This window comes from Clavelina lepadiformis, chromosome 7 (genome assembly GCF_947623445.1).
Source record: "Clavelina lepadiformis chromosome 7, kaClaLepa1.1, whole genome shotgun sequence".
Taxonomy (NCBI): domain Eukaryota; kingdom Metazoa; phylum Chordata; class Ascidiacea; order Aplousobranchia; family Clavelinidae; genus Clavelina; species Clavelina lepadiformis.
In genome coordinates, this window is record NC_135246.1 from 923,615 (window position 1) to 1,038,618 (window position 115,004).

At 36.0% G+C, this 115,004-nt stretch overlaps 11 protein-coding genes across 28 annotated transcripts; 4 read left to right on the forward strand and 7 right to left on the reverse strand.

The window, feature by feature from the left end:
- Positions 1-7,788: 7,788 nt before the first annotated feature.
- LOC143465263 (uncharacterized) lies at positions 7,789-22,382 on the reverse strand. 2 transcript variants are annotated; one of them, XM_076963469.1, is made up of 14 exons: positions 22,330-22,382; positions 21,657-22,235; positions 21,358-21,544; positions 20,534-20,680; positions 19,800-19,978; positions 18,251-18,491; positions 16,179-16,265; positions 15,931-15,999; positions 13,979-15,322; positions 13,805-13,861; positions 9,972-10,061; positions 9,270-9,532; positions 8,555-8,746; positions 7,789-8,483 (listed from the first exon to the last, which is right to left on the reverse strand). In XM_076963469.1, exons 3-14 carry the CDS (start codon positions 21,410-21,412, stop codon positions 8,415-8,417), a joined length of 2,793 nt encoding a protein of 930 aa, XP_076819584.1. In that variant the 5' UTR covers positions 21,413-21,544; positions 21,657-22,235; positions 22,330-22,382; the 3' UTR covers positions 7,789-8,414. The 2 variants fall into 2 exon arrangements, with proteins under 2 accessions (XP_076819584.1, XP_076819585.1); XM_076963470.1 differs by lacking the exon at positions 19,800-19,978.
- A 6,755-nt stretch (positions 22,383-29,137) lies between these two features.
- Positions 29,138-40,484, reverse strand: LOC143465951 (uncharacterized). Of its 5 annotated transcripts, XM_076964490.1 has the most exons (16): positions 38,897-40,484; positions 38,471-38,633; positions 38,236-38,334; positions 38,073-38,165; positions 37,808-37,873; positions 37,495-37,578; positions 37,321-37,392; positions 36,993-37,061; positions 34,866-35,039; positions 33,049-34,380; positions 32,772-32,828; positions 31,716-31,805; positions 30,603-30,859; positions 29,789-29,971; positions 29,657-29,717; positions 29,138-29,566 (listed from the first exon to the last, which is right to left on the reverse strand). In XM_076964490.1, the coding sequence occupies exons 2-15, from the start codon at positions 38,616-38,618 to the stop codon at positions 29,667-29,669; spliced, it is 2,775 nt and encodes a 924-aa protein (XP_076820605.1). In that variant the 5' UTR covers positions 38,619-38,633; positions 38,897-40,484; the 3' UTR covers positions 29,138-29,566; positions 29,657-29,666. The 5 variants fall into 5 exon arrangements, with proteins under 5 accessions (XP_076820605.1, XP_076820606.1, XP_076820607.1 ...); XM_076964491.1 differs by lacking the exon at positions 38,897-40,484 and having other exon boundaries at positions 29,661-29,717; positions 38,471-38,819; XM_076964492.1 differs by lacking the exon at positions 38,897-40,484 and having other exon boundaries at positions 37,321-37,379; positions 37,494-37,578; positions 38,471-38,819.
- Positions 40,485-44,144: 3,660 nt separating this feature from the next.
- Positions 44,145-51,003, reverse strand: LOC143465695 (macoilin-like). The gene is made up of 13 exons (XM_076964122.1): positions 50,816-51,003; positions 50,117-50,258; positions 49,797-49,923; positions 48,093-48,222; positions 47,825-48,009; positions 47,538-47,657; positions 47,047-47,303; positions 46,671-46,906; positions 46,242-46,412; positions 45,972-46,157; positions 45,324-45,447; positions 44,739-44,913; positions 44,145-44,631 (listed from the first exon to the last, which is right to left on the reverse strand). The coding sequence occupies exons 1-13, from the start codon at positions 50,899-50,901 to the stop codon at positions 44,318-44,320; spliced, it is 2,253 nt and encodes a 750-aa protein (XP_076820237.1). The 5' UTR covers positions 50,902-51,003; the 3' UTR covers positions 44,145-44,317.
- Positions 51,004-56,361: 5,358 nt separating this feature from the next.
- On the reverse strand, positions 56,362-65,527 carry LOC143465028 (FSD1-like protein). Of its 2 annotated transcripts, XM_076963145.1 has the most exons (12): positions 64,090-65,527; positions 63,577-63,804; positions 62,648-62,749; positions 62,059-62,081; positions 60,750-60,871; positions 60,218-60,457; positions 59,565-59,756; positions 58,668-58,787; positions 57,778-57,938; positions 57,520-57,613; positions 57,245-57,375; positions 56,362-56,674 (listed from the first exon to the last, which is right to left on the reverse strand). In XM_076963145.1, the coding sequence occupies exons 1-12, from the start codon at positions 64,102-64,104 to the stop codon at positions 56,579-56,581; spliced, it is 1,524 nt and encodes a 507-aa protein (XP_076819260.1). In that variant the 5' UTR covers positions 64,105-65,527; the 3' UTR covers positions 56,362-56,578. The 2 variants fall into 2 exon arrangements, with proteins under 2 accessions (XP_076819260.1, XP_076819261.1); XM_076963146.1 differs by lacking the exons at positions 62,059-62,081; positions 64,090-65,527 and having other exon boundaries at positions 56,363-56,674; positions 63,577-63,717.
- A 153-nt stretch (positions 65,528-65,680) lies between these two features.
- Positions 65,681-66,184, reverse strand: LOC143465029 (large ribosomal subunit protein P1-like). The gene has a single exon (XM_076963148.1). It carries the CDS (start codon positions 66,104-66,106, stop codon positions 65,777-65,779), a length of 330 nt encoding a protein of 109 aa, XP_076819263.1. The 5' UTR covers positions 66,107-66,184; the 3' UTR covers positions 65,681-65,776.
- A 1,347-nt stretch (positions 66,185-67,531) lies between these two features.
- On the forward strand, positions 67,532-69,642 carry LOC143466076 (ADP-ribosylation factor-like protein 6). The gene is made up of 4 exons (XM_076964680.1): positions 67,532-67,962; positions 68,454-68,617; positions 68,791-68,920; positions 69,004-69,642. Exons 1-4 carry the CDS (start codon positions 67,778-67,780, stop codon positions 69,083-69,085), a joined length of 561 nt encoding a protein of 186 aa, XP_076820795.1. The 5' UTR covers positions 67,532-67,777; the 3' UTR covers positions 69,086-69,642.
- A 575-nt stretch (positions 69,643-70,217) lies between these two features.
- LOC143465940 (adrenodoxin-like) lies at positions 70,218-74,674 on the reverse strand. Its single transcript, XM_076964477.1, has 4 exons — positions 73,887-74,674; positions 73,067-73,179; positions 72,750-72,879; positions 70,218-71,228 (listed from the first exon to the last, which is right to left on the reverse strand). Exons 1-4 carry the CDS (start codon positions 74,102-74,104, stop codon positions 71,135-71,137), a joined length of 555 nt encoding a protein of 184 aa, XP_076820592.1. The 5' UTR covers positions 74,105-74,674; the 3' UTR covers positions 70,218-71,134.
- A 5,734-nt stretch (positions 74,675-80,408) lies between these two features.
- LOC143465909 (acireductone dioxygenase-like) lies at positions 80,409-82,856 on the forward strand. The gene is made up of 5 exons (XM_076964431.1): positions 80,409-80,594; positions 80,813-80,932; positions 81,056-81,153; positions 81,212-81,293; positions 81,994-82,856. Exons 1-5 carry the CDS (start codon positions 80,475-80,477, stop codon positions 82,105-82,107), a joined length of 534 nt encoding a protein of 177 aa, XP_076820546.1. The 5' UTR covers positions 80,409-80,474; the 3' UTR covers positions 82,108-82,856.
- Positions 82,857-86,618: 3,762 nt separating this feature from the next.
- On the forward strand, positions 86,619-94,102 carry LOC143464953 (uncharacterized). Of its 12 annotated transcripts, XM_076963024.1 has the most exons (20): positions 86,623-86,736; positions 86,985-87,011; positions 87,282-87,317; positions 87,632-87,658; positions 87,924-87,959; positions 88,269-88,295; positions 88,561-88,596; positions 88,911-88,937; positions 89,203-89,238; positions 89,553-89,579; positions 89,862-89,897; positions 90,207-90,233; positions 90,499-90,534; positions 91,169-91,204; positions 91,445-91,495; positions 91,607-91,672; positions 92,705-92,761; positions 92,908-93,040; positions 93,252-93,385; positions 93,557-94,102. In XM_076963024.1, the coding sequence occupies exons 1-20, from the start codon at positions 86,679-86,681 to the stop codon at positions 93,655-93,657; spliced, it is 1,014 nt and encodes a 337-aa protein (XP_076819139.1). In that variant the 5' UTR covers positions 86,623-86,678; the 3' UTR covers positions 93,658-94,102. The 12 variants fall into 12 exon arrangements, with proteins under 12 accessions (XP_076819146.1, XP_076819149.1, XP_076819150.1 ...); XM_076963025.1 differs by lacking the exon at positions 90,499-90,534; XM_076963026.1 differs by lacking the exons at positions 89,203-89,238; positions 89,553-89,579.
- A 2,759-nt stretch (positions 94,103-96,861) lies between these two features.
- On the forward strand, positions 96,862-102,669 carry LOC143464853 (uncharacterized). Its single transcript, XM_076962877.1, has 9 exons — positions 96,862-97,108; positions 97,186-97,310; positions 97,443-97,500; positions 97,609-97,757; positions 98,908-98,992; positions 99,327-99,427; positions 99,504-99,675; positions 101,634-102,099; positions 102,196-102,669. Exons 1-9 carry the CDS (start codon positions 97,072-97,074, stop codon positions 102,467-102,469), a joined length of 1,467 nt encoding a protein of 488 aa, XP_076818992.1. The 5' UTR covers positions 96,862-97,071; the 3' UTR covers positions 102,470-102,669.
- Positions 102,670-104,162: 1,493 nt separating this feature from the next.
- Positions 104,163-109,508, reverse strand: LOC143464854 (uncharacterized). Its single transcript, XM_076962878.1, has 3 exons — positions 107,676-109,508; positions 105,502-105,598; positions 104,163-104,999 (listed from the first exon to the last, which is right to left on the reverse strand). Exons 1-3 carry the CDS (start codon positions 107,840-107,842, stop codon positions 104,796-104,798), a joined length of 468 nt encoding a protein of 155 aa, XP_076818993.1. The 5' UTR covers positions 107,843-109,508; the 3' UTR covers positions 104,163-104,795.
- Between the last annotated feature and the right edge of the window lie 5,496 nt (positions 109,509-115,004).

Sequence of the window (115,004 nt, forward strand, 5' to 3'; positions counted from 1 at the left end):
AGTTAAACATCAGCGCAGCACATTGTAAGTCGAAGATATTTGATCGTATATGTTTGACTACAGGTGAACACTGGTAAGATGTCTAATGTTGGGTTATACAACCTAACTTGGTTTAGCAAACAAACTGACGGCATTAAATTGCCATATTGTCCGAAACAACTATGAAAACTACCACAAATATAAAACTAACGTAGCTTAGCGCTATAAAACATCAGAACTTTTATCACTTGCTGAGGAACGAGTTGGCCAGACCTTTAGTAAACCAGATCAACTCAATCGCTACATTACTTAAGCTTACAAAACTTTCTTTCACCAGAAAATCTAATCTTAAGAAAACATGACATGGCACTGACAACACAAAAACGATATCGCCGAAATACTCATATTTTGGGAACGTTCGCTTTTATGATGGGCAAAAGCACGTCTTGAACCAGTTGACTTTGATGCAACAAAATGGCTAACAGTGTAACTGTAAGTGATAGGCGAGTATACTATATGATGCCGTTATACTTAGCTTTGTTAAACGTAAAATCAATCGTCTGAAATAATAGAATAAGGATAAGCAACACAACACAACCTCACAGCTCAAAAGATGTTCGTTTGTCACAATATAAACCGTGGTGTAGTCGTTGTCTACAACGAAGAGAAACACACTTGCTCGAAGCAGAAACAAAGCACAAGAAATAATTAAGATAAAACGAGGCGAGTTAACAAAGGCATTTTCATTACATTTTCACCTGGCTTATAATAAATTTGGTCTAATTACTGTGGTTGTAATAATGGACTTCATATTATACATTAGCTTGGGCTTGCAGTAAGCACGTACTCAAGATAACAAATACTGAACGCGTATCGTACACGTACTGAAAGTTAACACAAATTACATTCGAAATATTTCACTGTTCACCATAACGAGCTGGAAGTATCCCTTTGTTGGTTCGGTTTGATCGGCGAAGATTTCTTTCTATCGGCATGTTTTGTATTTCTGGTTCGTCCACGAAAGGGGCATCGTTTGGAACTTCATTGTTTGGTAAAGGGTTTCTTATAAATTCTTCTGTGACGGGTATTTCATCGCTGTTTGGCGCTTCTTGAGGGCATGGTGAAAGGTAGTTCAAGGACACTGTAGATTCTTGTCCGTCTGGCTGTCAAACCGTGCGTACGTTGGATTCGTATCTATCAATTCAAGTTCGTCTACCAAGGGATCGTATTTGCTGTTGCGTACAAAACGTCGGAGGTACACTTTATTGGGAGCGATCAGCCACGATGGTATTGAAGGTCCCGAGGTAGAGCGTCGGTCAAAGGAGAAAAATCTTTGGTGAGGTGTCACGTTTGATGCCGTGCAGAGCAGCGACCTTATGGAATGTAACGCTTCAGGTAACAGTAGGTCCCACTGGGATAATGGAAGTTTCCTTGACTTGAGTATTAGCGTAACTGTTTTCCAGATGATACCGTTGTATCTCTCCACTTGGGAATTTCCAGTGGGGTGATATGGGGTTGATGAACTTGTTGCTATTCCCAAGTTTCGAAGGTGAGTGCGAAGTTTGTGTGAAATAAGAGAGGGTCCACGGTCAGAGTGAATATAACTGGGTAATCCAGTGAGGGTAAACAGTTGATTCAGACCTTGAATCACTGTTTTCGAGTTCAAATTTGGACACGGCACAGCGAACGGAAATCGTGAGTACTCATCGATTATGGTTAAGATATACTTGTTCTTAGACGATGAAGTATCGGTTCTTTGAAGTCGATGCTAGTTCGTTCCATTGGCTTTGTAGCTTTTATTAACGCCGTCTGGAAATTTCTGTAAAATCTTGGTTTATTTTCGGCGCGTATCTTACAGTTCGAACATACCTTCCGTATTTCGTCGGTTGAAAAGGGTAAGTTCTTCATGCGAATAAAGTGCAACATTCTGGTGACACAAAGGATGGCCCAGGTTATTATGGATGTCTTCTAGTTGAGTTGGTTGATTGATAGAGGCGCTAGTTGTTCTTGAGAGACAGTCTTCGACCGGGTTCATTTTTCCAGGACGGTAGCGAATTGAGTAATTAAGACAGGCAAGTTCCAAACGCCAAGTGTGAATTTTATTGTTTTTGATTTTCGTGCGACGACGATTGTCAAGCATTTAAGCTACAGATCGTTGGTCAGTTATTAGCTCGAAGTTTTGGCGTTGTAAAAGATCCTTCCATTTCCGACTAGCTTTGATGATTGCAGTCGCTTCTTTTTCTATAGCGGGATACTTTAATTCACTTCCGCGCAACATACGTGACATAAAAGTGACCGATCGTCCACCGTGATTTAGAGATGCTGATAAAGCAACATCTGAAGCGTCGCACTCGACAACAAATGGCGTAGTCTCATCAATGGACTGTAACGAGGTGGTGGCCAGTTCCCTTATAAGCTGGTGAAACGCTTGCTCGGCATCTTCACTGAGGGGAAAGGACTGGACTGTCGTTAGTGGTTTCAACTTGTCGGAAAACCGTGGAATCCACTTCGAATAATAAGACAGGAAGCCAAGAAGGCCTTTTGTAGAGCCTTTTTGTTCTGTGGAAGAGGATATTCTTGAAGGGGCTGTAGTCGGTCAGGATCTGGTTTGATTGTTTTGTTTTGGACTTGTTAACTAAGAACATTGATTTGCGAAACCGATTTGACAGTCTTGCTTTCATTGAATGTTAAGTTTCTGCGTTTGAATACGGTTAGCAGTTTTTGGACTTTATCGTCATGTTCTTGTTGTGTCCTGCCGCAGACCGTGACATCATCTTGGTATGCAAAAACGTAGTTCAGATTTTCGTCATCAATGATACGGTCAATTGCTCTCTGGAAGTTGATCCCTCCGTTTGTGACGCCATACGGAATTCTTTTGTATTGCCATAACTTGCCGTCAGCTTCGAACGCTGTGTAGACACGGCCGGTTTCTAATATGGGGAACTGATGATATGTGGATTTCAAATCGAATTTTGAGAAGACGGAGTACTTTGCAAGTTTAGTTATCAGGTCATCTATTCTTGGAAATGGATATGCATCTACGTGAGTGTAAAGGTTAATCGTTTGCGAGTAGTCCACACACATTCGGGTTTTTCCTTCAGTGCGAACAACTACTATCTGTGCTCGCCACGGAGACCGACTGAGTTCAATTACACCATCATCTTGCATTTTTTGATTTCTTCTCGAATAAATTGTTCATCGGGTTTGCTATACCGCCGTGATTTGACTGCAATAGGTTTGCAAGATTTTGGTAACTGTGGAAACAAGGTTTCAGTTGCAATAGTGGCCGCTGGTAAGGAGCAGACTATAGGTTTGGATAGGGTAAAGTCTTCCTTACTACCACCATATTTGATTACGTGCCGATTATACCGTTTCTGGAATGCTTGGCCTAAGATCACGTCGCTGCATGAGTTGTCCATGACACCTAGTTGAACGTTTTCGTGTTTGCGGTTGTTAACGACAATGTCGGTTGCGCAGGAACCTAACATTGTACATCTTAAGCTGCTTTGTGCCATAGATACTTCTTGACGTGTTGGGGTTATTGGAAGATTCCGTGATTTTGCGGTGACGGCATTGATGTAGTTATCGGAACTTCCAGAGTCAACCAGAGCGCATAGGTTTTGATCACGTATTGATATCATTAGCGCCGCTTCAAGTAGGTTGTGCGGATAAATGGCACACAAGGTCGGTGTAGCTTTTGCTACTGTAGCGACAGTTTTCGAAGGGTATTTACTTTTACATACCTTCAGGAAATGTCCAATTTTCCCACATTTGTTGCACGTGAGATGTCACGCTGGACAAGATTTCCTCACATGGAATTCTTAACCGCAGAAATAGCACTTTTTCTTCTTGAAGGAAGCTGCGATGTACGTCGTTGTCTCGTTAAGCTGATCCTTTATTTCATTTCTGAGATGAAAACTTTGCGGGTTTTTGGAGGCCGATGAGCATGTTCTTGATCGCCATGTCTAATGCGTTTGCTTGATCTACTGCTGATTCGAGAGAAAAGGTCGTATTTTCTGGAAGTCTTTGACGGATTGAGGGAGATGAGAGACCGTAAATAAATGCATCTCTACAGAGTTCTTTGCGATATTGTTCCGCAGTAACATCTTTTCACTGGCAGTTTTTGCTGAATATTTGTAACGTTTGCATAAACTGCGTTGGGGACTCGCTTGGTTGCTGCTTTCTAGTTGCCAATAAGTGGCGAGCAAAGATTTCGTTCGGTTTCTTGACAAGTAAATTCTGCAAGATTTTAACAGCAGAGTCGTATGTATTGAAATCTTCTATGAATTTAAATATCTCCGCGGAGACAAAGTTCGTCAATAGTTGCAGTTTGTTGATAAGAGCTATGGGACTGTTCTCGTGCAAGTTCAGGTAGGAAGTTATCAAACGTTCTTTTCCAATGTTTCCATAGTTTGCTGGCGGTTTCACAGTTGATGTCAACTTCTAGCTTGGCAGGTTTCAGTGCACTTGTTTTAGACATGTTATTGTTAGCCTACAAATTGCGTTTAATAAATTGTACTAAATGATGCCGTTATGCTTAGCTTTATTAAACGTAAAATCATTCGTCTGATTCTAATAGAATAACTATAAGAAAAGCAACACAACCTCACAGCTCAAAAGATGTTCGTTTCTCACAATGAAAACCGTGAAATAGTCAGTCTACAACGAAGAGAAACACACTTGCTCGAAGCAGAAACAAAACACAAGAAATAATTAAGATAAAACGAGGCGAGTTAACAAAGGCATTTTCATTACAGTAAGTATGATTGTAACATGACTGATACGGTTTGTTTTTCTTTCTGTTCTGTTTAAAAAACTTCAACTAGCAACCCGAACCGAATATTCCAGTGCACTGACCAATCCATAACCTTGAATCAAAACTTCTGCAATGGAAAGGAGAACTGCAGTGACAGAACTGATGAAATACTTTCAACCTGGATTTAAATGTTCTGCCAAGTTCTCAACAATTCTATGCTTCCTTCGTCAATGGAATCTATACGACGACATTTCACAATGTTACGATAATTCTGATATTTGTTTTGGCAGTGATGGCTCCTTTCATTGCTTTAAGTGTCTGGACAATCGCCTGATCATCTCGCCTAAGCAAGTCTGTGATGGTGTCATTGATTGTTTCGACCTTTCAGACGAATGTCTCTGCGAAAATCCATCTTTGTCGGAGTGTTTGAATATCTTCTCTGGGTCATCGCAATGCAACTTTTTTAAATTTTGGAGCATTGAATCAAATGACGCTTCTAATTCTTTGCCTTCTTTGCAAGTTGACAAAGATTTAATGAATTGCAAGAACAAACAGGGCGACACACTTGCTGTTCCTGTGGGATGGAAGACCAGAATGCCTGCACTTCTCTGATGAGTGCAAATCGTGTCCTAATCCTCCTGCATTTTGTAATATTACTTGCCGCAATTACTTCCCGATGAGAGATCGATATTGTGACGGTTACATTGATGAGGCATGGAAGTACTTGCAAGACACAAACTGCTCTGAAGGATTTGATGAAAGAAACTGTCCGAAGCGTGTTCAATGCAAAGCTGGTTAAAAGGATAGCATCGACATCTTACAAAAATGTGATGGTAAGAAAAATTGTGATGATGGAATTCATCAAAAAAATTCTTCCAACAGGTACCACTGTACAACAAAGGTAGGAAATCTGAAATCGATTCCAAGTCTTCAGTTCTCAATGGTAAACAAGAATGTGTTGATGGATCGAATGAATTTGTTCGCTCTTCCGCTCTTCTTACAATACTGTGTGACGATACACACATGCAACGATTTCAGTTTTTTGTTGTAGGCACAGTCGCAAACAAGTATAGAAGATTTCAAGGAGTGCGTTATTAGTGGTGTTATTAGTTATTAGTGGTGTTAGCAAAATACCAAGTTGATAAGATCAGTAAATTCGTTTCTGTGCTAATATTGGAGGATCAGACACGTCAGCATAGACGAAATAAAGCTGTGGTTACGTCATAGGACAGTGCACAGCTTCTATTGAAATGTCAATTTAATATTAATGCTATTTACTCTACGCAGGCAGATGAAAGCCATGAAAGATAACCCAGGTTTCTATTATTAAAAAGTCTGCTGTGGGTATTTGGAATATTTACTTCTTTATCTGAGCTCTTACCTGGCAACGTTTGACAACTCGACACCAGATTTTATTTAGTTGCATCATTTTTTTAGAAAACCTTAAAACTAAAGAACAAACATCATCCGTTTAAGGTTAAACACGTGCCATAAAAGTGCTAGTGTTTAAGCCAAGCGCAGTAGAAAGCAATTTATTTTGTTTCTGCAAGCACAAACACTGGAACAAATGTTCTGCAGCTTAGTATAGATCAGCCTTCATATGTGGTTCTTTCTGTAGTAAAATGTATTTATCTGGTTGCCTGTTCTCAATTATTTGCTGGGGAAATTTTTCAGGGTTTTAATTGTTTGGTTACTTTGATAACCTTATTGAAACTGTCTAATGAGTGACAAAGAAAAAAGCTAAATATAAATTAGACATAGTGTCTCATTGAGTTGGTGACTAGGCAGTTAAAGTATAGTATAGCTACATATAACTATAAGTATTGTTATAGTACAGTATAATTATAGTTATAGTTATAGTTACTATACTTAAAGTATAGTCTATCGGACAAGGAGCAAGGTCGTGTAACGAAACTGTGGCTTCCCGCCAATTTGCAAAACGTACATTAGCGTAAGTCGGATTAAAAATGTATAATTTTCAGTTGGTTGCTGCTACAGCATATGCGGTTTTATCGCGTAGCTACTGCTACGTATGCGATTTGTATCCTAACATAAGCAGAGACCCTTTATAGACGCACTTACTTCGTTTACCATGTTCTGCTTACTTCGTTTACACAAGGTTATCGTAAAACACAACAACCAATTTTCCCAAACATGGGATTGTTGGAGACAATCACTCAGCTTATTCGGTTTATGTTACATTACATTTTAGCCTTCATTATGTCCTCCCCACGTTGAAAACGTTTAAACAAGAAATTCATTTCACAATATTTATTGATAACACCATTTGATTTTCCATCGGTTAAAAGACACCAACTTTCATCCAAAACATACAAATGATAAACTTGAAGGACCACAACTTACAAATGACTTAAATTCTGGGGTGTTTTACATCATACCTTACAGAAATTAATACTAGAAAGTATGTCAAACCAACTGCCATAGATCGGCAATTTAACCCTAGTTTTCAGGGGAATAACCTATGGCGAAGCAGAAGAAGATTTTACAAAAGATTCAGATAAACTCATGGAAATTTCCCCCACATCTAGTTTTCCAAAAACTCTGGAGTCGAAAGTAATTGAATACGCAGTAATTGAATTAAATACTTAAATTGAATACAGTAATTGACTCGTCAACAAGATTTAAGACGTCAATCAACGCACATGGAAGATTAAAACCAAACAATACACCAGGGGTATCAAAACCAGGCGGTAAATGTGCTTTATGTGGCCTTTATACCAACCATCAAAACATTATCACAGAAACTAGAGTTGTTACTTCTCACACCGGACCATATAATTTGAGATATGCCCCTAACTGCCGGATTCCCAACGATTTGAAAAACTTGGCTGAATTTTGTTTATGTATCCTCTTTCACACAAATAATATTCTGTCTTAAAAGTATCAGCACAGCAAGTACAAGAAAAAGGTCATTTTTATAATAAGGTTTTACGTCGGCGACCTCCAAGAATAATCGCAAGACCTCGCCTTTGAAGAATAATCGCAAATCTTTTCCTGTATAGTAACAAGCTTTGTAGGGCTGTTGGAGAGACATTTTGATCCTCAAAACATTCTTAAAAAACACATTGACCACAAAGAAGACAAACTATAAAGTAATCTCCAATTGGAGAACGGTAAAAGTAAAAGTTACACAAAAAGCATTAATAAATGAGCTTCAAAGAAAATATCACAATTTTATTTACAATTTAGTGTAACAGTTTGGAAACAAGCATATGATATACTAACAGTGTGAGCCAGTACAAACAAAAAATGTCTATGTAATACCAGTATAATACTGTTACGATACACAAGTAGAAAATTCGATTGTAGTGTTTGTGATATAGACGTTGTTAAAAGCAGCTCTACTCTATTGATGCACAGATATAAATTATACCAACACATATTTTCAACTTTGTGTCTTTTTAGCACAAGTAAGAGTTGTACATTGTACAAACTTGTCGGTAAACGAAAGTTTCCGTGTCAAAAAGTTCAAAGGTCAAAATTCCCATCAGTTGGTACCAGTGAAGTTTTTATTTTTTGAAAAGCATGAAAACGAGATTTACACAGGTTATTACTGAAATAAAATCACATAATTTTATATAAGAACAAATTATTTTATGCAAACGTGATCACGAATATCTTGTGTAATTGCCGCCAAACCTACACTTATTATGTAAATTTAATCTGATCGATGAAGTATGATGAAATTGTCATCAAAGTCGAAACCAGCAACATGTACCTTCAATTTCTGTAAAAACAAAAAAAAATGATCAACCGCCGTTCCTTTTCTCAAAAACAACACAAGGCATTAGTTTTTACCGAGTTTTCCAGCTGGTTTAAAATTTTTTGAATTTTGAATCTTTCTGCTTCGTTTGCATCTCGCATCAACTTTCTTTTGCCATTATAATAAGAAAAGCACAATCGCATTTCCAGCCACACTTCAATTTTTGCAAAGAAGGATTCTGTAGGAATCTCCGATAGTATGTTGTAACTGATGTTAAGATGCTTAACCTACCATTTAATATTTTTTAAATTAAACTACGCCGTTTGAGAAAAGTAATTACGGTGAAAACCGGATAATAAATAAAGCTGTTTACTATTTCCAGCGACTTTTTAACTAATTCAAGGAATATTAAATACTTTGAATAACTTTGCAATAATTTTGTCACTTCCGTTTGCCCCGAGAACCTAAAATATGCGCGACTAATTATAAACACAGTTCGCATTTAGCCTAAGGAATCGATCTTTTTGAAATTAATTTAGATTTACGATTGTCTTCTGTAGTTAATATAAGCTAAGGTACTTATCAAGGTTCTGAGTTTTCGTATTTGAAAGAAGAAAACAAAACCCATAGACAAGCAACTCTTATGTATATTATATAGTATTAAAAAATACTTTTACGTTTCGGAAAGAAATTAAACCTTGTATTTTTTCCACACTGCAAAGTAAAGGCAACAAACCTTGCTGGTATGATCCGCTGCAAATTCAAGAAATACAATACTGAGTGCAAATTAACCGCAATAATTTTACAAACCTTTCCCTGCATTTCCACGATGGCTGAAATTAGACGTTTGACATCATGAGGAGTGGAGAAACATTTGGTCAAATCAAGTTCTACTAAATTGTTCCTTTGCTCAGATAAAAGCTTGCTCAAGATAATAGTCGAGGACGAGTTGATTTGTGTATACCCCAGGTTCAGATCTCCTGGAAAGTCTTTTATGATTTTCCTATTCAACTTATCGTTTGCACATTCAGCCGTGTCAACCATGAGCGAAATATATCTCCGTTTGTTGTCATCTACACAAACATATGAGTTACTAATACCTCATTGCAATGAACTACAGTAGGTTACAGGAAATAAAAACAAAGCAGCCATGCAGAAAATAAACGTAAAGTTCCAGAAAGTGATCCTAACTATCAAGAACACAGGGACCAATCGTCAAGGAAAACTTAAACTGTTGATAACATTATTTACAGTATTTCAGACGAGTTTAAATTGTTTTGAAAGTTTTACACTGAGCGATCGAAAAAGATAAAAACAAAACATAAAAAAGAAAGCGCTTTTAGTGAGGCCACAACAAATACATAAAGATCAGAGTATAATTATCCAAAATAAAAATGAAGTATCACACTTGACAATAAATAAATAACTTTTTAAATATAAGCAGTTGATTGTTAAAACCTTATTACATGATGTACATTTCAATCGTTATTTGCTTCTACAGCATGCATTTACCCTTTTGCCAGTCATCCCAATCCAAATACGTGAAGTGCTTCAGCTTTAAGGTTAAGGCGTCAGCCAAGATGTTCCTTTTATTAGCAATATCTACAGCAAAAAAGCTTCATTTGTGTATGTTGTAATATTTGAAAGCACAAAAAATGGTTAGAAAAATACACTTCAAATGTATTTCACAAAAACTGTACTGGATTCAATCTGTTAAACCAAAGAATTCCAAATTTCTGAACAAAGGTGTTTGTAAGTAAGCATGGAAGGGTTAAGAATCTATTTCTAACAGTGAATTATGTCCTTCTTTATCATATGCATAAGCCTATCTGACATCAAACTTGTTTGTCGAAAAAATGATGTTTTACAGTAATTATATATGGTCTCATCGGTCTATGCTATTTTTTGCTCAGTATATTGAATAACTTAGTTGATAAGCCCCTAGTTAGTAATTATACTTAGCTCATGAATAGTTTATTGCATAACATTAAAATGGAACTCATTTTGCCCAAGATTCGAAATATAAAATACTGCTCAAAAATTTAGTCATCTTATGGGATTTTCGATAAATAGAATATTTTTGTTATATTAAATTCCATTATTGTTTTGGTTAGTATTGTCAGATGTGATACATGTCATAAGGAACATAGTCACCGAGACTTCTTTAGGCCGTCAATTCGTTGTCATTCCTCATATGACATATGCCTTTGATATACCACAATCGCTATCCTTTTATAATGACGTATCATATTGGCAGCCTATTATCCACAAAATTGTCTTGCAGTTTTAAAATAACTTGCAATCTTCTATTTTGTCATAGCATTTCAAGTTTAATCCTATTTAGTATGAACAGTCAGTAGGGATGAATTAAGTTTCTTGAATTTGGTCCAAAAACAAATTTTTCAAAACAAAGACCAAATGTTTTGGGTTAAATCAAGTATTATACTGTATTGTAATATTGCAAATATCTGTATCATAAAGGTTGTCAGCGCATAATTAAAATTAACAGCTTGTCAGGTCCAGTAACTACCAATAACAGAGACGAAATTTTGAATTTTGAAAGCGCTTCTTTATAAAATTGACATATTTAGGTTCCATGTAATTGTACGTGCAAAACTGATCACATTTGCCTTAGTTATGGATTTATTGCAATAAAGCGTTTACAGAAATGTGTTAATAATAGGTTGGTTGAATCGAAACCGGAAAAAATTTAGGTGAAGACCGTGTGTAGACATTTTATCCCGATTTAGTGGGATTAATTCGGTATGCGGAGATTTCGGTAATACTTGAGTAAATAAACATCGACATCGACATGTTTTACTTTTCTAAAATACTGGACAAGAAGCTCTTTGCTGAACTTTTTAGAGAGTAAAGAAGTAATATTTTGGTATTCGTGAACTTACTGTAGGTTTGTATTTAACCACCATGTTGTTTCTAACGTTCAATTGTCCCCAAAGCAGTGGTACCCAAGCTTAATTTTAAGGATGTTCATATCCATAGGATTATCATATCATACGATAGTAATTTCATCAAAGAAATATTATCGACACTAAAAAACGTAAAATTATTTGATTAAGTCCGTCAAGGTAAAAGGTACTATGACACCTTATCGAAAGATACTTTATCGAACGACACTTTATCGAACGACAGCTGATCGAAACGACAGATGATCGAAAGACACTTTATCGAACGACAGTTAATAGAACCGACAGTTGATCGAACGACACTTTATCGAACCGATAGTTGATCAAACCGACAGTTGATCGAACGACACTTTATCGAACCGACAGTTCAAGCAAGATTTTTGCGTGTTTCTCAAACATTGAAACAATAAGCCATTGTGATGTGCGGTCTTTGTAATGGTGTACATTAATGAATTGTGATGTATATGTCATAAAGTTGACGATTTATATTTTATATCTATATTTTAGATTTGTAGCATAAAGTTGACGATTTCGCATAGTGGCCGGCCCGCCCACATATTAATAAGATATCACAAGAATACTCACTAGAATTACTAAGTACGAGATTGTCTGTACAGTAGACTAGACTAGTCGTTATAGATACAAAGAGTAAGGAATTGAAGGCAAAATTTCATAGCAAGGGGCATATCGCTGCCTGACTTTTACACAAAGTAGCTTCTTGAAAGTGGTCTTTGTCCCAGCTTTTTCAATTCTTGTTGTACAACGGTTCGAGGACTTCCTGGCCACGTTCAGTGACGACGATGAGCAGCACTTGTCTGAATACATTGAATATTTCGAAACTACTTGGATTGGAAACTACTTGGAAACTACTTGTCAACCTCTATTTCCTATCCGGTGTTGGAATGTCTTCCACCGGGTTCAAGATGACCTTCCACGAACGAATAATAGCATTGAAGGATGGCACAATGCGTTCAGCAAGCGTGTCTCAATATCCCATCCGACGCTTCGCAGACTCGTCAAAAATATTAAGCGGGAACAAGGTTCCAACGAAATGTTTATTGAGCAATTGAGTGCTGGAATTGCTGGCCCACCTCGGAAGAGGCGCTACGACGCTGTCAACCAACGGCTGAAGAGCATAGTCGAAAATTATGACTCAACGAATATTGACATAAAAAGTTATCTTCGAGCAATTGCACACAACTTGTAATTAAATGAATGCGATTGAAATGTGCACTTCGTCAGTTGTCGTGCTTTTAACAGTGCATATCGTCAGTTGTTTCGTTAAATTGTGGTTCTTTTAACCCTATCCTAACCAGGCTCGCGAGTTTACTAAAAAACTAGGTGTGGCCGACTCCGCACACACATTTGCAATCGTTAATTACTAGAAAACTATGCGTCGTAGACTGATGAGATTTTTACATGTTAGCAGAAACATAATCTGGCTTCCTGTATACATCATAATTGTAAAACTAAAGAAAGTGAATTTAGTGTAAATTAGGTATTTCTAAAAGTGACACATTTCTAGAAATTCTTCTTGTTACGCCGCGCCCCCGCTGTGAGAAGAGAACGAAAGAGAATAGTTAGTCAAGTTATTGGTGCGTAAATGAGTAATACGCTTCAATGCGGAGAGAGAGCAAAATTATATAAATATCACAATATCTCAAAAATTACAAAATTTAACTTTATCAAACAAACATGGACAGATAGCTGAACATTTTTTATGAAAAGTCACCAAATTTTAATTTTCTACAGCAAACAATGCAACGGTACGCCACGTTTTGCTATGACTGTGTGCGGGAGAAGCAACAGTCGATTCGATCAACTGTCGCTTTGATCAGCTGTCGGTTCGATAAAGTGTCGTTTGATCAACTGTCGGTTCGATAAAGTGTCGTTCGATCAGCTGTCGTTTCGATCAGCTGTCGTTCGATTATGTGTCGTTCGATAAACTGTCGTTCGATTAAGTGTCGTTCGATAAAGTGTCTTTCGATCAGGTGTCGCGTCACGAAGGTAAAATAACATCAAAAGCGTATTTGATTGAAAAGTTTTATTAAAGATTAAAAAATTGTCAAGTTATTATTTTGATGGAATTATTTAGATCATTTTCAATGTATTCCGGTGATACTGTCACTCTGTTCTTGATAAATAATTGTGTAGCTTTTTGTTTAGAGTGATTAAGTATGTTATTTCTATAAGCATTAGTATGTCATTTTTTAAAGATAGTCAAAACGTTGCATGCTAAACACATGCACATATATGCACTTTACAAACAGGCTTGGTGTTACAGAATTAATACCTTTTCAAAAGGATTTATTAATTGAAAATCATGTGTACATATTTTGTTGTAATTTAGTACTATATTTACAGAACTTCAATCGGGATTTCACATAATTTTCTAGCCCAGACTAAAGAGAACTAAATTACCTCCATGCAATTGAAGATCTTCAATCATTTTGTGGATCCAATCAAAGTCCTCGTCAACTTTAAGACATCAACAGCGTCAATGTAAACGGTTCAAAAATTTGAATAAAAAATAAGCAAAGATATATTGTTAGAGTATACCAATGAAGATACATTGTCACAGTTTAAAACACTAACCTGTTTCTAATGTAATGTCAACTAAAAGCCCACAAGTGAACTGTCTCACCATTGACCAATGATCTAAGAAGAGTGTGCTGGTGGTAAAATCTCGAAATTCAGCGACACTCATGTTCAGCAAAATGTAAAGTGCAGCAAAACACTCTTGTATTGTCTGATGAGAGAAGTGCATCTGACGTTTTCCTCTGATAATCCTTGAGTTGGGACCTTTACGACTGTGATGGACAATAACAAGATCCTGGACTGTTTCTACATCTAACCCTTCTTGTAAAAGTTTCTGCTCACTGATTACCACTGTAGACTTCTTTGTTGCTTCAAAAGATACTTTAGCAAGACCTTGAATGTTCCGTGTAAAGTTATCTTGATATTCAAGCCGAACATTGCTGCAAAACTGCAAGTCTGAAAATACAGTGATATAAACTCTGCTGAGTGAGGTGATGTCTGGAGTAGAAATTCCGACTTTAGTCAAACATGCTCTAGCCACAAACTGGACTATCAGAGGGCTGAGACAAAAATTTATGAGATGAGGGGCATCAACTTCAATTTTGGTCCATAAACGGTCATCTTTCGCTCCAGTGTAGTAGACAAACAGAAGCTTGGCATCATCAGGAGAAAGATCGTGAAGGTAATATGTGGCATCTGGCCGAAGTGGCTTTGGGATGGTAAGAGCAGAGTGTGGCCGCGACGTCACTATAACGAAAACATCTGGTAGAAAGGTTCGATTCCAAATACAAGCAACTAGCTCACATGCGCTCATTTTATCCTCATAGCTAAGTTTTGGAAGCGCTTTTTGAGGAAAGCTCCAGTTCACTTGGTCGAGACCGTCCATCAGCAAGATGCACTTTTCCTGATTATCCCGGATCCAATCCCAAGCTAAATCTTTGGTCCCGTCAGACAGTCCTGAATAAGGCTTATCAATGAGAAGCTCACGAAGTGAAAGCGGGACATTGTAGTCAATGTCAGTGAATTTAAAATTTAAGCTGACGTAAGTGGGCCAATTATTGCATTTTTTGGATAAACGTTTGTAGAAAACTGTTTTCCCAGATCCAGGGTTCCCCACCACCAAAATAAATCGATGTTTATTTTTTTCTTCAACCAGCTTGTTAAAAGATATTTCTTCGCCTTTCTTGAAGTTTTCTTGATGCTGTTTCGTTACTTCCATTGATGGAATGTACCATTTTTTAGGATGAATTTGCTGTAAATAAAGGTCCACTTTCACTACACGAGGATTAACATTTGGAATTGAAGATGGATCAACATTTTCAAACGAAACTTCAAGATGGACTTCTTCTGGTTGCTCAAATTTTCTTTGATAATGCAGAAGATCTATAATTGCTTTATCTTCTGCAATGCAAGCAAAAGCATTAAAAACACTGGACAACAATCAATGCACTTCAGTTACTTTATTTTAAATTTAAATAAAAGCTGAATATACATGAGCATATTTTAACGTGAAACAGAGCTATCATAACTTTTTGTCAAAATCTTTTATTTCAATTTCATTCGATTTGCAAATTTTAACGATTGCGTAAAGAAAATAGAGCGGAGAAGTAATAAAACTAAAAATCTATTGCATGATATTTTATCGGAATTTTTACCCTCAGATGTTGGAAAATATTTCCAGTTTGAGCGTTATGAAAAATTATTTATCAACACGGTCCACCAACATTGCGTTTGAGCATTGTCATATATTTCTGTTTAAAATGTTTTGAGAATTTTTCTTCGAATTAAGAAAAGTTTATTAAGAAGACTAAACGGAGAAAAATATTCTTGACAATTTGCTAAAGCCATTAAAAAACAGTCAGACTGTCGGGCATCGACCGCACAGAAAAACTGCAGGTATTTTGCTCTGACCAACAACCAGCAACAAAGAAATAAAACAAGCCGGGTATTATATGTTTTTATTTACGTAATTTGTAGAGAAAATTTGTAAAATAAAACAAAAACAATACCTGATGTAACCAAAGAGCAAACATTTCTTGTTGGATTTGGTGGTTTTCCAACTTCGTTCCAATTTAACTCTAAGCATGAAAACATTAGCATAAGATAGAGATCGTATTAGATTTCCTAATTGGTGTAAGATCCATCTATAAAATTAGTGTAATCCAAGAAAGCATGAGAATTACGTTCCAAAATAATCTGTGAAATAAATCCGAAAACTACATTTTGAACAGTAACAAAAGCAACAAGTTGTTTTTACCTTTTATTTTGTCCAATAGTCCCTGGAATTTATCATCATATGACCCCTGGCTAAAATCATGATATATCTTTCCAGCAGTAAGTAAACCTATTGTAACGAAAAAAATAAATTCTAAGTAGTTTATAAAAAGTAACACGAGGTAGACGTCCAGAAAAGAAAGAAAGGTTTTTAAAACTGACCACTTCAACACATACACGAAATCCTTGAACTTGAGGAAAATTGAAATCGTATTGTACCAAAATGTTAGAATTATTTCAGAAAAACTGAAAATGTTCTTTGGGATTTACAAAGCAAATATGTGTTGAAATTTAAGGTTATATCACTTGCAGTATGTTGCTGAAGCTTACCCACAAGTCACGTAATACACAAATTTAAAGTTTAAAGTATAGTTAGGTATATAGATTAAAATAGGTTATAGATGGGATATAGGTTTAAAGTATAGATGCTACAGTTTTCATATTTTCTTGCTATTTTAAAAGTGAGGAGAAATTCAAAAAACAATTTTGCCTTAAATTAAGGAGTACTTGTCAGTATATATACTGGTGAAAAGGATTTTTAATAATATCTAGTGGTTAGCAGTTGTTACCGAAAATGTATCACAAATTTAGCTTCCTATTATGATGGAGAGAGCCGTCATTATGACGTTACCATGTAAAAACAACATGCTTGATGACTAAGGTTTGTATAAGGTATGATAGTAGCGGTTGGCTAGCTAAAGAGGTTCTGATGGAATACGTCTCCATAGGTAATTGATTTGTAGCAGGCAATGGTTGTTTTCAGCATTGGAATGTCATAAATGACAGCATATGAACTGGTAAAGCAGTCTTTGTTATGGCAATTACCGGTACCGGACTAGACTAGACCCATTAGCCAAAACTGCCCTGCACAGTTGGTTGGTATCTATTGTACATCAACCAAAACAAATACACCAACGAAAAGCTATTTTAGGCTTATTGAACGCATAATGTTTTTATTATACACTTAAGTACGCAATAATTATACCTATTACTCTTTAGTTGTCCGATCCACGAAACATTCTAGTCATATATGATCCAAATAACTCATTCAAATGAGTCATCCTCAATTTCCTTTCATTATGACGTAATACGAATCACTAACTTTGTCATAATTAAGCGATGGATGTGCGTATTTTTGCGATTTTTTATGGCAATACCTGCTTAACCACTACATATTAATACAAATCCTTTCTATAATATATTTATTGGCGACTACTCTGATTTAAGGCCGACTTGGTTTTGGACTTGCCCTTCGCTTTAATATTTCTTCCTTTAAACGTTTTTGTCAAAATTAAGCATACCTGATAGTTATAGCTATCAGTGCGTAACACATACTTTTCCTAACATAAATCTAGCACTTGTTTTGGCTTGACAGTCAATATGCTTATAAGGAATTAGTAGGAAAGGAAAACTATAACAAAGTAGCTCAGTTTTAAGCATCAACTTTCGTTCAATCCAAAAATGACTGAGAACTAGTCTGCGAGATATCGCATCATCATGTTGGTATCATCACCAACCTGTTTAAATCAACCAAACTTCCGGAAACTAGATCATCATTTTTTACGAAAGTCATTAAATTTATAAGCAACATTGTATTCGGGTTCGCCATTGTTGGTATTCGTGTTCCCCCAAATCTTCCATAAAGGCGATATTCGGCGAATCTATTCGAGTTTGGTTTCCCATCCCTAGTTACAACTACTGAACGGTACACTTTGAACTAGATCCTTTCTTCAAAGGCTCGTTACTTTCCACGCTTTAACAATCTCAGAAATATATTCTAAGATATGTGTCTCAGAAAAACAATCTCAAAACGACAGTTCTGGAAGCTCTTTTTGTAATTGGAAGTCAATGCTTATTGAGTTTTTCAAAATACAGTATTGCTGTTAGAGCATTTTACTTTGTTTTTTAAATGCAAAGAAGTTTGCAATTGTGCAATAAACCGTGTGATTTCGTTGCATAAACACAAACATATTTCTGAATGTACTGCATGTCTCCATTTATTTTCGTACAGAACAAAGCAAATAAAATAAGATTTAAAATCAAACAACTACATACCGGACCAGCCTTTAATCTTGTAGTTTGCTTGGGTAACTATGGGTATTATAGGCTTCTTCAAGTCACCAGCGTATTTGCCTTCTCTTTGGCAGTTTTCACTTTGTTCATATTTGTCCGACAAAAACATTAGGACCAGCGAAGAATTTTCTACAGCTTGAGCCATGCTTTCGTATAGCTGTGTGCCCATCTTCTCTTTGTCAATCCACACATTGTAGCCGGCATCCGCAAGCCTGTCATGTATCTAAAACATAAACCGCTTTCTATAAAAATACAAAACAGAAAAAGGAATTTTTGTGAAATCATCGCAAAGCATCAAATGACCCACTCATATGGAAAAACCGCGTGAAAAATAAACGAAAATATTTCACGTGTTATTTATAGTAACTTATATTTTACCGTTTTAATGGTGTGTCAATTCTCTACTTGATGTGCGATGATTACTTTACGGTGTTTTGGTGTTAGTTGATTAATTGTGATTATCGTTGTTTATCTCACGTTTTGTGCGTTCTAATCTTATCAATATTTTGGCACCTGGGTCGTGGGGGCTGTTTAATTAAATAAATTGCTTTCTTGGGTTTCACTGATAGTGTCACGGTTCACATGGGAAGACAGTCTGGCATTTGAAAGCAAGAGTTTTCGGTTATATCGTATTATCTTATATATCATAATACGTAATATCATCGTTACATGATGTTATATAATACTTGGATGAGAAATCCAGGTAATACGCTTTAAATTCTACATCTTGGACGGAGTCTTGTGAAACTCCTGAGCATAGAACAAAAGCGCTGGTTGTTTCAAAATTGTTCAAGTTGTTTCTTGAAAAATAATGAAAGAGACATGGAACGCTCATACATACCACATCTACATTACGTTTGATGAAAGATCTGCTCACATGATTTGCTTAACGCGCCACTGCTTGTCATTTGTTTAAAGTTTTCATGATATTATGCAGGAGATTATGCATTCTAGGTGTTCGTATAAAAATTATTTTGTAATGAACACAATACACCTTTAGTTTTAAATAAAGCTTTCCGTTTACCACAGTAACAACAACAACAACAGTAGTAATATCAATACACCATAGTAACAGTTGGTTGCGCAGTGTTAATGTAATTTTTTGCCACATAAAGAAAACATTAGGACATTTCTGTTTAGGTTCCAAGTCACTTCGTAAAAATATCGCATAGTTTTAACATATCTACTTTTTGCGGTCAATGTTCTTTAAGTGGATTATGACCTCACAAATTACGATGATTTCATTAATTTTTGTTTAATGTTTCCCGGGAACAACTTGATGCAAATGGATACGCAGCTAGTCTTAACTGTTTATAAAATGTTAACCACAGCCCCTATACCCACGGTTAAAGTTGCGAACATCTTTTTATGTCTTAAATTGGGTTGCGTAATATCACTGGTCATAGGATTTACGAGCGTTTTCTTGGCTGACGCAATGCGTTGACCTACAACTAAGTTGTATGCTGTCGAATCAGGTATTTACCTACGATATACAAATATATTTATTATGAATTTACAAACGTCAACTAACTTTAAGAGCCAATATTTTATCATCCCAGTTATAACTGATCATGACGTGTTTCTCTTTCTTGCCATCCGTTCCTTCATCCGGAATGTTTTTGCGAGTAATTGTTGACTTTGCATCAGTTTTCACTTTTGGACTGACTTGCTCAGTCAAGTACCGGTCTTCGAGTGTAGATATATTTTGACCTAGTTTATTGCAAGCAAAAAGAAATTCACGTGTAACAAACGCTTTTATTACTTTGAGGTTTTTCCTCTCAGTTTACAAGACGCACCAATTCTATATAAGCTACAAACATGTTTGATTAATATGTCATCATAGCAGACGTGTTTAACGGCTTGAGAAGACACAAAAAAGGGCGTGGCCAGTAAATGCACGATGTGCGCAACCAACCGCATTGCTTCGGTTTCGTTCTCTAAGTGGTACAATGGATGGTAGTTGAGTTAAACAACCTATATCTTATATCGTATATGACAACCTGTGCTGTATTTATACTGTAAAATCAGATTGCCTTGTTTATTTTATGGCGGTAATATTTTGAACAGAAGGTGAGTTACTTAAATTCTTGTTGATTTAATTGATCACAACCATGTTCAGAATAATCTTATTCGAACCGTCTAATTCTTGGATCTTTAATAGATTCATAAGCGTGTTGCACGTTTAAATTTTTTGATATGGATTAATTATTACAATCATTTAATAATACCGATTAATTATTGTTTTGCTTTAATTAAACATTTTACCTTTGTGACAAGTGATGGTAGTACTTTGGCCATCACCTATGTTTATTTCTTTGGAATCCTTGATTTCAGTTTGAGTAAACTCTCTGTTGTCCTGATACTGCCTCTGGTCATAGTAAATTTGAGGAACAACCTTTATAACAACTGGCCCTGCATGAAATGAAGAAAAATCGGGAGCTTTTTATATAAGAAATAAGATTTATATAAAATTGATTCCTAAAATTAGGATTTTATTAAACAAAACTAAGAAACACTTGGACAAAATGCTATGACCGTGACATGCGTTCTTATATCTAAAAAAGTAAACGGTCTGCAAACAGTAAACGTCGTGATCTTATTTCATCAAAACTGCTCTTTAAGATAAATTTAAAGGAAAAATCAAATCAATGAAGTCAGTTAAAAAACCTGTTTCCTGCACATCTTATTATTTCCACGTTTCAGTGTACAGCATAGTCAAATCAAGGTTAATGCAAAGATGTCTCACATTTTTTGCATTTGCACTGCTTTATGGATTTAGAGTTTGACATTTCACGTAAGAGTCAATTAATTTGTGAGATTTAAGCATAAATTAGTCATATTGACGTCACTGAGTATTTTGACGCACAAATTAATGAATTCACGTGAGTAACTTTACCACATAAAATATACTAATAATTGTTTGTATCATTAAAGAGTGTTTAGAATCGCATGTACTACCTGTTTCACATAAAAAGCTGAACAAATATCATGGAAGCAATAGTAGCTCAGGACTGTAATTGCAACGTGGCAAAAATCAAAAAAAAGCTTTGCATGTGGATAAGGAATGTTTAGTTTATTGGACAACTTACCAGCAGTCGACTTATTTTGCTGACTCACGTCGGGGCGCGTTTGAGATCCTCCCATGTTCAGTCTCTCAACCTAGTTTATTGATTGCTCTACTTGCTTTCTGTTTTTTGAATCAAGTTTGGCGATAATGGTTTGGATAGAAAACCACTCCGCGAGTCGCTGGATTTTTGGTCGATGTCTATTTTTGGCCTGAAAATGTAAAACGTGACCAATCATACATTAGTGAAGCATTCACGTCTTTACTTCAATTACCAGTATAGCCAATAACCACGTGCTCAGTGAGTTATAGCTTAGCATTTACCTCAAGTAGAGAAAAATTTTCAAGCTCCAACTGTGACGTAATTGGCACAAAAGCAAAATATTGTAAGGATTTTAAGTCCACTTTAAGCCTCACGTTCCCATAAAAAGATTCATGTGTCACAATTTTTAACCAACGTAAAAGTAAAAACTTAGCATGGACATGCAATCACTAAACACCAAAACAATAACAAACTACTTCGCTACTACGTTACACGCACATCGGATTGAAATCATTCTTGCTTTAGTTAATACGACGCTGGGCGACATCATCATAAACACAAAACATAGGACACAAGATGAGTACATTAACCTCAACGAATAACCACTAAGGATGAATCACACTACACCGAAAAATAAGTCTTAAGTTGCGCAAATCATACTATTTATCTCGCTTTCCAACTTCCCCTTTATTAAAATCGTTTGTTTATTTTCCAGCCCCATTTGTTTGGCTTTGTTGTTTTTTCGCAGCCTCAATCTCAATGCCTTCCCCAAGTTTATTGTAAAGGTAGCGCCGGTGAACTGAACTGGTGAATTGAACTTGGTGAAACTGTTTGACTTTCGTTTTAGCCGTTGCATTCACCTTAAAATTGGAAGATAAGTTCTAAACCTTGCATCACTAACGCAGTGACAGATTTTCGAAATTTTAGGCTATTCGTAGTCCAGCTATAACCCACTTGATAAGTTTTTTTCCTTCCAACCGACTTTAGATAATGATGCATCTTCAATTATTATACATCTCATATTTCAAAGAAGAATAAATGATTAAATAAACATTAAAGAAAAAACCAGGTTAAAATTAAACTTAAACTTAAACAATTTAACAACAAGTTTGATATTTCCGGAGCTAAACCGAGAAAATTTTGAACTTTATTTAGATGCTGACATAGAAACCCTGCAACAATACATAAACATATATCAAGCATTATTTATCATGTAGATGTACTAAATATGGTGTTTACACTACTTCCAACTAGCTTTCTTGGCGATGTTGTTTCAAGTCCTTCATCTAACGACAAAGATATGACCAAAAGACGTGACCACAACAACAAACTTGAAAATTTGCAAAAAAAGAAAATTAAAATACCGAACAACAAACAAACGTAGTTTAAGCTTAAACGTATGCCATCAATCCTACTCTTCTTCCACGCTGCCACTTCCAGTAGAGCATATTTCTGTATTGACAACTCTATTCACTGTCATTCTGCAAGGAGTTTTCTTACGTGACGTCATATGCTCTACTTTAAACGTATGCAATGAATCACACTGCAGCATCCTAATTAAGATGTGATTTAGCTGTAGATTACAGTACTTTGTTATGAATAACAACTGGAATGATTAAATGATTTTACGGAAGTTGCGTGTTTATCTATCAATTATTTCCCACATATAATATTTTCAAATACAATAGAATTTATTAATTCAAGAATAAAACACATAAGAAGATATACGTACTCTCAAAGACATCAGCATCAGGGAATTTCAGGAATATAAAGCGATGTAAGCGATGTGTAGCCACGCACCTAAACCAAATTCTGCACTAAAAATAGCTATAATGGTTAATTAAACAAAAACTTGTGTATGTGGAAGTAACTTTTTGATTGCAATAAAAAGGTCTTTCAATACTGGTTTACGCTATAATTCATTTTTGACCACGCGCTAGTCAGAAGTCAAAGAATGGAATTCAATTTTGTTTAACTTGACTCTTTCTTACAAATTTTAGAAAATGAAATGTCTCATAAATTTCATCGCGTTTCGGTTGATTTTCCACCTCAAAGATAAACAAAGTAGGACGCTTTAAGCATGATCATTTAGAACTTAAACATAGCGGCTTTTTTGGTTCAGTTTCAGCAAATTTTCAGGATTTTAATTGTTTGGTTACTTCGATAACCTTATTCAAACTTTCTACAGACTGACAAAAAAAAGCTAAATAAAAATTAGTCATAGTATCTCGTTGGATCGATGACTAGACGGTTAAAGTATAATATAGCACACTATATTTTGTTGATTGAGCAGATTTGTAGGTTCGCTTTGTTTGTTTCTTGAATTAAGTTCAACATTTTCGCTTCAGATCAAACATGACACTTAACAGAGGCAGGCAAATGAACTAAAACAAGTCACTACATGAGTTTCATACAATGTAATAATATGAATGTACTGTAAGTCAACCTACTCAAGTTTCCATACATTAGCACTGTCGTCAAGTCCATTGAGTAATTTAACGCTTTATAAAGTGACTTGAGGCATCCAATCACCTTCTAAGAAATCGAGCTTGCAAGTTATTCCATTGTATTCCAAGTTAATAAATTTTCTTTAGCAATCTAAATGTTACGTAAAAAGCATAAATATTCGTTGGTATAAATGGTTGGTAATAATATAACAAAATATTCGTCGGTATAAAAAATAAACGAATAAAAATTGAACGTTAGAAATCATAAATGAAAACAAGCATAAATAAACACATTTAAATGAAAGATGACATTATTGCTTAGATTGATGAAAGTAAAATCAGGAAATTTATTTTCTGACTATGGGTTTAAACAACTTACATCTACGGCCACTCTACACTCACACACATAAGGCTTGTTAATTACATCTGTCAATCATCAAATAACTTGAATTTATGATAAAGAAAGTTTGATGAAATGTTTGAAAAGAATTTTCCGCTACTTTGCCTTGGTTTTACATTAAAAAAATAAACCACCATGGTGGCGTCATATTCGCAAAACTTTGGCATAAATGAGTAAAATTAAATGTTAAGGGTTTAACTTTTTCACCGATATTTAGAGAACAACTCAGCATAAAAGTAAAACAAAAGTTTCTGGTGAAGTGGCAACTATGTATACTTTACGATTAGGGTTTGATGAACATGACTGATACGACTTAACTTGATAATGTAAGTTATAGCTTGAGGCCTGGCTGCCGAGCCTACCTTGGTGTAAGCACCGATAAACATACAACAGTTTAGTTCATAATTGATTCTAGTCTGCTACTTCAAATTGTGCCCATAATAAATGAAAAAGATCTCATGCGTGACGTTATGTTATAGGAGCAGTCATGGATAGATTTGGAGCATTCACCTGTAATGGCGCTCATTTTGGGAGTAATCAACGCTCCATGCTTTACCTAACCTCGCCTTCCACCTATCCCAAACTCGAGAAATTGTTGAGAACCCGGAGGTCAGTAGTAGGTAGGTAGGTAGTAGTAGGTTGGTAGGTAGTAATAGGTTGGTAGGTAGTAGTATGTGTTTGATGCTAGAGAGGGCGTTGTAAGAACCTAGTACAAGTTTAGCTGGAGTCGAGTCATCTGCTTATGATAAAACGTTTATTTGGAGTGAATATTGATTTCTTTACAAGCACGTTTCGTATATGTGTGTAAGTAGTCTATGAGGGATAATTGTACGTCTGTTTTATGTGCAAGCCATTCTAAACGTTATATCAGAACGTGCTAGAATGTAATCCTAATCCTAATGCTAGAATGCTAATAATTCGTAGTAAACGAAAGAACCTAATCTAATCCTAATACAATCTTAATGCCAGAAAGAACGTTGTAGGAACCTAGTGGAAGTTTAGCATGAATTGTTACTGCTCCCTTTTTAAGGCGTGTTTGTGGACTAAACATTGATTTCTTTACAAGCACGTTTTGTATATCTGAAGGAATAACTGGAAGTTAGTTTTAGGCTACATGCAAACAAATGCAAACATTACAACTAGACCTAACTAGTTCCCTTTGTTACCTATCAACCGTAACGCAACCATACTTGTAAATACTTGCACTGTACCGTACTGTAAAAAATTTGTATAAAAAAAATGCATGCAAAAGGTTATTTTAAACGAGCAGCGATAGATAACTTCCCCATTAAATACAACGCATTTTTGAAAGTAATCAACGCTCCACCAAACTTAGAAAGCTCGCTGATTCCAAACTCGTCAAATCTTTCAGAGCTAGAAGGTTAGTAGCAGTAATGGCAAAATGCCAGAAAGGTAGGCACCTACACTGTAAAAAAAACCTTAAAATTACATGCATTTTTATGATATCTTACATAAAAACATATGTAGATATTTGTAACAGTTAATTATGTGTTTTTTTACTAACACACTTCAGAATTTACAAAACATTTTCTGTTTTTTGATTTTTTTTATGTATAACCATAAAACATAATTTTGTTTGCAATTTTATGATAAACTTACCTAACAGTACACTAAGAATAAAATAAGAAGTGATAATAAAACAAAATATTTCAATACAGTAAAGCAAATACTCATGTGGGCTCTATTTCTGTCATTAGCGCTGTAACACTAGGCTTTTTGTTATTTATAGAATCGAAAACAAAACGATGATGAAAAAAATTCCGATCAAACTACAATCACTTTTTGCAAATCCTTGACGTTCTTTTAAAAATTGCTTTAAGGTTAATTTGTATTTTACCTTGTCTTGGAACGAAATCTATCAAAAATATATGTAATCCATATTTTGTATGTAGCTCATAGACCTAAATGTATCATGAAATGCTTCCACAGGTTTATAGTCCTGGTTAAACTATATAATATTGTACATCAACCATTTTTTGAATTAAATTAACATTTAAAGTAATTTTCATTTTTTCATGTCATTTTTTTCAAAGGGATTTTTCCAATCCTTCAGAAAAAAATGTTTAGATTTCTATGTTCTTTCCCTGAAAATAATGTGGAACTGCTGCTGCACGTGGCAGGCCTCTTTGAGTTCTGCTTTGGTTTTGGTCAGGTTTGATGGCAGCAATACTTGCGATGTTAGTGGATTTCGGTAGCCTAAAGGTAGGCAGTCGAAACTTTGAAAATAGTGTTGGGTAACGGTACCAGTTTTCGAAATTGTTTGGAAAAATTAATTTGGTACTTTTTGTTTAACGGATCCTGCATTGCAAGTTAAATTTTTGGATCTCATTAAAAGGCTGAAATCGAAAAAAGTATTTTTCAACGATTTTCTGAATTGAAAAATTAAGAGGAATTTTCAACGATAATGCGAGAGTAAAAACTGAAAATAGACTGATAACTTTCAAAAAAAGTTTATAAAATTTTTTTTTCGGCAACATTAAAAAATTATGCTCTTTAAAGGTTTTCGGGTGATATAGTAACAGCCTTTTACCAATCAGCATTTTTAAGCCATTTTCTATACTGGCTGCTGGTTACCAAAATTGGAAAAAAACTAGGCTTAGTACAGTACTTGGCTAGTCGGTTACGCAATTGGCCAGACTAAGTAGTAGGCAGTTTTCGATGTGAAATTGGGTGTATAAAGACGTCTATTTTTGGATTGATGGCGTACACCAGCCTCAATTCTTTGTTTGTTTATTGTAAGTTGGCGTTCAAACAACCAGCTTTTTCTTTGTTTATTAACCTAAAATTAACCTGTTTTAACTAACCATTGACAGCTTTTTTTCGAGGATAATGTTGTTATTTAAATATGATTTATGCAATTATAAGATTGATAACTCGGATGTAAATTTTTTAAGCCCATTTCAATTCATCGAAATGTGCATAACTATGTGTTTAAATGTGGTGCTGCTGACTGCAACCTGAACTTCAGGAAGTATACTTCACTTATGTCTCACTATAAAAGAAAGCATAAGACAAAACCATATCAAAGAACTTTCACTGAGTCTGACATTTCTTGTAATTTGTATAAATGTGCACAGCCTGATTGTACTCAGCAATATCCAAGTAACCAACTGTGCAATATTGTAAAACATGTCAAGTGTCATATTTTGAATGGTGAATTAATTAATTGTCTGTATCACCACTGTCATGCAAAGTAAAGTAAATAAAAGTAATTGTAAATAAAAGGCGGGTAATTGATAGATTTACTTTCAATAAAGTATTGACTTTTGCGTTAATACAGCTACATGTATGTAGAAACGTGTGTATAGGATCTGTAATAAACATACTACCATTACTATCTTAACAGTTTTATGCGTTAATTTACATAACGCATTGTTTTCGGAAAAAACAAATTGCTTTGTGTAAAAGCACTTTACATCTTTTGAATGGAAAAATACATAATTTTGTATGGCGACACTGCTGCCATACATTTAAACGTAAACAAGAAAAAAATTTTTACAGTCTAGTTAAGTTAAGCTGGAGTTGAACCAATTGCTTTTAATTAAACGTGTAAGTGAAGTGAATATTTATTTCTTTACAATCACGTTTCGTATGTGTATAGGTAGCTTAATAGTATGTAGGCAGTATTTGGGAAGTAATCTTCCATTTGTTCTACATGCAAACGATTCTAAACTCTATACTACGTTTAACTAAATCCAACTAATCCCCTTTATACTGCCTACAAACCAAACCAAAATGCATAATTTATTAACCGCCTTATAGGCTATGGGCATGCGGCAGTTAGCAAGTGAAGTGCAGTGGTGTGTAATAAAACAAACGTTTTTCATGTAAAAAATTGCGTTTGTTTATAAACTTTTGTATATCACCGTTAACCCACGCAAATTAACCATTATAATTAACTAGTTGATAACTAATTTGCACTGTGTAGCTTAGACCTAATAGCTTACTGGAAAAACTGAAATTCTTGCTTTTTTAAACAAAGAAACAAAATTTTAACTGACGAACTAAAACAGGAATCCAGTGTTAGTTGTACAAAGATTTCATGACATTAAAGTCGAAAAAATATTTTTATTTTCTAAAAAATTTAAACTTTTGCTTTTGACAAAACTTAGAAAAGCTGCTAATCCTGGCTGGCCTAAACTGAACCAACAAAACCTTGTCATTTCGTCATAAAAAATTTAACTTTATTAGTGCGGAACTACCGCCAGGCTCTAAGTTAGATAGCAATGACCTTGTTGGCGTTTATTCGCTCATAGGTTGGTTTTACAATTTTTGACCTATCCATAAAAAGTCAAACTTGCTGTTGTTAAACGATCTGTAAGTTGATTATACTGTATGTTGGATATAAATGTGTTAAAATCGTGCTCTGCTTCTAAACTCCAGTGGAAATGATTGAAATGGCCTCACCTTTTCCAGTCCTTACCGCACGACCCTCATCTGTTCGTCGATACAAACAGCTTAGGACAGTTTTTCGAACTCTGTAGCGAATTTGTTCAAGTAGGCTTTTATTATGCCTTGCTCTGAAGTATGCTGTTTTTTTTATACAGAGCGAGAGAAGAAACTTATCCCGGAGTGCTATGTTTTATGGTCAAGGGAAAGACTACGTAGTCACATTGGCGTAAAGCCGGCCATGTTTATTAATGAAGACCTTTCTATTTCTAATAGAAGATCAACTAATGTTTGTATTGGAAATTCAATGGCTTGCAATTTGTTATAAATTTTATCGCGTTTCAGTTGGTCTTTCCCCTCTCAAATATAAACAAGTCGGACGATTTAAAACAGAATCTTTAAAACTTACAGAAATATTGTGGCTCATTTGCGCCAACTAGCGTAGTAAATAACTCCCTTTCATGGCCGCTACGCCTACTTTTTACAATTTCACACTACCTAACTTCCATCAACTTTAATGAAAACGGCGCTTAGTACATAGCACAAGATCTGTATAATATGCAGCGTGGATACAATTACAACGAATCCTGTTAATACAAGCACATGACCAATGAATACGCATTAAAAGAAAGCCACGACGAAATTAAGGAAACTGCAATTTCTATGTAATATCACACCACTACAGCATGCACGTACAACAACTAGAGGCAAACTGTGCATGGAAAATAATTTTTAACTTGTAATAATTTTTATAATCACGCAAAAATCATCTAATCGTATAACAAATTCTTTAATTAAATCTGTAAAATTGGTACAAAAACATATCTGAATATATACTAAACTATAATGACGTAACAATGCCCTGGGAGAGATGGTTGAGATTCGAATCCCGGCCAGGTCGTGATTCTTAAAACTGAATCGCGGTCGATCGTCGCTACATTTTGAACAAATATATCGATGTCAGCTTAAGTTTTAACTGAAATAAAATTAAAATAAGAATTCTTGTTTAGAATAACAACTTTACCCACGTGATTTCACTTCTGCGGGCTGAGTATGACGCCATAGCCAAGAACAACCTCCAATGTCTACAAATTAAAAGTTTTACTAAATATTCTGTGTTCAACTACAAACAAACGTGACAAGATATGAACAATACCGAGTCATCCAGCTGGTCTAATATTCCTTGAATTCTAGATTTTTCTTCGTCATTAGGAAATCTAAACCCTCCATTATCATCATAGAAGCATCCCCTCATGTCCAATCTATCTTCAACCTGTGCAAAGAATTCGGGAGGACGAAGCTCCGGAAGTTTATTGTCACTGATGTCCAGCCACTGTAGCTGCAATAAAATGTTTGTAAAATTAAACTACTCCCTATTATAAACTTTTTTATTTCACCATTAACTCACTCAAATTAAACCATTATAATTAACTAGTTGATAACTATTTTGCACTGTGTAGCTTAGACCTAATAGCCTACTAGAAAAACTGAAATTCTTGTTTTTTTAAAGAAAGAAACAAAAGTTTTAATCGACCAACTAAAACAGGAATCGAGTGTTAGTTGTAAAAAGATTTCATGACATTAAAGTCGCAAAAATATTTTTATTTTCTAAAAAAGTTAAACTTTTGATTTTGACAAAACTTAAACAAGCTGCTAATCCTGGCTGGCCTAAACTGAACCAACAAAACTTTGTCATTTCCTCAATAAAGAAATTGATTTTAACGCGCGAGCTAAAACGTGGATTCTACATCCGTTGTAGAATCAAACAGTGACAATTTAGTCGCAAAATAACTTCCCAGTTCAAAAAAATTTAAAGCAAAATATTCTGACTTCGACTGCACAGAGATCACAACAAACCATGCTCGTTTTGAATGACCGGCAAGATACGTTTATGACGTCATAGGGGCAATATAAAAGGGCATTGTGACCGCGCTTTAACAAAACGTTAACAAATAAAATAAAAAGCTAACCTTGGCCGGCATTTGTATAATTGCCGAAATTACTCTTCCCACATCAGCAGGAGCGGAGAAGCATCCGGACAGATAAAGCCCCTTTAAATTATTTTGCTTGGATAATCGTTGACACAAGAGGGCAGTAGTGGTCGTGTTTAGAGGCAGCCAATTCAGGTCAAACACTTCAGGAAATTTAGCTTCAACCTTCGTGTTTAGATCATCATGAGCGCACTCGGCTATGTCAACTAGAAGCGAGATATATCTGCGCTTGTCATCTAAATAAACATATTACTTATATCTGGTTGTAATGAGCCCGGTTATAGGAATTAAATACAAGGCGACCTTGTTCGTATTGGTGGTTAGGTTACAGCTTATAACCGCAATCATTTATGGTAAAAACTGAAATATTAATAAAACCTATTTCAGATGATTTTAAAAAATAAACTAAACTCCATTCAAAAGGAATAGCAGATATTTAGGCTAAAAAGTAAAAAGATTTTTAAACTAGATGCAGTGCGGAATGCAGAGTATAGCCTATGGCAGTTTTCGCTGGGATCATACAGTTTCTGGTGTTCAGAAGCAAAATTCTTCTGGCGTGCCAGGTAGCAGCCGGTGTGCGGCTCACGGTCTAAACCGGTTCGGCAATTTGATAGGCAAGCTGCAGCCTTTTACAATGGAAATATTTTAGAAATAGAAAAAATTAATGTCTCTTTTTGTTTTTATTAGAGACATCGCTTTTCTCCTGGTGTACAATAATGTTTTGGCTAAAAATTCTCGAAAGTGCTCCTATTATACCCTGCAGTCTGGAATACAGCAATAGTCGGGAAATTCACAGCAAGAATACTATCTGACAGTAGCTTATTAGGCCAAGCAAAAGTGAGTTGTTTGACTTGGCAATAAAACAGTTATAAACCGAACAGTTATACCTATTATACCCTGCAGTCTGGAATACAGCAATAGTCGGGAAATTCACAGCAAGAATACTATCTGACAGTAGCTTATTAGGCCAAGCAAAAGTGAGTTGTTTGACTTGGCAATAAAACAGCTCAGCTTCATAAACGCATGGTTGTTGCAAACTATGTACACCATACATACTTCTATCATTTAGCTGCTTATATAACATGGAATTACCTCTGCTCCATTTATTCCAGGTCAATGACGTAAAATAATCCAGATTTGATTCTAGTGCTTCAATCAAAATTCTTTTCTTCTCTTCAATATCTAAGATATGAAAACATAGGTTGCTTTAATGTAGGCCTATGTTATAACACTTTTAAGGTTTAAAAAATAACTACTTGAAGCACAACATATGTGCATGATACCATGTAAGTTTACTGCACAACATCAAAATAAAGGTACTTTACAGGTATAGGCTTGCTTCATCAGTTACTTTGCGGCCAGTTCAAAAATCTATGCCATAGTCAAATCAAGTAATCATAATTATAAATAAATAATAAATCTTTATAATAAATGAATAATAATAAATAAAAAGTAATAATAAAATAAAACAAATAATAATAATAATAGAAATAATATTAAATAATAACATAATGAATCAAATAATTTAGAAACTTTCTTTGCGTATCAACTTGCAGTAAGCAAACAACACAACCGTGATAAAAAACTAATGTTTTAAATACCAGTGACTACTTATAGTGTATAATTAGTAAAATTTGGCACGGAATCTCTGCCCGCCAAACTCAGCAGAATATCTGCATAGGCAAACAACATCTGCTTTGCTGGCCTGAAGGACACCCCTCAGGTGAGCAGCATTTATAAATTTGCCGGTTACAATCAACCAAATCAAAATACAAGCAATTAAATTGAAAAATAACAAACTAAAGCTTAAATTCCAAAGTGCAATAAATGGTGAAAAAGGTGAAAAAGGTTTTCAGTAGTTGAAGAAAATTTCAAACGGTAAAACAGTGGACAAAGGCCGATATTTAGTTTACAGATTGTGACCATAAAACAACATCTTATAAAGTTGCATGGCAAAGTTAGGAACTGTCAACGCCTAGTAGGGAAATTCTCTTCATATCGGTACGTGTTTGTGTATAATGAAATAGTGATAGAAAATTTCATTTCTAAAAACTGGCAACTTCGGCTTACCAAACTTGCCAAAATATGCCGGAATTTACTCAACCGTCCTATACAGTATGCCAGTATAGAACAACTAAAAACATCTACCTGCAGCAGTTTGAGGATCTTCCGTAAGATTTTGAATCCATTCCATATCATCGTCACCTTCAAAATATTGAAAACATTTATGCTAATACAATTTGCTTTTAAAATTTTTAAAAAACTGCGATTAAATTAGTTTGGCAGATGTGAACAATATAAGTTACTGAAAGATGTCTAGAAATAGTCCTTCATAAATAGCGTTTTTAATGCCGATGCCAAAACATAAATTAGATTTGGACAACATTTTGTGACAGTTTGGCGCATTACTTTATTCATCACAAACCTGTTGATGATGCAATGTCAACCAGCATACCACAAGTGAACTGTCTCACCATTGACCACTCATCTCTGAAGAGCTTGTGTTTGACAAAATCTCTGAAATCAGCTACACTCATGCTCTGCAAAACGTGAAATGCGGCAAAGCACTCTTGCACAGTTTGGTGGGAAAAGTGGAGCTTTCTTTGTCCTTTTATTACCTTTGCACTTGCACCCTTCCGGTTATTAAAAACAATAACAATGTCTTGAACAGATTCTACGTCCAAACCTTCTTGTATAAGCTTTCTTTCACTGATGACTACGGTGGACTCTTTGGTGGCATCAAAGGCTACTTTGGCTACACGCTGAACGTTGTCGTTTAGATGAAGCTGTTTAGAACTGTCGCAGTGTTGCAGGTCATTTAAGGCTGTAACATACACCCTGCTTAATGAATTAAGAACTGGCAAGGAATTCTCAGACTTAGACAGGCACGCTCTTGCCACAAACTGGACAATAAGTGGACTGAGGCAAAAGCTGTGTAAATTAGGGGCATCTGTTTCCATTTTGTTCCAGAGGCTGTCATCAACTGCTCCAGTGTAAAAGCGAAATAGCTGCTTGGCATCTTCAGAAGAAAAATCCTGGAGATAGTAAACGGCTTTCGGTCGCAAGGATTTGGGAATGGCTAGCGCGGCGTGTGGCCGAGATGTAACAACAACAAACACATCCTTTAACAAATTTCGATTCCAAATTGATGCAACTAGCTCACATGCAGACATCTTTTGATCAATACCAAACCTTGGAAGCTTTTCAGGCAAGTTCCAGTCCACCTGATCAAGTCCGTCGATCAGCAGCATACACTTACGTTGGTTTTGCAATATCCATTCCCAAGTCAAATTTCTGGTTGCTTCAGATAATTCTGAATAAGGACGGTCAATAAAAAGCTCACGAATGGAAAGTTGACTTTCGTAGTCAATGTCAATGAACCTTGCATTTATGCAAACCGAATGTGGGAATTTATCACTTTGTTTGGACAAACGTTTGTATGACACGGTCTTGCCAGACCCTGGATTCCCAACAATCAAAATAAATCGATGTTTCTCTTTTTCTTCAAGTAGCTGTTGAAATTTAATTTCTTCTGAGTGCTGAAAGTCTTTCTGAAGCTGCTTCATTCTTGTTTTTGAGGGAGTGTATTCTTTTTCCAGGTTCTTCTGCTCGTTATAAATGTCTACCTTCGCTACTCGGGGATATACTACGGGAATCGAAGATGGATTAACATTTCCAAATGACACTTCAAAATGAACATCTTCTTCATCCTCATACTTCCTTTTGTAATCTAAAAAAGTCTTGATGGCTTGTTCACCTGCAATAAACCAGCTGCTCAAAACATTGTGCAACGCACGTTTAAAGCATGAAAACCATATTTTGATCAACTGCTACTAGTAGAAGTTGAAGGTCATGCATAACTCCACTTTTCGTGGTTGGATAAAGGTTTGCTGTGAAATAGCAATAAAATGAAGTTTAAATCCCACAAAACTGCTAATATTAATAAAATTACGCCAAGGCTTGTCTTTAGTTACTGGTTTCGGACATGTCTTTCTACTCACTGTATTTGTTCAGAAATATATTTATTTGCCTGTACATGTAGTCCTATACAATACATGGACAACTCTCAAAAAACGCAATTTAAAAATCTGCAAATATTTCTTTAATCATTATAAATGTTACCACAGCACAGATTTCTTGCTGGAGTCTATAGGCCTTAAAGCAGGCAGGCTGTGTAAGCATAACCTTGTGCAGTATTACTGTAGGTATTTTTTGTGGTAAAACATCAAGTAAAAATTATACCGGTCAACCTTCGTCCCACGTTCGCATAAATACCGGGAGTTAGAGTTGCCGTACTAGAAGTTGATGGTGGGCTGGATGCCATTGGTTGATTATCTGCTGATGTGAGGGTGTGAGGTGTTTCATTGGTAACCGTGCATTCGATGGGTTGCTTTATTTGTGTAGTACCAGGAGTGCCTAAAATAAATTAATAATAAATAAAATACTAAACAAAATTTCTCGAAGTATGTGTGTCTCAAAGTGCTCAAGCGTAAGCAGAACTAAAACTAAGTTTTTTTGGTAAATTTGTTTTAATCAACCCTAGGCTAATATGGTGCTCAATAACAATCATAGACATAGCACCACTGCATAGTTAACAGCATGCACGTTGTAGGCCCCCGAGGCTATGTCGCGTTTTCCCGTTCGTTGATTAATTGTGTCAACACTCAACACCAACTTGGCTCTTCTCTTCAGCCCAAAGGATGAAGCTTTTTTCTCCGGATGCTGCGAACCGCTAATCCTAAGCAACCGCAAGCACTGATGCTGATAACTAGGGCAACCAGTTTTTTGACCTAAAAATTTTAAATTTTGACCTTAAAATTTGCAAATTTTGACCTCATTTTGACCTAAAAAGTTTATATTTTGACCTTATTTTGACCTAAAAAGTTTACATTTTGACCTTATTTTGACCTAAAAAGTTTAAATTTTGACCTCATTTTGAAAAACGCTATACTGATAGTCTCTACACTGTCTACAGCAACTTTCTAATCTAAAGCTGCATTTAAAAATGACAAAATGCTTTTCTAGTGTTGACTTTTTTTTCGTTTCTGCGTATTAAGATTGACAACTTGCAGTTTCAAATGCAATGACGTCACATCGTGACGTCACCAAACGCGCTGAAAAGCCTTCCCTCTCTTTGTGGCTTGGGTTCTAAGTAAAATTTGCGGGACTGGAATTGTTTGCGGTACAAGAAAAGAGAAAAACGGAAGAATAATATTACAAAATGGTTACAAAATTACAAGTTTAATAGATTTTGACCTAAAAAAAAGACCCGTATTTTGACCTAACGTAACATTTTGACTTTATCTGACCTAATAACTTCTATACCACACGTCGTACAAAGCTGAAATTTGTTTTGTGCTTGTTTCATAGCATTCTGAGCAGGTAAAAAAAAATTGACCATATTGACTTTTGGTTGCCCTACTGATAACCAACCAATGAACAGATGCACACTTTAATACTTTCCGCAGATCAAACATCGATCCTCGCTTATCAGTGCTTGTGAGCTAATGACATCAGTTCTACGCACCCAAGCAAAACAATTGAACTTAAGAATCGCCGATAGAAAACGCTTCAGTCTTATTACCAACGATTCCGTCTAAGGCCGCCTGAGACCTGATTGTACAAACATGGACCAGCCTGACTGAAACTTCTGCAGCATCCTAAGACTTGTGGAAAATATCCCACGTGGTCAACTCTCTAACTAGTTGCCTTGTTGAGATTTCGAGTGTGAGGTACTTTAAGCACTTTACTGCTCATTAAAGTCTCCAAGCACTACATCAAATGAATCCACTCTTGAACTGTACTTGGAGAGGTCCGATAACAAGAGGCTTGCGCGGTGATAAATACGTCAGCTTCGTAAACTTCTCACACCTGAGCCACAAACCGTGAAGTTCTATGTCACTAGACTGTCAGCCACATCCCCTTGTCCGTGTTCTCTCTTTCAATGCCACCCAATTGGTAGAAAACGAGATGCACGGGATGACAGACCGCAACTTGGGGCAAAGGAAGTGTCTGACCTGTGGGGAGCAGAACCACCTGACGGCAAAATATGACAAAATATCTGCATAAAAAAATTTGTGTGTCTGTTGTTTTGCCAAAACATCTCTTTCGAGTGCTCTCTAAAAGAGTTTCTTGTTCCTTGATCTACGCCCCTGCCTACCCATAATGGATCTCTTCCACCTCCCCAAGAAAGCTGGGTTCAGACTCGGAAAGTCAACCGTTGACCAGGTCACTCTTATGACCCAGTACATCAAGGAAAGCTTAGACGCTAATAAAAATCCGGCACTCTTAGAATTTAAAACTTAAAATTATTCACTCCATGTTATAACGTCACAGTGACAAATATAATTGCCCAACACCCAAGCAAACCTGTGGCATTTGCAGCTTGGCTTGGGCCTGCAGCTTGTTCAGATAGAACTCGATCAAGATGTGGTTTAACTGGAACAATAACGAAGAACTTCTAGTATGTATTCTTTTATGCGATGTTGTGAAATAAGATGAACCGAGATAGTCATAAACGCTTAAATATCACGCACAAGTGGAGTTGTTAAATAGCCACATTTTTTAAAGTGAAATAATTTGGACATATTTAACATATTTGTTCATTTAACATTCTTTAACACTATAGCGTACATATAATGTATGTTATTGTTATGTGCAGAACATAACGTTGATAAGATATTAAGCAAAAGCAAACCTGGTTCATTTTCAACGTTTTCTCTAAGTTCAGTTTGTTGAGAAGAACTTGATGGTTGGCCGGTAAATGGCGCTAAAGATTAATGATTTTACATTCAGAAAATTTGTATAAAGTACAGCAACGAAATTTTCCCGCAATAAAGACCACGTGAAAGCACACTGCATGACAACTTACAAGTTTTGGCTCCTGCGATTCTGCTTCCCACTCTTTCTGGCAGTTGTATTGAAGGTTGATTGTTACTGGAATCCTGTGGTGGCGCTACAAGTACAACAAACATTAGAATTCTTAAGGGGATGAGATTTTTCTAACAATTGATTGGAATTTTATATCGTTTTTGAACTTCTTCCAAAACTAATTGAAGGTCAGAATAATTGTTAAGGTAATAATTGCCACAAACTTCCTGTCCGCCACATACTAACCGGATAAAGCGGCTTACTTGACACAGTTAATGCAAGCACGCTCTTACTTTCAAATTAAGAGAACTTACATTTCATCTCTAAATTACAAAGAGTGGCTCCCTCAGCAAAGTTAACTGATGTCTGATTTCCTATATCTACAGAAACAATATTAAGCAAAAATAAGATTTAAAACGAGCAATGTACTGTAACAAATCTGTCATAATTTTTAGATACTACCATTGGTCACACATATCTAAGAGCTTCTTCAAACTCACCTTCATCCACAAATAAGGTACAAATGCAAAATATTTTTAACAGTCTTGTGCAAAAACGTGGTTAAAATTATGCAATCACCTTGATGAAAAAATTGAATATCACCAGCAGCCTGATGGATCTCTCTGTTATCATGATGATGAATCTCAGTGGTAATGTTTAGAGTTACTGGGCCTGAAAAGGTACTTACTTTTAATTGCGGTGTCGAAACAAATACAAATGCCATCCATTGTTTGATATTTACCAGCGGCTGTCAGTTTCTCCACTAAATCAACCAATCCTTGCTCAGCTACGCAAACACTCTGGGAAGCTTCAGTGCTTTCCAACCTTTGTAGGCCTTGACCTGAATCAGCAAAATGTTTAACTCAGAAAAATTGAGAAATTTTTAAGTCAAGTTTGCATGAAAACGTTGTTTTATATTGTTTTAAATTTCTTTAAACTTTAAGTTTTAAAATTTTATGAAGCTAAATTCTACTCACCAGGGGAACTTCTTCCTTCATGTAATATAAGATCAAGTGACGTTTCCGGCTGTTCCTCGTCTTGACCAGATGAGGACTCATTACTTGCATCATGTTCTAAAGTTGTTGACTCATCTTGATGCAATATTTTGTCTTCCGGCAACGACATGCTCAGATATTATTGCTAAACATTTTATCTATATTGAGGCGCGTAGATATCAATAACATCAAAGGAACGAAATCGAAAATATTGGAATAAGACCGTCACCGGATAAAATTAGATCAACAAACTATTTAGTTTAATATGGAAATGATACGGAACTTTTTGATTTGATGGAATTACATCGGTCCTTTTCAAGTTATTCCGTTGATGATATTATTCTTATTATTCTTTCCTTGATAGAAAAACGCCTTTTCGTACTAGGGATGGGACAAAAACGTAATTACCTGGGTTCACCGAAGCATAAACTGCACACGCTCACTGAGTTGTCGGTAGCACAGACCGTGAAATACGACCAAGCCGGTAAGAATTTAGTAGACGTTGCCGTTATAACCATACTTTGTTTTGCTCAAGCAAGCAACAGTATTGCGGAAACAGGTTTATGTATGAACGCGCACGCGTGAAGATATCGCCTGAGTTTGTTCATTCAATTGTTCGTATGAACGAGCACGCGTTAAAGGTCTCTTGTTCTCTTCAAGTACAACTTGCGCTGGAGTTTACAGCACAGCTATGCGTTTGGTTAAAACTTAAGTAATCCACAATTTACTGGGTAGGTGTGCGAATAATTGAACTGAAACGTTTGAAACTCAGAGGCTCGTTGTGAATTATGAAATATCCGCCGAATACGAGTATTAGGAATTACCGCAATACCCGGGCGGGTACTCGGTCTCGGATTCGACCCGGTATATCCCTTTTTCGTATTGAGCCTATTAAAGCCAGCTTTATTTTCGACATGAATTGCTTCCAGGAATTTTTATTGAAACAAACTTTAACGATGACCTTATACAGTGACCTAAAGCATTAAACCAAGATTCTACCATTTCTAAACTAAATATGTGCCATCAAGTATTATCAGTTTATGCTCTGCAGCGTTAATGTTAAACCTGTAACATTTATTTGTCGATTTTTGTAAAAGATAAATTACATTTATAAGATTGAATTTCTTACATAGCAATCTACATTTTTGGTTTTCCATTAACATCTGTTACTGTTTTTGTGCGCTGCTTCTACTATTAGAGCGTATTTCTTATGAAAGCGACTTCAACCCTTTCAAAATGATTAGATGCGTGATTGCAGAATCGAAAGTAAACGACCTGATAAATTGGCGGCTTTTAAAATGTTATTAGGGAATTAACACGCGCTTCGTCACTTTACATACAAAGTGGTATCCGTGCTTTTAGTATTTCCTTTCATACTACTGTATATTAAAGCTATTTACAATTTTTGCTGCCTTCTCTTATTTGTACAAACAACCAAAACCCTCGATAAAAATGCTGTGTATGCACTTAATGCACTCGTTGTGCTTTTCCCAATTGTATATTTCCATTAGCAAGGTCCAAGGTATGCATCGCAATTATCAGAGAAGTCTTGCAGTTCGCGCAACATCGGTCTAGTTCAGAGGTGACGAACCTATTTGCTGTCGCGGGCCACTTTGTCAGTTACAGCTGAGGCAGCGGGCCTCACAACTTTTTTTTAATTTTGCGTAATAATTAGCATTCAAGCGCAATCGCTTCATTCCACAGGTTTTTAGCTTTTCCCGCGGCCACAAAAAAGACATCGGTTGTGTGCGGCAATCTACTGAAGAAATACTGCTGCTGCGACTCAATCGCGCTATCAGCTTTTGATATCCCATTGTGCAAAGATTAGAAACAGGTCAAAGAAAGTTGAAGACTGCTGGTCTCACCGGAATGCTTTGCCATGCAAGAGCGGTTGTCAAAGCGATTTGCGGGCCGCATGTTCGTCATCTCTGGTCTAGTTATTCAACTAAAAATGTCTGTACCTGTACGTCATGGTTCCGGTGTGATCTACGTTGAGCATTAGCTTGTATATTTTTTATGTAATTATATTATATCGTTGTTCTATGATATTATTATTATTATTCACTAGAATACAATTTTCGAGATACAAAAGTTAAAGTCGATTTTTACCAGCCTGTTTTCGTTCGCTTATTCTATTGGTGGTGACATAAAAGCATTTTTTTAAAAACGGAGATTCTGTGAAATCTCGCTAAATTTTTATCAAACATATGCAACTTATTTTTAGTCCACGTGTAGTAAAATCCACGTATGGTAAAATCATCAACAGTAGACACCTAACGTAGTAGACCCGTCATCGATTTCACGGAAAGGCAGCATCGCATAATTAAGTAAACATTTACAACCTTCATAAGCCTTAAATTAGCCAAGCTGGTGAATTATTCTCGTGCATTCCAACCGACCATCTGTCATTCCACGGCGTGTTGGGATTCGATAGAATTTGCTTAACAGCAACTTTGACAAATTAATAAACATCTCTTCTCTTTATATTTGACTATTCTGCGAAACGTTTTCTTCATTTGTATGGAAAGTCCTTCAAGGCTTAATAAAGTAAACATGTACTGTCATTATAAGCAGGGTTGCCGTAACGTCCTTATTTCTAAGATTTGTCCTCATTGTGAAGGCCTGTGTCTTAGAAATTATTTTTGTCCGTTTTTCTAAGAAATCTCCTTATTTTCACTTGAGTCCTTATTTTTATCTCATTTTTAGGGCAGAGCTTTCCGTATTGGGCCTTTCGATATGCCTGAGTGCGCCATTTCGAACCGAAGATAGGAACAGCCTTAATGAAAGGACAGTTAACCCTATCCTAACCAGGCTCGCGAGTTTACTAAAAAACTAGGTGTGGCCGACCCTGCACACACATTTTCAATCGTTAATTACTAGAAAACTATATGTCGTAAACTGATCGGATTTTGACAGGTTAGTAGAAAAATCATCTGGCTTCCTGTATACATCATAATTGTAAAACTAAAGAAAGTGAATTTAGTGTAAATTAAGTATTTCTAAAAGTGACACATTTCTAGAAATTCTTCTTGTTACGCCGCGCCCCCGCTGTGCGGAAAACCAGCTGACCACGAGAAGAGAACGAAAGAGAATAGTTAGTCGAGTTATTGGTGCGTAAATGAGTAATACGCTTCAATGCGGAGAGCAGAGCAAAGCAGAGGAAAATTATGAAAATATCGCAATATCTTAAAAATTATAAAATCCAACTTTATCAAACAAACATGGACAGATAGCTGAACATTTTTTAGGAAAAGTCACCAAATTTCAAGTTTCTACAACAAACAATGCAACTGTACGCCACGTTTTGCTATGACAGTGTGCGGGAGAAGCCAAGCCTAGTTAGAATAGGGTTAAGTCGTTGTCAGACAGTCGCTTTCTCCTGCCGCCTTTTGCATTGAATTGACATGTTGCATGAATACATTCCGTTCAGCAACTTCTGTTCCTTTTTAATCTTATCTTGTTTCCTGATTGTCCTTATTTTTAAGTCCGGAGCGATAGCAGACATGATTATAAGCCATTATAGTCATTAGCTTGTTAATTATTCTAATGTATTCGAAAACACCAGAAGTTTTACTTCGGTGGCATGTTTTAAATTTCTGTGGCTAAATTTTATCTGATATTGGTCGAGACTTCTTTGGCCTTAACTTAACAGTTGTAGCAACGCCAAGAAAATTCGTTTGGGGAAGGATTAATCGTTGTCTCAGATGTGTTGTCTTGTTTGTCTCTTCATCCTCGCCACCAGATGGTTAATCACAAGCAGAAAGTAGGTTGCAGGCCTAGCTGCTAACAGCATGTTAAGATCTTTGATAAATAGCTTGTTGGTTATAATTTACGTGTGCTATCTTTGCAAAGTCAATACTATGTAAAAACTATTCAGGCATCGAATCATTTATTTTCGTCGTTGATCGCATGTCGGAAGGTAAAAGTATGGTTCTAACTTCGTTGTACAATGGTCAAACAAGAAATACGTTCACATACAATCTAGAAACTGGGAAAAGCCCTGATGGTTTAAAACGTTTAAATTACAGCGGTGATACAACGATGGCTGGCACGGCAACTAAACCCAGATGTATGTTCACAAACAGCAAAAGCGGCAATTAAAAAACTAGACAACTTTCACAGCTGTTCTGAAGACGACAGCAACAACAAAGTTGTTGTTCAGCTTTGATGTAACAAACGCTCGAGGTTGCCATCTAGTGTATTTTACTTCAATGGGAGAATGACGTCCGAAGAGAAACACCGATGCTTAACCCTATTCTAACTATAGGCTTGGCTTCTCCCGCACACAGTCACAGCAAAACGTGGCGTAAAGTTGCATTGAAAGCTAACTTTATTGACATATCAAATAAGAAGGCTGGCTGATTACATTGTAAGATAACCAGATGGCCGAAGGTCTAAAAAACTCCATTTTAGCTACTTTCATGCTAACTTTTAGCCTAAATCTGCACGAGACCTGGGACATTGAAGCGCGTCTACTGCTAGGGTAATTCCCAGGCTTGAAAACAACACCAACCAAGCTACATTCTGATTGGTCTAAATAGGTTTTTTAAAGCCCTACGTAGGACGTACAACAAATTCATAAAGATCTTAGTTTTAGGGGTTTGACGCCTCCTGAAGACGAAAGCAACAACAAAGTTGTTGTTCAGCTTTGATGTAACAAATACTCGAGGTTGCCATCTAGTGTATTTTAATTCAATGGGAGAATGACGCACGAAGAGAAACACCGATGCTTAAGACATGTACTGAGGATAGATCGATCAATGTGGAGATAAAAACGAGACACCAGGAACTGACAATGCTGGGGTGAGAGAAAGTTTTGGTGAAGCGAAGTGGAAAATATTCGCACTGATGCTAGTCTGAAAATATTTGGGAAAAAGTTCTCAAAATTTAGAGGATCCATCAATGAAAGTTTCACAGAGAAAATAGGCAAAAATAGATAAAAAATAAAATTATTTGCTGTTTTGTTTGAGTTGAACACACCTGATAGTAGGCTCAGTAAACCAGCCATAGTAGTACAATGTAAACAGAAACAATGGAAATAGTAGGTATGTAACATCATTGTGGTTTTAAGTTAATAAAATTGCAGGAAAATAACCTATTGACGAGATCAGTGACAGAGACTTTAGAGCCAGACCACTTCAAATTAAAAATTTTCCTCAAAAGCGATTGTTTTAGACGGGGATAAAAGTGATATATATTTCAACGCGCTTTGCTAAAACTAAGCAATTCTGATGTCATTAAAAAAACTTTTCGGGAAATATAAATAATTGCCAACGAGCAGCAGAAGAGATGATTTATGCGAGATAACTAGACAAGTTTTCTGTGCGTAGTTTAAAAGCGAAGCATTGTGCAAGCCCAAATACCTTCGTTTCTTAAAGTGGAAACGTTTTGAAATGTAGACAGAACACCAAAGAGAATTGAGGAACACCACTTTACAGTTTTGCCGGATGCCACCACACCAGTTGGACAGCTGTATGCTTTTAAAATTAACTCCAAGTTTCAGAAAAAAGATTTGGAAAGAAAATTAAATTATCAAATCAGGAAACTGTCCAATTTTCTCAGCTGTATAAAAATGAAATTGACCGACATGTAAAAATGAGAGGGAAAAACGAATTAAAAGCAGCACATAACACAAACAAGTTGTCTTACTCGGAAGCGGGGCACAATTTCTTTTATTGAACAAAATCTTTTCAATGTGAAACTTCTAGCCGGGTAGTAAAGAAAAGTAAAGGTTTTAAACTGAATATTTAACTTAATGCGTAAAACTTTCGATAAAATACAAGACCTTAGTGCACAGCAGCCCGAAACACATTTACTCAGAACACGAATCTACACCCCCGAAGTGTTTGGGGTGTACATGGCAGCATTCGGGTCAAGATGGACAGGCTGTAGGTGGTTCATCATCGCCTGTTGGTCCATTCCTGCCGGTCCCTGGACAACCGGTGGCCGGGGTGGACGAGGGACAGAACAAAAGGCGTTGGCGTACTCCTGGGTGGGGCTTATCTGGACCATGGGCTTCTCCAAAAAGTTGGTCGAGTAATGTGGCGTGGGTGAACGAAGCCGCTGCTCGGGTAGTATCGACAGAATATCGGACATCCTCGCTTTCAAGTCAGCAATCTCGGCATCGCGCTTGTATATTATACCTAAGACGAGACAATAAGTGGGATGAGATGATAACGTAGTCACTGCAAAGGTGATAAATCATAATTTCAGCCAACACGCTTTAACACGCTAACAGTGTCCGGCCTACCGTGCGCTAACTCTAGCTGCCGCTTCACATCTCCCAAGGCTGAGAAGAGATCCAACTTCAGACGCGTTTCGGCACTGAGCGATTTCTCCAGCAGCGCATTCTTCTCCTGCATCGCTTCCAAAGCTGACATCAGCGTCTCTGACTCCTTGATCGACTTATCCTGGACCTGCAGTTGCTAGAAAAATTGAAACAGTTCACTGTAAAAGAAGTCATGGTAGTAAGCCAAAGTTAAATGGTCTACAGCAACATTACTACAGTCATTAAACACTAAATGTTGTTGACAGCATCAGCAATTACAGATTTTACCCAAATAAGATTTGTAAAAAGACACAAGTGCTGGCTATGATCCAACGTTTAAGTATTGACAATTTACAGAACAACAGCTAATTTACAGAAAACCCCAGGCACAAAAGTCATCTTAAACATTAAAACAAAATAATGATGTTGATATAACAAATCAAATTTCACTTCAAACACAAAACTTAAAAATAATAAACAGCTTTTAATAAAATATTCATCACTAGAGAACACAACTTTTTACACAAAAGATATAAAAGTCTTAGGGTCAAGAATTTCTAAACTCACCAGAACTTCCTTCTTGAGTCCGTTGCATTCTTCCTCCTTCTGCCTCAGGTTAATTTGCATCAATTCCATCTCAACCTGCAAGTTCTTCTTTGCTTTTATCAGGACATCGGCTGCTTCCTTCTCGCTGAGTAAATACAGGTTGTAAAATTAATTAATAAGTACCGGTATTTGATCAAGTTAGGGGTTTAGGTAAGCTTATATTCAGCCCAAATTTGCTTGTATTCTTCTTATCACCACAGATGTATAACTACCTAATAGTGGTGTTATAATACTTGGCTACAATTAAACAAATGACCAGTGCTAATGCATTCCAATGATGTACATATATAAAATGTTCACAAAAAGCTTATTGAAATGATGGGCCTAATGCAAGTTTCTGAAAGCTTAATGCAAGTTTCAAATAGGTTTTTCAAGATCATAAAGTTTATCAAAAGTTGTAATATCTAGAAACCCTTGTTATTTCAACTTGTATGTGATTAATACTGAAAGCTATTTTTATTTACATATTAAATAAGAAGGCTGGCGGGCTATATTGTAAGATAACAAGATGGCCGAAGACAAACAGACTAAAACATCAGTTCATTAAACTATGGATCGTGAAGTTAGTATAGGATAGTTTAAACTCGACAAAACAAACCAAAGACTCACCGACATCTTTGAGCAACAGCAGCTGCTGCTCTGCTGGCATTTTCCTCCTCCTCTTTTCTTCGGCGTTTCTCTTCGAAAAGCATCTTCTCCGCGAATTCCCGGTTATCTACTTCGGTCTTCAAACGCTTTTCCATGGACTGAATAATCTGTTTGTCTTTTTGCTTGCAAGTAACAAGTGTTTGCAGTCTGCCAACGTGAAAAACAAAAGTGCCAATATCTGATGGTGATTTTCAAACAACAGGTAGGAGTGTCGTCAGTAATTATCCTTACCGCATTTGTAGTGATTCATTCTCTTTTTTCAGGTGTGCCAACTCACTTTTTGCCAAACGTTCCATGTTCATCCAGTGATCAATCTGACTTTTTAAATCAGATTCACTTTTACGAGCTGTTGTAAGTTCGGCTCGTAGTTTGGCGATGGTCATTTCAAGTTTTTCGATAACGCTGCAAATATTAACTGAACTATAAAGATCACTCCAACCATATATGATAGATTTCCATTGTGATTGCAGAAAATGTATATTGTAAGAAGTCTCTATTCTTGTCGGCAATCTATTTTTTCATGACTGGCCGATTTTATAATAGTTTGTTACCATCACACAAAAGTCCTGACAACCTTAAATCCAATCAGATGTTTCAATAAACGGATGTTTAATTAAAAAGAAATACAAATAAAAAGTCCAAGCATGTTCAGTCACTTACCTTGGTGTTGATATGAGTTCGACTTTGGACTCTCCAATTTTATCGGACAAAACATGACCGTTTGTTAAAATATTTGACAATGAAGGAGATGACGCTGAGAAATTGTTTATTGCGGCAGCATTTTTATGCTTTTCAGACTCACTAGTGATAGATGACACGCTTGAACGGGTCACAGAAACTTGTTTCCCAGATTTCGGGGAATTGTTTCCACTGCTACTTCTAGACCCTTTTAAATGCTGAAAATAATCAATTTTTAACAATCCAAGTTTCAGCAATAACTGTTTCATACGCTCACACACACAAAAAAATTTTCATTTTAAACTGCTCTCAAAAATAAACAACATTATAGTTCTCCTTTTTAAAGCTGCAAATTTACCTGACCGGTTGCAGACAAAGGTGAGTCACCGGAATTTGCGTTGAGTTTTTTACTCTGTGACGTTGATCTTCTTTTTAGCTCCATATCCGGTGAAGCATTCCCACTTGGGTTAACTTGAAAGCTTTCTTGAATGCTTTTAACAGGCGTGTGGGAGTTAGTGTTCTGTTTACGCTGATTTGAAGTTGCACTTGCACCTCCGGAATTATTGTTGTTAGGAGAATGTTTAGGCAGTGAGTTCACAGTGGACAACTCTGCAACTAAACATGTATCCCAGTCAGTTTTACGCAAAAAGAAGTAAAAACAATTAAGATAAATCAAAAACATGGAGGCTATTTCACCAACAGACTGCATAGTTGGAAATGAAAAGATAGGAAATGGTACATTTAAAGACAAGCTTGAGGATAGATTAAGATAGATAATAGTTAAATGTGATGGAGTAACAACTTGACGTTTAACTTCTGCCAATGAAATAGATGAAATCACGAACTTACTCTGTAGGGAGTTGTCTTGAGCAGAAGTGGAACTGGATTTCTGATATTTTTCGTGCGATTTCTTGTTTGAAGAGTGATTCGACACGGCTCCATTAGAAAGACTCGTACTTGAAACTTCTTCTGTTTAAATTAAACATACAACTGTAGATATAACCAATAAAGAGTTACAAGACATTTAACAAAAGGAAAAGGAGACGTAAAATTGTGTTTTTACTTCATTGTTCTGTTTCAGTTTCTGAAATATTTTGATGGCAACACCCTCTGCATATTTATATAAAACTACAAACCTGAACGTCTTTCTTTTTCAGTGACTGCTAATGTATGATTGTGATGTTTGCGAGGTAAAGCATATTTTAATAATTCGTAATAAAAGTTGTTTTCGTTTTGGACTTGACGCTGCGTTCGAATCCTCAAACGGTATATTACATAACTCTTGATTCCGATCCCCAGAGTAACAACGGGATGACCGATGCTGAAATAGTTAATTTACATTTTCAAATTGCAGCTTTCACTATTACAAGTTGTGACACCACTGACGTATGCATTAAAACTCACCAATGTGCAGCGAACGGTTGACATAAATCAATATGCAACTGACTGCTCTTCAAATCTCGAAGCCTCACTGTCGTTTCGATGTACATGATGAATAACCATAATGAGACTGTTGGAAAACAAATGCCTCGATCTGCGAATAAAAAATTAGACAACAAATAAACAAAAACTAAATTATTACATATGCAGTGGGAGCGTGGCTGATGAGGCCAACAAAGTTACTACAACAAAGATATAAGAAGTTTGTTCCAGAACTGTTGGTAAGTATATCCATGAATATCTGGTGAGCAATTTATAAAAAAATACAATATTATGTTGTCTGCGTGTTTAGTAGAAATCAACAGATGTGGTTTTTCAGGGTCTATATCGATTATGTTATTTAGTACACGAAGAAGCCGACAACCGATGTTTGAAGCCGATATTAATTTGTAGCAACAGAAAAATATTGACGTCAAAATTTTGAACAATACAAACTCTAACACTTCAATTACTTTTATACACTTATTAAACAGCTTGTGCTCCAAAAGCATGTGACACGAACAAAATCTTACACCATCAACACATAACAGTAAAAGAAAATAATCTGCAAGTTAAACAGCTGTGCATGAAAGATTTTCGCTGCTGGTTGGCTGTCTATTGGCACTGTGTATATCTGAGACAACGCTGGAGACAGAGAAGCACCGTTTCTGGAGCAAGCCAAGTTACCCGATTTTGAAGTGAGGGATTACAAAAAGGCTGATGCCGACAAGCGCCGAAAGGAGAAATAACAGCATCCTAATTCAGTGACTTGCTAAATTCTAGCAATCTGTTCATAAATGTGTGATTTCTTGACTTTCACTTGTACAAAGAGAGAATGTATTTTGATATAAAAATGTTACTGGTAGTGGCATCTCATATAGTTAGTCATTAGTACGCTTCGTAGCACTTTCAATACCTTCCTACCCCTAGCCTTGCCCAGGCAAGTCCCCAAATTGTTAATTACCTAAATTCTACCGGCAAACTTCTCCATCTTAGTTATATTGTTAGTTTTTTATTTTTTTGTTCAACTTCAAACTGTCTTAGTCTATTTGGTTGCTTTAAATTTTGCTGCATTCTTCTGCTTCACTTTATCCTTATGTTTACTTAGTCCCACGCTCTTACCTTTAAACTATGACATTATCAACTCGTCCTAATCTTTCCTACAACAAACATGTCGCGTTTTAGCGTATTACTGTGCTAACTGAGCGTGTTGTTCGATTAGCAAAGTACACCTTCCAAAAAAAAAAAAACAATTTACTACGGATAATACTCTACAACTTGTTTTTTGACAAGTTTGTATATATAATATATACTATGAGCACTACCGAGCAGTCTTAATGTGACCTGCAATATTGGCGTAGAAATGAGAAATTATGAGGAATTGTGCTCAATGATAAAATGATAATGAAAACCAGGCTTTTAGTAATAACAAAAATACTGACATCACGACAAGAGCTGAAGTCTATAAAGAGCCTATAGCTAAGTCTCAAAGAGCAAATGTGCAATACAGCCTGTATATAATTATATATAGGATATAGGCCATGTACAGTATATATATATATATAGAAAGCTTTTGATTTACTTCATTATAGCAGTCGCGTGGTGCAAAACTCACAAAAAAGAATGTTATTTATTTGTAGTGCATCAACAGACCTAACAACCTACAGAAAAAATGTGGTGAAAATGTACCTGTGTGCCAGACGTAGTGGATCCACACATAAGTGCTAGCCATGAAAAACAGCCACTGAATGGGAATAAATAATAGACAGATGGTATCGGACGTGATGGCAATGCAAACAAAAAATACTGAGTATACCTGAAATATATTCAGGATATCTGGTTTAAAACTGAGAAGTTGACAAAACCTGGGTTTAGTTTTGCTAAAAATGTAATAGTAATATCCAATAACGTTACAGTAAGTAAAATGTTGTTTTCAGCTAAAACTCATGTGCAGTGTACACAAAATAGTCACAAACTCTTGAAGAAATGCTAAAGTATTCAAAGCTCACCAGTCCTTGATATTTGAAAGTTTCGTAGACGCTCTGCAAAAGTAACCACAGCGGCCAAATGTACTCAAATCGAAATTCAAGAATAAAATCGGCAAGCAAAATAAAAAGCCACACGACGATGAACTTCAAGTAAACGAATGAACTGCAGAGAAAAAATTAAATTTCGTCACATTGATGAGGGCGGAAATGCAAAAACTATTTTTACAATAACAAGGCTGTTTGACCATCACCAGTCACATAACATGTTGCATATAAACACATAAACCTTCAGTCATGGATTTTACCACGTGCCGGGATAAACATGCAGCTTTTGATTTCCTTTACAGCAATACATACGCACCTACACTCTATTACTATATTTGTCCACATCATTTGCAATGCATTTTGCAAAATGATACCACATAGTAAATATTTTTTAAAATGAAACACCATAGATATATATGCTTAGTACTTCTGGGGACTGTGAAAGATATTTTTCTTCACTTCGTTAAGCACGAAGATGGCTAAGAATCCTACTCATATCAATGATGAATGGTTATGTACACATTAGTCTCATTCATTTATTATATAATTCATATTCTGCTTCATGAACAGTCCCCAAACGTGTAAAGTTATGTGTAAACTTCTCATAGATGAAATTAATACGGCCAGATTAGAAAATATTATAAAAAGTGTCATAGGAAATAGTCTGTATCATACCTTCCATACACGCTGTCTGTAAATTTTGAACTTCTTTTGGTGGGTCGTCGGGGGGGTTTCCCAACGTCGACATTTCTTCTTTTCATGGCGAATATAAACACAGCTTTGCTTACACACTTTCAACCACTAAGAATTATTGATACTTTATTTAGACCTGAATATTGGTGCACTTTTATCAACAAGGTAAAGAATTAGAATAGGAACACTTTATTTATGGCTATGAAAAAGCTTTCTAAAAATCAATTTGACAAATTTGAAAGTTACAGCTTCATCTAAAACAAGCTATACTTTAAGCTATTTAAACATACTTTAACTTAACTTAAATAAAAAACTTTAACTTAACTATACTTTAAGCTGTTATGGCTTTAAAAGAACAGTAAAAGTTTGAACTAATAGTTCTCCTTACAAGATGTCTATTGCTAGTTGCAACAAGCATTGCTCATACTACAATTGCCTACATGTTACACTAAGTACCTTTCTAGAACCCTTCAAAATTTCCTAATTTCATTAAAGATTTTTCACCTAGAACAGAAGGTGAATGGAATTTGTGAAGTGACGCAGTACCTACACCTACACCTACACCTTGCTTACAGCTTACTAATCTTGCTTTAAATCCATTCTAATAAGAAATCAGCTTAGAATGCATTCAAATAGAAATATACGGCAATAAAAATAAATTTTGGCAGCTCCGATATTTAGAAAAGAATTGAAAGCGGGCGAAAGTGAGAGGACAAAAAGCACCTAAACTGTTTAAAAAGTGATAGTATAAATATCGTGCAGCGCAAACGTTTCTACAATGGGCCTTGCAAAAGCACACAGTTTAACAGGAAGTAGGTGGTACTTGAGCCGTTTCTGTTTGTGATTGCATACCATGAAATAGCATCAAAATGAACTAATCGCAGCCAACACTGTGATAGTTGTTTGCAGCAATATCGTTCTTTACATTTAACAAACAAATCTGGTGACATTCAGATATAAAAATACAATTTACTAAAGCTTGCTGCTTTACATGAGCACATGCTATAAATAAAACAAAATCATCATATCTAATTACTGGTAGGAACCAATACGAATCAACGTGTCAAGAGTTTAAAGCAAAATGTATACATTTTAAAGCATTGCAACGTATTGCAACTTAAGTTGCTTTCAGTTTGAATCAAAAATGCATCAAGGGAAATAATGGCAAGTCTCTCCAAACCATGTACTTTCGTATCAGTGTTTATTCATTTTCCAATAATTATGTGGACTTAATGTACCATGGCTGATGGCGTCATGTGCAAATCATAAACCTTAAACAATGTTTTGATAATCACTAAACAGTGTAAATTTACATAAAGTATTTGTGTATCATTTATTCACATAGCTGTATGCCTGTTTTACACAAAAATCAAATATATGTATCATAACTTCATTGTATTGCTAATTACTAAAGAAACTTTTGATCAAATATTTGCATGCTTGTTCCTATTTACCAGTGTAAACACCTCAAAATGAACGAGTGTTCTATATACCAGTGCGTTAAGGGGGTGTAGATCTTTTGACAGAAATTGAAAAATCTGGGATCTTATGCATAAATACAAACTTTACACATACATGCAAACTTTAAAAATTAATCTTGAAACTCAAAATTATCAACAAAATTCAATTCTCACATTAGTTAGTGGAATTATCGCAGTCTGTAGACTGCTAGTATTTCACCGGAAAAAAATTGTGCACTCAAATTTTATAACATAGTTATCTAAACCTAACCTAACTCTACCTTCTAATCTAAATCCAATAAAACCTTAAATACCCAAATCAACTTTTTGCATCGTCTTTCTCCTAACCTAACTGCCCATCTTTAACCATGAGCATGATAAACTCGCAGTGAAATAGTCACTATTTCTAATTATGCTTGAGACTCCTTTTAATACTTTTAGTCGGTATCGTGGCTGATCTAGATCTAGTGGTTAACTAGCACCATTGCCAACAATGTATGTTCCACTCACAAATATTACATATGGTCTTTCAAAAATACTATGCCGAAAATGTGTGCCAAGCATAGTCACATAATAAACACTCTCTCTTTTGTAAATCCACATGGTAACACTTTATAGCCTTTATATTTTAATAACATGTGAGCACCATTCACACACAGCATGCCTTTCAAACACCCTACATACACAGTTAATACATACACCCTATACACACCTTACAGTTAATAGCAACAACAACACAACAAAGCATATATGCGTATGTGTTATTTCAATCAAGTTAGCATCGAACAAAATACAGTTAATAGCAAAAAATTACATAGCCAGGTGTTCCTTTCTATTATTATGCATCGATGTCTGGCTCTTTATTGCTTCATACTAATTCTCTACAAAAGGTTGTTCTTCGTCGACTAACTGAATCAGTGACATCATTAATGATATTGTGATATCATATCTAAGTACTTAAAACTCAACCTAGTATAGTATATTCTCATTGAAGTGATCATGTATGTGTGTAAGTATGATGTACTCGGATTCAACAAGTCATTTAATTATAAATTATTCTTCACTTCTAGCAGTCGTTCTTATTCTCATTTCTTTCCCGATACAAAAACAAGTGTATCTTTGACCATCTTACTATGTGTTATTTAGGCAGAAATGAAAAAGCTTATATAATATCACATCAATTAAATATAAAATAAATAATAGGCCACAAATTGCAGTGCGCACAGGCTGTTTCCTTGCACACCTGCATACAGAAAATTTTGCTTCTGCACCCACAAGATCTCGGTGAAAGTCTCACAAGATCTCGGCGAAAGCAAACTCTGCAACCTAATGTGCTACTAAGCTGGCATATATTGCTTAGGCCCGCAACTGCAAATTTTGGCAGATTTCGACAAGATATCTTGTGTGTAAACACACAAATTTCAGCTGATGGTGTGCATTGAAGTTTGAAATTCTTGTTTATATTGATCTTAGCTTCTACTTCAAACATGCTTGTTTGTCTACATTTAACTTGTTTGTTTGTTCTAAATTCGGCGTGCATATGTATTTCCTTGAGTGGACGCCACACAAAATGATTGAAAACAAAAAATAGTAGCCACCCTTGATTAGAAGTCGTAACGAATGATGCTAAGTGTTATGACACTCTATTGAAAGTCGCTCACACATATGAGCTTCTGCGATAGATATTCTCTTATTCTCGATCGACACACAATAAAACAAAACAAAGACTGTTATAAAAGAAGGATTAGCTAATTACAAGACTGCTATATTATAAGCAGCATATAGTAAAAGACTCCGATTGTCTATTGATCTGATTAACAAATAGAAGCTATCCTTGATTACAAGAGACGCGATAAAATGATTAAAAGTATAATATAGTAGCTGTGGCTACTATTCGAAAAAATGCGGAATTGATCATACTGGAAAGTATGGCAGCTACACAATCGAGATTCATCAATATGCACGCTTAACTTAATTTTATCTACATGCACCTGTATGAAAAATTTGCATGACAAGCTGGATATCTCCGACATGGCGAAGGAGAAAATACCATTACGTCACTGACTTGAATATCAGCTTCAGTCTTTCTGCTCTTGCATCATGAAATCATGTCATAAAATGTCAAAAGAATCAGAATATAAATATTTACATATAAAGGTTCCAAGTGCAGTTTAATTATTTTAGTTTTATCTTTTGTATTAGTTTTTTAGTTCTTCAGTTTCATCTTTTAATAAATAAACAAAGAGCTGAGGCTTCAGTAGGCTATAAACTTCAACACACCAAAAATTGTGTCTTTGCAGACACAATTTGGTTGAAAACTGCTGTATTTTCTACTCAGGCATATTGATAAATCTCGTGCAGGTTCCACACTTTTCACCATGGATTAGCCCTACTTTTGTTATTACTGACAGATTAAATAATCTAACCTGCATCATGCAACTGTAGAGTAGCCTATAGTTCTCCTGGAGCCTGTAGGCTAATAGCCTATAACTTGGCTTACCTGCAGACGGAATATAGGTACCGGTAACTTAGGCTTTTCCAAAAAGTAATCAAAGTTTGATGATAAATATATACAACTGACTGACAGAGATGATAAAGGTTTAGATTCTAAACTTTAGAAGGTGGGGCTCATAATTCAGCCGGGATAACCCTAGGCGTCATTTCTAGGCCCTTGCTATTAAGTTCCAAATGGGAAACGTCAGACGTATTCCTGCATAGCCCCCCAACTATCGAAAATTAAAATCAATTGTTCTTTCAGTTGAAAACTACACCCTTGCACTTGCCAAACCATTAGCCTAGCTTTACAATCATCACGAAACCACGTAGCCTGTTGAACTCGTTCAACTAAGTTTGCATGATTAGGGAAAATCAATTTCAGAACGATAAATCGTATAAACCCAAAAAGAAAAGCACCCATGTTTGATTGGGAATTTAATGGAAATTTTCGGAATATTTCTGCAAAATATTTCGCTTAATAGTATTTTATAATTAATCATACAATACTTAGATATCCAACATTTAAAATAACGTTAGGGTAAATTCGCAAAAACTAGAAATACGCAAACTAAACTTAAAAGAAGGCGATGTATTTCCTTGCTACGAAGAGAAACTGTAACCACAGCGCAACTAGCAAGGAGGAAGTTTACCAAGTTATAAAAAATCATGCAAATTTTGTGTGAAAAGGAGTAATGATTCGATCGCTTCGCATCTTACAATGGCTTTTCTACTTGCACATTTAATGCAGCCGTTTTAAAAGTTAGCGTTCGGGTTATTACGGCCTTCAGCTATCTTAAAGGGTCTTATTAAATTTCCTTACAGTAATATTTTGCAGTTAAACGACCTGTGTTCAACCGGTCTTTGCCATCGTCACAGACCACCTTACTGGGACTGCAGCTTGCTAGACAGAGGTCATGTTAGTTGTGCTTTTCTTTTACTATTCAACATTTCAGGCACAAAAAATGGTTTGGTTTTTATTTTAGACCGATGACCTGTTGATTGCGCGCTGCCCTGCTTAACACCACAACGAAAATAACAGTTTATCTTTTATATTGCGCAAATCGCAGTGTTATGTTTCAATTTTTACTCGAAAGAGAATGTTTTGGCGAAAATAAATCACAAAGCAAAACTTCGATGGCAGCTGACTTTTTTTAAAGTTATTATTATCATTACAGTGAGTTATCTAAAATTGCTAAGTGGCTCTGCCATCAGTTCTTACATGGGTCCCCGCACGTGCTGAGACCGGTCCTGTCCGCATTGGTATGTTAACCTCAATACTTCACCCAAGCTTGGGCGGCATGATGTTAATATAATGAAAAAAACACTGTCCGAGCCAAAACAATGACGACTTCACATTTAATGTTGGTTACTAAAACGCAGTTTATCCCACAATTTCGATCGTGAAGTTGGATTCTGCGAAACAGCAAAGATGAGCTTTCTGTCCCTCAACATGTAAGTTGATTTCCAGATTGCAAGAAAATTTAACACAAGTATGTTGTAGTCCACACAGAATTCGGAATTATAATCGACGCCGACCAAAGTTTCATGTATTTATGTATAACGCCAACATGAATAACAGAAGTGCGGTAGCCTACTGGCACATCATAAGCTGTTCAAAATAACACTGAAAAATCACCAAGCATACACGAAAGTTCAATGCATTACATAAAATGATAAGCACATAAGCAGCAACGTAACGACAAACAGCACAATCGCATTATTTTACAGAAGCACAACCAGTGGAAATGATTGCACTATTTCAGGTTGAGCAGCCGAAAGTGACATGACGTCACTGTTGATCGTCGGGGATTTTTGCAGATTCCGATGACGCAACAGACAAACTTTTGCTCTTTGGCGATGGAAGTATATCGACCCAAGTCGGAACCTTTTGAAAAAAGAAAATTTTAAACACGAAAATGTTGCTTTCAATGTTGCACGCATGTTAGCTCGAGCTCGTGTTAGAAGCAGTTGCCGAAGTTGTTAAGTCGTTGCTGCAAGTTGCACGGTACAATCTGGAAGCTTATTAATCATTAACAAATTGCAATAACAGCTGTTAGTTACATAGATATTTCAATGTTATTTGTTGCGAGCTTAAAGTAATTTTTAATTTTATTTTAGTTTTTTGCTAAATTTTTTTTTACTGAAACATTTTAGAAATAGGTTTAATTCAAACATAAAAATAATGGTAACTTGCAAAAATAATTAATCCCTTAACTCTTATTTATTCTTATTTTCTACGTCAACCGGCCGTGAATCTTAATAACTTTGAAGCCTGTTTTATTTTCAGAAAAACCTTGGCTCAAACACGAGGCTTGGAAGCTACAAAAAGTGACGTCGAATGGTCAGAGACAAGTCAAACAGCTAACTAAAATATTTTTATATATGCGCAATTATTGATGATGCGCCAAAAGAATTGAGTTTTACGACATAAATTAATATCATAAAAATGAGAAACCTGCAATCCGCTGCGCAGCGCCATTGAGCCACACCATATAGAGAAGCCGGGCACGAGAGGCAGTAGAGATTTTACTTGTTTGAACGTGTACAGGCATTCCTTGGTCTCGGCGTTGTAAAAGGCGAGTAGAGCTGAAAAAAACAGAATTTAGTGGGAAAACAGGATAAAATGGGTGAAAATACGGAGAATTATTGTTTGAAGCAACTGAGACTACTCTTGCAGCAATTTCGAATAAAAATTAAGGCAGTTGTTTGAAATCGGTCATAGACAGCTACCGCGTTGACTATTGTAGTAGATTCCAACCGCATTTGGAAGCGATGCTTGATCGAGATTTTTCATTTTGTTATTATGTTTTGCAACAAATGTGTTCTGTAAAGCACGTGACAAAATATTGAAATTTTAGTCAAATATTTCGATTTTGTGTTTAATTTTCGTTTTAAATTTTTACTTCAAATCACATTTTTGCTGCGACAAGGTTTTGTGTATTTTTCCTTAATTCAATAAAAAAAATAGACATTAATTTTGGCAATGACCTGTATCCACTTGGTGGCGCTGATACACCAGGAATTTGGCGTCCTTCCAAGTTGGTCGTACCGGCTCAACGAACCGGAAGTGACTCCCACGCTGTATGTCTTGCACTCGGGGTGGGGGGTGACTTCAAAGTATACTTCGCTGTCTGCGATCGCTGCGTCACCTGCGATGACAATTACAACACTGGTGAAACGATAAAAAAATTATCAGGATTAAATACGAGACTCACATGTGTAAGTTTGATTGAAAATACAAAAACAAATCGGCTAATAGCAATAACAGTAATAATTAATCGTTAGTTGAATGGTGTTAATGTCCAATTAACTAAATCCCTTAATGGCATATTTCTCTTGAAGAAAGTTTATTTAAAGCGCGCTGACATTAGGCCAATCACAAACCGCAAAGAACGATCGCGCAGCACACACAATACATTTATTGGTGGCCATAGAACAAAGCGCATTATTGCATCACAAAATGAAAAGTCGAAACTTTTAAATCGAACCACATTCAACAAATTCTTGTATGCAAGTTAACAGTGTTTTTTTTAAGGTGTTTTGGGGGACCGAAACGGTCCCCCAAATTTCACCAGCGGTTTCCCAAAATTTGGACTTTAAGCAAATATGGCTATTTTTTGGTATTTAAATGAAACACTTGCGGTCTCTTAAAACTACTTAGCGGTCACCCAAACCAAACCTTAAAAAAAAAACCTGTGCAAGTATATTAAAAATACGATCAAAACACCGGAATTGTTGCGAATGATGATGTAACAAAATATGCCCCATTCAACCAACGTACGACTAAACCCACACTTGTTGGTTGGGACGTCTTAGAACCGTTAACCATCAGATAAATAGTGCTCCATAACAGACAGTAATCACAGACAAATACATACCGAGAATGGTGTAGGATTCGCCAATGAACCTGTCCTTCGATTTCAATTTACTAGGCGATGCAGATTTGCTTGGTGAAGACCCTGGTCTACCACTGGCGCTTCGAATTCTAGCTTCAACAGCTGTCCAGAACAACAGCACAACATAGTGAATAAGCAAAACTTCTAACAGATAATGAACTTTGTCAAAGAAATATTTTTCAAAAAATAGCATCTAGTATCAGCACAGATCAGCAAATGGTGCTTAGAAAGGAAGACAAGACATAAAGGGCAACCTTACACCGGGTAGCAGTCGGTTCGGGAACACTGCTATATACAAGTATGAAATAAAGTAATGTATAGAGTTATAGATGTTACGGATACTAAATTCGACCTAGGAATGCCAACACTGACTCCAGACCCCGATCAGGAGTTGCACCTTTCCACAACTAACAATCCTCCAACGTTATTCACTACCCACCATAACCATGGTACGTACAGCACTGCACAGGTTAATTGAGCTATAGTAGAAGAACAAGCATTACCATTTACCATTCGGTTGCAATACTACTACTTATCAATCATTAGAATTCAATATTGCTTCGTCTGTTTTTGATAACTTTTTTGACTTGTCTAGGTATGGATTACACTTTTGTTTTTCACAGATTTTGGTAATTTTGACAAAAAAATAATTTGCAGGGAAATTTTGTAAAATTGCTTTGGGGGCTTTGTTTTGTTAAATTCAAAGGATTTTTAACATAATTTGCCGATAAAATGACAAATTTAGGCGCTGGATACTGTGAGAATCAAGAGCAATAAACTCTCCCGGCAAATTTGGGTTCGTTGAATAATAAAATGGATTACTCGTATGTTGATTTACAAGAGTCGTAAACTTTCAGGTTTCGTAGGAACTCGACTTACGTTTGGTTGCAGTTGGGTCCCACTCTACCATACAAGGTTCGACCACCTTCAGGTTGCCATGAGATGCACTTGCGTCAAATTTGAAAGAAAATGCGTTCGTTGAAAGAGTGACGACATCGCTGAACTGGCCACCTACTGCCTTATTCCACGCTTGCACTTTTATTTGCATGAACGACTTGCAGAATATTATACCTGGAAAAAAATGTGCTTTTAGTCTTTTTAATTTATTGATGATATTAAAATGATCTGTTGTAACTGCATAAAGATCATTTATGTATTATCGGTATCACAGTAAACAATGCAAACAAAACAACATTCCAAATGTTTACATTCTATTAAATATATATTTTCAATGTCAACTTATTCGTCACGATATTTGTGAAAATAAGTGATAAACTACATGATTAGCAAATTTATTTTCAATTCTAAAATTAGTGTGTTTTTGCCAGAAAACAGTCATTTAATTAAAAATGTCTCTAAAACCTTTCAAAAAAAAACTTATTAAAAATAGCAACAAAAATAGAATTTGACAGTGAAACAAGCATATGTTGATTTATTGAGGAAGAGAACAAGATGAGAAGAGAAAACCACTGCAGTTTCACAACCACCACAAGTTTCACAACCACTGCAGTTTCACAACCACCACAAGAAACCTGGCAATGTGTAGGCGGCTTCTTTAACATTCTCGACGGTCTTCCACGGTACGTCAGGATTTCCCTGGTCACTGCTCACTTGTCGATGTTGGAGGACGTAAAAATCAACTACAGGACGAGGACAAATATCTTCCGCCAGGATTGAATCCTCCTCCGAACTCTGAGGCATCTCCCACTTCAATTTAAGCTCGTTGTCGATGCAAACGCATTCTTCTTCATTCAGTAACGGAGTTCCGGGCACTAAAATTTTTGACATTTCGTTTTAGACTAAGAGGATTATCAGAAGATAGGCACAAAAAGTACTTGTCAAAAGATCAATCTTTAAATGCATTTATAGTTTATTTGGCATCCAAACAACTTTGAACAATTAAAACATTTGCCTACTACTTCACTGGAAAAACATTTTTTAGTTTCTCTATTTTGTAAATCTCACCACAAACAAGAAAAGAATTAAATATAATACATACACGTATAATATACAATATAATATACACATTACTATAGAAATCACATAAAATCAAAATTACATTACCAGGTAGAAAGGATAACTTTTCAAGTATTTTTTCTTCTCGTGTAAAATCAGCCACCAAGTGGCAAGTAGAGTCCGATAAAAACGGCGTTCCGGACAATCGAAATATTGATGACATAGTAATTCTAGAAAAATTCATAGAAACAACTTCATGAAGTGCATGCAGGCTGGAAAGTGCATTTGTTTTGACGCAAGGAAAATATATCTTATGTCGCAATAAACATGGATTGATCATAATAGGCTGAAAAATATTAGCAATTGTTATACACACACTTATCATAATGTATTATATAATAATCTAAAACTAACACCAAGCATCAACAACATTAAACATGCTTAAAAAATTGCGAAGTACTCAGATTTAAAAAAAATTACAACGGCCAAAGTATAATATTGCACAAAATTACACTAAACCAATTATATATATATAGAATACTTGGCCACGTTTTACATTTTTTCCCAGTTAATTACATGAACAACATTGCAAAACAAATCTTATTAACTTGTAATATTTTATGCCAACATAGAGGCTTGTATGTAAAAACCTATGGCGTCATAATCTCTTAATATACATATGTATTATCCTAATGTTCTATCTATCCTAATGCGGGCTTGATCTAAATCTTACTAAAGCAGGCTAATCCCCATTAGCATGTTACTGATAATAAGTTCTAGGTCAATTCAACCCATGACAACCCAACCAACGTCTTTGAATCGTCCGTAGCTTGAATTGACCAACCTCCCTGATGATCAACTAAACGACAAGGTAAATCATCAAAAATCAACGAAAAGTTGTGCGCACGCTCAACACTTCTTTGCTTTACTTGTGAATAAATTAAATTAAGTTAAGCATAATGGCATTATAACCAAACCGAGCAGACTAAGTGTTTAATTTACCCACAGCCTACAAATTAAACAGCCATCATTGAAAAAATTGAATTTTTTCTATTTATCATCTTCCTGTTATAACCCAACCAGCACTGTGACAGAATAATTGAACATTGCAGAATCTTATTTACACACTTCCACATTATTATTGGTTTATTTTGACATCTATCATGTCTTTTTGGGTAACATACACCTTATGTATATCATATAGGTTCAAAAATGTATGCCATATTTTTTCTTTTGATAGTAAGCATTAGGATTGCTATGGATTGGTCTTGCTCTATTACAGTTCCATTATGCAGAAATTGCAAGCATTTAATCAGGCGGCAAAAAATTGCAAAATAACTTGCTAAAACATTTAGTTTATAATAACAATCGACTATGCACATTGCACAACTACAAAATACACCAGCTACAAAAATACCTTTCTTTCAGGGAAAGAGCAACCTAGAATGCCAGTAATAATATGCATTACATATACGAAATATTATAAAATATATTTCTCCTAAAAAAACTTTACACACAAAGAAGTTAATCAAACCAATATTGTTATTTATATACAAACTGACACTTTCAGCTGTTCTAAAAGCGACTGGTGCTTCAAGTTAATCAGTTTAAAAAAAAATTAGTTAGCAAAGAGTAAGTTGCACACCTATGGTTATTGCAGTAAGTTTGAAAGCCGCATGAACAGTGAACTCTCTACCAATCAAGAACAGGTTGATACAAGCCCAAAAAAGTTTGCCAAATAATAACCTATTGCATGACTCAGGCAAACATGAGATGCTAGCATTGGTGGACCAGAATATAATGTTTATCCGTGTCATACTTCAAAATGAGCGCGCAATGTATATGAAATACAATGTCTGTGTGCAATACCAGTCTGAATGACAAATAAATGTTAAATTCGACCATCATCCAGCCAAAAAAAACAGTACATCGGAAATATATGTTGAACGCATTAATCTCAGTCTTTGGTAAAACAAATCTTTTGTATATGTATGTACATATCCTACCTGATTGAACTGCGAGAGGTTATCAATGTCCAAAGCTTTTTTTGCCATTTCCAATAATTGATCAGCATCGGAACGGGCATCCATATAATTTCTCAACTGATTCTGTTACCAAACAGCATGCATTTATGTATGGATAATTATGATTCTGTTTTCAGAAATGCGTAATGCACGCAACAGTTGTTACCATCTTGCTAAAAAATTTACGTTCTAATAAACTGAACGTTTAATTTACGTTTCTAATTTCTAATTTAAAATTACGTTCTAATTTACGTTCTTCACCAAACAGCATACATATATGTATGGATAATTATGATTCTGTTTTCAGAAATGCGTAATGCACGCAACAGTCGTTACCATCTTGCTAAAAAAATTATGTTCTAATAAACTGAGCTAAAAAAGAGTAAACTGTACAAAAAGCAGATGTAGTTCTAATACAGTACAATCATATATGAAAACTTTAGGGATAGAATCAGAATCAGATAGAGATGGATGCAAAGGATTTTGAAGCAACCAAAAATTACTTGTTGTGTTTTTATTGGGATTTTAGACTGATTGACAAAACATACTTACAATGCGGTAGATATGAATAAGCATAAAAGAATGAAATTGCCGCATTCAAATTGTGTCGGGGGATAAAATGTGATGGCATCATTCAGCCATGTAAGGATCATAGGATATTATCTTTGCAAACCTAGACAGCTCTCATTTTCATTTTACAAATTTTTTATGATGATTTGAATTAGAATTTACAACAAAATGATAAAAATAGCTCAATATGATAAAAGTATTACTGAGAAATCCCAGTGTTCAGACAGAAACAAAATTGAGGAATCCATATCATTTTAAAACTATTAAAAACACTATTAAGTCGCTTGCAATTTGGAAGAATTGGTCAGTGTTTCCATAATTATAACTGTTGAAAAACTTACCTTAAGTATTTCCTCTTTGCTGTGAAAATCATCATAAACTTGTCGCTTCATTTTCTCCCTCTTAGCTTCCAGACACTCGGTGAGCCTATCAAATTCATGACACAAATCGGTTGTGTTCGACTCATAGGATTCTTTTAACACGTCCAGCTCAGAAGATAATTCCACCTCTGTGGTTGATACTTGATTGTATTTGTGCCGAAGGGAGTCAACAATTCGAATCAGAGCATCCTAAAAAACAAACCAAAAACGTTACAAGAGAAATTGAGATGTTAAGAATTGATATTTAAGTCTATTGTCAAATTCACTAAGTAACCTTGATTATTTGATTATGAAAAATATTAAGATGCGATTTAACTCGACTTCTTTTAAATTTATCCATTTTACGTGCCAACAACAAACAAGTATGAAAAATGTTCCAACCACAAAGCTCTGGTTCACTTTTTAAGTAATATTAGAAGATTGCGATGAAAATCTACAAAGTTAGCAGCCTGTCTACAGCGATGTGTAACTTACTTTTTGTTTCTCCATTTTCAACTCAAGTATCAGTTCGATTCGTTCACGTAGGTTTTATCAGCAAATCTACAGAGCACTCCTACGTTAAGTCAACTACTATTAAAATCAATGGCTGACTAAATGCTTGCTTGCTTTAAAATTCTACAAGAAACAAAACACAAAATGCAAACGGTTAAATTGATTTCATTATGTATTAGAATTGAGATGAGTTGAAGCATTCTTAAAACGTGGTCTAGCGCCAGTCCATAGTGAAAGTACAACAATTGGGCCTTAAAAGGTTTCTCGGTACTCGATGTATTTAGTATATATACAACCGCAACAATTGCATGAACAGAAAAGCAGTCTGTTATGTCATAATAACACGATTAAGGGTTCACTTTATTAATTAACATTCACAGTTTTTATCTTGCATTATTGACAAATCAATGAAAATCACTTGCAAAATTGCACTTAAACAAAATCGTAAGCATTCCGAAAACGTATTGTTTCATTATTCTTGTGGGATAAAAGGTTTGACAAAAAACTACTTCCACAGAATTATCTACATAATAGTTGTCAAAATCAATAGCAACCACACAAGGAACAATTTCAAAGCTAACGAAAAAAGTTTGCAAAACACGGAATGAATTTTTTTATAGACAAAAACAAGTTGAAGTGGTAATTGCATGCGATGAGCATGAACAGGTGCTAATGCAAACATAGATAAAAATTACACAAATGGCTGGATTGATATTATACAAAATTTAGAAGGTAATTTGCTTGATCTGCAGAGGATCGTCAGTTTTGTTTTGTAGATATCGAACATGTTGACACCTGCTTTCATTGATGAAATGGTGATTTATAGGAACCGAATTCTTCTTAAACGTCATCGCTGCTAATACATGATGTGGAGTCGTTCATGCACATACATGTCGCTTTAAGACACATCAACATGTGTACAAATCTTTTAACGTTATCATCTTAACAGAAATGTAACCCAGGCGAATTTGTTTTAGTAAACGCAAACTTAAAAGATCTGAGGATCTAGTTGATGCTACCACGTACGAAAGTGTTCTTTCTTCAACTGTTTAACATTAATTCTGTATTTCCTAATATGGCTTCCGACGCAGTTGAACACAAATTAGAAAAAATTAAATATTTCGGCCAAGAGCTTTTCCTCTCCTGTAAGCATTGAGTCAAATTATGCATAAGTTATGGTTTTCTTCGAAACAATTACTAGTGTTGCAAAAACGTTCAGTTTTTGACACTTTGTAGTCTGTGTTCTTACACATTCCACCTAAAACCAATAAATTTTTTCATTGAGCAAATTGTGTTCATTTTCCATTCAGTTACATAATAAAATCTGTGCTAAACGGATCAACTTAAGTTGCAACTGAGCGAACTAATAAAAATTTTTAGTTACTCTGATGACTGAATTCGAAGCGAGTCTAAGTTGGGTCCAAGATTTTTGCAAAAGCGCTTGACTTGATCCTAATTGTATTTTATCGATACATACCTCCATAAAATTACATACCTACGTTGCCCGTAAAATGGCAAAATCCCTATCTGTGCCTAACACCTATAGTGAGACCTGTTTTAAAAAAGACAGCACTTTTAGGTCTGGTTTTACTTTATTAACACCAGTTTAAAACAAGTTAGGGCGTTGCAAGTTCCGAAGTTATCGGTATCAGCTAGGCATTAGGCCTATTCAGTCGAACAGACCGAAACCCATGTCATCGTCGGATTCATCTTCCGATTCCTCTTTAGCTTCTTGTTTCGCTTCTTCTTTTGCCTCTTCTGCAGCTGCACCACCGCTATCAGCGCTTGCAGCAGAAGCACCACTGCCAACTCCTACGTTGCACAACAAGCTCTGAATATCTACTCCGCTCAAAGCTTTTGCGAATAAGCCTGGCCAGTAAGAATCGACGTCAACGTTAGCGGCCTTAAGAAGCGTTGAAATTTTCTCGGAAGTTATTTCCACTTGATCATCATGCAAGATAAGCGCAGCATATACGCATGCTAGTTCTGAAGAACCCATTTTGTTCCAATAAAAGAGCTAGAAACAAGCACGGAACGGACCCAACCTCTTCTGGTAAAACGTGGAAAAGAAAGGCTCAAAGAACATGGTTTTCTCTGTTCACTGGAAATATAGCGCCCACTAGGGTCACTAATGTTTTATGCAACCGCTATAATTAAGTAAGTTAGGTTTAAAAATAATTCTAATCTTCGACTAGATCCTGAAAGTTTACAACGCTGAATCCTGAAAGTTTATTGAAGTTTGGTAACTTGGAAAAAACGTTCGACTTATTTCTGCCATGCTACACATTGCACATGTTTCTCCATATGGCCCGGAAAATCATGTTACACCGTCATGTAATAGGGGAATTCCATAAACTTGGCGTCCTTTCTAGCTTGTGAAACATGTAAAATGAAGAAGTGCATCAATCAAAACTTAATAAACGGTTACAGCGTAATAATCATGAGTGCTTATTGCCGCAAGGCGAGCGGACACAAAAATTTGTAGACCACAACCACCTGCACCATATTAAGCAGTGTAATAAAACCGTAACTTTATACTACTTGGAAAGAAAAACGACAGAAATCACCAGTGAACATGGCTTCTATATGTCATGTCATTTTCCAGAGCCTATTTTATCAAGACTGAATAAATCTTTGCCAATTCGAAACTCGATGGTGATTCAAGGGGTCCCCAGGTCCACTAAATAGGGTTAGCTGTCGTTAATGCCTTTGCAAAAAGTATTACATTTATAACGCCACTGGGTATCAAATACAATCCAAATTTGTTGCGGGGCCAGCGCTCTAACCCTCGGTTGCCGAGCCGATAATAACAATTATAAATAACCAACAGAAGCAAGCGTCGTTAAATCTCTATCGTGCCACATAAGGTACCGTAATAAATTAGATAAATCTGATTCTCAGCAAAGGAACCTGTTTATTTGAACTTTTGTTAGTAGTTATAGGCCTATAACCATGCAGAATATCCATAGCATGAATAGGTCTACATAACAAAAGAAACTTTAATTTTTTGAGCTACTTTTTGAAAGTGTAGCTTCCTTAACGCCAGGTTTGTGTAATGAGGGTAAAGAAAACGTGCATCCGATAAAATAGAATGTTGAATGAAAAATCTTGAAAAAAGTCTAAAGTTGGGAGTATAAATAAAATTAGAACATTCTATGATTAAGTTTCTCTCAAGTTAAAGAAAGTGTTTTAAATAATATTTTTTTTAATATAGCAACTAGCACGATCAACTACATAAATTTAAATACTATTACTATAAGTTAATATTTTTTTCCGTCAACCAACGAAGCTTCAAGATTTTTTTCTAGTTTTCAGGTTTTAGGATATATTTCGGATCAGACATAAAACTCAGCCCAAAGAATGTTAATTATGTGCAATGGAGCATGTCCTTCAGAAGCTTTTTATTTCTGAAGTATGATATTGGTTACTTGGTTTAATAGACGTGTGAGGGCTAGATGAACGATTGCAAAACTTGTGTAGACGTAGCCTTGTTACATATTGCACAAAATTTAAATAATACAAAACAAACTGTAGACATTACGTGAATTCTGGTATAGTAGTGTTCTGTACCTTCAATAATAACACAACTTTAGATCTGCAGTCAGAGATTTTGCCACTTTTATCTTTAGTCCTACAGTTAAATGACGTTTGATGAGCTCTGCATGTGACTATGGGACTCATGGATAAATTGTTTGGATGGATGAAATCCAAAAAGAAAACAGCTTGTATACTCTGTATTGGTTTGGACAACAGCGGAAAAACAACGATAATAAATCATCTCAAATCGCCCGAGTCTTCACATCAAGACGTTGTTCCTACCGTTGGATTCAACGTCGAAAAATTTATGATGTCAAAGTAAGGTTGCCGTAGAAATAAATGAAAAATGAAATGAAAGATGATGATAATAAAATCAGAACAGAAAACCCAGATTGGAAAGCTTGCTACGTGTGCAGTGAATTAAAACTAATTGCGCGTATAATGGCTCTTGTTGTGCGTGGTATTTCTCATCCAAAACAGCAAAGTTTCCAATCTGGCTGTAAAGTGATTACTTGGTTCAAAATTTAAAGCTTGCTAAAGAAATCAATACAATGTAAATATATAAGTTATAGCCTCCATGTTTTCTTTATGTTGCTTTTTACTTCAATGTTAGCACTTAAAATTTTTTGTCGGTTTGAATTAAATATAAATATCAAGTAATTTCAACTCTAAAATATCCTTTTTGAGACCTTGCTTTTACCTATGTTGTTGGATTGATCATAGCGGCAGCCCATATTACTGGATTCTCACCATTTTACTGAATATATACTTAAGGAAGTAAGAACCTAATGCCATGGTTTAAATATTAGTTTAGTTTTCACCGTATTCGACATGTCTGGGCAAGGGCGGTACAGAAACTTATGGGAACACTATTATAAGGAAACGAATGGAATTATTTTTGTTGTCGATAGCGCAGATAAGTTACGCATGGCAGTTGCTAAAGATGAATTGGATCAACTTTTAAAGCATCCAAGTAAGCATGTACTATAAATGGTATTTATTAATCATCATTTATTTAGCGGGATTGAGAATTTAGAAATACTGTAAGCCTGTATACATTTTTATATCAATAGCATTTAATTTCATAATAATTTATTTTAGTTAAATACCTTATGCTACTGTTAATGTATTTCTGTATGCTGAAAGGTGTTGCTGCGAAGCGGATCCCAATTCTTTTTTTTGCAAATAAAATGGACGTGCGTGATGCATTGTCAGCAGTTAAATGTACGAAACTCCTCGGACTTGAAAGTATTAAAGAAAAACCGTGGCATATTTGGTACGAGCCTATTTGAACTAAATGTTATTATCACAGGTTTTAAGTTGCAATTTAACAACATGGTTTTAAAAACCTTTCGACAGCGCCAGCAATGCAACAACTGGGGAGGGTCTTAATGAAGGTGTTGGATGGCTATCGGAGCAATTGCAAACTCTACGACCATAAAATGTGAACGTTTCCTACGACATGAAACCCATGATAATTTGAGTGATAAGTTTCTGGAAAGTCCCTATGTTACCTCAACAAATAAATTTATGTCTTGCGTTTTGCATAAAGTCGACCCTGTATGTTTTTAGACAATTTTATACGTGTCATTGTAGTGAGCATGTGTTTATATGTAGCTGCATTTGTTAATTCTGGTTGTTGTGTTACCTTTAACCGATAAAACCTGAATATTTTTGTGCAGCAATTGTGCGAGTTTCATGCTGACTGCAGTTACTGTTAAAACAAAATATAATAGATTTGGCAGACAAATTAAATTATAGGGCCTCTACATTGTGTTCATATCGTGCATTGTGAGCCCTAGTCTGAGCAAAACTATAATGACGTAGTAACAGAAGTGTTTCTAATAATTACATGCCACATTTATTTTTATTTGAAAAATTACCGTCACTGTGTTATTGTTTATTTGATGTTAGTATTTTAGATCGGTGCTGAATTGTTTTGCCCAAATAAATAAAATTGTGTTGAAATTTTACTCTTTCAGTTCAGATCAACTTTATGACAACATCCAGGCTTGTAAAATGTGATGTCATAATAAGGGGAAATTGCCCTCAAGGCCTAGCCACATTTTCCCGCTATCATTTTTGCATATTATCATTGCATCTAATACGTTCGATTCTCAGCGTCAGCACAATTTTTGGCCCCCCGCAACATTGGCGAAAAAAATAAAATGGGCGAATGTCAATTAGTAGTGTATAGTTATGAAGGGTGAATCAAATCACCAATTTCTACCAACAATCCCATCATGTGCCATGAAAATCATCATATCATGATCTTGTGCTACGAAAATGATCATATCATGATTATGTGATACGAAAAAATGACATGAGGTTAAAACAATGGAAACATAAACTGTCCGTGATGGAGATTACAGGAAACTTGCTCAATACTTACATTCTTATCACACAAACACGGCGAGAATTGATTAAAATATTATCCATTAGTCGATAATAATGAGTTTTACTAATTAATGCTGGAATTGGTGTGTTAGCGCAGCAGCGAAACAAATCAATAAACTAAACTGCTACAAACCTTCACAAATTAATTAGCTGTTGGTTTACTCACAATCAGTCCATTGTGCCTAACACAGTTTTTATTATGGAACAATGGTGTTGAAAGGTAAATCAAGAATAACATGGCTAGCTGGGTCAAGCTTGCACATAGGATCAGGTGGACAAAATTTAAATCACGAACATGAATTGTTTTTTTGAAAATAATTTGTTTCCTGATCATCAACAGCTCGATAGAATGTTTCTGATTATTTTACAAAACTTCATTTTGGGGAGCAGAATTTAGTAAAGCACACATAGTGTTCACCAGCCATGGCATCCTTAATATGACCCATAGCTCTGTAGGCAAAATGTTGCTTTGAAGAACTGTTGTACTACAGAAAGTAACAGAATTGCATGCAAGTATATTGAAAATGTTTCAATTACCTACGTCAGAATATGAATACAATGCTAAGACGAATAACTTCAAGCAATAAAGCAATTGCCAACCACAAAGTCTAATAATTGCACAATGCATGTAAACAAATTATCTTAGTAAAAGGCCGGCCCAAGCAAGCGCGGGGCAAAATACAAGAAACGATGCCGTAAATAACTTACCTTAATGTAGTAATAATAATAAAGCAAACCACATATAGCAACCTACTCTTTGCAGACCGATTGGCATCAAAACATTCTCTTTCAAATATAAATTAAGAAATAGTACTGTAACTTTTGCAAAAGAAAACTAAAATGTTATTTTCGTTTTGGTGCTAAATAGCACAAAGCCACATCACTCGTATTGGCCTATATATATGGCCGGCCTTACGCATGTATCTAAATTTCCTATAAAACAAACCAAAAAACGCCAATGTTTTTCAAAAAATAAATTGTATAGTGGGCGCAAGGGGCAAGCAAGGTATCTACAGTAGCTTCAATTCATAAACACAGGTGCATAGTAGAATAGCAAACATAACAACAATTGAAAATTTAAACCGCATTGAGGCTATACTCCACGTGCGTCTGTGATTTCTATGGGCAATGTGAAAGTCACTCCTTCCATTTCTCTGGTCACGTGAACTTGACAACCGAGTCGTGACCTGCAAGTTCAAGTTGTTTGATGAAAAGACAATAAACCCGTTGTATCCTGAATGTTGTAGCATATAAATTAGACATTTAACAGTTTACTTGTAAAAAATAAAATACTGATACTAAGTATTCACTGAGATAACATTCTATTTAGATTTCATATTTCTGTACATTTGGAAAGGGCTACAAATACATTTATTCAAGTACAAAAACAAACAATATTACTAAAAACTTAGCAAATAAAAGAAATGATACTTCCATGAGCCTGACTGCAATTATAACCAGGAATTGCAAAGTATAAAGTACTTTGTGGGGGATGGTATGATATCGGACACAAGTCAAAAATATAGGTTTAATATCTAATCATATCATATCGTTCTATATCATTGCTGTTTCATATAATGTTCAGAAGGTGTGTTCACGAAGCTAATACCAACTGGCATAATTTTCTGTCTTCTCCGCACTTTTGATAAAAAAATAAAATGATTGATTGAAGTGTTTAACTTTATTTGTCCACAAATGCTGCGCAAGCAAAGTGCAGTTGGTAGAAATTGACGTCACTCTATCCTTGTGTGAAGAATAGGAGTCTTGGACCATGTCATGAGCTCCTTGCTATTCACAGGAAACATCTGTTATCAAAATGGTCCAAAAAGGCAATGAAGTCTTCTCTCAGTAATGAGGAAGCAGTGTTGACTTAATTATTTGAATTCTGCATGAACTTCGATCATGGCGCTAAATATTCAGTAAACAAATTTTGCCTGAAAGTGCTTTTAAGTTATTTTTATAAACCTGGTCGTTGCAATCGGACGGCCAAAGAAATGCCGAATGCACAACAACAGTAATATGCTTGCTCCTGTATAAATATTTCAAAGCTTTCTAGTTAAGGAAAGTAAATTACTTGTGGCACAAATCTCTCTATTCTCCCAACTTGGCACCATATGACTTCTACTTGTCCAAGTCGCAACCCATGCTGTCTTGAGTAACTTGAGTGACAATCTAATCACGGAACTGCTGGGAAAAGTGCATTAACTTCCAACTTGAAGAGGTTTTAAGCGAGCCGTGAATATTTTATTTTGCTTAAATAGGGTGGTTTAAAGCCATAGTCAAAAAATAAAATACATTACAGTAGATGGGCTTTGAAACAAAATTTAAGAAATGCATAATAATGTTGTGTTTTTTCATGTTAAAAGTTTGGATACTTTTCGAATAAACTTTCCACAGAAACTTAAAACTCTTTTTGGGTATAATTTCCAGCTAAGTCAAATTTTAAGAAAATTAACAAAATTTGTTAATTTTCATTTTAACATTATGTCTGGAAGAGCAATTCTTTGGGACAATCAGTGTAAATTTGTGAACAAATGTATACATGCCACAGTGAGGACGTCACTGTGAGGTTGGAAGAAAAACTGCATCTCTGTGTTCTATCATACCGCAGGAATTTTTAGATCTTAACGTAAAATTAATTGAGAATAATAAATCGCTAACTCATAACAGTAAGAACCAAGCACTTCCATGATTAAGTATCAACTTACGTGTCCGTTAATCCGCAAGCTAGGTCAAGCATATCGTACTCGTCCATTAACGGTTCCTCTAACTTGTCGAAAGTTGCTTGGTCAAGAATGACATGACAGGTAGAGCAGGAGATTGTGCCTTCACACACACCTGGACACAAACCTTGTTCTTATTAAAAAGTGCTACGATGACAATCAACCCTTGGGAATGTTGACAGACATTGAATTCAATCAATGAACAGGGTTAATATAAATTATTATATTTGTCTGTAAACATTCGCTTCAATGCTTGGGATAGTAATTTTATGAAGACGCTGCTTAGTTTATTCACGTTTTACCATAAGATTCAAAGTTCAGGTCATTATCTATCACAACATCCAGTAAAGTGTCACCGACAGTCGCTTTTGCTTCGTGAAGTTTTCCATAACGATCAACAAACTTTATATTCACCCTGAAAACAAATATGTTATGGTGACAGTAATGTTTAAAGAAATGTTTAACTTACACTTTGCAAGATATATATTAACACAAGGCAGTGTTTACAAGCATAATTACATACAGTACCGGTATAATGCTAATAATTGTAATTTTAAAATACTAATAATTGTAGTGTCCGTATTAGCGCCACCATGTGGTTACTATTTGTGTTATGTTGGAAACACTGCGTTCTATGTTGTTCAGTTCAGTTCAGTTCAGGAAACACAGTTGTGAATAAAGTCATTCTTTTTGGAGCGTGCTACACGAACGAGTGTTACAATAATTACTAGCCGATGGTAAGTAAAAACCGACTAAACAGCTTTCTTTGCCTGCCTTTGTATTGCTCACTAATATCTATTCTAAAGGTAAAAAATCATTATGTTGCCCACGTGCATGTCATCTTAAGTATTTCTCAATGCAAAGAAACATATTTTGTTTGTTAAAGGTTTTGTTTTAACCTACGCGAATTAAATCAGCATAGAAATATCATTTCAAACTTATCCTATACCACAGCCTGCTAATTCCCAGACATTGAGTAATGTAATTTTCCATCGATAAAATGTATTTTACCATAGTATATAGATCTTCTTTGTACACTGAGGTCAAACCTCACTTATTCTAGCATATTTTTTTTAACATATTTCAACTTCTAAGCAACAAGAAACGGAAATTACAACATACTTGTTATTTTTTAACTCAGGCGAGAAATGAAAATTTCTTTTGCTGAAACATCTTGATGTCATCTTGATCAAGTTAATAGGTTCTGTGATTGAGTTTAATGATTGAGTTGAGGTAGTTTTAAACATTTGGCCATGGCTTTGCACCTTTGCATTACTTAATCCACACATTTCTGATGATTTTAATGATAAAGAACGCAGCAAGCACCGTGTCACGTACATTTTGAACACAATAATTCCTGAAAAAACACCTAACTGCACAAGAAATTAGTTATGTTATAGGCTAGCCTATTATGGGCCTACAGCTTGTTAACAAGGTCCCCAACATTATTTGTCATTATATTTTACACTGTTCCAACGGAGAGTCTTCTTGATTAAACAAGCACACGATAGTCTGACATATATGCTCTCTTTCTTAGACAATAATTTTTAAAACAACATTCTTTCACAATTCGAGTGGGAACCACTACATGCCAGCTACTGCTAGGGTCAATCGGCCCTATTGCGGGCACGGCGCTTTTGCGGCCGGTAAATTTTTTTCTGAAATTACCGAAAAATTTTACAACGAAAAATAATTTTTTTTAAATTAGCCTCATCTAATATTCCTAACAAACAACTCCAGCAAATTTCAGGAAGTTACTCCAAGTAAAACGTTTGTTATTACCGTTAGAACGTGACTACCTCAAACAGAGACCAGAACGATATGAAAAACAGCCAAAAATTTTTTTTCACTCTGCAAACTAAACTGCTGTTTCTCCACCAAATGTTGCTCTTTTTTCATTCTTTTTTCGCACACGAGTAGCTGTATCCTTCTTCTGTGTATGTACAAAATTTTAGATGTCTATGTCTCTTTTTTAATGTTTTATTTTTATTTTTCTGTGTTTCATCACAATTACAAAACAACCCCCTAAATGCGGACAGCATAACGTGGTCATTCTAGTTTATCAAATGCTTTGTTTGCACGTGATTATTTGCTTACTTTGGTCTACTTGCGCAATATGGAGTTACCAAGTAAAAAATCAAGGAACTCTTACGATCAAGTAATGCTAAATGCAGCTCTTTTAGCTATTTGCTAAAGTGGAAAAGAGGTCCGGTTGAACCGTCATGGGTAGCTTGTGATTTCTGGGACCATACCAAATGCACCAACCTCAATATTGAGGTTAATGAAATTGAAAACTTGCAGTGGTATTGTGATATGTTTGTGTGAAAATGGTGCTGATAAAATTTTTCGGTTCTTTTTTCATTAGCATCGACTCTCAAGTGGTATTTTCTTGAATTGTTTCTTCTCGCATGAAATAAACAAATACATTATCAGAAAACATGTTGTACCATAAAGTTTTAACATGTAGGCTACACGAGTATAAGCTTGCCGCCTTATTCCTTTGGAATTTTTCTTGTACTCGATGCAGGCTAAGCGTAATGACTCACTTTTTATTTTGCATTACACTGTAAACATACGATAATCGTTACGATTAAGTTACGCTTATAGGATATGCGAGGTATACTAAAAACGTTTAAAACTTGGCCCGTCCATTATATAAATGCAAAAGTAAAATCGAATCGAAGTGGTTGCGTATCGTTTTACACCAACCAAGTTACCTGAATATTCTTCTCCCTTATTCTTACAATATTTATACATACATATATTTATTATACAGTTATTCGATGAATCAATGAATAAAAACAATTTATTTTGCATTGCTTGTAACTCCAATGTTCTTCTTCAGTCTTGCACACAACAAACGGCAATACTGTAAAAGGCTAAATTCTTCATAAAAATACGTCCGCAAAAGCAGGGAAATGCGGACGCATTTATGGAGATGTGTGGCCGCATTTGCAAGGAGTGTCCGCAATTACCCGGAAAAAGTAGTCTTGGAAGAAATCGTTTTGCTCCGTTTTTGCATCAACAGAAAATAATATAAAATTATAGTAAAAAAGTAGATTAAATTCTGCACAATATGGTGAAAAAATTTTTTCGCTAGCCCCAGGCAAACGTATTTAACATGAGATTTAAATCGCAAAGAAAAAATGTGGCCGCAATACCGCCGATAGACCCTATACTTGGTTGTTCTTGCTAGCTTGTATGCCATTGCCAACTACTACCAGCTGTTGTTCCTAGCTTGTATGCCAACTACTACTAGCTGTTGTTCCTAGCTTGTATGCCAACTACTACCAGCTTTTGTTACTGGCTTGTATGTCAACTACTACTAACCGTTGTTCTTACCTTGTATGCCAACTACTATCAACTTTTGTTACTAGCTTGTATGCCAACTACTACCAGCGTTGTTCCTAGCTTGTATGCCAACTACTACTAGCTGTTGTTCCTAGCTTGTATGCCGGCGGTTCCGTAAACTGGGGTCCGTAAAGCGGTTTCAGAGGGTGGATGTAGTACACGACATGAGAGTTGCGCTATCAAAAACCAAACCAAACATTGATGAGTTAATTGCAGAATAACAAGTACACCTGTAGCGGCCTGGGTGGCATTTTTAATACCATTACATCATTTCTTGGAAAAGTATTTTCCAGCTATTGATTAAAGTTTATGAACTTGTTTTTTGATAACACTTTAACTGTCGTTTGATATTTGGAAACTTGCTCTGAATAACTTCGTGTGGAAACTCCTTTTAGTACGTTCCCAGGTTGTTTGCAAACACCTGTGCTGATAAGAAATCTTCATTGGAAATGCCCGCTTCCTAACTTTGTACTGATTGTATTTATCACAGTTAACATAACATAAGTTAAGACAGATATGCCAACTAATACCAGCTCTTGTTACTGGCTTGTACGCCAACTACTACTAGCTTTTGTTACTGGCTTGTATGCCAACTACTACCAGCTTTTGTTCCTACCTTGTACGCCAACTACTACCAGCTTTTGTTCCTAGCTTGTATACCAACTACTACCAGCTTTTGTTACTGGCTTGCATGCCAACTACTACCAGCTTTTGTTCCTACCTTGTATGCCAACTATTACCAGCTTTTGTTCTTAGCTTGTATGCCAACTACTACCAGCTCTTGTTCCATTTGCTTGGTCAGTATTCAGTATAGGCCTAGTCAGTCAGTACGCTATGAAATACATTGTACTTAGCTTTAGCTAGCGGTATGTTAATACATTGTATTGGCGCTAGCTATTTCAACCAAAGTATGTCACACAGTTCATCGTTAAACATATACGTGTTAGAGCTTTTAGAACAGTTATAGAAGATATGGTTCGCCAACACTTCATTTTATTGACTTAGGATTTTGACCTAGTTGAAATTGGATATAGCCTAGCCCTAGACTGCCATTGGATTTCGGTTAGGTTTAGGTTACTACACATTTAGGTCACATTTATGTTAGGTAATGAAAAACTGTAAAAAAGATCGCAGAAATTTTCTTTTAAAATACGTGGCCGTCTTAATATTTTCAGAATGTTCTTGTGTTTTATTGACAGAAAATTTCAATTAGGTCAGTTTGGTTCAGTGACTTCATACTCTCCCACGCTTACCGTAATTATTACATCACTGGCAATTTCGTTTTTATTACGTCACACGCTGTGCGTTGTAGAATTGTATTCACTAATTCTTGCTTCCTCTATTGGCTATTTTTTTTCTTACGATTTGACCATCTGCTCCATATTGAATCTAACTTCAGCTGTAGTGGTGTAGTTATGTGCAATAAATAGTATCTAGATTCCCTTTTGTCTGTAGTTTTACGTGTTATTATCAAGTGGTACATATAGCATTGCAGTATTGGTATAAATGACGTACTTGAACAATCTAGCTTTCAGTGCCAGACTTCGATATATTTTCTCCAATCAATCTCAGGGAACTTGTACCAAATATATCGTCGTACTGTTATGACCACCTTCCTGATTGTATGAGAAAATCTTACCAATTATTGCAGTAGTGCTTGTGTATATACTTGTACATACTGACAGTGTTCTCGTTCCACATTCATTCTGCTGGGTAACACAGAGTCGCTCAGAGCTGTGTACTACTCTTCACCTCTTAACTATGGCAATTTAAGAAATCCGACAATAGGCATAAAGTTGGAAATGGTTCTTCAGCAAGGTGACGTTGTAGAATGCGCAGAATCATTACAATGGATTACATCACAAAAGATGACGGTGACGATAGAACAGCGTAAAAATAATCTGCTAATTCTACATGAGTTGATGAATCTGGCTGTGAAAAGGAATTTACGACCAGGGAATTGAGACTCAATAACCTAGATAACCCAGTTCATTTACCAGCCACACAAAAAATAATCGTGATACTGGGATCATCAGGAAAATCATAACCAGCGATTCAAACATTACAATTTAATGGATAGTTATTGCTAAATATTAATGTAAATTTACTTTAAAGTAATGTGTTGTTATTTCAGAGGTATCTTTGATAGGCCTGATTTATTAAGACTGTTTCAGTAATAGTTGCAAATTAGACATGGTAAATGTATGTTGTTGTAATTGCTCTGGGACATGGAATATGTTTTAATCAACGACGTACCGGTATACGTACATAAGCCGAAAATCGTCTTTGAACTATACGAAGTTACAGCCTACTTGCACAACTTTGTCAGGTTTCCCCTTTGTGCTTTTCCAAATTCGGTAAACTAAAGATGGTGAAAGAGTCACATTGTTAACTAGGCTATCGGTTCGGTATAGCCGAGTGGTTAGTTGTTGACACCTATTATAGTAGCTGGTATAGGCGAGTCCAGTTATTATAGCTGGTATATGCCAACTATTAGAGAGAAAGAATTACTAACATATATTATATACTAATATATTACTATAGAAATAATACTAATAACACAATAATTTTTGTTATAAAACTGTTTATTCTTCTGTTGTTTTTATTTTTTGTCATCTCAACTTACATCTTCAGTTATAATTATGTGCCCTCAGCTGGCATCTGACCCGGCCCACGAAATGTCAAAATCCAACCCACATATTTCAACTTGAGGCCACTTTAAAATACAGTGGTTGCCACCAGCAGGCATAATAACATCAAATACAAGGAACAATCGGTCAAATACCGAAATTTACTTACGGCCACTATATTGGGATCCCTCTTTTAGTCGCATTTAGGTCATTTTGCGATGTGACTTGCTGTCTTGTTTTGTTGTTTGGTAGGCTGCCGCTAAGATAGTTAATGGATTGTGCCATGGCCAAATTAAGAAAAATGTTTGTTGTGTAACCTGACGAAAATGGCCACATTAAAATTTATATAAATCTTAGCTTGACGCTTTAAGCCCTCGGGGCTTTCTGGGCTTTGCCGATTTTACCTGTTCGTTGATTTCTTGTGAGCGTATTTCTTGTTTGACCAGTTTGCGATACTGCAACGAAATTACCACCTTGCTGTACCACAATCACTGTCGAAAAATAAACGATACGACATGTTAACAACTGTGGTGTCCACACAGTCATGTCACATCGCATAATCCCTTCAACTTTTCGGATTTCTCAGCGCATTCCTCACATGTAATTGTGATTGGGCATAAATGCTTGTGCTGACAGGATGTTACAGAATGTGTTAAGTTTCACGAGTTTAAGTAAGCGGTTTATTTTGAGACTTTATTCTACTGTTTCTCTACAATTAGTGCTGGCTGAGAAAGACACGTAACTGTCATTGAAGTCAGGTGAAGGGGAGTTTAGTTATAGCGCAACGAAAGGACATTATGCTATAGATATATGGCCTATTGTTGAACTTTTCCTGATCCACCACTGCGGCTAACTTGATATTATTTTATTGGCAAATAACATGCGCCGAAGCACAGGCATCACTTGATGTAGAGAAACGTCTCAAAAGAGCGTATGTATGCGTCCTTGTCTACAAGACGACTGAATCGAAATGCAAACAGGGAATAAAACTAAAACGCATTAATTCTTTGGGCAAATAAACGTAGTGCCTTGCCCCTACGGACAGAGTCGTGAACGCTACATAGTGACAAAGACACGTGATCTACCAACTTGAGATGTTGTACCACTAACTGAAGGTCTGAACTGCACTTAACTTTTTATATTCCTAATCTAAATTTTCAGATTTTGTTCTATAGCCTATGAACAGCCTAAAGATGATATGAATTACGGTCTAGCATACAAGTGCGCATGCTCGACCAGATTCTGTCACCTGAGTGGCTGAGCGCAACCATCCTGTGGTTGTGCTTTTTGCACTTGCGTACCAGACCCATGAGTTCTTATATTTGTGCGATAAATAGTTCATCATGAATGCTTTGTGATGAATTGCGATATAAGTAGGATCCACGTCGAATCTGGTTCGTCCGACCTGTCTTGTTTATATCTGGTTAATAGACTGGAATTTGTGTTTTGCTTGTAAAGTTGTAACCGGCTCAAGTATATATATATAATTGAAAAACTTGGGTTTGTTAGATAATTTTGTTAAATACGAAGTTTTTTAGTAGATGATTGTACGCCTACAAGTTGTTTGAAAAGATTTTATCTCATATATTATCATATATCTCATTTTATCTCATATTTTATTACTAGTTCTGATTGTAGTTTAGAAGTGAATACCGTAACTGTTATTCATCCTCATGTGCACAGGTAAAGGGGATAAACGAAGCTCAGTGTTGTTAAATTTTGTTCAGTCATGGTTCGAGCCTGGTACTTAGATGAGAAACTGGTGTCTCAAAACAAAAGCGACCCGTGCTTAACTGAAGAAAACGTTACATTGGACGATCTTCTGAAAATCGGAGTTGAGTATTTCGAAGTAAGCTGCCTCTATTTTCTCTAAAAATCTTTCCCAATCACTTCCTTGTTCTTTACCATTGCACTAAAATCAAAACACTGAAAATTATTTATTTGCTGAATTGTGTTTCTTGTAGTTTGTTAGATTTTCGAATTTTTGCTTTGTCATCTGTATAAACTTTTCCGTTTTCTTGTTACAGTGAACATATAGATAAAAAACAAACCTTTTTGTTTCACTAGTTTGATGCCGATGAATATGAAAACAATGAAGAGTATAATAGTCTTAAGAAAAAAAGGGGGTATAGTTATCAAGATAACATCACCATTAACCGTTGCAGCATGCCAAACTATGATGAGATGGTATGTGTACTTTAGTGCATAATGTTGTTGAATATTTTTATTATGTATGTATGTGTTGAACTGTGCAAAATTTCACATCAAGGCAGGTTTTAAACCCTACCTGTCTTATTTTGTATAAAATAGACCGAACGATTTTTCAAAGAGCATATCCACCAAGATGAAGAGATTCGATTCATTTTAGATGGATGCGGATACTTTGATGTGAGAGACACCAATGACAGGTAAATAATAAACGGACCTTGGATTAGATTCCCATTTATAATTTTGTTGCTATTTCAGATGGATTAGAGTTGAAGTGACCAAAAATGACCTTCTGGTGCTTCCCCCTGGGATATATCACCGATTCGCAATCGACAATTCCGTGAGTAACACTTAATTCTTTCTTCATTTCATATCTCTTTCTACTTTTGAAATTACAGAACAGGTAAAGAAATTTGTTAGGTATGTTTGGCTTCAATGTAGTCACTAGTTGCAGCGGAACCCCGAACTCCCCGATAATGATTTTGACTGATAAAATGATAATGACAATAATGGTAAACAGATCGTCTTGCTCAAGCAATCGTTGTTCTGAGGTCCTGGACTGTGTTTTTGCAATCGAACTCTAATAACGTAACCACCTGTATTTATAAAATACTTGTTTTACGGTTCTAAATGTCGTATCACCATGTTCATCGCTAACATTGAATCTCATCGTTTGTGACTGAAAACGGACCAAAAAAGACTCGTTGATGCCATGACGTCCTGTTCTGTCTCATAACATCAGGGGCAGTTGTCTAGCATCAGTTGGTGTTAAAACAATGGCAATATAAATCAACTTGAAGTCACCTTATTCTAATTTATATCGCGCCTTTGTAATGGAGCCGATTTTATCGGAATCAAGGGTGGCTGTGGTACTGAGACTCATATGTTTCTATTTTTATGTAGGTTTCTAAGCTACCAAATTACATAATAACATGTATTCTAAAGCTGATAAAAATGCTGGTGCTTGGAGGTTTTACTTTTTTACTGAAGGTCTTTATCTGGGAAATAAGTCTTCAACTGTTATTTTTGTTTCAACTTAGGATTATATCAAGGTTATTCGGCTGTTTCAAGGCGAACCGGTATGGACCGCATTTTTTCGACCGGCTGATGAGTTTGAGGAACGAAAGAACTACACCACGAAGTATTATACATAAAAATGCAATTTTATCTATTGTCAATCCCCATTCCTTGTAATCACAACCTTGCATTGTACTACATGGGTGTTACTGTTACCTACGTTTTTACATTTTATTGACATATTTCAATTAAACTGATTCCTGTATTCCAGACTGGCTCGTAATTTACTATTTACATAATGTTGACTTTTTCGTGTAATCATCTTGGCATGTTTGCTTACAAGTTTGGTGAATGCATTGCTTGAATAATTGAGACTTTAATCACGAAAATTAATTTCACTTGCAGTCAGTTTCTGTCATCAGTTTTACCATATTGCACATATGCATATGAGTCAAAATAACGCGGCCTAATTGCAAATTTGACCGTAATTGGTAGTCAGAGGTTTAAGCCGACGTGTTATGACTTGAAGTTTAATGAGACTAGGCTACCAATACTTAGCAAATGTTTAACTTGAGATTTTTTGCAAGAGTTGTTGCATGAATTTTTAACATCGTTGTTGATTAAACTTATAAGAAAATGATAAACTCTAGTGTATGGTAGTTCGGTAGGAGACCGCCTCGGTCAAAGACTATTCGTATTTCGTTTTTGAATGGTTTGTTACTTGTTTGTTACATTATAGTAACCTTGCTTATATAATCATATCTTTATTGCCATAAATTATTTTTAATTTCGACATTTCTTGTTGATATTCTGTCCATTAAATGACTTCATTATCAACGTAACCAATCTTTCAACAATGTTACTGAATACAAGTAAAATTTAGAAAGCTGATTGGTTACAACTTGAAAAAGTGAGGGGCAAGTCCAAAAACTAGTTGGTCTTAAATCAACGAATTGTTGTCAGCAAACATACAGGAAAAATCATTTTGAAAGGTCTGTAGTGGTTATGCAGTTACTGTATCGGTTAGGTTAGGCTGGTATAGGTTGGCCAGGTTATTACTGATTAGGCAGTTACTGTATTACCAAAATCGTGTTCCAAATTCGGCTTTCTGTTGCGATGAAGTGAAATCTGAGATGATTGATGACTGCCATTTAAATTAGCTATGGTGGTAGTTGTAAGCTAGCTGAAGCGTTTTATACCAAACTCTTCTTCATAAGTAGGTGTTTAGTAACAGATAAGGTTTCTTTCCAGCATAGGAATGTCACAGATGACAGCACATATACTGGTAAAGCATTCTTGGTATTATCGCAGTTTCCGGTACCGGATTAAGTTGGCGTCAACAGCCAAGAATAGCCAACACTTTCATTCGCCAGCACAAATACAGCAAAGGTAAGCCAGTTTAGGCTTGTTCAGTGCCCAAATAATTTTGCTATACGCTTTTGTTATAACTACTCACTTATTACTTTTCAGGCCCATAAAATATTCTATTCATACTTGACCCAAATACCTGAGTTCTATGTTCCCTCTAAGCTGCGTGCGTACGCAAATGCGCACTGCTGACACGGTCTCCGCGCACAAGAAAAGAATCCAGCCTGAATGGATGCGATGCTGGCATGACCACGGTGAGTACGTCTAATATTGCTCACAGTGGTTCAAGGGACCGCTCAGTGAGTTAGTGTGTTTGCTTAGACTTGTGAAAAATTAGAGGGAACATTGCCTGAGTCGTCTTTGTTTTTATTGTGATGTAATAAGAGTCGCTATCACTACGTCTTAAAAGAGCCAAATTTGCGATATATTTTAGGCAATTGTAACGTTCGTGAATGTGTACTGCGCTACTGGACGTGTAACAGTAACGTCCGACAATGTTACAAGCCGACTTGTGGCTGTCATTGCTTAATCAAGCGAGTTGGAGGCTAAAGTTGATGTTATTTCGCGGCTACTCCTCGATATTTCATCTTAAAGCGTCAATTATGCTTGCTAGTAGAGTTGTCCTAGGAATGACTTACATACGATCAGATAAATACATGTTAATTTCAAGTTGTTTTATTAGTTCGACCGTCCGAGTTAAAAAAGCTCGACATGTTGAAGTGGCCACTACGAAACGCTACATCTTTCACTGTTGGAAAATTAAGTGTGTCAAGACAGATATACCCTATACATTGTTCATACAACTTGAGAGTAAATGCTTACGTAAGCACGGTTTGTAACCATATACGGCATGGTAATGTAACAAAGGGAATCACAGTGACGATTGCGTCACAAAATAACGTGGTGGTCCGTGGTCCTCACGTGGTGAGCGAGTCTGAATGTACGAAGTGCGCTTCTCGCTTGCGCAGGTGTTAACTGGCTGCGTCTGTTCTTTCGTGTCGTTTAATTTTACAAGTTAATGACTTAGGTGGGTCGAGTAGCACGGACTAGATGTTACCATTTTGAGATTATTATTGAGAGCTTTTTGTAGGAACCAAGTGTTTTGGTTTGTTTAAAACTTGTGTTTATTCGCAGATGATTATGTTTTACCAGGGGGTCACATTTCCAGAATTTATAAACCAGATTTCAAAAAATTGCGTTGAATAAAAACATATATTCAGTTCCCAAAAAAATAGGGTTTACTAACAAAGAAATCAGTAAAATAAACAGTTTGTTTGTGACAGTTTGTTGATGGAATTCACGAAGCTAACAAGGCAAAATATGTTTTGTTTGCTGAAACACCTGCATATAAATCTAAATTCAAATCCGCTTCAATTCTGAGTTAAGGATGAATATTTGTTAATAAATAATTTGTTCGAAAGAGAATTAAAAATGTTAATAATTTTTTTAATATGTACAATAGCTTAATACTTTTTCTTCAGTTTAAGATGTTTGCTTGTCATTTTGCTAAATAATGATTTCCTTGTTTGTTTGAACAATTTCATTCATTTAGCGACCGTTTATGGCAGAGAAAATCGGAGTTCTTTACATTTTGTGGCAACAACAGTTTTAGTTAGAACAGGTTGGTCAGATTGGTCAGGTTTGCCGTTCATTAAATTTTCCCAAAAGTCGTGTTTGGACTTTGATTTTCTCTCGATTTATTTGGGTCAACTTTTAGAGTTTTGTTTTTTCTTGACTTTACCGTGAACCTCACTAACCACAATGTTAGAGAGGACGCATAGGAAGGTGATTTTATTGACTAGTGCATGTGAATTTACAATATAATAATAATAATATAAATAAATTTAATATATTAGGACAATAAATTATAATACAACGCAAATGAATTGTGAAACAAATGCGTGTTAAACCAATTCATGCAAATTTCACAGCATAAGCCTATATATGTCATTCGTGTGTGTGAACTTCTCGTTACTTGACAGGCACCTTGATTTCATTCATCTTATTGGGTTTTAAGTTGAATTTGTATGTTTGTTCGTTATTTGTAGATTCGTGGCGATACATAGACGTATTGTTCGATTGGTATTTTTTTGTCGTCACGTGATATCTATTAATTTCATGTACTTTTGTGCAATGTTTTGTATTGAGTGAACGAAGCACTCCCTGTAGCACAGGGTGTAGAATTTAACGTCTCGGTTCAGTTTGTTTGGCCGCATAATGTAGTATTTTATTACAGAAGGAATTCCGCGCCGGTTACGCAACTTCCCTTGCCGTAAATATTGTCAAAATAAGCAGTCCAGTTGTGAGTGTTGGCAAGGCAACGGCTTTAATTCGTGCAGTTATTTTTAACTGCGGTTTTGATTTGATTTTGCGGTGTTTTCCACTTCGGTTTCTACACTTTGCCTATCTTAGCTTTGAACTATAAATTGTTCTAAAAATATTTTTCTTCTCTTTTTGTCCGTGCACATTCCGTAAGACGCGAAGTGGAACAGCAAAGAACGGTGACGCTTTTGTTTCTTTCAACTGCGTGGTAATGCAAGAATCGAACTTGTTTGTCTTTGTACGCACGTTGTTCTTGTCACGCCATTTGTCAGTACATAGGAATCTGCTATAACAGCAAGCGCCATCACAAAGCCTTATCCTGAATTACAGTATTGAAGTATAACGCTTCATCAATACTTACTCATAGCAACATCAGTCGAACTAAAGAATCAAAATGCAAAACCATTTCTTCTGTCACAAAATTGGTTATAAAAAATGAAAACGAAACAGTTGGTTCTGTTTGCAACCTTTCTAATAGGTTTTGTTTTCAATACATATTGTGTATGTATATCGTTTTAAATTGTTGCACAGATGCAAATTTTGTAAAGATTGAAACTGAATTTTTGCGACCTCATGAGGTCGGGTGTACTTAAATTTGTCTGAAACTTGACGTAAGGATCGAGCAATCTGGTGCGCAATTTGGTATATAAGGTTTCCTCCTCCGCACCACGTAGCTTGTACAAGGCGCACAGTTTGAATTCATTATTTCCACAAGCAATAAATAATTAATGAGAAAAGTAAATAAAACAAATAAATAAATGAAATTCGAGACGGCACCAAAACATTTATCTTTCTTTTGTATGATCAAGGCTTTTGGTTTGGTGAAGACATTAGTTGGTGTTTTAATAAAACTCAAACTCTGTTTTATTTTTGTTTGCTCTTATCCTTAAATGTACTATCATGAACTACTTTGTTTCAAAAAGTCGCATCAATTTAGCTATTTTGAAACCCACGGGGTGCGTTATATTTTGTTTGTAGTAATCTCATTAGGAAGATTGATTTTTGTGATTCAAAGAAAATGAATTTGTGTTGCATTGCACTTGTCGTTGTCTGCTGTATACAAGCATCCGAGAGTGGTAAGTGTTTCATAAAGACACTTAGACCTACCGTGTGTAGTTTGGTTATACCTATAGCAATTAGTTCCTTATTAGTTATTACGTCACAAAGTTCATTACCGCTTATCGTCATCGTTATTATAAAGTCTACTCGCCCAGCATGTACAGTAAAGTTCCATATACACGTAGTTATTTTAACCAGAAATCCCATTAACGTTTTAAGTTTTATGTAAAACACATGTAACAAATTTTATCTCTGTCTTTTGCAGAAACGACGACAGGATCGGCCGAAGGAAGTAATGTTACTATACAACCGATAAGAAATTATTGTTCTTTTACATAAACATATTTAATTGGTTATTTCGAATGCCAGCTTTGTGTGATTTAGGCTTTATTGCAATATAGGATATTTTAATATATTACTGATTTCCCAAAAAACTCTGTTGATGGAAATATTGTTCAAGCAAAATCGAGCCCGTTTCAATAAATGTTTCGTCACCTGTATCTTTTGCTGCCGATATTTCATAATGACGTAGCCTAATAGTAATTTTGTTTCTCTGCTTAAGGTGGAACGAACTCACCCACCGATGAAAGCGTTACAAGTAAGCCATGTTAAACACAGCTTTCAGTTTTTGTCGTTTGCAATTTTACACTTTCTTTTGGCCGCTCCCTTTACATTAATTCTGAAACCTCTTTTACGAAAGATGGAAACACTTTTACTCAGACTTTTACTGTACTTTGCACTTTTCCTTTTACTTTTACTGAAGTGGAAGCATTTATTTGGTAATTTTCGATAGCTTGCCAAGCGTATACAGTAAAGTTTCGTATAGACGTAGTTATTTTAGCCAGAAATCCCATTAACGTATCAAGTTTCACGAAAATCTCCTGTTACGAATTCTATCTCTGTATTTTGCAGATAGAATGACAAGACCGGCCGAAGGAAGTAATGTTACAATACAACCGATAAAAAATTATTGTTCTTTTACATAAACCTATTTAATTGGTTATTTCGAATGCCAACTTTGTGTGATTTAGGCTTTGTTGCAGTGTAGGTTGTTTTAATCTATGACTGATTTCCCAACAAACTCTGTTGATGGAAATATTGTTCAAGCAAAATCGAACACTTTACAATAAATGTTCCGTTACCTATATCTTTTGCTGCCGATATTTCATAATGACGTAATAGCAATTATTTTTCTCTGTTTAAGGTGGAATGAACTCAACGACCGATGAAAGCGTTACAAGTAAGTCATGTTACATACAGCTTTCAGTTTTTGTCCTTTGTAATTTTCCACGTTCTTTTGGCCGCTTCCTTTCCATTAATTCTGAAACTCCTTTTACGAAAGATGGAAACACTTTTTACTCAAACTTTTATTGTAATTTGCACTTTTACTTTTCCTGAAGTGGAAGCATTTATTTGGTAATTTTCGAGAACTTACCCAGCGTATACAGTAAAATTCCATATAGACGTAGTTATTTTAACCAGAAATCCCATTAACGTATTATGTTTCGCGTAAATCACCTGTTACAAATTCTATCTCTGTCTTTTGCAGATAGAATGACAAGACCGGCCGAAGGAAGTAATGTTACTATACTACGCATAAGAATACATTGTTCATTTTCATAAACATGTTAATTGGTTATTTCGAATGTCAACTTGGTATGATTTAGGCTTTGTTGCAGTTTATAACATTTTAATATATTACTGATTTCCCAACAAACTCTGTTGATGGAAATATTGTTCAAGCAAAATCGAGCCCGTTTCAATAAATGTTTCGTCACCTGTATCTTTTGCTGCCGATATTTCATAATGACGCAATAGTAATTTTTGTCTCTCTGTTTAAGGTGGAACGAACTCACCGACCGATGAAAGCGTCACAAGTAAGCCATGTTACATACAACTTTCAGTTTTTGTCGTTTGCAATTTTCCACTTTCTTTTGGCCGCTCCCTTTACATTAATTCTGAAACCTCTTTTACGAAAGATGGAAACACTTTTATTCAAACTTTTATTGTACTTTGCACTTTTCCTTTTACTTTTACTCAAGTGGAAGCATTTATTTGGTAAATTTCGAGAGCTTGCCAAGCATATACAGTAAAGTTTCGTATAGACGTAGTTATTTTAACCAGAAATTCCATTAACGTATCAAGTTTCGCGTAAATCATCTGTTACAAATTCTATCTCTGACTTTTGCAGATAGAATGACAAGACCGGCCGAAGGAAGTACTGTTACTATACAACCGATAAGAAATTATTTTTCTTTTACATAAACATATTTAAATGGTTATTTCGAATGCCAACTTTGTGTGATTTAGGCTTTATTGCAATGTAGGTTATTTTAATACATTACTGATTTCCCAACAAACTCTGTTGATGGAAATATTGTTCAAGCAAAATCGAGCACTTTACAATAAATGTTTCGTCACCTGTATCTTTTGCTGCCGATATTTCATAATGACGTAATAGTAATTTTGTTTCTCTGTTTAAGGTGGAACGAACTCACCCACCGATGAAAGCGTCACAAGTAAGCCATGTTACATACAGCTTTCAGTTTTTGTTGTTTGCAATTTTCCACGTTCTTTTTACCGCTCCCTTTACATTAATTCCGAAACCTCTTTTACGAAAGATGGAAACACTTTTATTCAAACTTTTACTGTACTTTGCACTTTTCCTTTTACTTTTACTGAAGTGGAAGCATTTATTTGGTAATTTTCGAGAGCTTGCCAAGCATATACAGTAAAGTTTCGTATACACGTAGTTATTTTAACCAGAAGTCCCATTAACGTATCAAGTCTTATTTAAAACTCCTGTAAAAAATTCTATCTCTGTCTTTTGCAGATAGAATGACAAGATCACCCGAAGGAAGTAATGTTACTATACAACCGATAAGAAATTATTTTTCTTTTACATAAACATATTCAATTGGTATTTTGAATGCCAACTTTGTGTCATTTAGGCTTTGTTGCAATATAGGATATTTTTATATTTTACTGATTTTCCAACAAACTCTGTTGATGGAAATATTGTTCAAGGAAAATCGAGCACGTTTCAATAAATGTTCCGTAAGCTGTATCTTTTGCTGCCGACACTTTATAATGAACCAATTTTTATAAAATTAATTTTAGTAATTTTGTTTCTCTGTTTAAGGTGGAACGAACTCACCGACCAATGAAAGCGTTACAAGTAAGCCATGTTAAACACAGCTTTCAGTTTTTGTCGTTTGCAATTTTCCACGTTCTTTTTACCGCTCCGTTTACATTAATTCTGAAACCTCTTTTACGGAAGATGGAAACACTTTTTACTCAAACTTTTAATGTACTTTGCACTTTTACTTTTACTGAAGTGAAAGCATTTATTTGGTAATTTTCTACACCTTACCCAGCGTATACAGTAAAGTTCCATATAGACGTAGTTATTTTAACCAGGAGCCCCATTAACGTATTAAGGTTGGCATAAATCACCTTTTACAAATTGTATCTCTGTCTTTTGCAGATACGATGACAAGATCACCCGAAGGAAGTAATGTCACTATACAACCGATAAGACATTATTTTTCTTTTACATAAACATATTTAACTGGTTATTTTGAATGCCAACTTTGTGTGATTTAGGCTTTGTTGCAGTCTATAACATTTTACTATATGACTGATTTCCCAAAAAACTCTGTTGATGGAAATATTGTTCAAGCAAAATCGAACACGCTTCAATAAATGTTTCGTTACCTATATCTTTTGCTGCCGATATTTCATAATGACGTAATAGTAATTATTTTTCTCTGTTTAAGGTGGAATGTACTCACCGACCGATGAAAGCGTCACAAGTAAGCCATGTTAAATACAGCTTTCAGTTTTTGTCGTTTACAATTTTCCACGTTCATTTGGCCTTGCCATTTCCATTAATTCTGAAACCTCTTTTAAGAAAGATGGAAACACTTTTACTCAAACTTTTACTGTACTTTGCACTTTCACTTTTCCTGAAGTGGAAGCATTTATTTGGTAAATTTGGAGAGCTTCTCCATGGAATACAGTAAAGTTCCATTTACACGTAGTTATTTTAACCAGAATTCCCATTAACGTATCAAGTCTTATTTAAAACACCTGTAAAAAATTCTATCTCTGTCTTTTGCAGATAGAATGACAAGATAACCCGAAGGAAGTAATGTTACTATACAACCGATACGAAATTATTGTTCCTTTACATAAACATATTTAATTGGTTATTTCAAATGCCAACTTTGTAAGATTTAGCCTTTGTTGCAGTCTAGGATATTTTAGTTCCATTGATAAGGATATAACCTTGGTATCTTTACAAACTCTGTTAATAGAAATCTTGTAACGTCCATTCGAGTACGTTTCAATAAACGTTCCGTCAACTATACCTTTTGCTGCCGATATTTCATAATGACACCATTAATTTTTACAAAATTAATTTTATTAATTTTTTGTCTGTTCAAGGTGGAACGAACTCACCGACCGACCGAAGCTTTACAAGTAAGTCATGTTACTTAGCATATTGCTCAACCACGCACTACGTCTTATCATGCTGGAGTACCGTGCGCATATAAGAAAATGTAATTTGTTGTTTCTCACATTTAGACAGTATTGCTGTTCTTACTATTTACTTGCAGTTAAGCATAGGGAGACGAAACTTTAAAGCGTTATAGTTGTATTTATTTTTCACTCGAAATCTAACAATGTACACTTTAAAATATTTGCAATGTGTCTATACAGTCAGGTTTCGTGAAAGCACAAGTTTTCAAAGTACAAGAGATCCTGCCACTGGTAAGATTTGTTTTCAGTCACAAAAATATTTTGAAGATCATCCTGCTTGAGTAAGCAATAAATTCAAATCCAAACGCAATTAAACATTACAACAAACTCCTTTTTTTGCAGGATACCCAGATAATCCAACAACAACAACAATGACAATTGAAGAATCATCAGCTTATACAGCAACCGGTAAAATGATTAATTTTCTACAAAACTTATTGCAAGAGGTGAAGGAAGGTCATCCATTAACCACGCATTAAAGCTCTTTTTTTAATTAAACATGCTAGCACCACCAACGAGATTTCACATGGTCATAAAAAAATGTGCAACGAACCTTAAAAGTTCAGTTCTGTACTTCAGCTGTGGCCGGTAAGTGGCAAACGACCACTAGATCGGTAAATCGCAGTATAAGGTAAAGTTAAAAGTTAAATAGACCTTTACTTTACTTTTTACATTCAGGTCACTTCAGGTCATTACATTGTTACATCGGTCGCATCTGCACCAAGGAACATAACAACAAGAATTTATAAAAAAACAACGGATATGAAAGTGAAAAAAATCTTCCATCAATCTCTCATGTCACACTTATACAAACAGTTCCCAAATAACTGTATTTTAAGCGATGCTTCCCAGTTTTTAAAACATTCAATATTTTCCATGAGGTCCTCAAACCATATTTGCTTCAACTCCTTTATAAACTCCACGCGCACGTCCAATGGCGACGACTTCACGCTTTGATGTCAACGGTTTACTCACAGAGAGAAACGTCAAAATACCCGAATAACATGCTTAGATTTTGGCAAATTTACAACTACAGAGCATTTAGAACAAGAAGGGAAGAATCTTGAGTCCGAAAACAATGGCGGAAAAACGAGAAGTTTTAGGAAAAGTTACCAAATTTAGATTTATTGTTTGTTAACAAAATTTAATATTCAAAATAAACGTACTAAGTAAAAGCGAGTCAAGTTCAGTCAGTTCTTTAAATAACAATCACCAGGGCGATAGTTTGGAGAAGGATATAATTTAATTTTGGAAAATTCGATTTTTTTAAATTTCATTTTAAGTCATTTTTGATTTTTCCTTTTTTAAATTTAATTAAATTTTTTCCTTAAAATATAGTTTTTAAAAAATAGTGTTTATGGTTTAGAACTAAACAGAAAATATTCAACTTCAATTAGGATTTGTTTTGGTTTTATTTTGCTGTATTTTATATTTTTGTAGAAAACACCAGGTTTTCATTCGCAACAAGGCCTGAAACAACAACAAATACAACCACTGGCAAGTTTTTTCTATCGCCCATTTAACTTGAAAAGGGTTTTATGCGGTTGTGCCCGGATTAAATATTAATTCGATTTGAATAAAAGGCTTTATTTTAGCCCTAATCTGTATTTGTCTCATATTCAACAACTATCTGTTCATCTTAGATCCACCCGTTCCGGTCTGTCCTGTATTAAACAGCAATTGTGCCTCGGTGAGATACTCCACATGGCTTTGCGATCACATTCGATGGAAAATAACGTTGATGGTTGACTGGCAGCCTGCATTTGAGTCTTGGTGGTAAGCTGGTTGCAAATCACAGCAACCAAATCTTTTCTTGATCGAAAACCTTGAAGCATGTCAATAATTTCAAAACTTAATTAAGTACAGCTAGTGTCTAACATATCTAACCACTCATTCAACTAAGCATTGTGTTGCGCCTTTGACGTTCTGTGACCTAATTATATAAAAAAAACTCGGTAAAATATTACATAAAATATGATGTTTGTAGGAACGAAAACCAGTCCGGAAGTTTGCCTTTTCCCGCTTGCAATCACCTTGACGTGTCTTGCAAACATCCCGATGAATGGGACGTAGTGTTTGTTGGAAATGGATGTTTCATTCCATTTTGTAAAGATGGATACTGTAAAATTTTGATACAATTCGTGAAAAGTCAAAAAGCTTAGAACGAGAAAAACCTTAAAATAGTATTAATAAATAAATTAATCTTATTAGTAATTCAGTATTGTACAATTACACCACATACAGTTTTTAAAATACAACTTACAATTTAATAAAAGAATGCTTTGTCATTAGATGAGACCGGAGTTAATACTGCCACCCAGTGGAAGGCTGACTATGAAGAATGGCGTCAGATCTTCAATAGATGGCGTCAAGCGCTTCGCAGCGAAATGTAAATTCCTGTCAAAGTTAATAGTAATAGTTTTCTTACTCAAATAACATCAAAACTGGACTTAAAATTATGCTGCTGTTAAAGGCCATGTCAAGTTGATAGAGGCAGGAAGTATAAATTTGCATCTTTCTTGCATCCCATGTTGTATTAATATTAAGTTAAAGTTATGATGACAATGGAAAAGCGTCACGCAAAAAGAGTTTGTCTTGTTAAATGCCATGCTATAAAATTTCATTGCTATAGAGCAATGCCGTTTTGGTTTGTTGATGCGTTACTTTGTGAGAATAACTTTGCCGTATCATGAAGCCTATGAAGTTTGTGGGAGAGCTTATGTGTTAATTGATAGCAATTATACGTCAATGCTACTTTCTTATAAAACTATGGAAAAAAGTGTAATGTAAATTAATTTCATATCAATTTTGACCCCGCTAATACAATATATCAATGTACATGTGGTGCAAATCTATATTCTGTGCCATGCTTTTTTGTTGCTGCACCAAAAACGTTTATAATTTGAAATTATATGACGCAAATCAAAGAAAATACACACGCGCCAAAAGCAGAAACAAGGCAAATGATTTAATTGAACCAGGTAATAATTTTTAGCGTTTTTCGATAAAACGCCACAACAAGGTTTTCAACGTTGTCTTTGACGTTGGACATCTTTGTGCTGCGCGCGACCAGAATATAATCATTTAATATGGCGACCGGAGTCACTTAAGTGACGTGCAAAAAAGAAAAAAAGCAGAATCTGATTATAATAAAACAAACAAATAATACAAAAACAGTTTAAAATGAAGCCAAAATCAAGTAACAATAAATAACATACAAAAGCAAACTTTTAATGGACCGAACGAAAAATGAGCTGATTTCAGAAACATCAAGAAGAAAAAGAAAGGAATTACATCACCGATGGCAACGCAAAGATGGACAAAACATTTTTGTCAGTATTGTGCTGATCAACCCAATTAAGATGTCTGGCCTGAGACGATTTAAACCTTTGGAAACACTGAATTTTGCAGAATCTAAAATAATAATGAATGAATAAATAAATAAATAACTACATTCCATTGTCGACGCCCGACGAAATCGGCCCTACAGCGGCCTTTATGACATTAATGTTTTCGACTCTGGTTGGCGCTGTAGAGCCGCTTTGCGCCTTGTTGTAACAATTTCTATTCAACCAGTTGCTTGTCATTTTACTTTCATCCCACGATGCAGGTGTCCGAAGGAAGATTCTTGAATAAGCCTTAGCTGGGTTTATTTTCTTGATAAATATATGAAATACATTCTGAAAAGCAACAGCAGAAATCGTTAGATTACAAATTCCAAGATCAGCCTCTTTCGATAATCTGTGTTTTGTTCAAAATGGACGTTTTGAACTACAGCTATAGATAGACCCATAGATAGCATTGACCCATATACTCTAGCAACTCGTGTATGTTACGTTTGTGCGCAGCTTTCTCTGAATCAATTTCGGTTGTCATTGAGTTTTTCTTCATCTCGTCAGTGTAGGGATTATTTCTATGCTTGGTGACAAAAAATTATTTTTTAAAATTTATTATTTATATAAGAAAATTAGTATTTAAAAACATTATCATAATCTCACAACTGAGAAACTACAACGACGATATGATACGTTCAAACCGATGCGTTTGTATTTTACAGTCACATGGTCAGAATTTGTTTTCTTCATTCCTTTTTATATTATATCGTTTACAAAGTTACACCGGAAAGTGTATTAATATCGAATTCGTCGCACCAGCCAATGACAAGAAATTTCCAAACACACGAGACATAAAACAGATAAAAAGTTTCCAAATTAAACGAAGCCGAACAAAAGGTTGTGAACTGTGAAGCAGATGCTTTTATAAAACTTTTCGCACACAGTGAATTTGACCTTTTCAAGGCAATTGAAATATTGAAACTATCCTTTGCTTCCTTAAACGTATTGTGAGAAGTTAAATAAAAGCATTTGTCCATTATGTGTGATTTGTCCAATTGCCCAAGAAATTATGAAATGATTTATTTATAAACGTTTTTTTATCTCGCCAAGATTGCTACTTGACTGAAGCAATAATATAAACGGCGATGCCTTGGGCAAAACGTTTTGCCGTTGCTATAGGTCAAACCTATAACAAACCGCAAACTGTACATTTGTAAGCTGAACTTTTTTTCAAGTTGTCAGTGACATATTTCGCTGACGTATCATTGAAGCAAAAAAGTGATTTTGTTGTTAGTTATTGAAGATATTCCAACAAAAACCAATCATTTTATAATGAGTTTATTTTAGGTGGAGTCTTATAACAGGCGGTTTATTAACAGTTATTCTGGGAACACAAGATTTCTTAAAATCTCAGCTCAGTGTAAGACACAAACTAAAACAATTTCAAATACGTCATCAATTTCAATTGCGTGAAGTTTAGACGACGACTATTTTTCAACCTGTTTGCACAGGGTTTTGCTCACTTCGATATTTCTATACATGAGCGATGATGCACTACAGCAAGTGAGTGTTTTTTGTCATGCTCAGATGGGTACGTTTGACTACTTTTTTTCTTTATCCCTTTCTTACCGAGCATTTTAGCGATTGACATTGGCTTCTTGTACGACAGATAATCAGATTCGGGTAAGGCTTAGAAAGGTAAGTTGTGAGAAATGACGCACGTAATTGTTTTCCTTCTGTCGCAATTACTGAAGATTAATTCCCAATGTATACGTGGTAGTCATCCGATCATGCCCTCATCAGGCCATCACTAGCATAACTGTGGGCGGTGTGACGTCACGAATATGATTCTAGGACAGAAACGCTCTAAAGACAGAACCCAGCTGAATTACTTGATGGAAATTATTGGTATTTTTCTCTCATTGACAACGAATTAAACAAAGTTTACAGAAATATCGTTCGTAATTCAGCCAAAACTATACCGTTGTTCAGGTTGGAAATATAGGTTACAGTAGTAAGAGAATAAACCAGTGATAGGTTATAAATGGGATTAGTGATAAAGGTTAACGTTTACCATGAACAGTAAGCGGTAAGAAAGCAAATGTTAATGACCAGAAACATCAAAGGTTATTTACATTTTATTAAAAACAAATTTCTTCACGCCTCTGGCTGCAGTAGAGCAAAAGCGGAGACATTTTTAGCAATAAGTAAAAACACTTGAACAGAGGCATTGACTGCACAGTAGCTAATTTGACAAATGTTTATGGTGTTTGCTTCGGATATTTTATTTTGATGATTATTCTGTGTGGAGGGATCAGATTTTGTTCAAAGCTTAACAAGTTGAAAATACAATTCTATATAAATCTGAGCATTGGTTGGAACCAAATTCAAAAAATGTCCAGCAAATCAATATTCTTAGCTCTTTTGATTATTATATGCTTTGGATTTTGAACCACAGAAAGTATCTGGAAAATGGAAGAAAAGAAAAGAATTTGTCATATTCAAAAAGGTAAGGTTCTAAAGATCGAGACTTGTTTATAAGCAAACTCGAAAGCAGTTTAAAGCAGGTATTACTTGTTTTACAAGGTTCGAATGGTTTTGGTTTCATTTTGTGTTGCGAGAACGACACCACCGAAACCTACGTCTTGCACGTCATGAATTCATCCCCAGCCTGCGTGGCAGGTTTGAAGCCCGGGGACCGCATAATAGAGGTATAACAACCGTATAAGATCTGTTTTTACATGGTCAGTAGTTGATGTTTGGTTTAATACTTCCAACTGTGTTCGATGAAACTTGCGTTTGTAACGTTCATAACAATGTTTGTTACATCAAAGTTTTTTTAGGTCAACGGTTTAAACGTGGAAAAAGAAACTCATAAAGACGTTGTACAACGTTTACAAGGTAAAATATCATAAACAAACGGTTAAACGTCATACTTCGATATACTTACGCAGGATATGCGACAGTGCACAAATTGCAAACGTCACTGACAGTTTTTCCTAATCTCAGGCTTACAGAGCATCCGTCTTCTTGTGGCGCACAACACAAGTGCTGAAAGTTACTTCAAGCAACCGAGCAACGGAATGACTGTGAAACCTATAGAAGCATGCGATAATAGCCTGAGACCTAAACTCATAACCGTGACCAGGAACGATCAGGTAGTTTTTGTGCCAAGAATTCATGGTGATGGGTCATTGAATTTTGAAAGTCTGTTCTCCAACGAGACTAACTATTACCTACGATTGTGTGGTATAATGGTGAGGGTGCTGTAGTTGAGGAGCTCACGACCTGAAGATAAAACAACACAAGCGTTTTATAAATTTCACAGGAACCATAAAATGTTGATAAATGCAGCAAAATTTTTATCATTTTTGCAAGTTTTACAACATTATGATGAGTTAGGAGACATGAAATGTTAATTAAAAAACGTCCAAAAATGTTTGATGTTATGCTGTCTGCTAGAGTCAGTGCGTATAAGCTTAGGATCTGTTTTGACGTCACTGGTTAATCGTCTGAAGTGCAAATAAGCTTACGTCACAGATGCGATGCGAAAAATATGGATAATGTCAGTTTCATTAAGTTCGTGTTGACTATTATTATTTAACGTTGATTTTGCTGCTAATTTAATTAGATTTTCATGTTGTTGTCAATAACATTTTTGGTGCTATTTATAGTATTTTATAGACACAAACGACAGATTAATTAGGCTACGCTCATACGCTGAGTGACGTAACAATCAACTACCAGTGCGCGGCATGAAGAGAGAATATTTAAACTTGTGCGCTCAAACTAAGGCACAAAAACTGCTTCTAGAGGCTATACGCACTTTCAAACTTTACACATTTTGTGACTTGACAAAGCTGCTTCAGTAGTGAACAATAAATGCCTGGTTGGTTGTGAGTCGGTTTCATGTTTAGCCATTAATGTAAACATTGCTATTAAACGCAGCCATTTATTGTAACATAACGAGAAAATTGTCCAGATAACTGTCTCCATTGAAAGCAATTTGGTGACCCCCACTTGAAAATAAATACTAACATTTGTGGTTAGCTCCTAATCCGTCTGGGAATAAATTACGTGACCGAGGGAAATTCACTAAACTGGTTTAACTATTATCACAATTGGACCAGTGAGGCCAGTGAACCATAAATATCTCCCTTCCGTTCATCACTTAACAAAAATGAAGAAAACGTTTTGCAACGAACTTTACGACACCGTTTATATGGGCTCAAATGTTAACATACTTGTTGACGTTTGGTAGAAAATCGGCGAAAATGACTTGAAAAAGTTTTCATTTTTTTCTGGCAGGGCTTTGACTTCGTCCTGCAAAGTTTTGGCAAATCTCTTACAACTGCCTCAGGCAATCATCGGCAGCCAATGAAAGGAGTAGCTGGTACATAGATCTGTATGCCTTCTGTGCAATGTCTAATAAACTTTAATAGACTTAAATACTACAGCATGAAAAATCAAGTAAACAGCAATGAAAACTTTACAAAATTAAGCTCTTTCGAAAACAATAACTACACCAAAATTTACATCCTAGCCTGGTTATTTAATTTAGTTAACGTTTGACATAACATAACATTTTTTATAGTTCAGTTACAGTAATGTTTTTCTAAATGGACGTTTATAGAGTTTTATTCTACAGTGTGTTTTTTTTATTTAATTTGACGTCTATACCTGATGTTCTTGTTATAATGTGATCATATTTTTCTTAAACACATCAGGTCATTTTGTGGAAAGCGTTCGTCTGGGTGGTGTGGCCCACACTGCGGGTTTGAGAAAGGGACATCGGATCATAGCAATCAACGGAACATCGGTTGAACAGGTGGGAACTTTGATACGATCAGCAACTTGGTCCTTATGTACCTTGTAGCTTACATTTTACCGACCACCTTTTTCAGGAGACGCACGCCTATCTCATAGCCGCCATAAAATCGTCGACATCCATCGACATTCTAGTCGTCGATTACGACACAGATGAATTTTTTCGTCGGCATGGAGTCGCACCTTCATCTAAACATCTCACAGGCATTTTGGATTTCAGTAGTCGGTCGAAATCATCCAGTTCAACTGGTGGGTTATTGGCAGTTGGTGCCCTATATCTTAACTGATAAGTGGACCGCTTAACAATATCGTTTATATTTATTATCTATGAGTTGAAGTGTTTGTTTAATCGTTAAGTTGTTGTATGCAAAACAGTGCCAAAGTAGGTGACACATAAAAACAAAATGATTAGCTCAAGACTAATCAACTTCCCGATAACCACTTTCCACAAGGGACAAATTGTTTTTCTTAAATGTTATGAAACCGATGGCAAAGACGCTTCGAAAAATTACGAACTTTCCTGTTCTGGAGTCTTGGTATTTCCAGTCGTAAATCTTGATATTTGTTGATCTTTTTATTTGATCGCTTCTGTCGCCGTCTTTGGCTTCTGTCCGCGATGTCGATAAATCGCTGCTTGTTGCAAGTCTCGGTATAAATCTCTACCGCCCGAATGTCCATGTCCCAGAGCAATGAGAGCATTTTCGCTTTGTCATTGTTCGTAACTGATTCGAGTAAATTCGGTACATTCGGTACTGATTCGGGTAAATTCGGTACATTCGGTACATTCAGTACTGATTCGGGTAAATTCGGTAGGCTACATTCGGGTACATTCAGTACTGATTCGGGTACATTCGGTACCGATTCGGGTAAATGCGGTACATTCGGGTACATTCGGTACTGATTCGGGTACATTCAAGGCTATCTGGTGACTGATATGGTGTTTGCAGAAGCCTCGTTGGATAAATGCAAGGATTTCGTTGTGTCGTTTTAGATAATCTGTCTGTGCGATCTTCTGGCAGTCGGTGAGGAGATGAGATTTTGTTTTATCTTTCCACTTGCATAGTCGACACGTTGGAATGTTTGATATCTTGAGCACCTTTGTTTTGTGGCATTTGGAAATGCCAAGATTAAAACAGCTTGAATTTGAGCTGCTTCCTTTTCTATTTTGACGCCACACTGTTTCAACCAGGTGCTATCTACGTCCAGGTTTTCCTACTTACAAGAACTTACAACTTCTAATTATTTCTTCTATGCGTTGTTTCTTCCATACATGGACACATAGGCGTAGCCAGGGGGAGGGGGTGAAAGGTGCCATGCCCCCCCCCCCCCCAATTTTTGTGTCTATAGGCTTCTACATCAGGTGGCGGTGTCTTAAAATAAACACTTTGTAGTTCCCTTGAACTCATTAAATATTTGACCACCCCCAAATTTTTTTTATGGCTACGCCACTGCCACTGCATGGACATTGCTGTCGGATGCGCCTAGCCATGGACGATTTGGTCCCCATCCTGTGTTTTATTCCATAGACATTCAGTACGTGTCGCTCTTTCATTTGTATTATGGCAGTCTTTATGCTACTGAGTTTTCCTTGTCTGCAACCGACGTAGCAGCGGTGGACAGAACACCGACTTTTAGATAAACAGCGCCACGTAGCGTATGCGTCTCTCTGGTGATTTGGCCAAAGCTGTAAAAGCTTGTTTACCCGGAAAATTTCCGGCAGTGTAGCTCGCCACTGCAACTTACAACTCGCCACTTGCCACTGGAACTTACCACTCGCCACGCCACTGATAAGTTGCTGAGTCGGCGTTGATGGCTTTTGTTTTGCGTTTCCCAGGAAATTTTAATTTCAGGAATTGGCGCAGTCTTTCCTGTATTTCTCTGCAATTTTCTTCTTAATCTTTATGGTCATATTCTCGTAATGCCGATGGATACCTATAAGTATACTTTGAATCTATGTGCGGTGTCTGGGAGACGAACAAGATAATTTAACAAGACAAACCTTCTTTACCTCAAATTTTTATTATTGTTATTATGCTATTGTTCGTACTGTTTTTTTTATATCATCTTTGTTTTATTATTTTGCTTATTAATTGTTTGGTTTATTTGATTTTATTTAAGAAAGTATTACGAAACTGTAATGTACTTACAATTGTCATCAATTAATCGACACCATGTTGATGTTGGATATGTTGCTTGACATTTCTCAGAAACTGAAGCGCAACCAACAGGCAAGAAAAAGAACAATCGAAGAATGGCGTCGTCAACGTCAGACACGAGACCACAGAGCGAATTGTCGATACTCAAGTCATTTCGAAACATGACCAGGGATCAGAGAAAATACGCTCGTTCGACTCCAGACCTCTCAAAACTGGGAAAAAATGACGCAAGGAAAGAGGAGAATGCTCCGGACGACAATCCCTTGCCCGACTTCAATCGGCACAAACGATCTAACAAGGCCAAGAAAGAAATCAAACGACAATTAAGCAAATTGGACAAACGCGGCCCAGCCAAATACCCCGGCAAGGTCTCGTTGTCAAGTGGCCGCAACCTGTACGATGAGGTGGTGATATCCGACGAGGAAGAACGAAATAAATCGACCCTGGGAAGCTCGTCTAGCTGCCGAACCGAGAGCAAGCCCCTAGATGTTCCTAAGAAGAATCCTTTAAGCACGAGGTACCACACGGTGCATAGCTACCTTGCAGCACTGTAGGCCTAACGTCAAAGTTTATTGGAGAAGGTTTTGTTGAATTTCGAATTTTTTTTATTCAGGTTGGCAGTCGAAGATGGCGATAGCGATTTGAAGATGAGGAAAGCGCGAACGCGTCTCAAAACTATCGAAGATGAACACATACCGGCAAACGGCTCTCCATCCCCCGGGTACGAACCGCCCAGGGACCTCTCCTGTGTCGGCTACAACATCGACCTTGCGACTCTCAAGGACCGAGTCGGGCAAAAGACTCGCGAATCGAAATCGGGAGTTGCGAGGTCCAAGTCGAAACTTTCAGATTACAGTTTAGCTCATATTTACGTGAACAGTTACTGAATATACGGACGACTTTGATTGACAAAGCGTTGATGGCGGGAAACTTAGACATGGTCTGGCTTCGTGCTGTTTATATCTCCAGCTATTTTGCTGACTCACCTGCTGTAAAAGCAGAGAAGTGCTGCGTATGCTTTACAATGTATATAAGCATCGTTTATACAATCATGCCAAATATTGTTCAAGTAAAAAGTTCATCTTATTTTTGACTTTTGTTTTAATTGATCCAAAAGGAAACGAGAATTTCTAATTTATGCTTCTATTGTAGAAGCATGGAACAGCTTCATTTGCCAACGGTGATGTGTTGGTCAAAAATATAAATTTTCACGATAAATTTTAGTTACTGTTGAATATTTTAAAGCAGCTTTTTCAACAAAACTAGACTTATCAAAATTTATAATGTTTTTTCGTCTAAGTCAAGGCTAAACGAAGTTGCTTTAATGCAAAGTAGCAATTTATTGTTAAAAAGCCATATTGGACCTCAACATTTAACTGACAGAGAAAAATAATTAGACATGTAATTTGCACTCATTTTCACCGTGAATTACTCTTCGTTCATCTTCACACACGGTCTCCTTATTTCCCCCTCTTCCTCCATTCCTTTGGGCATCCTGTATCGTGGTCTTGGTGGACAGCTCCGAAATCGTGCGCCTCAAAAAATTAGGTGACTCTTGGAATTTGCACAGAGACAAGCTCAGTGACCGGGTCAAGTATAATCTTTATCCTTGAACTCATCACTGAGAAAATTTCTGCACGAATCAAACTCGGCGGTGATTCTTCATCGTCCAATCTCGTGTTACTGAGCTAGCCTTTGTGCAATTGTCACACATTTTGTTTTGCTGTTTTGCGTTGCTCACCTTGTCGTAAGATGAAGCATAACTTAGTGCAAAGCTTTCTTCATTCCGAGGATAATGATTATGATAGACTACCATGCCATCCACACAGTATATACAAACTTATTGGATGGTCGAACAGATAAAAGAATTTACACCGGTTAACTGCATGGCGCCTCCTTGCGGTGACGCTTACGCTATTCAGACGACCTTTTCCCTTCTGTCACAAGAATTCCTGCTTCTTTCCTGCATAGTACAAAGCCATTCCAGTCTCCAGCTGTTTGGTTTTAACAGATCCGTGAGCGAACACACGTAGGTTATGGGATTTCTAAAAACACGAGTAGGCCCACACTGGCTGTCGCTTTGTTATCGTCTTGCTAAACGCTTAGCGTGTGTGCGTGATGGTAAGTGCGGAAAGAGCACAAATTGGCGCTCTTAAACGTACAGCTGGCAGCGAACAACAGACATGTCATTATTTTTCCTTTTGGCGGAAAGTCGCCAACACGAAGGTTTATTACTAAGCTTACTTGATAATGCACAGGCAACCATAAACCTAACACAGTGCAAATGACGAAATCTCTTAAATATATATAATGTACGGGAAAATGAACGATAATTAAAATTGTGTCGCAAGAAATGACGCGGGAGAATGTTAATGCATATGTACAATTGTCTCTTGCGCTTTGCAACCGAATTCAAACGGAAATATAAAGTTTTCATTCGACGAAACAACAGATTTGATGACATCTGGGTCCACTACTAAGGAAATGGACGTAACGTCCTTAACGTTCGATGCTCAAATGAAAATCAGACCTACTTGAAAGTAGGCCAGTAAACGGTGGTGGAAAAGTTAACAATCTTGGTGAAAATTGAGTGGTTTAAAATCAATTAACGAGGCGTGGTCAGGGTAAACGGCTGATTAATACAGAAATGAAAGGCACAAATGGAAAATATAAGGTTAAATACAACCACGTGGAAACAGCAACTGATGCTACACCAGATAATGATAATGTTGGCAGAGATCAGTAAACTATCCGTGGCCGGTCCACGCCAGTATTGGGTCTTGTCAGGTCCCAGATAATGTTAAAGTCTGCATAACACGTTACACAGGCGAACAGGGAATGCATAGCAGCACCCGTTGCCTGAATTATTGCTACGGGGCTATTTATACAAAATGGAAACGAATTGATAGATAATTACTGTACTATAAATAACAATGCTTGTAAACAAAACCATTACGAAAAAAATCCCCACCGTAGGAAAGAAAACGAAAAAGGCAAAACCTCAGATCAAAGCAAACAAGTTCACCTTCACAATGACTGCCCCGTGCAGTTGGGGTGAGGAACAATTCTTCAATTTACAAACGTTGTTGTCGTCAGCAAGTGTGTCCACAGGTTTGTGTGCTAGGACAAATGAACGTAAACATCTAATAAAATTTACACCGGGGCCTAAGCTATGTGCAAATAAAAGTCAAAAAACGGTCAAAAGAACACGTCCTATTGTGTCACAAGTACGGTCTTATTTACAATATCTCGCATATTGTCGAAATATACACCGGTGTATTGTACTCCGGTTTTAAATAAAGTCCAAGGCAGCGTTTGTTCAACATCTTCATGTGGTTGGCCAACGTCTGCGTTGTGTCTATCGGTGTCTTGCGGGAAATTGTTTGTCGATATGTGGCCGATGTTTAAGAAATGCGCCTGCGAGAATATGCCATTATTAATTGTAAATATGTAACGACGTGCTTCTGACACGACGTGAAAGCACCGCACGACTGCCTAAAGTGATTAAGGAAGTCCTAGGCGATACGTCTGTCATCTAATTGCGAGGGTACGTTTTAGTTTTTATAAACATCAGAATGACGTATGGGTATCTTTATTGCCGATACAACGGCAAAACGTAGCCGAAAATTATGTTTCAAACAATAAAAACACTGTTGTTGCTAAGATCTGAATATTGGCGGATGGCTTTGCACAAGATGACACAACCGCGGAATTTTAGAAGTCATTAAATTCAGATTGGCGGGTGTTTTACAAAGTCATTAAATGCTGTTTTTCCCTTTTCTAAAACGTGACCACTGCACAAAAATCTACATCATGTGCAAACAGTGGCCGTATTGTGGTTCAGTGGGACGTTACTTCATTCCTTAAAATAGAGAGAACAGTATTATTGCAGAAGCATGATTCAACAAAAAATACTCACATTAACCCACAGGCTTAAATGGATGAAAACGACTCCGACAAAAAAGCTTATGCTAAAGAGTGCGAAGAAGTGGAAAAGAATATGTCGCTCGTGACCCCTGGAATAAATGAAAAGCAAAAAATTAGCAATTAGACGTCAGCATTAGACAATCACGCAATAGCATGCATGCCCTTTATCCTTTGAATCGATTGAATCAAAGCTACTTTAGTTTAATGTAAAAATCTTCTAGCCACATTCTATATTATTTTTAATATTCATAAACCACTAATTGATGAGAAAAATACCGTTTTGCGTATAAAGATCGGTAAAATGCTTCGATTAAGCTGTCGATATTTAATCACGGGTTACAACACAGCAATAACATCACGATCGACGTTATTAAACGATATGAGACGTGCCCATCTGTCACGCTGCCAGGAAATCACGTGACGTGAGCGCCGGAAAATAAACATAAATCAGCCAAACGAGGGCAAGAAGTTCGGTGATTTGGCGCAGGTCTCAGAGGTTGCACAAAGCACATACATATACTCAAATGCAGCTCGGCAAAACAACCACTGCACTGTATACGCACAACCTGACATTGGGATGGTAAAATGTAGATCATCAGTGGTTGTTAAGTTAAATGCCTTTTGTAAACGTGGAACAATATACCCTACTTAACTATGGAAAATGATTAAAATTGATTTTATCTATGAACAATGTCGCTATGAACCTGATGCTGGAACGGAAGCGTTTCTTTTACAAGCTGGGCATTTCTAACATCCCATTTACAAACAGTATCTAAACTATTCTAAATCTAACAGAAATATTTCAGATAGATTTCTTGCCAGGGGCATCTTACATGAAACAAATGTTTTCACACCGTAAACAGGAAAAATAGCAGATTTCCATTAACAGTGAAAGCAGATGGTGACACAGGAAGGAAATAGGAACCCATAGAAGGATAGATGTTTCATATAAAGCAGACGCTGAAGATAACGAGCGATTTTGATTCTGATTAAAGACAATCACTTTAAAGCATTCCTTTGAAGTACAATAATATATGCAGCATATATCTCTTTAACAGGGACGCGGTTAATTTTGTTTCGGTTAATACAAAACACAGAGAAGCATTGGAACGTTGCACACTTGGAAATACAATATGTAAAGAATATATTTCATCCTCATACATACCGTATACACCGAATAAATACATTACATATTTATTCAATAAAATGCCGTCAATCAAACCGTGGGTAGGTTCAATTTTGTTTTATTCTTATGAGTGTGGGTACATGCATGCATGCATGCATAAAAATAAGGTACATGCTAGTGGTAATTTTGAATGCAAGGCTTTTCCCGTCTTGCCAATTTTTACAAGTTGTTCAACACATTGTCTAGCTCAGCGGTTCTTAAACTTTTTTGAGCGCGACCCAAATCTGAGTTTCATGATCACCTCACGACCCAAACCTATGTCGCGACCCATTTTAATGTCCTATAGACCTATATTATATTATATTAACCTATGTCGCGACCCACCTATGTCACTATGTCGCGACCCATTTTCTGACCCTCCGCGACCCATGTTTGGGTCGCGACCCATACTTTAAGAACCCCTGGTCTAGCTCATTGTATTCTGGTGCTTGAATGTTTGCGATATTTGATTAATAACCACATAGGCTAAATTTAGTACTTAAACGACTGAGCACACAACGCAAATGAGACATATACACACCCTTACATGATGACAAAACAAAAACGCCATTCTTTGGTAGGGGTCCATACGTTTTCAAGTAAATATTGCCCGTGACTTGTTGCCAATGAATTACTACAACCCCACATTTGTGAGAATCATTCACTCATACGTGGAAATATATTAGAATTTAGTCAAAACTGCACAGCATAAATTTGTCTTATTAAGTAAAACCATTGATCATACGACCTTCTCTGTATTGGCGCAGATGGCAAGATATTAGCGTAAACAGCAAAGCCAGAAGCTTATGAATAAAACATACGAACAAAACATAAGAGACATATTGCATTAACATTCATGCCCTGGTAACTTGGTTACTTAGTCATTCACATATGTATTCATATTGTATAAAAGGTATTCAGATACTCTTAGTCATTCAGGTACAGATTAAAGTGTTACTATATTGTTAAAGATACTGAAATCTTACATAAACTATATCTACCTGATGCCGTCGTAAATTCTGTCAATGGCTTGCAAGGATTTCTGGAGCTGCGGTTTCGACTTCTTATTTTCGTTGGAGGTTTCGGGATGATTGGATTCCTCATTAGGTTGCATCTTTTTCCTCACATTGTCTTCGTAATTTAATTCTTCTTCACCTGCTGCACTCATTTTAAGTAATTTGTTATCATTGACAGAAACGCTACTGTTAATTACAACAATATGATGGTGGCACTGCAAAATATAGAGCAAATGAATTAAAGAAACTGCCTTACTGGTGCCAGATAATATTTATGTCTACATAGTAAAGTCCACACTGTCATCTAAACAATTTCACAAAAATGCAGCCTATACATGATCTGCTATGACAGATGATGAAGCACAAACTACTGTACCTGAAATCTTTTATAATATATATATCTATATGGTTTGACAAGGTTGTGCTAAAGAACGTAACAGACATTAATCAGTGGCTCTTTCGCAGAGAATGGCTTCGACAACAAGATAACAACACCCTAAACCGAAACAATATCATTGTAGTAACACTCCTAATCAAATCCTTTGTAGTCTTGTGCTCGGGTGTAAGGATACAATACAAAGAGTAACGTGAAACCTTTCAGTAACATGACATCAAGGACACAGCTTAAAAGCTTTGGTCACACACACGGGTATAAATAAACATATATGTCTAGAATAGATAGGCTTATAAACATACTGAAGTTAAGATCTATTGCTAGCATTTTGAAGGACATGGTTTGGCTGAAAGAGGTAATATACCATGAAATGCGTCAGTTATGTTTATCACAAACTAAAATGGTATGAAACGTTTGCCATGGGCTCATGACAGTCTCATCATTACATTTTGGAATGCAGGAAGAAAAACTCAAAGCTATGTTTCTATAAGCTATATGATTAATTGACTGCCATCAACACATTCCGTAGCTGCTTAGAGTAGAGGTAGGAGAAGGCAGGACGGCCTTTTATTTTGCAAACATTTCACTTTTTGACTCACAGTTTAGGAGGTCTTTTAAGCTTGAATGCATGGAAGTGACTCAAATTTACTGGGATACTTATATATTATTATTTGTATACATAGGCCTAAATAGCCTACGTGTTCATCGCAAAGGCTGGAACTGAATAAACTCAACAGAAAAAGTTTGCACACACACATACAGCTAAAATTTACTTGGTATATATTTTGAATATTCATTTACAACTATAAAAAGTAGATACAAATGTGGTATTTTACAACTATCCTAGCTTTTGTTTTCATAATAGGAAACATTATGATATAGCCCTACCAGAAATTGTAGATTTTATATGTACTGTATATATACATGGAGTATATAAAAATATACATTAAACAATTTGTATGTTGACAAAGCCCCAGTTCAACTGCCACAAACAGCATGTAATATGAATATGCTCTCGGTATCAAAAGTTGTATAATATACAGAAACTGATTTGGAATTGCACAAGATCTTGTGCACACTGAAGGGAAATACCATAACCAGAGAGTACAAAAAATAAACATCTATCAGCTGCAATGGAAGAAAAGTTCTTTGTCACTCATACAAAGGTTTCACATACTCAAATATAGCAAAACAAAACGATAAAATATCCACAGGACCACACTTTAAACAAATAAGCTAGGCCTGGTACGAAAAAGTGGTCGTTATAGTAAATATCATAGTAAATATATAGTGGGGAACCTACCACACCTACTTCAAAATCCATGGTACTGGTACAGCAGCACACGAAACATACGTTTCACTGATAATTCTACAGTTTACACTTTGTAGTTTATTACCAGCTGGTTGATATTTCCAACTTGAATAAATCCAAAAATTAGTTCATATATATATATATCTACATGTACATAAAGGGTATGAAAGAGAATATATCAAAAGGGTTTGTTGTTATTTGTAGACTTGTTACATTTCATATACATTCATTTTACAGTACACCTGAAGGAGCAAACTTATGCTTGCGAAAGCTCGTGTCGAAAAATATAAAGTTAACCTTCAGAGGGCCAAACTATACCCTGTTTCTTATTTTACTTTATTAATTTTACAATAATACCAAAAAAAATTACATAGTTATTATGTCATGAACTGCAAACAATGAGGTTAACATGTCATTACTAACTAATGACCACTAAAGCTAAACTAGGATATTTTAACTTGTAACCATCAAAACGATTGATTTTTAAAACTACATTTGGCATCTGTGTACACAAGCATAAATTTGCAAAAACATTCTAAATTGTGAATTTGGTCAGCAAGTTATTCCGCACAAAATATCCTTTGTAGTTGACAATGATTTTTGACACTTTTCACCTAAGGTATATATATGGTATGTATGAAGTGTGGCAAACGGTGTATATTTACTCGAACAAGGATCATTAACGTGCACACCGGACTTATTCATGTTCAACAATTCATTACAAAACATTTCAATGGTTAAAATTTGGGGACTGGCATATTTTGCATCACATCAACGTCTAAATGAGAAGAATTCATGACGTATAAATATAATCTATGACGTAATAACCAAAAACTTTTGTTGTCCCGCATCCTGGGTTGATTGCTGGGGAAATACCAAATTACATTGTGATAACTTTTTTCTCTATTACCTTGTAAATCTACCTACTCAGGTCAAAAGTGCGGTGGGGAAAAAAAACTCAGCCAGTTGTTATTAGCATGCGCTAATGAATGGGAAAAGATGACAACGTCGAAAAGGCTTAGATGTTTTAAAAAAGTATAAGTATCGAACAAGCATAAGTACAAAAGACCATTATGGATTACCATAGTGGAAAGTATGGCAGCTGCACTCTCAACGTTATTTCAAGACTGAACTTGCTGCATGCGAACGTTTCACAATGTCCTTTCAAAAACTGAGTGCACAGGCTCAGCATTTTACCACACCAGACTGCAAAATGCACCTGGTGCACCACTTTGCACCTCAGTTTTAGCCGTCCTGTCACCCCAATTCTGGACGTTCTGTGTCCGTGAGATTTTGCCGAAAAGTGCCATGTTTTCCGTTTTCAATCCGGTCCGCTTATTCTGCCTATCAGGCTGCAATCAGATGTTACGGTAGTACTGCAGTATGATTCAGCTTCAGCATGATAACCTATTAACAAAACAAACTGAATTCTATACAGCTATGAGCTTTAACGTTGAAGACCTACAGCGAAAAAAACAGATGCAGTTTTTATGATGGTAAATTCTGGCCTATGTAAATTTTCAACGTACGCTATAAACGTATTTTTAAGTTGGCGTATTTCTGAAAAACTGATTTTCATGTAATATTGATGTTGGTGAAAATTATTTTGGCAGTTAGCATGAATCTTTGGCGGAAGAATTTTAACAATTCTAAAACTGTACTATAGTATGGTACCAAATACTAGTGTAGTACCAAAACCTGTCCTCCCAACATGACATCATAAATTCCAATTAAATTGGGTTTAAAGGACCAAAAAACAAGTGCTAGTGCAGTTGGAATATTGAATATTAAACACAGACATATTTAATATTGAGACAAGTTGAAAATTAAAGTTGAAAGTTTTGATAACGTCTTCATAATAACTGCGTAAACGGTCAAGTTTATGCTCAACAGTCAAACAGATACGAAATAGCTGTAAATAAGTCTAAACTAACAAACAACTATATTTCACAAAGCAGTCAACCATATTTACACCCATCAAAACTCTTGTATTGTTAGAAAGAACTGTTAAGATCTCATGCCTACAGGTCTTATAAGAGGAAATGGAGGACGAAGTGCTCAATATCCCAACTCAGGCAAATTGCGCTAGCCATGCACTAGTCAGGTTGTACTGCTTCTATTCTGCTAGCCCAAACTATAATTTGATTGGACTTTATGATGTCACAATGGAGGGACAAGTTTTGGCTTTGGGGCAGGTTTTGGCAATACAACAATACTGATATAGCCTATGCCAGTCCTGTAGCCTATACGGCAGATGTGCATGGTCAGATGTTTGGCTAACACCATTTGCCTATAATACTAATTTAGCAATTTTGCATGTTGGGAACTGCAAAAACTTCATAAGGGCCTCGGTGCACAACTCCACTGTAGAGTAGGGTAGTTCTCAACAAGAAATTAGGCTTACACGTGCAAAAACGCAATATCTGGCGTGATGGCGAGCATACCGAAGCTTTAACTCTGCTTATTTTTGAAAAATTGGCGTTCAAACAGCCAGCTTCTCTATGTTTGTTTATTATAAATCGGTGTGCCCGTTGATAAATCTCATGCGTGCAGCTGCCACACTTTCCACTATGGGTGCACAGCAAGCAAACCAACACACACCAGTCAAAATGTCTCGGTCAAGCCGCCACCACCAAAGTAGCTTACTTGCTTGCTAGCTAGCTTGAAATTAGGGGTTCTCAACCTGAGTCGCGGGTCACTTTCGTAAAATATTTCGTGGCCCACTTCACTACGTTTTGCACAAATGGGTTACGGAATTGTTAATTATAATGGAATGCCTCAGCCAGACAGTACTAAATTTACTTAACAGCCCATAAGGTCCGTCGCAGGTTAAATGCAAAAACAAAACAAAATTCTGAAATATAACATCTGATAGGCCTATAAAGAAATAGACTGAAATTTGATGAAAGCTCTGAGGCCCACAGGTTTAAATTGTTTCAAAACATGACTAGGCCCTTCGCTGCGGTCGCTCACGGCTTACACTCCCGTCATCACTAAAGTCGCTTCGCCAATACCAACTTTGACGAGAGAACAAACATAAACATCACGCCCACAACGAAAGCTGTCTACGTCAGTATGTCAAAGGTCATAGTAACGAAGATTATTACTATAGGCTACACCAGCGGTACCAAACCACCAGTCAGTAATATCCGAAATAACGCCGTTTAATGTTGGACTTGAGTGATTTGTGCCTGTCTTATTGTTATATGGGTAATTCACATTTTCCGTCCGCGCAATAATAAGTATGCACCGGTCTGTGGTAAAAAAAATGTTGGAGACCGCTGGGCTACACCGTGACGCGACACCTGATCGAAAGACACTTTATCGAACGACACTTAATCGAACGACACTTTATCGAAAGACACTTAATCGAACGACACCTGATCGAAACGACACCTGATCGAAACGACAGTTGATCGAACGACACTTTATCGAACCGAAAGTTGATCAAACGACACTTTATCGAACCGACAGTTAATCAAAACGACAGTTGATCGAACGACACTTTATCGAACCGACAGTTCCAGCAAGATTTTTGCGTGTTTCTCAAACATTGAAACAATGAGTCATTGTGATGTTCAGCTATCTGTCCATGTTTGTTTGATAAAGTTGGATTTTGTAATTTTTGAGATATTGTGATATTTATATAATTTTGCTCTCTCTCCGCATTGAAGCGTATTACTCATTTACGCACCAATAACTTGACTAACTATTCTTTTTCGTTCTCTTTTCACAGCGGGGGCGCGGCGTAACAAGAAGAATTTATAGAAATGTGTCTAGAAACTAGAAATACCTAATTTACACTAAATTCACTTTCTTTAGTTTTACAATTATGATGTATACAGGAAGCCAGATGATGTTTCTACTAACCTGTAATAATCTCATCAGTCTACGACGCATAGTTTTCTAGTAATTAACGATTGCAAATGTGTGTGCGGGGTTGGCCACACCTAGTTTTTTTAGTAAACTCGCGAGCCTGGTTAGGATAGGGTTAAAAGATCCACAATTTATCGAAACAACTGACGATATGCACTGTTAAAAGCACGACAACTGACGAAGTGCACATTTCAATCGCATTCATTTAATTACAAGTTGTGTGCAATTGCTCGAAGATAACTTTTTATGTCCATATTCGTTGAGTCATAATTTTCGACTGTGCTCTTCAGCCGTTGGTTGACAGCGTCGTAGCGCTTCTTCCGAGGTGGGCCATCGATTCCAGCACTCAATTGCTCAATTAACATTTCGTTGGAACCTTGTTCCTGCTTAATTTTTTTGACGAGTCTGCGAAGTGTCGGATGGGATATTGAGACACGCTTGCTGAACGCATTGTGCCATCCTTCAATGCTATTATTCGTTCGTGGAAGGTCATCTTGAACCCGGTGGAAGACATTCCAATATCATTATTAATATCATATTCCATTCCAATTCCAAATAGGCGCCGGAAATGCGTGATCTTAGCTTGCTTTTCGTGAATTTCATTGTTGAAAATATTTGTTCACATGTGTACGTGCTACCAAGCATCGAAGCCATTTATTTTGCGCTGTCGGTCAAGCTGGGATAAAGACCACTTTCAAGAAGCTACTTTGTGTAAAAGTCAGGCAGCGACATGCCCCTTGCTATAAAATTTTGCCTTCAATTCCTTACTCTTTGTATCTATAATGACTAGTCTAGTCTACTGTACAGACAATCTCGTACTTAGTAATTCTCGTGCGTATTCTTGTGATATCTTATTAATATGTGGGCGGGCCGGCCGCCATGCGAAATCGAACACTTTATGATACAAATATAAAATATAGATATAAAATATAAATCGTCAACTTTATGATATATACATCACAATTCATTAATGCACACCATTACAAAGACCGCACATCACAATGGCTCATTGTTTCAATGTTTGAGAAACACGCAAAAATCTTGCTTGAACTGTCGGTTCGATAAAGTGTCGTTCGATCAACTGTCGTTTTGATTAACTGTCGGTTCGATAAAGTGTCGTTCGATCAGCTGTCGGTTCGATAAAGTGTCGTTCGATCAACTGTCGGCTCGATTAACTGTCGTTCGATAAAGTGTCTTTCGATCAGCTGTCGTTTCGATCAGGTGTCGTTCGATAAAGTGTCTTTCGATAAAGTGTCTTTCGATAAGGTGTCATAGTACCGGGCTACACCAAGATTCAATTTCGGACAAACACCCTTGCACAAGCGATCGAAGATAGGGCGCTCTTCCCGAAACCAATGGGTTGAATGTAGGCTACATGACGAAGTTAAGTTGATGGGTTGTTATAATCCTTAAGATATAAATCTAACTTTTGACTCCGAAGACTGCTGTTTTATATTTTCGCTCATTTATCAAATGACTGATGCGTTCATCTGTGCTTTGTCGAAGGCTGATGTGTCAAGAACTCACGACTTTAATAATATAACAGCCGAATCGTGGAATGAGTAATGCAGAATAAGTAGAGTGAAAAAAAACCTGCGCGCAGCGATTAAAATACGACATTTTCATGCAAAACGCGAAATGGCTTAAGAGCGTCACCCAGCGTTAGACTAATAATGTCTCAATGGCCGCTACAGCTATAAACTGAATGATTAAGAAAGCATTGATCACGATG

Excerpts from the sequence above, each read along its gene's own strand:
- LOC143465263 (XM_076963469.1), bottom strand. The coding sequence starts at position 21,412 with ATGGGAGGATCTCAAACGCGCCCCGACGTGAGTCAGCAAAATAAGTCG. Across the intron at positions 15,323-15,930 it reads TTGCTCTTTGGTTACATCAG|AAGATAAAGCAATTATAGAT; the intron begins GTATTGTTTTTG and ends CTTGCATTGCAG. Across the intron at positions 10,062-13,804 it reads AGATCTTCAATTGCATGGAG|ATATTGCTAATAAAAGGAAC; the intron begins GTAATTTAGTTC and ends TTTTTGCTGTAG.
- LOC143465951 (XM_076964490.1), bottom strand. The coding sequence starts at position 38,618 with ATGTCGTTGCCGGAAGACAAAATATTGCATCAAGATGAGTCAACAACT. Across the intron at positions 37,062-37,320 it reads AAACGTTGAAAATGAACCAG|TTAAACCACATCTTGATCGA; the intron begins GTTTGCTTTTGC and ends TTATTGTTCCAG. Across the intron at positions 29,972-30,602 it reads TTATACAAATGCCGGCCAAG|CTACAGTGGCTGGACATCAG; the intron begins GTTAGCTTTTTA and ends ATTTTATTGCAG.
- LOC143465695 (XM_076964122.1), bottom strand. The coding sequence starts at position 50,901 with ATGAAAAGAAGAAATGTCGACGTTGGGAAACCCCCCCGACGACCCACC. Across the intron at positions 48,010-48,092 it reads CAACCGTTCGCTGCACATTG|CATCGGTCATCCCGTTGTTA; the intron begins GTGAGTTTTAAT and ends TAACTATTTCAG. Across the intron at positions 44,632-44,738 it reads GCAGCTAGAGTTAGCGCACG|GTATAATATACAAGCGCGAT; the intron begins GTAGGCCGGACA and ends GTCTCGTCTTAG.
- LOC143465028 (XM_076963145.1), bottom strand. Across the intron at positions 62,082-62,647 it reads ACCTCTCGCAGTTCAATCAG|GTTGCTCTTTCCCTGAAAGA; the intron begins GTAGGATATGTA and ends CTGGCATTCTAG. Across the intron at positions 60,458-60,749 it reads AAAGTTATCCTTTCTACCTG|TGCCCGGAACTCCGTTACTG; the intron begins GTAATGTAATTT and ends CAAAAATTTTAG.
- LOC143465029 (XM_076963148.1), bottom strand. The coding sequence starts at position 66,106 with ATGGGTTCTTCAGAACTAGCATGCGTATATGCTGCGCTTATCTTGCAT.
- LOC143466076 (XM_076964680.1), top strand. The coding sequence starts at position 67,778 with ATGGGACTCATGGATAAATTGTTTGGATGGATGAAATCCAAAAAGAAA. Across the intron at positions 67,963-68,453 it reads GAAAAATTTATGATGTCAAA|TTTAGTTTTCACCGTATTCG; the intron begins GTAAGGTTGCCG and ends TTTAAATATTAG. Across the intron at positions 68,921-69,003 it reads GAAAAACCGTGGCATATTTG|CGCCAGCAATGCAACAACTG; the intron begins GTACGAGCCTAT and ends ACCTTTCGACAG.
- LOC143465940 (XM_076964477.1), bottom strand. The coding sequence starts at position 74,104 with ATGTACGTGACACGGTGCTTGCTGCGTTCTTTATCATTAAAATCATCA. Across the intron at positions 73,180-73,886 it reads CCTGAGTTAAAAAATAACAA|GGTGAATATAAAGTTTGTTG; the intron begins GTATGTTGTAAT and ends ATTTGTTTTCAG. Across the intron at positions 71,229-72,749 it reads GCTTGCGGATTAACGGACAC|GTCACGACTCGGTTGTCAAG; the intron begins GTAAGTTGATAC and ends TTGAACTTGCAG.
- LOC143465909 (XM_076964431.1), top strand. The coding sequence starts at position 80,475 with ATGGTTCGAGCCTGGTACTTAGATGAGAAACTGGTGTCTCAAAACAAA. Across the intron at positions 80,933-81,055 it reads TGCCAAACTATGATGAGATG|ACCGAACGATTTTTCAAAGA; the intron begins GTATGTGTACTT and ends TGTATAAAATAG. Across the intron at positions 81,294-81,993 it reads GATTCGCAATCGACAATTCC|GATTATATCAAGGTTATTCG; the intron begins GTGAGTAACACT and ends GTTTCAACTTAG.
- LOC143464953 (XM_076963024.1), top strand. The coding sequence starts at position 86,679 with ATGAATTTGTGTTGCATTGCACTTGTCGTTGTCTGCTGTATACAAGCA. Across the intron at positions 87,318-87,631 it reads CACCGATGAAAGCGTTACAA|ATAGAATGACAAGACCGGCC; the intron begins GTAAGCCATGTT and ends TGTATTTTGCAG. Across the intron at positions 87,659-87,923 it reads GACAAGACCGGCCGAAGGAA|GTGGAATGAACTCAACGACC; the intron begins GTAATGTTACAA and ends TCTCTGTTTAAG.
- LOC143464853 (XM_076962877.1), top strand. The coding sequence starts at position 97,072 with ATGGAAGAAAAGAAAAGAATTTGTCATATTCAAAAAG. Across the intron at positions 97,311-97,442 it reads CCGGGGACCGCATAATAGAG|GTCAACGGTTTAAACGTGGA; the intron begins GTATAACAACCG and ends AAGTTTTTTTAG. Across the intron at positions 99,676-101,633 it reads GAAATCATCCAGTTCAACTG|AAACTGAAGCGCAACCAACA; the intron begins GTGGGTTATTGG and ends GACATTTCTCAG.
- LOC143464854 (XM_076962878.1), bottom strand. The coding sequence starts at position 107,842 with ATGAGTGCAGCAGGTGAAGAAGAATTAAATTACGAAGACAATGTGAGG. Across the intron at positions 105,599-107,675 it reads AGAATTTACGACGGCATCAG|GGGTCACGAGCGACATATTC; the intron begins GTAGATATAGTT and ends CATTTATTCCAG. Across the intron at positions 105,000-105,501 it reads ATTTAAGCCTGTGGGTTAAT|GCGCATTTCTTAAACATCGG; the intron begins GTGAGTATTTTT and ends ATATTCTCGCAG.